The sequence below is a fragment of the Petromyzon marinus genome, chromosome 62 (assembly GCF_048934315.1).
Source record: "Petromyzon marinus isolate PM22_M1 ecotype Great Lakes invasive population chromosome 62, UKy_Petmar_22M1.pri1.0, whole genome shotgun sequence".
NCBI classification, from domain to species: Eukaryota; Metazoa; Chordata; class Hyperoartia; order Petromyzontiformes; family Petromyzontidae; genus Petromyzon; species Petromyzon marinus.
Window position 1 is genome coordinate 4,453,257 of NC_133728.1, and position 144,179 is coordinate 4,597,435.

The following is a 144,179-nucleotide window of genomic DNA, read 5'->3' on the forward strand; positions in this document are numbered from 1 at the left end:
GATTGATCACCCCCTCACCCGTAGCCAACAGTGAGGTGGTGGTGATCACTTTGTTGGTAACAGAGGAAGTGATCATCATGCAGCCAACAGTGAGGTTGTGGTGGTCACCCTGTTGGTTAACAGGGATTGATCATCCCCCGTAGCCAACGGAGTGAGGTTGTGGTGATCACCCTGTTGGTTAACAGGGATTGATCGTCCCCCGTAGCCAACAGAGTGAGGTTGTGGTGATCACCCTGTTGGTTAACAGGGATTGATCGTCCCCCGTAGCCAACGGAGTGAGGTTGTGGTGATCACCCTGTTGGTTAACAGGGATTGATCGTCCCCCGTAGCCAACAGAGTGAGGTTGTGGTGATCACCCTGTTGGTTAACAGGGATTGATCGTCCCCCGTAGCCAACAGAGTGAGGTTGTGGTGATCACCCTGTTGGTTAACAGGGATTGATCGTCCCCCGTAGCCAACAGAGTGAGGTTGTGGTGATCACCCTGTTGGTTAACAGGGATTGATCGTCCCCCGTAGCCAACGGAGTGAGGTTGTGGTGATCACCCTGTTGGGTAACAGGGATTGATCGTCCCCCATAGCCAACGGAGTGAGGTTGTGGTGATCACCCTGTTGGTGAACAGGGATTGATCGTCCCCCGTAGCCAACGGAGTGAGGTTGTGGTGATCACCCTGTTGGTTAACAGGGATTGATCGTCCCCCGTAGCCAACAGAGTGAGGTTGTGGTGATCACCCTGTTGGTTAACAGAGGAAGTGATCATCATGCAGCCAACAGTAGGAGCTGGTGATCACTCCTCTTGTGCAGGCACCTGTGCACACCCCAAGGCCGCGTGTATGCCTACGCACGCGTTTCACGCGCACTGGTCACGCTGGGTGGCGCAAAGAGTGTGCAACTTCTTCCGATAACACTTGGCCAACGTGAAAGAGTGGGCCCAAAAAAAAAAACACACCTCTCACTAGAGCTCCCAATGATGATGATGATGATGAAGGCCCCTTTTGCAAGCGGTGGGCGCATGCCGACGCGCGAGTCACACGGGCACACACTGGCACACACTGGCACACACTGGCACACACGGGCACACACGGGCACACACGGGCACACACGGGCACACACGGGCACACACGGGCACACACTGGCACACACTGGCACACACGGGCACACACTGGCACACACGGGCACACGCAGTGACACGGAGACACAGACAGGCACACGTGCGTCAGATCTGCTTACGGACGGACAGGACTCGCCAAATGGCCAGCGAGTTTAGAGGCGTTTTGTTTTTTTATTTTTGAGAAATGGCGAACTTGTTCACGCCGTTTCTGTTCAGTTTATAAGTTATTTCTGCTTGTTGTCAGCGTTAACGTTTCACCGGTGGTTGGATTTGTTGTACAGTTGTTTTTGTTTGTTGTTGCTGCGATAGTCGCTGGCTTAAGTAGCCGCGCGTGTCGAGGGCATGCGCTGGACCGGCGTCGATTTCCGTCGCCAAACCCCTAGCGCAGTTGGCGCGCACCTCCTTAGCACTGAAACCCGGCGGCTCTCTCCCCCGCATCTCCCCCGTATCATCCAACGCAAGGCCAACACACCGCCCACTTTTACACCACCGACCCACGCCACTCACCCCACTCGACCTCACCCACGCCACCCATCCACCCACCGGCCCACCCGCGCCCACCCACACCACGCCACCAGTCATCGCCGTTCATGGCACCCATTTACTTAACGCCTTCCACCCATCAAACCCGTTGCCACCCACCGACCCACTCGGGCCACCCACCCACACCACCAATCTGTGCCATTCATGCTTCCCACGCCATCCACGCCACCCACCCATCAACCCATCAACCCATGCCACCCACCCATCAACCCATGCCATCCACGCCACCCACCCATCAACCCACGCCATCCACGCCACCCACCCATCAACCCATGCCATCCATGCCACGCCATCCACGCCACCCGTTAGCATCGCGCACGCATGCGCCACCACGCTAATTCAACCACCGCGACCGCCTGAACTTTTGCGAGGGACGGTGCACACAAAGTCTGTGGCCTGACAACGGGAGAGAGAGGGAGAGGGAGATTGACTCGGAAGGTTTTTATTTTTCGAATTTTTAATTTCCCTTTTTACCCAGAAAAAAACTTCACCGAGTGTCGGCTTTTTAAAATTAATTATATTTCTTACAGGAGGGGAGGGATGGGAGGGAGGCGAGGGAGGGGAGGGCCCTCCCGGCCCTCCCCTCCCCTCCAAAGTTTCTCAGTCGGGGCAGTTTGGGGGGGGGGGGTCCATTTTTGCCATCTGTAAATTCCAGTTGAGTCATTTGCAGATAATATTTCAGGATTGAGATGTTTTGGCCAACACAAAGTTGGTTTGTTGTTTTTTGTTCAATAATTATGTTATACGTTCCATGAGAAGTGCATTCTTAATTTTGTTGTAAGGGAAATTAACTATAATAAAGGAAGAGCGTTGGGGGGGGGGGGGGGGGTTTGGGTCAGATCGTGTAAATATAAACGTGTTGTTAAACCCACCACCACTACGGCACAGCCAACTAGTTCAGCGCACGGGTGCATTGGAGAGTAAAACCACAGCATTTAGAATTTACTCTCCAACACCGGGTGTGCTGAAGTATCAACTAATTGGCTTGCTTTGTTTACGTGACAAACCTTACTAATTGGCAACGTCGGGTGGTGGCGGGTTTAACAACACACGCTTGCGCGATCCAACCCAATAAATTTATTTTGGATAATATTGGTCACGAAAGGCCTGCTACTATGCGTTTAAACTGAAATTTTAACTACGTTGGGTTTCAGTTGCGATGGCGAGATCGCACGTCCTCCTGTTCAGCGTCGGCGCGCTTTGCGTTAAACTGCTGAAGACGCGGAGAAGTCCGTGATGTGCAGGGTGGGGGGCAATGTTGCAGCGAGACGCGATGTGTGGAGAGGTTTCCGCGAAAACGTTTTTGAGATGGAAGAGAAAATCTGGGTTCGCGAAAAAAGTGTCGGAGCGTTTTTCATAAATGTGGAGGAGTTTTTTTGTTTGTTTGGTTAACAAGAAATTTGGGATGAAAGTAAAAAAAATCAGAAAATATTCGGAGACATCGAGAAAATCCAGAGAAATTTGGAGCAATCTCAGATAAATCTGGAGAGATTTTTTTTTTTAGAAATCTGCAGGAAAACAATAAAAAAAAATTGTCCCCATCCAAGCAAAATATAATTTGGAGAAAAATCTGAGAACGTTGATAAAAACTCGAGAGAGCGCCTGACCGCGACACGCCGCTCATACGGGGGGTCACCCTTGTACGCGCCGTGAAGAAGGTCCATTGCCCGAAACGTCGCCCGTCACGCATTTCTTTCATCTCTAGGACCACAAACAACCGCACGCACAGGCACGCCGTTGACTGACCCCCCCCCCCCCGACGATGGTGCCGAGTCGAATTGTTTTTGTTAATGCCCCTCCACCGCTAAAGGTGGTGGCAAGAACGTCGTCGTTTCCGTGTTCAGGCCGCAGACTTTCCCCGCCAGCTCCTTCCCCCCACCCCCTCCTTCGCTCGGTCGTTTCTTCGCTCCGTTTGCTCCGCTCGGATGGCTTCCCGCCGCCGGGCTTGTGGCCTCCACTCCGACCACCCCCCCCCCTCTCCATCCACCCTCCCCGCCGTCGCCAAAGCTCGCCTGACGGGGGCCCCCGCCGCTACCACTTTCTGTTCCTTTTGCGCGGTTAACTTGGAAAGCAAAACAAAAAAAGCGAAACGCAGAAAAAACATTTCGTTGATTCACAATCGATTTTTCGTTCGGGGCGAGGCCCACCGCGTAGTGAAGTGATCTGGCCACACCTCCCGCCCCCCCCCCCTCCCCGTGTGTGTAGATGAGATCCCTCCACCACCCGACCTGAGCCGACGCGGCCAAACACATTGAAGTGTGGAGGCGGCGTGGGAGTGGTCTGAACGACGCGCACCGACTGTGTTTGTTTCCGCTCGCTCGCTCGCACACCCACTCACACATCCACTCGCTCGCACTTTCACACCCACTCGCTCGCACACTCACTCACACATCCACTCGCTCACTCGCACATCCACTCGCTCGCACTTTCACACCCACTCGCTCGCACACTCACTCACACATCCACTCGCTCACTCGCACATCCACTCGCTCGCACTCTCACACACCCACTCGCTCGCACACTCACATATCCACTCGCACATCCACTCGCTCGCACTCTCACCCACTTGCTCGCTCACTCGCACATCCACTCGCTCACCCACTCGCTCACCCACTCGCTCACCCACTCGCACATCCACGCACCCACTCACACACCCACTCACACATCCACTCTCACCCACACCCACCCAATCACACATCCACTCTCACCCACACCCACCCACTTACACATCCACCCTCGCCCACTCTCGCATCCACTCACCCACTCGCACTTGCTCATCCACTCTCTTATCCACTTGCTCACACTCACCCACTCTCACATCCACTCTCACCCACTCTCACCCACACTCATCCACTGTCACATCCACTCTCACCCACACTCACCCACTCTCACATCCACTCTCACATCCACTCTCACCCACTCACTCTCACATCCACTCTCACATTCACTCTCACCCACACTCACCTACTCTCACATCCACTCTCATCCACTCGCACTCACTCATCCACTCTCACATCCACACTCACCCACTCTCACCCACTCTCACATCCACACTCACCCACTCACACATCCACTCTCATTCACTCTCATTCACTCTCACATCTACTCGCACTCACCCACTCACACATCCACTTGCTCATACACCCACTCACACATCCACTTGCTCGTTCACCCACTCAAACATCCACTCGCACTCGCTCACCCACTCGCACTCGCTCACCCACTCGCACATCCATTCACCCACTCATATCCACTTGCTCACACATCATCTTGCTCGCACACTCAAAAACTCGCACACCCACTCGCTCATTCACACTCTCGCATACTCAAAAACTCACGTCCACTTACTCGCTCACCCACTCACATTCACTCGCTCCCACACTCATCCACTCGCACATCCACTCACTCACCCACCCACAACTCCACTCGCACACTCACCCACTCTCACATCCACTCACACTCACCCACCCACAACTCCACTCGCACACTCGCCCACTCTTACATCCACTCGCACTCACCCACCCACAACTCCACTCACACACACCCACTATCATATCCACGCACTCGCACACTCAAAAACTCACATCCACTCAGCCACTTTCACATCATCGCACTGGCTCACCCACTCGCGTCCACTCGCACACTCATCCACTCAAAACACTCACCCACTCTCACATACACTCACTCGCACACTCATCCACTCTCACATCCACTCAAAACACTCACCCACTCTCACATCCACTCACTCGCACACTCATACCACTCGCATTCACCCACTCACCCACCCACTCGCTCGCTCACAAGACAAAGGTCCTCAGTTTTATAGCCTCACAAGACTGTTGAGGCAAGTGCTGTTAGCGGGCACCTGTGAAAGCCGGCAAGGCACACCAGGCAGGGGGTGGGTGGGTGGCCAGCACCACGCCCAGCCACCTTGATCTTCCAGGTACTCACTTGAGGTTGAGTCAACCTAGGGGAAGGTCCAGGACTGGTTTAGGTAATCATTGCTGGTGTTGGCCGTGAGTGGGATTCGAAATCGCGCATCCACTCTCGCCGCTGAGATGGAGAGTGAATACCGCAGATCTCAAACTTGATCTCGTTTGCAATGCACTCACCCGCCCAATCAACTCGCCCACTCACTCACTCGCCCACTCCCCCCCTCACTCGCCCACTTCCCCCTCACTCGCCCACTTCCCCCTCACTCGCCCACTCTCTCACTCTCTCGTCCACTCTCGCCACTCTCACTCGCCCACTCTCTCACTCGCCCACTATCCACCTACCCTCTCACCCGCTCACTCTCGCTCACTCTCTCGTCCATTTTCTCTCTCGCCCACTATCACCTACCCTCTCACCCGCTCTCGCTCACTCACTCGCCCACATTCTCACCCACTCTCTCACTCCCCACTCACACCCTCTCTCACTCACCCACTCCCTCACCATACTCTCTCACTCACCCACGCTCACCTACTCTCTCACTCACCCGCTCTCTCACCTATTCTGTCACTCCTCGCTCACCCACTTTCTCACTCGCCCGCTTGCCCACAGGTGAGCGAGGGTCACGATCCTCACCGCCGGACGGTATGAGCGACGACTTTTCGCTCGAAACTGCGGCGAGCTTCATCAGGGACGGCGAGGTCCGGGAAATCGAGACTCGACGATCCATGAAAACAAACTCGTGACCTTGTTCATTTGAGAATTCAAATTTAACGTTTTTTTTTTAAACTACATTATACATATATTTAATTTTAACCTTCTTTCAAACGCCCGGGGCGGTCTCATCGCAGCGTGGACGTCCCCGTTAACCCCGCCACCCCCTCCGGCTTGACTTGTCGTTGTGGGTTGCTGTCGTTTGTGTTGGGTTGCCCCTCCACCACCCCGACTTTTCGGTGCATGTTGTTTATAATCTCACGAATGTGTCTATTGTGTGTTTTTTAAGACGTTTATTTTTTTTTGTTCTCTCCACGCCGCCCTGCCTCCCCCCTAGCTCACCCTCCCCTCTGGCGCGCGCAACGCGATCGCAGGTGCAACCGGTTGCGTTAAACCGGCTTCGCATGCGGGTTGTGTCAACTGGTTTCCGAGCAGTTCCGCGCTAGCGTTAAGCCGGTTTGCTCACGGGGAAGAGACGGGACAGCTTGCTTTTATTATGCGTGGACCTCTCAGCAACCAGTTGCATACATTCGATACAGGCTGTATTGTCAATTAGCCACACCTGAGCGATCTGTTGCACGCAACCAAGTTGCTTGTGTGCGGCCGGCCCCGCAACCGGTTGCGCCGCTTCGCTGCAGAAGGCCAAAACTTCTCACGCGTGGCGATTTCCATCGCCGCGTGCCGCGTGATTGGTCGTCGTCACTCGCCGTGGGCAGAGGGCCGCGTGCAACTGCCCCGAGCCCAGACGTTGGATGTGGACACGGCAGTCGGTGGCCGGGCCGGGCCGGACCAGGCCGGGCCTACCGGGCCCAGGTCGGGCCTACCGAGCCGGGCCAACGGTGGCCGGGCCAGGCCTGCCGTTCCGGTGGTGGCCCAGTTAACTCCGTGGCCTATGCTACGATTCGCGAATTGATCACCGGGTTCCTTCTGGAGTTGCGGGCGAAGAGGTCAAGGCTGCGGGATGTCAAGAATGGGGCCGTCGCATTAATACGCGGGCCGCCCCAAACTCCCAGCATAGATTATGTGCGGATTCTCTTTTGTGTTGTTCGTTTGTGAAGTCACGCGCGGGGTTACCAGCCACGGCGCCGACCCGTTGGCGCCGCGACCAACTCGCCCCCCCCCAGGCTCTGCGGAACGAGAAAGCGGCCGCGCCAGAGAGACGTGTTTTGGTTCACCTTTTGGGCCGCGTTTTTTTTTTCCCGTTACTTTTTAGCGCAATCGGGTCGTGAACCAAACCAAACAAACACGCAGATAGAATCGGTTAACAAGGAGAGCTATTATTTTTGTTTGCGAACTACGTTAATATGATGGAGGGCGGGGGGGGGGGTGGGGAAAAATAACAACAACAAGCCCCATAAATAATTTTCAAGAGCCTCAATGCGAGTAACGTGGGGAAAGCAAAGGGCCCTCGTGACTGGGGAGGTGGAGGCGGGCGCATTACATCGCCCGAACCGCGTGTTGCTGAGTTGACGTTAGCGCAACCCCCGATAGCTCAGGAGTGCGGCTGACCCGGCGTGAGAACATCGTACGAGGTCGAATCGAGGTTTGGGCTGGTTTTGGTGGGGCAGCAGCAGCAGCAGGTGCGTGTGGTGTGCGTGCGTGCGTGTGGTGTGTGTGTGTGGTGCCGTCGAGGGAAGAGGGGGTGGGAGAGAGTTGTGTGGTGGGAGGGAAGGATTTGTCTCGGCGTTCTCTCCTCCGTTTGTCCGTCCGTTCCGTCTCTTGTCCGACACCCACCCACCCATCCCTCTGTACCATGTCCAGTTATTTTGTCTGTTTTTGTTTTGGGACAACAACAAAAAAAATCTGTAGTTAAGAGAGAACCTTTTCGTACACATACCACGTGAGAGAGAGAGAGAAAGCGCGTCACCTTTTTACACTTCTAAGTTAATTTATAAACAAAGCTAATACGAAAGCATAATTATATAAAGTTTGAGTATATCAAAACAAAGTGATGATGATAGTAATGATGACGGTAGTGGTGGTGGTCGGTGGTGATGATGATGGTGGTGGTCATGATGGTCATGATGGTTATTGAAGACATTCTTGTGTACATAGTTTTATTCTCAAACGATTCCCCTCTCCCCGACTCGCATAAACTTGTTGGGTGGACACGTTTCAAGAACACGGAAACAACAGTCACCGGAAGGAGGAGGCATATTTGTAAGTTGAATTATTATTAGTTTTTGCAGTAGATTAACATAAACTCCCCTCTACTAAGTCTATATCTGTGTACAAAAAAACCTACAAAATTGAAAAACATAAAAAAATGACACTTACTACAAATACAATATATTGCATTGTATATTAAGTGGCTGCAGATTAAAATGAAAACGGAAACAATAAATAAATTTGCCACTTTTTTCTATAATTTTATTTCACCCGCTCGCTCCGTAGTCCTTAATTTCACTCCCCCCACCGGGGTGACGTGGGGAAGAGAGAGAGTCTGTGGGAATGAGTGACTGCCGGTGGGAATGAGTTAAGGTCGGGGGGGGGGGAATGAGTGACCGTCGGCCGGACGGAGTGAGTGATAGGCCGGTGGGAATGAGTGATAGGTTCGTGGGAGTGAATTACAACCGGTGGGAATGAGTTACGGTCGGGGGTATGGGGGAATGAGTGGTGGTGGGAACGAGTGACAGACTCGTAGGAGTGAGTGATGGTCGGTGGGAATGAGTGACAGACTAGTGGGAGTGAGTGATAGGCCGATGACAGGTCGATGGGAATGAGTGACAGGTCGATGGGAATTAATGATGGTAGGTGGGAATGAGTGATGGCTGATGGGAATGAGTGATAGGCCGATGATAGGTCGATGGGAATGAGTGACAGGTCGATGGGAATGAATGATGGTAGGTGGGAATGAGTGACAGGTCGATGGGAATGAGTGACAGGTCGATGGGAATGAATGTTAGGTGGGAATGAATGATAGGCCGATGACAGGTCGATGGGAATGAATGACAGGTCGATGGGTATGAGTGATAGGCCGATGACAGGTCGATGGGAATGAGTGACAGGTCGAATGGAATGGATGATGGTAGGTGGGAATGAGTGATGGCTGATGGGAATGAGTGATAGGCCGATGACAGGCCGATGGGAATGAGTGACAGGTCGATGGGAATGAATGATGGTAGGTGGGAATGAGTGATGGCTGATGGGAATGAGTGATAGGCCGATGACAGGTCGATGGGAATGAGTGACAGGTCGATGGGAATGAGTGACAGGTCGATGGGAATGAATGATGGTAGGTGGGAATGAGTGATAGGCCGATGACAGGTCGATGGGAATGAGTGATGGTAGGTGGGAATGAATGACACGGCCGGTGTGCTTAAGATTTCGTTCTGCGTGGTGTTGGGCGCGATGTCCGACGTTCCCTGGGTTCCTCACCCAGCCGCCCCCCCCCCCCAAAGCCATACCCACACGCCCATTTAAGGCTGAGTCGACCTAGTGGGCGCCCAGGATCGGTTCGGATACTCGCCGTTGCTGTTGGCCCTGGATACGGGAATCGAACTCGGGGGTCGCAAGGTTCGCAGCGCGGAGCGAGCCACGACGCCAGCGTTACCCACGCAACAAAAATATCTCCCCGGAAGCCTCAACGCAAGGGGCTGTTAGGGCACGGCACACGTGGGGGTGGGGGGTGGGGGTGTGGGGGGGAGGTGGGGGCGGAGGGGTAGGGGCAAGAGGTGGGGGCTAGGGGAGGAGGTGGGGGTGTGGGCGGAGGTGGGGGCTAGGGGAGGAGGTGGGGGCTAGGGGAGGAGGTGGGGGCTAGGGGAGGAGGTGGGGGCTAGGGGAGGAGGTGGGGCTGTGGGCGGAGGTGGGGGCTAGGGGGGGGAGGTGGGGGCGGGATAAGCCAGCTCCAACGTAATGACGTCACCCCGCTTTTCAACGCTCCCAGCCTCGTGACGTAATCTTACAGCGACGCGATGACGTCACCGAACCGGGTTGACTCATCCGCAGCTTGGAGCGCGAACGTCATCGGTGTAAACATCGCGTGACGTCACGTCAGTGAGCTCACGCGCTCCCGATAGGTTTTGGGTTTTGTTTTTATTTGGCGCGAAAAGTTGCGAGGAGCGCGCCGCCGCCGCCGGACTCCAGCGCTGCATACTGCTGCTGTATTGCTATGGGCGGGTGAGAAGAAGTCGCGAGACCTGGCGCCTACAGTTATTGGCGGTTGTTTAAAACGATCATTTAGAGCCGTCGTCGCGTGAGGGAACAGTGCGCGTTATTAGGGGTTAGCGTGTAGTGTTGTGGGGGTTTTTTTGTTGAATGGGGGAGCCGTGGCGCAATGGTTAGCGCGACCCCGAGTTCCATTCCCGCTCACGAACAATAACAGTGGCGGATATTTGAACATGGTCCTGGGCCTCCCCCTAGGTCGACTCGGCCTCAAATGAGTACCTGGTGCGGTGTGTGGTAAACATCGTCACTGGGGGAGACAAAGGCGGTCGGGCGTGGTGCTGGCCACCCACCCCCCTTCGTGTGCCCGGCCTTGCTTTATATGTGGTGCTCGCTAACAGCGCTTGCCCAAACGGTATGTTTAGTAGTAGCGTGTTTATAGGAGGGAAAGTGTGTTAGGGGTGGTAGTGTGAGGGGAAAGTGTGTTAGGGGTGGTAGTGTGAGTGGAAAGTGTGTTAGGGGTGGTGGTGTGAGGGGAAAGTGTGTTAGGGGTGGTAGTGTGAGGGGAAAGTGTGTTAGGGGTAGTGTAAGGGGAAAGTGTGTTAGGGATGGTAGTGTGAAGGGAAAGTGTGTTAGGGGTGGTAGTGTGAGGGGAAAGTGTGTTAGGGGTGGTAGTGTGAGGGGAAAGTGTGTTAGGGGTGGTGGTGTGAGGGGAAAGTGTGTTAGGGGTGGTAGTGTGAGGGGAAAGTGTGTTAGGGGTAGTGTAAGGGGAAAGTGTGTTAGGGATGGTAGTGTGAAGGGAAAGTGTGTTAGGGGTGGTAGTGTGAGGGGAAAGTGTGTTAGGGGTGGTAGTGTGAGGGTAAAGTGTGTTACGGGTGGCAGTGTGAGGTAAAAGTGTGTTAGGGGTAGTAGTGTGAGGGGAAAGTGTGTTAGGCGTGGTAGTGTGAGGGGAAAGTGTGTTAGGGGTGGTAGTGTGAGGGGAAAGTGTGTTAGGGGTGGTAGTGTGAGGGGAAAGTGTGTTAGGGGTGGTGTGAGGGGAAAGTGTGTTAGGGGTGGTAGTGTGAGGGGAAAGTGTGTTAAGGGTGGTAGTGTGAGGGGAAGTGTGTTAGGGGTGGTAGTGTGAGGGGAAAGTGTGTTAGGGGTGGTAGTGTGAGGGGAAAGTGTGTTAGGGGTGGTAGTGTGAGGGGAAAGTGTGTTAGGGGTGGTGGTGTGAGTGGAAAGTGTGTTAGGGGTGGTAGTGTGAAGGGAAAGTGTGTTAGGGGTGGTAGTGTGAAGGGAAAGTGTGTTAGGGGTGGTAGTGTGAGGGGAAAGTGTGTTAGGGGTGGTAGTGTGAGGGGAAAGTGTGTTAGGGGAAAGTGTGTTAGGGGTGGTAGTGTGAGGGGAAAGCGTGTTAGGGGTGGTAGTGTGAGGGGAAAGTGTGTTAGGGGTGGTAGTGTGAGGGGAAAGTGTGTTAGGGGTGGTGTGAGGGGAAAGTGTGTTAGGGGTGGTAGTGTGAGGGGAAAGTGTGTTAAGGGTGGTAGTGTGAGGGGAAGTGTGTTAGGGGTGGTAGTGTGAGGGGAAAGTGTGTTAGGGGTGGTAGTGTGAGGGGAAAGTGTGTTAGGGGTGGTAGTGTGAGGGGAAAGTGTGTTAGGGGTGGTGGTGTGAGTGGAAAGTGTGTTAGGGGTGGTAGTGTGAAGGGAAAGTGTGTTAGGGGTGGTAGTGTGAAGGGAAAGTGTGTTAGGGGTGGTAGTGTGAGGGGAAAGTGTGTTAGGGGTGGTAGTGTGAGGGGAAAGTGTGTTAGGGGAAAGTGTGTTAGGGGTGGTAGTGTGAGGGGAAAGCGTGTTAGGGGTGGTAGTGTGAGGGGAAAGTGTGTTAGGGGTGGTAGTGTGAGGGGAAAGTGTGTTAGGGGTGGTAGTGTGAGGGGAAAGTGTGTTAGGGGTGGTAGTGTGAGGGGAAAGTGTGTTAGGCGTGGTAGTGTGAGGGGAAAGTGTGTTAGGGGTGGTAGTGTGAGGGGAAAGTGTGTTAGGGGTGGTAGTGTGAGGGGAAAGTGTGTTAGGGGTGGTGTGAGGGGAAAGTGTGTTAGGGGTGGTAGTGTGAGGGGAAAGTGTGTTAAGGGTGGTAGTGTGAGGGGAAGTGTGTTAGGGGTGGTAGTGTGAGGGGAAAGTGTGTTAGGGGTGGTAGTGTGAGGGGAAAGTGTGTTAGGGGTGGTAGTGTGAGGGGAAAGTGTGTTAGGGGTGGTGGTGTGAGTGGAAAGTGTGTTAGGGGTGGTAGTGTGAAGGGAAAGTGTGTTAGGGGTGGTAGTGTGAAGGGAAAGTGTGTTAGGGGTGGTAGTGTGAGGGGAAAGTGTGTTAGGGGTGGTAGTGTGAGGGGAAAGTGTGTTAGGGGAAAGTGTGTTAGGGGTGGTAGTGTGAGGGGAAAGCGTGTTAGGGGTGGTAGTGTGAGGGGAAAGTGTGTTAGGGGTGGTAGTGTGAGGGGAAAGTGTGTTAGGGGTGGTAGTGTGAGGGGAAAGTGTGTTAGGGGTGGTAGTGTGAGGGGAAAGTGTGTTAAGGGTGGTAGTGTGAGGGGAAGTGTGTTAGGGGTGGTAGTGTGAGGGGAAAGTGTGTTAGGGGTGGTAGTGTGAGGGGAAAGTGTGTTAGGGGTGGTAGTGTGAGGGGAAAGTGTGTTAGGGGTGGTGGTGTGAGTGGAAAGTGTGTTAGGGGTGGTAGTGTGAAGGGAAAGTGTGTTAGGGGTGGTAGTGTGAAGGGAAAGTGTGTTAGGGGTGGTAGTGTGAGGGGAAAGTGTGTTAGGGGTGGTAGTGTGAGGGGAAAGTGTGTTAGGGGTGGTAGTGTGAGGGGAAAGCGTGTTAGGGGTGGTAGTGTGAGGGGAAAGTGTGTTAGGGGTGGTAGTGTGAGGGGAAAGTGTGTTAGGGGTGGTAGTGTGAGGGGAAAGTGTGTTAGGGGTGGTAGTGTGAGGGGAAAGTGTGTTAGGGGTGGTAGTGTGAGGGGAAAGTGTGTTAGGGGTAGTGTACGGGGAAAGTGTGTTAGGTGTAGTGTGAGGGGAAAGTGTGTTAGGGATGGTAGTGTGAGGGGAAAGTGTGTTAGGTGTGGTAGTGTGAGGGGAAAGTGTGTTAGGGGTGGTAGTGTGAGGGGAAAGTGTGTTAGGGGTGGTAGTGTGAAGGGAAAGTGTGTTAGGGGTGGTAGTGTGAGGGAAAAGTGTGTTGGGGGGGGTGAGGAGAAAGTGTGTTAGGGGTGGTAGTGTGAGGGGAAAGTGTGTTAGGGGTGGTAGTGTGAAGGGAAAGTGTGTTAGGGGTGGTAGTGTGAGGGGAAAGTGTGTTAGGGGTGGTGGTGTGAGGGGAAAGTGTGTTAGGGGTGGTAGTGTAAGGGAAAAGTGTGTTAGGGGTGGTAGTGTGAGGGGAAAGTGTGTTAGGGGTGGTGGTGTGAAGGGAAAGTGTGTTAGGGGTGGTAGTGTGAGGGGAAAGTGTGTTAGGGGTGGTAGTGCGAGGGGAAAGTGTGTTAGGGGTGGTAGTGTGAGGGGAAAGTGTGTTAGGGGTGGTAGTGTGAGGGGAAAGTGTGTTAGGGGTAGTGTAAGGGGAAAGTGTGTTAGGTGTAGTGTGAGGGGAAAGTGTGTTAGGGATGGTAGTGTGAGGGGAAAGTGTGTTAGGTGTAGTGTGAGGGGAAAGTGTGTTAGGGGTGGTAGTGTGAGAGGAAAGTGTGTTAGGTGTAGTGTGAGGGGAAAGTGTGTTAGGGGTGGTAGTGTGAAGGGAAAGTGTGTTAGGTGTAGTGTGAGGGGAAAGTGTGTTAGGGATGGTAGTGTGAGGGGAAAGTGTGTTAGGTGTAGTGTGAGGGGAAAGTGTGTTAGGTGTAGTGTGATATTGTTAATGCTAGTGGTTGAACATTTGTGACAACCAATGTTAAGACGAGTCTTAGGGCCACTTAAGATTATACTGGTAGGAACCTCCTGGTTACACCAGAGCCTACAGGGGATGATTGTGTCCGTCCGTCCATCGTGCATCCAAAGATGGGATGGGTGGGGCTGGGTGGGGAGGGGCTGGTCACCCCGTGGTGCCCTTATAAAACTCAACGTTTAACCTACTCACGCCGGCTTGTGCCCGCCCTCACAGTCGGGCATATTTGCGGAATACACCACGTGGTGCCGCCGTTGACCCTGGCCATTGACCGAGCAACCCAACATTCCTACCAGCTCCCTCCGCAGGAATGCGTTTGGTTGGGTTAGTTGCAGCAATATTGCTCGGCTGAGTTTTTGGACTCGTGATTGAGCTATTGGTTGGGTATAGTAATAGAGACATTGGCCGGGCTAGTGTGGGGGATAGTGATAGTAGCTGGTGGCTGGGCTAGTGGCCTGGCTAGTGGTAGAGCCGTGTTGACGGTGGCAAGATGTTAACTACCTCGCCTTGTATGGAGGAGGTCGTGGGTTCGATCCCGACCCTGACACCTGTATATTTGGAGTTTGCATGTTCTCCCTGTGATCGTTTGAATTTTTCTCCCAGGCCTCCGGCTTATCTCCACATTTAGAATCAATATGCGCTTAAGAGTATCTGGCTGCTATAAAATTTCCACGCGATAAGCCACTTTGTTGAATTATCATTTGTGATTGCCAGGTCGCTTCTGAACAAAGCTATATAGCTCAGTGGGCGTTACCTGGTAAAATAAAAATATATATATACTTCCTTTTTAGTTAAGACTGGCGTCTCGCTGTAGGTCGCCCGTGGATCTTCAGGAGGTGACGGCACTGAACGTTCAGGCGCTGCGCAGGCTGCACCAGGCGGTGTTCCCCGTGCCCTATGGGGAGGCGTTCTACCGGCATGCGCGCAGAGCTGGCCCACTTGCCCGCGCCGGTGCCGGCCACAACACTCACCAAGCAGTTTTACACACTGACGTCGCCGGCACTTAAGACACACTGACTCCATCACCACTATTTAGCCACTCTGATTAGATCACCAGCACTTGCCAACACTGACCACATCACCAACACTTAACAATACTGACCACATCAGCAGCACTAGTATTCACCAGCACTTAAGACACACTGACTATATCACCAGAACTTAGCAACACTGACCATATCACCGACACTTAGACACACTGACCATATCACCAGCACTCAGCAACACTGACCACACCACCAGCACATAAGCACACTGATCACATCGCTAACAGCCTCAGCACTTACTCACCAGCACCAACTGATCAGGAGTGACCTAACTTAGGTCACAGTTGTAAACGAGGCTTATCCGGGTCTCTTTGAGTTCTCACCTGGTGAAATGAAACAAACTTGAGACTTAACCTGATGGTGTTAATGGTTGTCACGGTGATGAGGTGACGTGCAGGGTTGTGATGGTCATGGCGGTGTTGTTGATGTGTGCAGCGTACGTGCAGGGTGCGATGGTGGGTTCCGTCTGCTGCCGATGGGACACGAGTGAGGATCGCCGCCGCCTGTACATCATGACGCTAGGCACGCTGCCCACCTACAGGCGTCTTGGCATTGGTACTTTACACCACTACAACTTCACTATACCCTTTGTTACAACAAATCCCTTGTGCATGCCTGTGAATAGTCAGTTATAAGTCTCTAGATATAAAGTTAAATGTACAGCCCTGCAGTTGCTTGCCCACATCTCTGCTGGTGAAGGGACTTCGAATCGAGGGAGGCAGTGGACAACTGCTGAGGTGGGATTTAAGAAAATTGCCCATTTCAACTGCCACGCAGAGAGATCAGTTAACTATTACATGGCTTGATCTATGTGCAGTGGATTGCTTCGCTACCTCCGTTGGAATTTTTACCCAAATTGACTGTGGTCTCGGAGAGAGATCCACAGAATGGCATAGAGTTCACATGGTTCATTACTGTGTGGTTGATGGTGTCTTGTCTCTCCCCCGTGTCCCTGTGTTTTCCACACAGGCAGTGCCCTACTGCGCTACGTGCTGGGATTGTGCGAGGCGGAGTGTGGGGAGCGGGTGGTGAGCTCCGTCTACCTGTGAGCAACTGCATTCAAAATAATGATTAACCCCCCCACCTCCCAAGTGGCAGCTATCCCTATGACTCAGCACCTGGACTGCAAGAGGCCATTGGTCTGCGAATAGGCGTCAGTGATTGCTGCTGCTGTGTGTGTAATCCCAGTAGAGTCATTTGGGATGTCATTTTTCGAAGGTGGCACATTTGGACCGTGAAGCAGGCGTACAGTGGCCTAATCGTTTCGAACGACCTCACGGGATCATGAAATGTTTCCTGTGAAGTAGGCGACACGTATCCTATGGTTAATACACCAGCAGTAATAACCGAGACGGCCTGCCAGATGCGAGTCTGCTCCGTGAGCCTGATTGTGTGTATGGATGTTTTTTGTGGAGTGGACGCACGGTGGTTAATGCATTACGCTAAGAAACCTAGGAGGGGGCCTGACTTCAATACCAAACTGTGGCCAATGGTGGATATCTTAACTGGTTCTGGGCCTCCCCTAAGTCAACTCAGCCTAAAATGATTACCTAGTACAGCGTGTAAAATATGAACACTGGGGAGACAACAGCCTATTGAACATCTGTGAAAAAAGAGTTTGATATCTCATCGGATTCCTCCAGCATAAGTAAATATTCTGATTCTGAACGGCAGCTGGGCATGGTGTTGTCCACCACCTCGTGTACCATACCAGCCTTTGTAGGTGTTTGCTTAACAGTACTAGCCCCAACAATCTGTTCAGGTTACACGGGGGGTTCTACATCTACGTTGTGCGCATGTGCCCTGTGCAGACACGTGCAGGTTGGAAACGAGGATGCTCTGTGCTTCTATGGCCGCTTTGGGTTCCTTGTCACGGGAAAAGCTTGCGGATACTACCCTCGCCAGCAGCACGCCGACGCCTGGGTGCTGGAGAGGACGCTCACCGACTCATGATGTACTGTTTACTCAACCACCCACTCACCCGGTCGCTCACCCACTCACCCAAGCAGTTCTCATCAAAAATACCCGTTCGCCCGCAATCACTCCCCGACACTCATCGACGCACTGACTTGATTACTAGCCCACTCGCTTACTCGGTGTGTTCACCCACAGGGGGCACGAGTTTCATCGTCAATGTTTATTCTCGAGTTGCGTATCACGTGGTATGCGGCGAGTGCTTCGCGCTGCGGCGCGGGAGAGGCGTTTGCATACGGGGTCACACCGAGTGGCCGTCTGGACGGGGCGGTAGGGGAACCCGACGCGTGCACATGCACACATGTTCACTCGCAACACATACGTACACGTGTACACGCGCGCGTGCGTGCGTGCGCGCACGCGTGTACGCAGGATAAAGTGCATTGTACCGTAGGATGCATCGCTGCCTGTCGCCATCACAGCAGCACGTCTTTTTTTCCGAACGGACCTTGTTCCAAACAAACCGTGGGGGACTAAATTATGCACGTGCCCAGACTTGAACGAACGGGCTGCGGAACAATTGTATGTAAATATAGCGCACGTGCGCGCATCATCACGTTATTCCAAATGTATGTATAGGCAGAACTCTGAACTCTATGTCTCTGCTCGGGATGTGTTCCGATCTTTTCGATAAATCAGAATAATCAAGACGTTCACCAAATATACAAATTTCAGACAGTCCAAAAATTGGATTAATGATAATAATCAACAAATTATTTACCCAGGAAACCTAGAATGAGTCCAAAGGCGCTTTTTAAGGAGGGTCCTGCATTGGGATGTTTGGCTTACACCAATAATATTGTATGTTTTTAGCTATAGGAGGAAAAACCAGAGAACTCGGAGGAAGCCCATGCAGAACAGGAGGGGGAGTATACAAATCCCACACACAAGGTGCCCGAGTCAGGAATCAAACCCAGCTGCTTCTGGATGTGAGGGGCAAGTGTCTCCTTTGCTACCGTGATCTGAAAACTAGAAGTGACATCACTAATATGACATCCCTTCCAATTGTTTTTCTGCCATTAGGCTCCATGCCGTGGCATCGGGTGACGTCACACGTTAGCGTGTGTGCACATGTTAATATATTACAATGTAAATACGGCACTCTGAAAAATATCTGAAATCATCCTTAAAAATCCAAGTTCTTTAAATCTGAAACTCATCCCTTGTCTCCACATATAAATAAAAACATTTTGAGTCTTATTTACTCTCCAGGCCCAACATCCAGCAGCATTTGTTTAAGCGAGAACACCTCCGGACCAGTTTCGACCCTCCGGGAGTCATCAGCAGAGTTCGACTTGTTGAAAAAATGCTGCTGGGTGTCCAGGCATTGTTGACAAGAGCTCTGCTATCTAAACGATAGGGCCCAGTTCAACACAAAAAAAAACAATATTGCATATAAACCCATTATACATTGTTGTGGGGCATTGAGTAACAGCAATAGACTGAAAAAATAAGAATAGGCTTTGCTTTTTCTAGCAATAAAACAGGTGTTAAGATGTCCAAACACCAAATATAAATCTTTTGCAAGGAACCAATAGGCCGGTAGACTAAAAACATGTTTTATTTTTAACCAGATGCTGCTGCATAATATTGGTCTGGAAAGTCCATTGGCCATTGGGCCAATACACATTTGTATTTATATGTGGAGATAGGTTAACAGTTTTAGTTGTTTGCTTTTACCCATAATTCTCCCTTGCAACTGACGAGTTTATTATTCCAATCAGATTTGTTCCGAGCGACGATCAAACGGCGCGGAAACAAGTTGCAAGGCCTGTTCCGCGTAAGCCGGTCGCCGCTTGCGGCGACCGGTTTATATCCACTGCTAGACAATATAAATCCCTTACCTAACCCCAACAGTCCTGTGCAGCCATAGGGGGGCCTCTGTCACACACTCGCACTTGACGCATAACGTCGCAACGCCCTTGCGGATCCGCCCCACCGCGACGCATCCTCGGCTACATTTCATCATCTCGTGACACGATGCCGATTGGGCGAAATCGGAACTGATTAAGTTGAACTCCGACATTCTCTCTTATGGGCTTGAGCACCAGTAACCAATTTTGCCAATACCAGTGCCTAAGTAATGAGAGTAGTGGTGGCCAGCTCCACACAATACCACAGGAAAAAAAATGTCGAGCAGTGTAAATGAGTGAAGCTGGGGTTTGGTGCCGTTTTCCTCATTTCCACCGGCACACCCGAGCCGTACTGGTGGCCTCGCCGAACTGATGTCTTGCATTGTCAGGAAGCGCGGGTTACATTGTACGAGGCGAGCCGTGCCACCGACGTGACGTCGCACGCGATCCGTGACATCGATAATCGTGTCGATGAAGCGATGACAACTTGTGTTTGAGCTGTGTACTGACTGCCATCACGCGTGTTGCAGACGTCATTAGCCCCGCCCCCAGTCCTGCTTGGCTCCCCGAGCCAGATTTCCGATGTCGCGAGACTGGCTTGGCATGTCTCGGTTCTGGCTCGGCTTGGTAAAGTGCCAGTGGAAATTTGCCCATACCATGCCGGCCTCGTGCTGGCAAGGCTTGGATGTGCAAGTGGAAACGGGGAAATTAGGTGGAGGTGGGGTCTTAAGATGAGAATGGAAGCAGTGTTATATAAGCGTTTTTTATATATATAATAGTCTTAAACAACGAAAATATTCTTAAATCCCCCCCCTCTGCCCACCCAACAGCATACATAGGTACGCCACAGGTCGCGTGTGTGGTGGGGTAAAGTGACCAGTGTAGAAGAGTAGGCCAAGTACCCTCTAGAGTTTCCTCTAATGGAGACCCTTCTGCCAACAGTCGTGGAAGCAGGTAATGGGCTGCAGCTTAGTCTGGATTTTATGTAGTCATTCTCTTACCCTAGTGGATTAAATCAGTCAAGCATTTAGTCAGACACTCCTAGTTGTTAAATGTTGGTGTAAGGGGCATGTAGTTATTCTACCCCGATGTTATTTTATAAGGTCAGCCAATCAATTGACTCTGTAAATCTTTACAGTGAGGGAAAAAAATATTTGATCCCCTGCTGATTTAGTACGTTTGCCCACTGACAAAGAAATTATCAGTCTATAATTTTAATGGTAGATTTATTTGAACAGTGAGAGACAGAATAACAACAAAAAAATCCCAAAAAACGCATGTCAAAATATTATAAATTGATTTGCATTTTAATGAGAGAAATACGTATTTGACCCCCTCTCAGAAAGATTTCTGGCTCCCAGGTGTCTTTTATACAGGTAACAAGCTGAGATTAGGAGCACTCTCTTTAAGAGTGTGCTCCTAATCTCAGCTCGTTACCTGTATAAAAGACACCTGTCCACAGAAGCAATCAATCAGATTCCAAACTCTCCACCATGGCCAAGACCAAAGAGCTCTCCAAGGATTTCAGGGACAAGATTGTAGACCTACACAAGGCTGGAATGGGCTACAAGACCATTGCCAAGCAGCTTGGTGAGAAGGTGACAACAGTTGTTGCGATTATTCGCAAATGGAAGAAACACAAAATAACTGTCAATCTCCCTCGGCCTGTAGCTCCATGCAAGATCTCACCTCGTGGAGTTGCAATGATCATGAGAACGGTGAGGAATCAGCCCAGAACTACACGGGAGGATCTTGTCAATGATCTCAAGGCAGCTGGGACCATAGTCACCAAGAAAACAATTGGTAACACACTACGCCGTGAAGGACTGAAATCCTGCAGCGCCCGCAAGGTTCCCCCTGCTCAAGAAAGCACATATACATGCCCGTCTGAAGTTTGCCAATGAACATCTGAATGATTCAGAGGACAACTGGGTGAAAGTGTTGTGGTCAGATGAGACCAATAAGGAGCTCTTGGACATCAACTCAACTCGCCGTGTTTGGAGGAGGAATGCTGCCTATGACCCCAAGAACACCATCCCCACCGTCAAACATGGAGGTGGAAACATTATGCTTTGGGGGTGTTTTTCTGCTAAGGGGACAGGACAACTTCACCGCATCAAAGGGACGATGGACGGGGCCATGTAACGTCAAATCTTGGGTGAGAACCTCCTTCCCTCAGCCAGGGCATTGAAAATGGGTCGTGGATGGGTATTCCAGCATGACAATGACCCAAGGCAACAAAGGAGTGGCTCAAGAAGAAGCACATTAAGGTCCTGGAGTGGCCTAGCCAGTCTCCAGACCTTAATCCCATAGAAAATCTGTGGAGGGAGCTGAAGGTTCGAGTTGCCAAACGTCAGCCTCGAAACCTTAATGACTTGGAGAAGATCTGCAAAGAGGAGTGGGACAAAATCCCTCCTGAGATGTGTGCAACCTGGTGGCCAACTACAAGAAACGTCTGACCTCAGTGATTGCCAACAGGGGTTTTGCCACCAAGTACTAAGTCATGTTTTGCAGAGGGGTCAAATACTTATTTCCCTCGTTACAATGCAAATCAATTTATAACATTTTTGACATGCGTTTTCTGGATTTTGTTGTTATTCTGTCTCTCACTGTTAAAATAAACCTACCATTAAAATTATAGACTGATCATTTCTTTGTCAGTGGGCAAACGTACAAAATCAGCAGGGGATCAAATACTTTTTCCCTCACTGTACATATTCATACATCGCCAATCACCACTGTTAGTATTCCTCTGTGCACTGCAACCTCTGGTTAACGTTACTAAATTATCTCTGTCTGCCTCTGCAATTTCACTTGTTCATTTTGTCACAGTCGCGCTTTGATCTTCAGTGGCTAGATGATGGTGATGATGGTGATATTGGGTGGGTAGCTTTAGTCATCGTTACACTTGATGATTATGGTCTGCTCGTCATCGTCGAATGAAACAACAAAACGCTTTGTCGACGAATACTTTCATCGCTGATTTCGTGAAGGAAAATGACACTGGCGGGAAGTGTCGTAACAACAGCGATACCCTATCAATGGCGTTACCAAAATTACAATGTTTTGGTTCAATCATCACCTGCTGGTGTGGCAGGAGTTACCGGAGAGCATGGTGGAGGGGTGGGCAGATTCATGGTGGGGGGGGAACTAAACGATAACATTTCACAGCAAGGTTTAACAATATTATTAATAAAGTTGTAATAATTATAACAACCACAAGAGCTCGTGCTCTTAAGCCGGGTCCACAACTGAGTGATCAGTTGCACGCAACTTGGTTAGACAGTACTTGGTTGGACAAAACTTGGTTGCATGCAACTGAATCGCTGGTATGTGGGTGTCTCTGAAACCAGTTTGGAGCAGTTGCACAACCGGTTGCTGTTCACAATAGAGGTCGACTGGATTTTCAAGCATCGATCTGCTGAGCAATTTGGAACAATGTGTTTCATCACCATGTGATACTTTAGCGAGCTATGATTGGTTGGTTTGTTATGATCCTGAATGCGCCATCTAATTGCCTCAATGTGAACACAGCAGTTATTAAATCTGTATATGATGAGAAAAAAACCCATCATAAAAACAACAGTTGTGCAGACTGAAAAACCATAAGTTTCAAACAAGACACACATCTGTAAAAAGCACACAGCCAAAGTGAATATCCAATACACCATCAGGATTTCCTGAATAACTGTGTTGTGGTCTTCTTTCCTGAGATCACCATCAAAATATATATCTGAGAAAATGTGACCGATTGCCAGCAGCAGTGATGCGGTGATGAACAGTGATTGCTCAAATTTATGTTGATGTTGACCAAAGGCAAGATGACCACAGTGAACTTCTGTAGGTAATGCTGATGGTGTTTTGCATGCGCACAAAGGCCGCGTGATGTACACGCAATTTTGACTCGCGTTTGAGACCAAGCAGTTGCAGCCGATGATTTGGTTGCGCGAGAACTGTTTTGAAAGTGCAACTGATCGCTCACTTGTTGCAGCCAGCTTTTTATCAGTAGTGCGCGCGTCACACGTGACTCCACCTTGTGCAGGAGGTAGTCGCCACCGTCGCTGCACAAACGGGCCACACCCCTGGCCTCACGATCCAGAGAGCACGGTTCAATGCCTGATGAGGGCTGTATTGAACGGCACGGTTTGAAAGCGTCTCGGCTCACTTTATCCCCGCGCTCCCAGCACCGGAACGTTTGCTGGGGGGGCGAGGGTGACGCAGACGCCAGGTCATGTCGATTAGTTGACGTTCGCGGTTGTTGTGCTGGCGGTGGTGGGGTAAAGTGTGAGTAAAACCAGGGTGCTTGGAGTTACTGCGACGTCGTGGGTCCGGGGATCCACCTGGCATGCACACAACTTACAAAGCAACACTACAACGCAACAAAACTATAATACCCATTCATAAGTAAACAATAGTAATAGTAATAACTTTAAAGAGACCACTGCCAGGCAATGTGTACCGGCTTACAGCTGTTATGGGTTTCTGAAAGGTCTTCAGTTTTGACCGATCATTGTCGTAGCTTACAACGGTGAAAACCGAATTAATTTCTACAGGCTCGCGTGTGGTTATATAAAGAACGGCCGGAGCGAACCAGGGTGGCTCCAATAAAACGGGGACGAATTCGCCGCAGCCGAAAAGATGGATTTAACGAAACTGATCTTTTGAGTTGAGAAATCGACGGCAGTTGCAAAGGAACTAATCAAATCTTGACCAGATTTTCCACGGTCAAAGCAAAGAATTTAATTCAAGCAAAATTCATTGTAAGGGTTGAATTAGTTTTCAAGCGATTGGCCGCTCCCAAAGCAATGAATTTAGTTGAAATGCATTGGGGCGCAGTTAGGAGGGTGGGCGGGGGGTCAATTGAGTGGAGGTAAATGGCCCCGTGAGCCAGTAGTCACTTCCTATAGACAAGAGCACTCCACATGGGGAAACCTGGGCGGACGGGCATCGAGCGACTTCCATGTCCCCCTGTGTGTGTCTGTCCATGTCCCGCTATCTGCGTCTGTCCGTGGACCCCTGTGTGTCCCGCTGTCTGCGTCTGTCCATCTCGCCCCATCTGGTCGTGTCCTCCCCCTGCCATCTGAGTTTGCCCGTGTCCCCACATCTGTTCGTGTCCCGTTGCCTGCCCTCGTACCCCCATTTGTCCGTGTCTGCCCGTCTGCATCTGTCCGTGTCCCCCTGTTTGCCCCTGTTCTCCCGTCTGCGTCTGTCCGTGCGCCACCGTCTGTCCGTGCTGCTCGCCCGTTTGTCCGTGTCCTTTCTGACCGAGGCCCCATGTCTGTCTGTGTCCCTCTGTCAGCGCTTGTCCGAGTCCCCCTGTCTGCGTGCCGGCGGACACACGGGATCTGCGCGCCGTATGTTGTGTTCCCTGTGCAATGGCCACAGCTTCTGAATGTGTGTTCTGACCCACGTACTGCTGTTGCCTTTGTTTCTGCTGTTGCTGCTGCAGTACCTGCTGTGATTTCTGCCCATGCTGCTGCTGTTGCCCTTGTTGACGTTGCTGTTGTATCTGCTGCTGATGTTGCTGTTGCATCTGCTGCTGCCTTTGCTGCTGCTGCTGCGGCTGTTGGTCATGTTGCTGCTGCCCATGCTGCCCCTGTTGCTGTCGTTGTTGCTGCTGCTGCTGCTGGTGCTGCTGTTGCTGATGCTGCTCATACTGATTTTGCTGATGCTGTTGTTGCACTTGCTGTAGCTTATGCCCCTGATGTTGCTGCTGATGTTGAAGATCGTGCTGTGAATTCTGGAAATGCTGTTGCTGATGTTGCTGTTGTTGATCTTGCTGCTGCTGATGTTGCTGCCCTTGCTGTTGTTGCTGCCCCTGCTGTTGTTGTTGCTGCTGCTGGGTGTTCAGGCCAGGCGGGGTGACGGGGGCGCGCACAGTGAGGAGGCCGTCACGCGTCAGGGAGGAGGTGACACTCTCTGGGTCGGTGCAGTCGGGGAGGCGGTAGCGACGGTGCAGCTCCCGAGACACCAGCGCCTGCCCGTCCTACCGCGACGCGGGGGAATGAGAGGGGTCGCGCGGGGAACGCACGGAGACGTGAGGAGAGACGGGCACTTTTTTTTTGCGAGGGAGACATAGACGGAGTCGCCTGAGTTGAGGGGTGATGCTGCTCGCGAGATAGTGAAGGTGTGAGGTGAGGCACAGTCAGTACTGTATTGGCAGGGAGATGCAGGCCCTGTCACTTGGGAGACACGGAGACACGGGCAGTATCACTTTGGAGACGCAGGAAGACAGGGAGTATCACTCGGGAGACAGGAAGATACGGGCAGTATCACCAGGGAGACACGGGAAGTATCAATCGGGAGACTTGACCAGGGTGTTTGTGGTCAGTTCATTTGAATGGGAGAGGGTGTCAGTGGGTGTGCGTGGGTGTGTGACTGAATGTGTGTGCACATATGTTCATTTCTTACATCACGAGGGTTTGAGCTTAGCCCATGTGATAGTTAATTATATATATTTTTTATGAAAATAAAATAATTGCCTATAAATGTACTTGAGTACTTTCATATGTATTGGGACAGTGCCGATATGTGTCCCTCTCATGTACGTTTCTGTGTTGTGTAACTGTGGGCTGTGGTTTGTGAGAATGCGTGTGTATATAGTGATGTGTATGTGTATCATGTTGTGTGTAGGGGTGTGTATGTTGTGTATGTGTGTAGTGCTGTATGTGATGTGAGCTCTGTGTAGTGTTGTGTGTAGTATATGTGCGGAGAGTGGTTATAGGGTGACGGTGTATGTGTGGTGAGGGTGTGTATCTGGTGAGGGTTGTGTGTGTGTCTAGTTAAAAGTATGTGGTGAAGGTGTGTGTGTGTACATGTGGTGAGGGTGTGTATCTGGTTAGGGTTGTGTGTGTGTCTAGTTAAGAGTATATGGTGAAGGTGTGTGTGTGTACATGTGGTGAGGGTGGTGTGCATGGTTGGGGGGGGGGTCACGTTTATGTGTGGTGATGGTGGTGTGTACCTGCTTTTCGTCGTGTTGAGCGTGCACGTGTATGAATCCCCCGACCACACGCACTGAGATCTCCTCTGGGGAGAAATTCTTCACGTCGAGACGCACCACGAACACACCCTCACTGCACACCGCCTGCACGCACACCACACACCCCACACACCCACCATCATCATACCATGAACATATCACTATCACCACAAACACACCCTCACTGCACACCGCCTACATGCACCACACACACCCACCATCATACCATGAACATACTACTATCACCACAAACACACCCTCACTGCACTACCGCCTGCACACACACCTTCACCATGATTGCACCAACATAGCATCAATACACCCTCAGGGCACACTGCCTCTTAGCAAGACCCCCATAAATGCATCCCAAACATAACAAACGATTATATCAACCGTGAATACCATCAACAAACCACCGCTAATGCACCGTCAATACACAAGTCATTGTCTTTGACCAATGCTGCCAATCTCGTCAGATTTGGAAGCTAAGTAGGATTTAATCTTAATAGTGCGAACATCAGTGCCGAATATCTAAGCAGGTTCTGTTCCACCCTGAGGTCGATTTGGTCTTAAATAAGTTGCTGGTGCAGTGTGTAAACATCAGCATTGGGAGGGTAAAGACGGCCAGGTGTAGTGTAGATCTTGGTGAGTGGTCACTAACAGCGCTTGCACCAAGTCTGTAGACTATAAAGACCGTAGGGCAAGTGTGTGTGTGTATATCACACCTCTGCGTGGGCTGTGTGTCTCCACCGGGGAGCTCGTCCACCAGGCTGTCCCCAGCAGAGAGCTCGCCCGGCTCCCAGCAAAGATGCGAGCCAGCGGGCCTCCTGCAGAGCGTCCCCACCGCGGAGCTCGGCAAGAAGCCCGCCAGCCAAGCCCCGCGCGTCCACACTCCGCAGCTCTGCCAGGAGTCCGCCCGCGAGTCCTCGTGCGTCCCCACCGCGGAGCTCCGCCAGGAGCCCACTGCCACCGCTGCTGCTGGCCGAGACCCGCACGTCCCCACCGTGGAGCTCTGCCAAGAGGCTGCCGCTGCTGGCTGAAACCCGCGCGTCCCCGCCGCGGAGCTCCGCCAGAACATCGCCCGCCAGGGTGCGCGTGTCGCCACCGACGGTCAGACCCCTGGTGTCCCCAGCGCGGAGCTCCGTGAGGAGGCCAGTGGGTGCCTGCACGATGGCGTTGGATGGTTGAGGCGAACGGCGGAGCCAGCTCTGCCGTGAGGCCACGTCCATTTTACACAAACAGCGCCGAGTGTGAGTTTGTGTGTGTGCGACTATGCTATGTGGGTATGAGTGTGTGTGTGGGCAGATAATGCAGAGGAATGTTATAGATGAGATGTTGCAGATTATATATTTTCGCAAGAAAAAAAGAGAGATGCTTTTGAGAGATTGAATGGGAGAGATGGAGAGGAAAGGAGAGCAATTGGGGAGAGATTAGAACCGCGGAATTGGGGAATGATGAAGGATGACGGAGATGGTGGCCAAGAGAGTTAAGGAGTGAGGATAAAATCGAAGTAGATGATGGGATGAGAGATGGTCAGAGAGGTTGGAGATGGCGGAAGAGAAGGCGAGTGATAGTTGTAGAGATGGGGGGAGATGGAGAGAGCTAAGAGAGCTGGTGAGAGAGGGAGATAGTTACATGATGTGTGCTGTGAATTTGGGGCAGGGGTGAGAGACGCGGTGAGAGCAAGAGATGCCGGGAGAGAGGGGGGAGAGAGAGTTGGAGATTATTCCAGAGAGGGGGAGAGCGATGGCATTATAGAAACGCAGAGTCCATGTTAGGGAGAGCGGTGAGAAGCAGGGAGAGAGAGAGAGAGCGGCAGGCATTAGAGAGGGCATATAGTCGGGGTACGTGTGGAAATGTCAATATTAGACGGAGTATTAGAGTCAATATTAGACATAGTGATGGGAGCTCTTGAGAAGACGAACGTTGGAGATATTTAAATATAGACTTTGAGAGATAAAATAAAACACATTTTAATGGGAGAGCATTTTAACGAGTCCATAATTAATAAATTACTTTTGTAGAGATTAGACGATACCGGTGAATTTGAGACATTAAACATTCAGATATTCACTGTTATGTTTGATAGAAATTATTGAAAACACTCGGTATATTTAAATGCGTTATAGCTATTAGATATTTTTAGTAATCGGATGTTTTAAAAACAATACTTATTACATGTATATATATAGATATTCGTTAGTGATGTTGATAGGCTAGTAACAAATTATATATCTACTGTTGTGTATTTATCTTTAATATTTGTGATACACGGACATAAGACACATGCCCTGTTGTCGATATTGTAGTGAGACGGATATGTAGAGACATGAGTGAGATAGATGTCTGTTAATGTGTGAGATGGACGAACAGACGAGATGTTTAGATAACATTAAATATTTACAGATCTTAGAGATATTTTAAGAGCCAGCCTTCCCCTCCGCTCCTGCAAAATTCGTACCCAACTACCCAAGACCCATATCAACCAACAGCTTGCGTTATCCAGAGCAAAAAAAGAAATATTAGCAACAATTATTACACTTATTCTAATACATAACAAATGGCAAAAATATCAATTGGCTAATTATATTAATGCTCGCGCTAATTAATTGCTAATTCTATCAACACCATCAGCAGCAGCAGCAGCAGCGCATGCCTCGCGATGCACGCGACCCAGGGCCCGGAGCAAACCATCAGATGCCTAAGCGTGGGGATGGGGGCATGGAGATCCAGGGAGCCTGGGTCTAGACTGAACCACTCCTTACATAGGGGTAACATTGACTTTTAACAGTATCCAAAGAATGCTGCCTAATAATATTGGTCTGGAAATCTAATCGGCTGATTGTTTTAAATTCCTGGATATTTATTTTGATTTCCGAGATTTTGTTCCGATGTTTTGATGCAGTTTCCAACGAAACGCATGGCAATTGCAAGATATTTGTTGTGTGAATTGACTTTCATCCTACCCGTGAGCTGAAACAATAATAGCTGGTGCGTCAAATGCATGTTCACGTGACAATTTCATTTGTTTGGCTGTGTCACGTGGTGCAGGGTCGTAACATAACATGTTTTGGTCAGATCCTTGTAGCTCAATCCAACATTTTATTATGAATCAAGCTAATGGCCTCAAACATTTTTAGCAACAAAGTTTGTTTGCAATCGTCGGCACTGAAGCTGGACATTGGGGTTTTAAGTTTAGCTATAAGGTCATACACGTAATTACACACAAAGTGGTTGCCACAAATTAACTAAAATACGTTTTCTGATCTCGTCAAGGAGCAGAAACCATCAGGCAAACTACGGTCATCCTATCGGCTTTTGGCTGGCCATCAAACAAAGATGGTTACCGTATTGCGCGCGTTCAGACGCGCTTCTGCGGCCGTCTGGAACGCTCTTGCTTCAGATATTAGAAAGCCACTGGAGCTATGCACGTTTAAATCATCCAGGTTAAAAACTCATTTATTTAGAACTGCTTTTTGTGTTTCGTTTGTTGTCCTTCCCCGCACCTCCGATTAGCACGGTTGGCTACATACAGTGCGAAAGAAGTTCAACATAGTTTAACACGTAGAAGGCTTTCGCGACCAATATTATTCATAATAACGGTTTTTGGGTTAGATCGCGTTTATTTATAAATGTGTCGTAACCCTCCACCACCCGACACGGCCAATCAGCAAAAAAAAGTGTCACGTTGACAAAAGACAAATAATTCACTACTTTAGCGCACCGGTGTGTTGAAGAGTGAATCCACATTTACAGTTTGAGTACGACGTTTCGCTGGTAAATACTTTTTTGCTGATTGGCCGTGTCGGGTGGTGGAGGGTTACGACACATTTATAAATAAACGCGATCTAACCCAAAAACCGTTATTATGAAGTTCAACATACATTCAAGCTTCCCTAAAACAACATTAGTGGCGTTAGTTAGTATCTTGGCTCCTGTAGCTGGATTGCAAGCCACGATAGGGGGGAGAGAAAGCTGAGGCGTTGGAAGACTTTGTGTGTTTAGGCAATAATGTCTATAGTGCAGATCGCAGTGAGAATGAGGTGAAGAGAGTCAAGTTTGTGATGGGCGATGGAAAATGTTTTGGAAGAAGAAAAATCTTGACTTATTATTCTGTAATGTATTTGTAATTTATATAGTTTTTTTTGTGCAATTAGCACCCATTCATAACAGAAATGGGTTCTAGCCTTTTAAACATCGGGCAGTTCATCTGCACTTGTCTAAGCAAAGCTGACTGCTGATGAGAAACTGAATGTGGAAACCGGTCGAAAGTTTTGCTTTGTTGGACCAATGCTGCTGAAAGAATGCACTCCCAGAAGGCCGTGCAGCCGGTGGGATATATATATACAAAAATAAATCCCGTTGCTTTTTTGTTATACATGGAGAGACAAATATGGGAAGGAGGTGAATTGTCTGCTTTGGTATTTTATTACTTTGGTTATATTATCAGCCCAGCTGTACAATGTGGTGTGCATAGATTGCACTATGCCCACATGTGTCAGACTAATGCTGTAAGAGTCACAAGGACCTGTGGCGATGTCAGAGCGGTATTAGGAGGTGTAATCTGAGAGATTTGGTCCCACTGGGCCTGTGCATATTTAGCTCAGACTGCGTGCAGCCAATGTGCCATTTTAAACGATTCACACACACAAACAGTCATATGGGTATGTATATATATGCAAAATCATATATATCTTCATCAGCCATCATCAGTCTACTGCTGGATGAAGGCCTCCCCAAACCACTGCCACCTCTTACCATTAGAAGGGAAAAAAGACGGGTGATTTTCCCTGCTGAAATGAGCATCGATGCATCGGTCCTCATCTGCTTACAGCGCTTGCAGAGCCAATTGTTGAAAATTCCACATTCCCCACTTAGTGGTGCTCGCTTTATCGACCATGGAGAAACAATGGGCTGAGTCGAGCCACAAACCAGGAGTTGAAGTCGCAAGCTCCCAATTGCGAGCCACTTGCTCTACCACTGAGCCTACTGGCGATTGTAATAATAATCCACAGAGCACCTTCACACGAACTGATTTCATCGTTCCGTCTCCTCGGTGGTTTTACTGTTAGGTGCCTTTAAAGTACTGTTGGGGCAAGTGCTGTTAGCGAGCACCTGTGATGGCCGGAACGGTATGAAGGTGTGGTGTGGTCAGCACCACGCTTGGTCGTCTTTGTCTCCCCAGTGCTGATGTTTACACACTGCAACAGAAACAAATTTATGGCCGAGTCAACCTTGGGGGAGGCCAGGAGCAGGTCAGATATCACACTGCACAGAGGTTAGACTTAAACAGGAATCAAACTAAGGCTGCTCTATTAATCGTGTAGTGCGCTCATCTATGCCGCAACTCCCCGCATACAGTACAGTACTGATACACACACCCGTAAAAATACACAGGCTCCTATTTACACGCATATATTAACATACAATTATATTTTATTCCATTTCGCATTCATATAGCAGCGCCCTTTTCCAGGGGCGCTTTCAGTGAGGAAGGTGATGGAATGGATGGAGGGACGGGCTGGTAATGGAGCTGATGTTGCAGAGGTAGGTACGGTAGAATAAGGTGGAATGTGATGGTGAGTGAATGCGAAGGAATATCCAGTGTATTAATAAAACATGTGACAAAGTGTACACATGCACACACACACACATTTATTATTATACTCATTCAGCCATGCAGTCAGCCACTCGCCCATAGACTCATCCACCTGCAGCTTCGGAGCCACATACATGTGTTTAAAGGGCTGCACTGTGGCTCTTTAAATATTACGTTTTTCTTATCCAAGTCGAAAATACGGTAATGGCTCTTGTACTGGTAGGAACGAAGTTGTAAACTGAGTGTACCAGCCTGCAATAGATTAATGTGTCCGTCCGTCCGCTTTCAATACTTTAACGAAGTGAAATCTCGTGCTGTTGGGTGTAAAATCAGCAATAGAAAGCGCAGAAACTTGATATGTCTTATAAAATTGCGCAAAATTCCAATGTTCCTACCAGCCCACCCTGCAGGGACCTGTTTATTTTTGCTGCCGAACCCTGTCCAGTTTACCATGGGGAGGGGTCGGCAACCTGCGGCTGGCTCTTTCAGGACTGTTTCTTGACGTTATTAAGGACCGTCTCGTATTCACGTGCATTTGCAGCTCTTGAAATGCTGAGTTGTTTACCAAATTCGAAATTGATTGATGTTGATTTTTGACACGTGCACACACGTTCGACGCCTCACCCAGACACAAACACGCGCTCGTCCGGCCGTACACACAACCATAAACCCACCACTGAACCATATCGCTTACTAACCAGTACGATGACTCAAACACCCACTCTCAGCCATTCATCCACACACACACACGAACTCACCACAAACTGACCACACACACCAATGCACTCACTAACCCACTCAAGCACCCACCCACTCTCACCTATGGAGTGCTCGCCAACATAAACGCACTCACCCACGGTCCTCACAATTCACTCAGCCATGAACTCGCAAAGAGAATTGTCTACCCATAGCCACTCACCCATGGTTAAACTCACTCGTTTAACCATGCACTCACCAAACTCGCCCTGGCACTCATACCGACTGTGGCGAGGTGTTAACTACCTCGCCTGGTATACGAGATATCGTGGGTTCGACCCTGACGTCCTGTATATTTGGAGTTTGCATGTTCTCTTCCCGTGGTCCTGTGCATTTCTCTCCGGCTCCCCTGGATTTTCCCTCCACGTTTAGAACATGCGTTGAGAGAATTTGTCTGCTATACATTTCCACGTGATAATTCACTTCGTTTAGCTATCGTTTGTAGCCAGGTCGCTTCTGAAAAAGGACTACATAGCTCAGTGGGCCTTACGTGGTAAAATAAAAAAAATAGTTTAGTTTTATAGTTTGTACCCATGAAGTCAACACGCACACACTCACCAACATGATCATTTAGCATGCCCTCACCCACTCATCCATACAGACGATCAACCCTATAATTCACTCGTCCATGATTACAGCCTCACCACGAACGCCCCCCTCTGAACAGTCCCCATCTGCCCTTATACATCCGCGAGGTGCAGAAATCCGTGGTAGTTCCCGGCTTGTCCTATAACTCCACGACTGCCGCAGATTTCATCTGAGGTAGAGTATACGCAATGCGTAACTACAGGGGGGAAAGTTTGCTGGAGAACAAAAAGTGGTGAGAATACAGTACAGTACTTTTATTGGTGAGAGTTGCGGCTGGGTGACTCGGCTACCGCGGATTTCTAACTCTGGGCGGTCTCAGGACTCTAAATTTACCCTCATTCATTTACTCATTGGTGTATTTTTATCCATAGACTCGGCGCTCCGTTCGGTTTAAGGGGCTCCCAGCAGCTGGGACGTCAAGAGGAACTGCTCTAACTGCAGTGAGAAGTTCTTGAGCGAAGAGGTTCTAAAGCAAGAGGTCTTCCTGAACCAGGTTATCTCGAGGTTTTATAGAAAGAGATTAGGAAGAATTCCTACCAGGGTGAGGGACCTTAAGAGAGAGAGATCCTATAGGAGGGTGTTGTGGAGGGAAGTCCTTCGGAGAGGATTCTATCGGGAGAAGTTCGCCTTGGGTGAGGTCGCATGGGAAGCAGCCCTATCTGAGTGAGGTCCTATATAGGGATCCTAAAAGAAGAGGTCCCTCTAAGGTAGTGGTCGAATTGTTATTGAGGTCCTCTAGAGAGAGAGGTCCTCCCGGGTGAGGTACTCTTGGGAGAGGTCCTCTTGATTGAGGGCTTCTTGAGTGATGGCCTAAACATCGACGTCCTCTTCAGAGAAGTATGTTAAAATTCTTTCTCACCATACGTAGCCAACCGTGCTAATCGGAGGTCGGGGAAGCCTTCAAGAGTGCTCCTTACAGCTGAGGTATTTACAAGGTAGGCCCTATTCAGAGTGGTCCTCAAGGGAGACCAAGACCAGTGAGAGGTCTTCACGGGAGAGATCGACCTCGGAGAAGGTTCCCTGTGGGAGAGGTTCCCTTTGGGAGCACCGCGCCAGGAGACATGCAGGAGGAGGATCGGGCCATCCCTCATGCTTACCCCATGATTCCCAACATCGACTTTGGGCCCCAGGGCCGCCTGTATGACCAGCACTTCGGAGAGGGTGAGAGGCGTGCTGATGAGGATGGTGATGATGATGATGATAAAGTTTATAGGTGCTGATATTGAATGTGGTGTTCAAAATATCCACGCTAAGTGATAACATTGTCAATAATGGTGGGGGTGCTGTAAATGATGTGTGCTGTTGGTGATATGATAATGGTGATGGATGATGTTGCCATAGATGACGATTTGCTAATTGGTGACATTGATAATGCGTATACAGTATATAATGCTGTAGATGTATAAGTAATAGACAGTGATACAGATGAAGTTATATATGTGGAGAATGCTATCGATGAAAATGTCATGTTGATGCTGTAGACGTTGATGATGCTGTAGATGATGACGGGTCAATAATACCATGGACAATGCTAGAGAGGGGTAAGGGCGGGAAGTGGCGGGGTGGGCGCTGATCGCTGAATGTCGCAGAGGAAAGTTCGTCTGTCGCAGCTTGTGAACAGCTTTTTTTTCCTTTCCTATAATTACGAAAAACACCGCGGTGCAACTGGAACTTTATCCATGGCACAATGATTGTGAAGCACCGCTCGAGATGCCTTGTAGATAGGGAAATCCCTCTAGATGAGCCTGCAGCTGATGATGGATCCTCTAGATCAGGGATGGGCAACCTGCGGCCCCGAAGCCGCATGCGGCTCTTCACGGACTGCTTCGTGACGTAATGTACGTACGGATGTATTCACATGCATTGCGGCTCTTGAAATATTGAGTTTTTGTACCGAATTCGAAAAAAATGCCCCCTTCTTGTTATTTTGGTTGCCGACTCCTGCTCCAGATGAAGCTACAGATGTTTGAAGCTATAGTTGTCAGCACTACAGATGAGGCCACAGATGATGATGCTGATGATGATGATGCATACGACCCTGCAGCTATATCGTTGAACCACGAGACGATCGTGACCCCTGCTTCGATGCAGCGCTGTCCCCGCAGGACCTGCTGTGCCCCACGCTCTACCACGGCTACTACGTGCGGCCGCGCGTCTCGTCGGTCGGCTCGGCCCGCTCGACCCGGGGCCTCTCGGAGGTGCGCGCGGACGCGGACGTGTACCGGGCCCTGCTCGACGTGAGCCAGTTCACGCCGGGCGAGCTGGCGGTGGACTGCGTGGACAACCTGGTGCGCGTGCGTGGCGAGCACGCCCAGCGCCCCGACGCCCACGGCTTCGTGAGCCGCACCTTCACGCGCCTCTACCTCCTGCCGCCGGGAGCCGTGGCCCACGCGCTGAGGGCCCGCGTGACGCACGACGGCCTCCTGGAGATCACCGTACCCCTGGACCAGACGGCGGCGGCCGGCGTCGTCGTCAGGGCCGTCACGGTGGAGAGGGACGAGGAGGAGGAGGAGCGAGTGGTGAAGGAGGAGGAGGAGGTGGTGGAGGAGGAGTTGGAGAGGAAGGAGGAGAGTAAGGAGAAGGAGGGAGGTGCCACCAGTGAACAGAGAGGAAGAGTGAGGTGGAGAGATGGAGGTAAGGCTGGAGTAAAAGTGGCAGGCGAAGAGAGGGGGGCAGGTGAAAGGAAAGGAGGAGAAAAAGGGAAAACCGAAGTGAGAGTTGGAGGTGGAGGAGACAGTGAAGAGAAAGATGGAAAGAAAGGGATCAGTGGAGGTAAGGCTAGAGGCAGAGTGGGAAATGCAGGAGGTGAGGAGAAAGAGGTACAGAAAGGGGGAGACGAAGGGAGAGAGCAGAGGGGCGGAGAGAGAGAAATAGAGAGGAGAGATTGTGATGGAGAGGCGCAAAGAGATGGTAAAAAGGGGGGAGGCGGAGGAAACCAGGGCAATGGAGTGAAAACGGGAGCTAAAGGGGAAGGAGGAAAAGGCGGCGTGAGTGAAGTGATAGGTGGAGAGAGGGGAGGAGAAAAGATTAGAGAGAGACCAGCGGATGGAGAACAACATAGTAGAGAGAGAGCTGCGGAGAGAGCGGAGGAAAGTGGCGGCGGTGGGGAGAAAGGAAGAGGAGAGAAGAGAGGAGGAAAGAGGAGTGGAAAGAGAGGTGGACGGAAGGGTGGAGATTAGAATTAACATGCAGAAGACAGAGGTGGACATTTAGAACAAGGATATGCAGAGCGTTTGGAGAGAAGTCTTTAACAGATGGTGGAGATATGAAGGGAGTGGACAGTTGGTGGGGAGATGGTGAGGACATTATGGAGAAAGAGTTGCTTAAAACATGGTGGAAAAATTGTAGATGGTGGAGATTTGGTGGAGAGATTATGGGGGGAGATGATGGAGAGATACTTGAGAAATGGTGGATCCATGACATGGTGGAGAGTTAGTGAAGAGATGGTGGAGGCGAGATGACTGAGATACGGTGGAGATGTTATTAATGGTGGAGAGAAGTGAGGGAGACAGATTGTGTGGAGAAAATGGATGATGGAGGGATGAATATAAAGTGGGCATTTGGTGTAGAGATGGTCAAGGGATGATGAATTTAGGTAGTTAAGAGATGGTTAAAAGAAGATGATGATGATGATGAGAGATGGACACAGGGCTTCAGAATTATGATGAGGAGATGGTGGTGAAGGGAGAGTGAGTGAGTGTGGGTGGAGCGGTGAGAGGCAGTCTGCAGAGACTGGATGAGAGATGGAGATAGTGGGAGATGAGAGAGGCAGGTTGAGATGCAGTGGCAGAGATAATATCGAAAGGAGACAAAGCATCAGAATTTCCACGTTACTGAAATGAGGGTAGCCTTTCCTTCATCATAAAAGTGTGGAATGTGACACCATTTGGTGCCCTGATATCAACACGTTGTTATGCTAAGACTGTACTCAGAATTGTTTTAAGAACGTGGAATGTATCAACAGGGGTCATCGTGTTTCATATAAAGTCACACTTGACCCCGTCATAATAACGCAGAGTTGAAAAACCACTCGTTGCAAGGACGTCACCAGTGGTTGTTGATGTGCTTCATCAACTAAGAGTATTCAGGGCCTCGCCATAGTCATGTGGAATTTTACACAACAGGATGAAGACTTTATGTGTGTGTGCTCGTGCATGGTTGCACTGATTATGCAATGTATAAACACGTGTGTAGTACACACACACACGTGCACACACACACTGGAAGTGTGTGCACAGGTTTGTGCTATCTTATATACACAACAGGGTTGGCGGAACTGTTTTCTCAACAACAACAACAACACATTTATTTTTCCCAATTTTTATCCCGATTGCGCTGCGATCGGAGTTGCGTCCGTCACGAGACGCAGAATCCATTCAGAAATCTCGCTGAGCGGTGCAACCCTTTGTGTGCTCGAGAAAGGCCTGCGGAAACGGATAACGCAGAGCTACCTCCGAATTCCGGCAGGGTGGGTGACGCAGTGGCACTGTAACACTTGTGGAACACAGCAAAAATAAGCCAGGTTTGACTCCTACCTCGGGCATCGTTGCGTGTGAAGTTTGCATCTTCTCCCCCTGCACACATGGGTTTCCCTCCGGGTGCTCCGCTTCCCTCCCGTAGCTAACAGCACAGCCGTCATTGGTGCTGGACAAAGATTCCAATGTAGGAAGACCATCATGGAAAAGTATTCAAACCCAGTGTGGCTTTCTTGGATAATATAATCACGTATTTTCCATTCAATTGACCATGGTCCATACAAAGTGAGAGACAACATTTTCCACTCGCTCTGCGAACGAGAGTAATGTTCGTCACGTGACAGACCGATATTTTATTTCTCGGGGCTGGAATTTTATCACATTTAGGTGTGGCACCAAATTTCACCTGATGGTTATTGTGTGCTATTATTTGTGACTGGGCTGACGACTATCAACTCGATACACTTTGAAAGCCCGGTTTAATCACAACTCGGTCTACGCGAGTCGATGGGTCTCTACTGCATGTGAGCCTACAGAACTCCGTGTGAATCTATGGATCTGTAAGTCATTGGTGACCCAGCTGAGACCATCAACACTTTCAGAACACGCTTCAATCACAACTCAGTCTAGGTGGTTCATCTATGCGAGCATTTTAATCTCCGTGTGAGTCTATGGCTCTCTATGCGAGTCACTGGTGGACCGGGCCGTGAGACTCATTAACTCAACTGCACTTGAAACCTTGATTCGAACCAATGACCTCGAGTGGAAGCTCAGGAAAGTCGTGGGTCGCATCTGGCCATAATCATGATCGTAGCTATATAAGGAACAATTGTTCAGCAGACAATTCGCCTCCACATATCTCTCTCTGCACATATAAAGTAGTAAAAAAAAACCTCCAGCCCCACGGCTTTAGCAGCGTTGATTTAGCTCAAGCAAAATTCTACAACGGGTTCGACCTGCAGCGTCTCATCACATCACCAGTCAAGAAGGCTCGATTGAATCAATTCTGGTGAACTGCCAGATGTTATTGGCAAGGAGCCTTTCTTTAAGATATGGGTTCAAACCATAGGGTTACCCACACACACCAAACTAAAAAAAAAATCAGTTCTCAAGAAATGAGTTAATTAAATTTAAAGGTACTGTGCATAGCTCCAGCGCCTTCCCGCACCTTCGAAGAGCACGGTTGGCTACGTAGGTAAGGTATGAAAGAAGTTCAGCATACATACACACATTACACAAAGTGTAGGTTTATAGATCTGTGGTTTCTTAGCAACTTTGTAGATTTTCCCTTTGATGTTTAATAATAATAAAAAAATGTTTTAATCCGCTTCCAGCTGCCTGCTAAGACCTGGCAATTTTTAGGCAAAATTGTGAAATGTGTTCTCCCTCACGTGAAATACGAATATCTCTAAATAATGAAAACCTCGCTCAGCTTTGAAGTTTCCTGCTTCGAGAATAAATGTCTTGAAGGCTGTCTCGGTATGCGCGCCTCTCTCTGTGTGTGGTAATGTTAGGAGTGTCGTGGGACCAGTACTGACTGCCTTGTCTAATCTCTGTGATGTACGTACTGCCTTGTCTGGAACGTCTGTGCTGCCTTGTCTGTGCTGGCGCTCTCACCTGTACTGCAAATGCTGTGACGTCTGTACTGTGACCTCTACCGCACTGCCTCGTCTGTTTAAATGTCTATCCAGCTGTCTTGCGTGGACGGTCTCTCATCTGTACTGTGTGCTGTGTCATCTGTACCGTCTGTCTCTTCTCTGTACTGTCTAATTCTCTGTACTGTCTCGTCATTACGCATTGTCTTGTCTGAATAGAACTCGGGTCGCAACGCAGCGTCGTCAAGCACTGCGACAACCACCGCTCCACGCCCACACACATGGGGCTGAAGGTCCCCTGAAGTCAATGGGGGTGGTGGTGGTTGGGGGGGGTGGTGGTGGTTGGGGGTGGTGGTGGTTGCGGGTGGTGGTGGTTGGGGGTGTAGCTTTGAGCGCGCTGTTCTACAAACCCGGCGACTCGAATTAGAATCCCGCTCATGGCGAACACCAGTGACGATTATTTGAACCGGTCATGGGCCCTCCGTTAGGCCGACTCAGTACCTGGTGTGGTGTATACACATCGCCACTGGGGAGACAAAGGCGGCTGGGGGTGGTGCTGGCCACCCACCCCCTCGTGTGCCGTGCTGGCCTTCATTGGTGCAACTGGTTATCAGCACTTGCCCCAACAGTCTGTTCAGGCTATGGGGGGGGAAGATCTTTGTCTTTTTGCATTATGTAACGGAGTAGGCGACAGCAGGGGGCGCTGTGTATACGTGTGCGCGTCACTAAATCTAACGTCATACTCTGGGTCTTTCGGTAAAGTCACGTACATAGAAAACTAATATTATTATTTCTCTATCGACGTGATAATATTATTATATTATTTTTCTATCTACGTGACTTTGCCGAAAGACCCAAAGAGTATGAATTCCTGCAGTCACGAAAGCTTTAAGCCAAGATCTAGCGTAATAACTCTCAGATTATCTAACGCTCGTTAAACCGGCAGAGACCATGGAGTGATGGAGGTGCATTGAAATAAAACCCACACAATTCAAGTTAATTTTGTTAAACCAAATGCGACGCCAGGATGACTATTCTCGTTTGCAAGAGTGACCCGGATCACCAAAAAATGGCAAAACAAATGCAACATCAAAACAGCAATGAAGCAAATCGGAATCGAGAGCACAAGCGACCGAATGGATATCGGAGCAAAAACAACTACGGTTCGGAAAAATCGGAGCAAAACATCGTCAGAGCCCATCGCGTAACAATAACATGTCCTTTGCATTTCACTCTCATGCCCTTTGGATTGCACTATCATGCTCTCATGTACTTTGGATCGCACTCTCATGCTCACATGTCCTTTGGATTGCACTCTCATGCTCACATGTCCTTTGGGTTCCACTCTCATGCTCACATGTCCTTTGGATTGCACTCTCATGTTCACGTCCTTTGGATTGCACTCTCATGCTCACATGTCCTTTGGATTGCACTCTCATGTTCACGTCCTTTGGATTGCACTCTCATGCTCACATGTCCTTTGGATTGCACTCTCATGCTCACATGTCCTTTGGATTGCACTCTCATGCTCACATGCCCTTTGGATTGCACTATCATGCTCACATGTCCTTTGGATTGCACCCGTTGGGTTGCACTCCCTCGTCGAGGAGGCCGCTCTCCTATCTTAGTTACATGCTAATCCCTCACATTAACATAGCCACTTCCGTGGCCTCTAATTTCTCACATTAACATCACGCTAATCCCTCACATTAACATAGCCACTTCCGTGCCCTCTAAGTTCTCACATTAACATCATGCTAATCTCTCACATTAACATAGCCACTTCCGTGCCCTCTAAGTTCTCACATTAACATCATGCTAATCTCTCACATTAACATAGCCACTTCCGTGCCCTCGTCGAGGAGGCTGCTCTCCTTCTATCTTACAGCTACAGTGCTAATCTCTCACATTAACATCACGCTCATTTCTCACATTAACATCACTAGCCCCGGCCACTTCTCTATGACCCTTGGGCTACACCCATTTAAAACCGTCCTCAGCAGCAGGCCACGATTTCCCACCCGATGACGAGCGCTTTGTGTTGCGCCCGAAACGTCGTGATTTATTTTATTTCATACCTACGTGGACTTTGCCGGAAAGAACCAACGAGTAATAACATGGGGGTTTGTTTAATTGCAATTTTAATTGGAGTAAATTACATTTATCAGAGTTTTGGGAATTGTGTTTAGAATCATTTAATTTGATATAGGGCCACTCATGCAATTGCATCCTACAGCGATGCTCGTCAATAATTACCCAGTTCCGTACACAAATATAAAAACAAAACCCCACTACTTAGCAAAGAATCAAATAAAAAGAATACGTAAATAACTGTAAAAAAATATGCACGTACAGAAGAAAATAATAATAATAGCAGAGAAAATACATTAAAAATAAATCAATCCGTTCGGTCTCCATACCCCAGACCACAATCCCAACATTTCGCCGGATTTTGGATAACCTTCACTGGAGGGATGGTGGCGTGGCCAAAAAAAGTTACGAGCCAATCTTGATTTGAAGCTTTCGTGACTGCAGGAATCCACTCTCTTTGGTTCTTTCGGGGTAAGGTCACGCCGGTAGAAATATAATAAGTTAATTTTAGTTTAACACGCCACGTTACTTATTACCTTTACACTATAATACCCCCATTAACACTACTTCGGCGGCCTTTGTTCTCAAAAACTTATATAAATATTCTTGGTTCTTTCGGTAAAGTCACGTTGAAGGGAAACAATAAAATAAGAAAATATATATATAAAACAATAAAATTCTCACGACGTTTCGACTGCAACACAAGCAGTCATCATCAGGTGTGAAAACCAACGGCAAGAACGTCGTGAGAAATTTTATTGTTTTATATATATGTTTTATTGTTTCCCTTCAACGTGACTTTACCGAATGAACCAAGAATATGGAATCACTGCAGTCACGAAAGCTCTAAATCAAAACTTTATATAAACTCTTACCGGTAACAGCTTCGCTTGCACAAGGGAGCGGAGATCGCAGCTGTCGTGATTTTCACCTGAAGAAGGGCGCCTGCGATGCGTTCGAAACGTCGTGATTTATTTCATTTTATTTCTACCTAAAGTTACGAGCCAGTTGGACAATAATGTAAATGCCTCTTTTTTTTTCTCCACAGCGTACGCTACGTTTCGTTTCTTCGTTCGAATAAGCGACGTTTATGTGCCAAAAAGTTTTTTTTTTGGACGGGGGGAGGTGGCGGGGAGACGGAGGAGGAGTAAATCGATAACCATTAAAAAAAAATCGAACCCGTCCTTCAAAAAAAAAACTCTTACGGCTACATCGGGAATGAAGAGCAGAGTCAAATTTATTATTTTGTTGTTTCCCTTCAACGTGACTTTACCGAAAAAAAACTAAGAATATCCAGAACCCCGTCGAGTTAAATACGATGTCGGGACGTGGCGAATGCGCTTCAGGTGACAACACACGGCACGCGCGCTCTCCGTTGCTGTTCTGACGACGCTCGTCGCAGTTTCGAACGCGAATCTCTGACGGTGGCGATTGCTGCCCACGTGGCATCGAATCCGACACCGTGGAGACAGCGGCGAGGGTTGGTGTGGATCTTGGTGTGGATCTCCACACCCCTGGCTCTGCCCGGGAGAAGAAGGGACCGTCCATAAATGACGTCACGCACCTGGCGGAGGGGGGGGGGCGCAGACATTTATTGTGACGAGGGGGTGCGGGGGGGTAGAAATGTGACGTCACGTAAAAATGGACAACTTTAAATAAATATAGACAACACGTTCTACTTAATTAAATAGACTTTTTTTAAAATAAATGTTTTCTCCTACAACATCAGAGTTGCATCGGCACATTCAATACGCACTACAATGACAATAGTTTAAAGCGATTTGAAGCAGGTTTTTTTTTTGGGGGGGGGGGCGAGTTTTGTGACGTCATATTTGAAGAGGGGATCTGACTTTGTGTGACGAGGAGGTCAAAAATAGCGTGACGTCATTTATGGACGGCCCCTTATTTATCTTTGCCATATTCTCCACAACTCGAATTTGGAGTTTTGTGTAGGATTGTTCAAAAAACATAAAACCGACGGTGACGGGTTTTCGGACCGTGGGTTACCCCGGTTCCAAACGGGTGACCCAAACCGGCCATTTGGGAGTTTCGAGTAGCGAGCTGCGCCGAGACACGCGCCCTCGTGCGTACAAACCGCACGGCAGCAGTGCCCGAAAGCCACCATTTGATGGCCAAAGGAAGCGGCCCGGGCCAATTGCTCTAGCAACCACTGCCGGTACGAGGGCCTCCTCCTCCTCATCCTCCTCCACGAGAGGGAGCTCTAGAGAGGATATTTGATTTGCGGTATTCGTCAATGTTGAGCGCGGACGTCTTGGAAATGCGGTGCGAGTGCCCGCATTTTACCCCACCGCAAGTGAGTAACCCGCTGATTGGCTGGACGGAGGCCTTAGTATGGGAACAAGGCCGTAATTATAATACATATGCTCAAAATGTCCCCTCCCCCCACCCAATATTTTGCTATAAAATAGATTTCTGTTTATATGATTGTGGTTACGGTTGTACTTTATTAATCCATAATCTCTGCAATTACATACAATGAAACAAGAAATGATAAAAAAATTTTTTTAAAACAGAGCAATGTAATACAATAACACTATTAGACATTATTGTAAAATAATAATAAAAAGTTCATCCTATGTGTTAGTGAATTTTTTATATTTTAGGCAGGAAATGGCATGAAATTCGTTTATCAAATTTCGATTTATTTTTGTTTTCCTGGGGGAGGACCCCCTGGAAGATTTGCCCCCCCCTCCCCCCCAATGTTGACTCCATGGCTACGGCCTTGGCAGGGGGAATTAATAAACCTGGCAACTAATTGTTTCAACTGGCGCGACGAGAGATGGTATTGAACTAGCGACCTTTATATTGCAAGTCCAGTGACGTTAAACCATGACTCCACCAGGTCAGTTCCATCCGTTTCTCAGTGGGAAAAGCTCAACATGTGATGCTGAGTGATCCGGACATTTCTATATGTGCAACAAACCGGTAATAACCGGTTGTACTGGCTTTTTCCATGTTATCCTTGGTGATGCAAAAAAAACAACAACCCTATTTTAAGTGTACAGCCCTCGTCTTAAATCAAAATGAGTTGCGCGTGACGGATTCAATCAATCAAAGTGCGGCTGCGGTTTTCATTGAGTGTCCCGCGCGTGCGTCTATGGGTCTCTCGGTGTGAGCCTGTGGGGTCTCTTGTCAGTCCCTGGGTCCCTTTGTGAGTGTAAGTCGCTGCGGAGAGCGTCACGCGTCTCAAGATGACGCGAAAGGCGAGACGCAGCCACGACACTTTTGCCGCGACTGCACTGTTCACGGCTAGATGAGGCATTCCCTCAATGTTGATTTGAAGCTTTCGTGACTGCAGGAATCCATCATGCTCTGTGACTTTAACCGAAATAACCTAGGAGTACGAGGTATTCCTTCTCAAGCAATATGTATTACCCAATCCTAGTGACTGTTTTAGTTGCCTTATCCACTATGGTCGTGCTTTTTTCATACACAATGGCTATGCGCGCGCACACACAAGCACTTAACGCAATCCACTTTTTGAGAAGTGTCCTCCCCTCCACCCCCCCCCACGTTGACCCGGCTCTGACCTCTGAGCCTGTGTCTCACCCTCTGTGTGACCCCAGCCAGGGGGGGGGGTAAGGGAGTCTTGTGGTGGTGGTGGAGGGGGGGGGGTCACCGCGTTCCTATCCCCTCAGCCCCAACCCCCACCCATCAACCCTACCCCCCTTGCACACCCCTTTAGAGACAACAATAGCCGTGATAATAATAACATTAATAACGGTAGCGCGTTTGCTGCTGCAGGAGATGGCGGTAAGAACCCCAGGGGCTGCCCGAGTTAATACCGCGGGTGTCGTCACCATCATCATCATCACACTCAGAATCGTCACGTTCGACCACAGGCCTGGTTAATACTGTGGGTGTCGAGGTTGGCGTACGTGGGGAGCGTAGAAGTACAGTGAGGTAGAGTACAACAGCGGATGTTGCTTCGTTCTCCTCTGCCGTTGACCACGTGTCGCGCCTGCAGCGCCACAACAACAATCACCGCCGTCCACCACTGAGTGGGCGGTGACATCACCACGGCGCTTGTGCCAGGCTAGGTGCAGTGATCGGTATGCGGTGCTACCAGTGGCGTAACGGCATCGTTAACTCACTCGGGGTTGGAGGGGTGCGTCAATCGATCGGGTGGTTGCGGCAATATTTGATTTTTTAAAATATTTTTTTTATTATTCAACGCTTTTTATTAACTCAACTCGTCTGTTGTATCCTCAAATCTTGTAACTCAATGGTAACCCACTTCCAAATGTGATATCGACTGCAAACTTAGTATACTTATGTCACACTGATGACAATACTATATTCTATCAATAAAAATATATATTTTAAACATTCTTTTTTTAAATTGTCCACGCTCAACTGACGTTGGCTGTAATTGTCCACGATTCCTTACGTTGTGGCAAAGCTTCGCGGCCCACTTCCTGGAGTCGTGGAGTTCTTACATTACTAGTAAGGCACATTTCATTAAAGCGTGTTTTTAACAAAAAAAACGTTTAAAAAAACATTACTTATTTTTCGATTTAAAGCTTTCGTGACTGCAAGGATTCATCTTCTTTGGTTCTTTCGGTAAAGTCACCACGTAGAATGAGAATAAAATAATAAATTGATAAAAAAAATAACACAATAAAATTCTCACGACGTTTCGGCCACAACACAAGCGGCCTTCATCAGGTGAAAGGACGAGACTGGCTGGAGGATCAGCGCTGGAGCTACTACATATGTAGTAGCTACATACTACATATGTAGTAGTATATATGTACTACATGTGTATCAGCTACTTTTGCTACTAGAAAAAATCCGGCACTGCCCCCTGCCCCCCACGATAGTTAGGCGAGTTACGCAAATCACGCTGCTGGGTACAACATCAGTCACGTGGGTCCCTGCGGAGGGTATAAAGGTGATGCTGGTGGTGCAACTGGCAGTGGTGCACAAACACAGGTAAAAAAATAAGTAATATTTTTTTTAAAAAACTTTTTTTTAACACGTTTTAATGATGAAATGTACCGTACTCATATTCTTGGTTCTTTCGGTAAAGTCACCACGTAGAAGGGAAACAATAAAATAAGAAAAACATATATAAATAAGAATATATATAAAACAATACAATTCTCACGACGTTTCGAGTGCAACAAAAGCAATCGTCATCAGGTGTGAAAACCACAGCAAGAAAATTTGTACCGCACTCGTAATGTCAGAACTCCACGACTCCAGGAAGTGGCCCCGAAGCTTGCCATTTACAGCCAACGTCAGATTACCGTGGACAATTAGAGCCAAGCCGAAACATAACATTTAAAGAATAATGTTTAAAAAATATATATAATATTTTATGATAGAATATAGTAATTGTCATCAGTATGACATAAGTATACCAAATTTGCAGTCGATACCACATTGGGAAGTGGGTTACAATTGAGTTACAAGATTTGAGGATACAACAATAGACAGAATTAATAAAAAAACGTGTAAAAAACGACTATACTCAACATTTTCGTCAATAACAACAACAATGTTGGGGCCTTACGATATCAAACAAATCTAATATAATGTACGACGTTTCGGGAAATGGCCCTTCTTCGTGACATGTAAATAGAGATAGGCCAGAAAAGAGGGTGTGGATGCATTGCATAGTTACACTTAGCGGCTGTTGAGTAACAACAGAAAGCCCCACTTTGAATGCGCACACAAAGTATCACTCCGAAATAATGTTGATATTTAAAGTATATATATATTTTAAAAAATGTCCGGTGAAGGCTGTTGCAGGATTGCGCCTTTACCTCTTGAGAGCAGGGGCGGTTCTGATTGGCCAGAGCCACGTGTCACGGTACAGAGATGGAGGCGGGTGGCCGTAATGGTTTTTTTTGTCGTGAAATGTTCATCACCACCGCATTGTAAGTGATGAGATATTTTTTTATGTTTTAAAAAAATGTGTCGAACACGTGCGTGTGTGTATGTGTGTGAAAATAACTTAAAGATTATTAATCGGCATTAACAATGTGCAATTGTATTCACGCGCATTGCAATCCTGTGTTTAAGGTACAGTACATGTTTTGAGTTCTCACTCGAGTAGTTACCCTGTTGTCGACCCTGAATGGATGGTTGCTCCTATGATGGTAGTGATTATGGTGGTCGTTGATAATGGTGGTGGTGGTGATGATGGTGTTGATGATTATGGTGGTGATGGTGTTGGCGATTATGATGGTAGTGGTGATGATGATGGTAGTGGTGATGATTATGGTGGTGATGGTGTTGGCGATTATTATGGTAGTGGTAATGATGATGGTGGTGTTGATGATTTATGGTGGTGATTATGACGGTGGTGGTGATTATGATGGTGTTGGTGATTATGATGATGGTCGTGATTATGATGGTTGGTGGATAATGGTTGTTTCGATTTCAAGTAGTTTTTTTTGTGTAACCAGGGAAAGAACTCTTAGAGACGAGGTTTGACGATTCATTTACAAGCGTGACCTTGCTCACGGAAAATTACAATAAAAGCAAATAAAATAAATAGTTCAGTCTAACGCGTAGTTTGCTTTCACGACCAATATCATCCACACTCGAGTTTGTTTTGTGTCAGATCGTGTAAATCGATAAATGTGTCGTTAAAACCCGCCACCACCCGACACAGCCAACTAGTAATGGTTGTCACGTAAACAGAACGTGGCCAATTACTCACGAGTACAGCACTAGTGTGTAGTGTATAGTAGTATAGTGTATAGTATAGTATACTAGTACAGCACTCGTGTATAGTGTAGTGTATAGTGTAGTATACTAGCACAGCACTAGTGTGTAGTGTAGTGTCTAGTGTAGTATACTAGTACAGCACTAGTGTGTAGTGTAGTGTATCGTGTAGTATACTAGTACAGCACTAGTGTATAGTGTAGTGTATAGTGTAGTATACTAGTACAGCACTAGTGTGTAGTGTATAGTGTAGTATACTAGTACAGCACTAGTGTATAGTGTAGTGTATAGTGTACTGTATTGTGTAGTATACTAGCACAGCACTAGTGTGTAGTGTATAGTGTAGTATACTAGTACAGCACTAGTGTATAGTGTAGTGTATAGTGTAGTATACTAGTACAGTACTAGTGTATAGTGTAGTATACTAGTACAGCACTAGTGTATAGTGTAGTATATTAGTACAACACTAGTGTATAGTGTAGTGTATAGTGTAGTGTATAGCGTAGTATACTAGTACAGCACTAGGATATAGTGCAGTGTATAGTGTAGTGTATAGTGTAGTGCATAGTGTAGTGTATAGTGTAGTGCATAGTGCAGTGTATAGTGTAGTGTATAGTGTAGTGCATAGTGTAGTGTATAGTGTAGTATACTAGTACAGTACACCGGGGTGTTGGAGAGCCAAGCCACAACATTTACAATCTGAGTACGACGTTTCGTGCTCCGATTGTAAATTGGTGTTGAGGGCAAATGCGATGATGGCTGCTGATTGTGGTGATGGCTGCTGATCGTGGTGGTGGCTGCTGATCGTGGTGGTGGCTGCTGATCGTGGTGATGGCTGCTGATCGTGGTGGTGGCTGCTGATCGTGGTGATGGCTGCTGATCGTGGTGATGGCTGCTGATCGTGGTGGTGGCTGCTGATCGTGGTGGTGGCTGCTGATCGTGGTGATGGCTGCTGATCGTGGTGATGGCTGCTGATCGTGGTGGTGGCTGCTGATCGTGGTGGTGGCTGCTGATCGTGGTGGTGGCTGCTGATCGTGGTGATGGCTGCTGATCGTGGTGGTGGCTGCTGATCGTGGTGGTCATGGTGTCGATGCGGCCTCCCCTAGGTCCACTCGGCCTTATGGCGCGGTGTGTGGTAAACTTCGCCAACTGGGGGAGACAAAGACGGCCGGGCGTGGTGCTGGCCACCCACCCCCTCATGTGCTGTGCCGGCCTTCATAGGTGCTCGCAAACAGCACTCGCCCCAAAAAGTCTGTGCAGGCTACACGGGGGATGTTTGGTTATGATATTGATGCTGCTGATAACGATGCTTCTCTTGTTGTTGTGGGGCTGTGTGGATCTCACTGTTACTATAGTGATGTTTAAAGATGATGGTAGTGATGCGTTAGCGGTGATGGTAGGGGTAGTGAATATGATGATAGTTGTGGTGATGATGATGGTCATGATGATGTTAATGGTTGTGGTGATGATGATGAAGCTACTGCTGATGGGCTGTGTTGATCCCAATGTTACGATGGTGATGTTTAAAGGTGATTGATGGTGGTGGTGGTGGTGGCGGTACCGATGAAAATAGTCACGGTGATGTTGTTCATGATGGTTGTAGTAATGATGGTGGTGGTGATGATGATGCTGATGTGTTGCTCATGGGCTACGTGGCCTCTGATGAGAATGACGTGAAAAGATGATGATGATGATGGTGATTGCTGAGGTATGCATCTCTGTCTCTCACACCCACCCTCACGCCCACTCTCCCATGCCCACTCTCCCATGTGTCGCATCTCTCACGCCCTCACTCTCCTGTCAAGTCGCTCTCTGCCCTCTCTCCTTCTATAGCAACCCTTCATTATTCTCTCCCTCTCTCTCTCCCGTATCTCTCACACTGTCTCCCCCCTCCATAACTCTTCCCGCTTTCTCTGTGTGCGTTTCTCCCTCTCTCCATCCGATTGCTCTCTCCACGCTCTCCTACGTATCTCCGCCATCTCTTCATTCACTCTCCCCTCTTATCTCGCCCCGGTCACACATCGCATTCTCTCGCATAATCGTCATCATTCTCTCTTTCTTTTTTACGATCAGAGAGGAAACGAGAAGATGCTCGGTGTAGTCGGCACTTTGCTCCGTTCGTCATTTCGTTTTTTTATGTTTTGCTTTATGTAAACCCCCCTTTTAAATGAAAGACCCAACAAAATATTTTTTTCTGCTCTCCTTACCCCTTCCCTCTCTCTCTCTACCCCCCTCTCTGCCCCTCCTCTCTCTCTCTCTGCCCCCTCTCTTCCTACTCCATTTCGCTCTCTCTCGCTCACTCTCTCGCTCTCTTTTTTTATATAACTACGACAAGTGCTGCATCTGCACGCAGCCCTTCCCACAGTCAAACGGCCCTCTCCTCTCCCTTCCCTCACTGTCACGTGACCCTCACCTGAATCTCATCCATCTCCCCATCACTCTCTCCCCGTGCACTCACAAATCAATATCTCACCACGATCGACCCTTTCTCCTCAATCCCCTCTCCATCGCTCCTGTTTCCTCACTCTTCCGTCTTGCACTCTCCCATCACTCTCCCTCTCTCCCCACTATCTCTCTCTCCTCACTCTCTCGCCCCCTCATGCCCTCCCATCTCCCCTCGCTCCATCTCTCTCATTCCTGCCTCACTCTCCCCTCTCTCTCTCTCTCTCCTCACTCTCTCGTCCCCTCATACCCTCCCATCTCCCCTCTCTCCATCTCTCTCATTCCTACCTCTCCCCTCTCTCTCTCCTCACTCTCTCGCCCCCTCATGCTCTCCCATCTCTCCCCTCTCCATCTCTCTCTTTCCTACCTCTCCCCTCTCTCTCTCCTCACTCTCTCGCCCCCTCATGCCCTCCCATCACCCCTCGCTCCATCTCTCTCATTCCTACCTCTCCCCTCTCTCTCTCCTCACTCTCTCCTCACTCTCTCGCCCCCTCATGCCCTGCATCTCCCCTCGCTCCATCTCTCTCATTCCTACCTCTCCCCTCTCTCTCTCCTCACTCTCTCCTCACTCTCTCGCCCCCTCATGCCCTGCATCTCCCCTCGCTCCATCTCTCTCATTCCTACCTCTCCCCTCCCTCTCTCCTCACTCTCTCGCCCGCTCATGCCCTCCCATCTCCCCTCGCTCCATCTCTCTCATTCTTGCCTCACTCTCCCCTCTCTCTCTCTCTAGGCTCTGCCCCGGGTGTTGGTGGGAAAGGTCAAAGGCCTTGGGTTCATTGGGCTGGCAACCATCATCGCTGTCAACCACACGGAACCGTGGAGACGCACGGAGAGACGGAGACGCAGAGAGGCACAGGTAGAGAGACACGAGAGACGGGGACAATGACACAGAGCGAGAGGGACAGGGACAGTGACGGAGGGACACGGGTCCAGAGAATCACTTGCACGGGGACAAATACAAAAGGATGGGAACACAGGGAAAAAAGAGACGGGGAGACTCTGCACACGCACACAGATATCAGGGGTCGTCCATAAATGACGTCACGCGATTTTGGACGATTTTTGACCCCTCCCCCCCCCCATCGTTACACGGCGTCACAAAAAGTCAGCCCCCCCCCCCTCAAATATGACGTCACAAAGCTCTGCCCCCCGCCCCCCCCAAAAAAAAACATGCTTCAAATCACTTTAAACTATTGTCACATCGTAGTCGCGTATTTAATGTGGCGCTGCACTCTGACGTTGTAGGAGAAAACATTTATTTTAAAAAAAAGTTTATTTAATTAACGTGTTGTGTCTATATTTATTTAGAGTTGCGCATTTTGACGTGACGTCACATTTCTCAAACGCCCCCCCCTCCCTCCCTCGTCACACATCGTCACAAATGTCTGACCCCACCCCCCACCCCCCACCCCCCCGCCCCCCCAAGTGCGTGACGTCATTTAGGAACGGCCCCTTAGTCTTGGGAGACACGCACAGACGGACGAGGAGAGAGAAATGCAGACACAAGCACGCAGCGGGCGAGAGAGACGCATCAAAACGCAACCTTGGGTCACAGGGGATGCGGTTCCACAAAACGGCGATAGGCACGCCGAGACACACGGAGAACACGCGAGACGGAGACACGGGGACACAGGGACACAGAGACAACCACGGACACCGGGCGGCGAGAAGGGGAAATTCCGGGCGCAAACTCGCAGAGAGACGCTCACGCACAGAGACCTAGGAAACCTACACACAAAGACGCAGAATCAGCGGCAGAGGTGCACAAAGAGACAGATGGAGAGAGAGATGACACGCACACACACACAGACATACAGAGGCAGAGAACGACAGAGACACACACACAGACAGACATACAGAGGCAGAGAACGACAGAGACACACACACAGACAGACATACAGAGGCAGAGAACGACAGAGACACACACACACACAGACATACAGAGGCAGAGAACGACAGAGACACACACACACACAGACACACAGAGGCAGAGAACGACAGAGACACACACACACACAGACACACAGAGGCAGAGAACGACAGAGACACACACACACACAGACATACAGAGGCAGAGAACGACAGAGACACACACACAGACACACAGAGGCAGAGAACGACAGAGACACACACACACAGACATACAGAGGCAGAGAACGACAGAGACACACACACACAGACACACAGAGGCAGAGAACGACAGAGACACACACACAGACATACAGAGGCAGAGAACGACAGAGACACACACACACAGACACACAGAGGCAGAGAACGACAGTGACAAACACACAAAGACACAAAGATTCCCCCTTGTAGCCTGTAACAGACTGTAGGGGCAAGTGCTGTTAGCGAGCACCCATGAAGGCCGGAACGGTATGAAGGGGTGGGTGGCCAGCACCACGCCCGACCGCCTTTGTCTCCCCAGTGGCGATGTTTACTACACACCGCACCAGGTACTCATTTGAGGCTGAGTCGACCCGGGGGAGGACCGGTTCAGATAATCGTCACCGGTGTTGGCCGTGAGCGGGAATCGAACCCGTGTCGCCGGGTTCATAGCGCTAACCGCTGCACAACCGCTCCCCACTACACAGACAGAGAGACACGCACGAGAGAGTGATGCAGATTTGGAGAGTCAGAATGTACAAGGGAGACCACTGGTTGCGTTAGATAGACAGAAGGAGATGGACACGAGTGTAGGAGACGAGGTGAGTGTCTGAGAATGGGAGAGAGTGTGCAGGAGAGAGTGAGAGCGAGAGAGAGAGCGAGCATATGAAAGTGTGTGGGAGGGAGTGGTGTGAGAGTGTATAGGAATGAGAGGGAGAGATTAGGGCATTTGAGGGCACGAGGGAGAGGGGCGGAGAGAGGGGAGAGCGAGTGGGACGGGGGAGAGAGAGAGGAGGAGGGGCGGGGAGAGCAAATTTGTGGGTAGGAGAGCGAGAGAGTGGGAACGAGGAGGAGTGAGGGCAGAGAAACAAGAGAGACCTTAACATGGACCCCCACTGGGAGTAGAAACCGAAGCATTGGGTACTCTGCATGTTGTATAGAGCGATATATACACAACGCGTACTGATACTATATACAATGCCGCGTATCTGTTATCGATCTTTAAAGTTGATTTGAAGCTTTCGCAACTGCAGGAAACAGGTCCCTGCAGGGTGGGCTGGTAGGAACATTGGAATTTTGCGCAATTTAATTTTTACACCCCAACAGCACGAGATTTCACTTCGTTAAAGTATTGAAAGGGGACGGACGGACGGACACATTAATCTATTGCAGGCTGGTACACTCAGTTTACAACTTGGTTCCTACCAGTATAACCACTAACCCTTCCATAGCCACCACCACCACCTCTATGACCACTAATCCCTCCATAACCATCACCACCACCTCTATAACCACTAACCCCTCTATAACCACCACCACCACCTCTTTAACTACTAACCCCTCCATAGCCACCACCGCCATCATCACCTCTATAACCACTAACCCATCCATAACCACCACCTCTATAACCACTAACCCATCCATAACCACCACCTCTATAACCACTAACCCCTCCATAACCACCACCTCTATAACCACTAACCCCTCCATAGCCACCACCACCTCTATAACCACTAACCCCTCCATAACCATCACCACCACCTCTATGACCACTAATCCCTCCATAACCACCACCACCTCTATAACCACTAACCCCTCCATAACCACCACCACCTCTATAACCACTAACCCCTCCAAAACCACCACCACCTCTATGACCACTAATCCCTCCATAACCACCACCACCTCTATAACCACTAACCCCTCCATAACCACCACCACCTCTATAACCACTAACCCCTCCATAACCACCACCACCTCTATAACCACTAACCCCTCCATAACCACCACCACCACCTCTATAACCACTAACCCCTCCATAACCACCACCACCACCTCTATAACCACTAACCCCTCTATAACCACCACCACCACCTCTATAACCACTAACCCCTCCACAACCACCATCTCTATAACCACTAACCCCTCCATAGCCACCACCGCCATCATCACCTCTAACAGGTCCCTGCAGGGTGGGCTGGTAGGAACATTGGAATTTTTCACTTCGTTATAGTATTGAAAGGGGACGGACGGACGGACACATTCATCTATTGCAGGCTGGCACACTCAGTTTACAACTGCGTTCCTACCAGTATAACTCTTTGGTTCTTTTGGTAAAGTCACGTGGGAAGTAAATTAATTGATAGAGTATGACGTTTGGATTGCAACGCAAGGCAATCGTCATCAGGTAGAAGTAGATTTGAGAGAGAGAGAGAGACAAAACACAGACACGGAGACACACAGACAGACACACAAGCAGAGAGAGACAACACAGACACACACAGAGAGAGACAACACACACACAGAGAGAGACACACACAACATAGACACACAGACAGACACACAAGCAGAGAGAGACACACAGGGACACACAGAGAGAGACACACAACATAGACACACAGAGAGAGACACAAGCAGAGAGAGACAACACAGACACAGAGAGAGACACACACAACATAGACACACAGACAGACACACAAGCAGAGAGAGACACACAGAGACACAGGGAGAGAGAGACATAACATAGACACATAGAGAGACACAAGCAGAGAGAGACAACACAGAGACACAGAGAGACACACACATAGACACAGACATACACACAAGCAGATAGAGACGCACACAGAGAGACACAACAGAGACACACAGACAGACACACAAGCAGAGAGAGACAACACAGAGACACACAGAGACACACAGAGAGAGACATAACAGAGACACAAAGAGAGAGACACAACAGAGACACACAGACAGACACACAGAGACACAGAGAGAGACAACACAGACACACAGAGAGAGACAACACAGAGACACAGAGAGACACACACAGACAGACACACAAGCAGATAGAGACACACACAGAGAGACACACAACAGAGACACACAGACAGACACACAGACAGACACACAAGCAGAGAGAGACAACACAGACACACACAGAGAGAGACACACACAACATAGACACACAGACAGACACACAAGCAGAGAGAGACAACACAGAGACACAGAGAGAGAGACACAACAGAGACACACAGAGAGAGACATAACAGAGACACACAAACAGACACACAAGCAGAGATAGACAACACAGAGACACACAGAGAGAGAGACACAACAGAGACACACAGACAGACACACAGACACACAGAGACACAGAGAGAGACACAACAGAGACACACAGACAGACACACAAGCAGAGAGAGACAACACAGACACACAGAGAGAGACACAACAGAGACACACAGACAGACACACAGAGACATAGAGAGAGAGACACAACAGAGACACACAGACAGACAAACAGACAGACACACAGAGACACACAGAGAGAGACACAACAGAGACACACAGAGAGACACAAGCAGAGAGAGACACCACAGAGACACAGAGAGAGAGACACAACAGAGACACACAGACAGACACACAGACACACAGAGACACACAGAGAGAGACACAACAGAGACACACACACACAGACACACAGACAGACACACAGAGACAGAGAGAGAGAGACACAACAGAGACACACAGACAGACACACAGACAACACAGAGACCCAGAGAGAGAGACACAACAGAGAGACAACAGAGACACACACACAGACACACAGACAGACACAGAGAGAGAGACACAACAAAGACACACAGACAGACACACAGAGACACACAGAGAGAGAGACAACATAGACACACAGACAGACACACAGACAGAGAGAGACAACACAGAGACACACAGAGAGAGACAACACAGAGACACAGAGAGAGAGAGAGACAACAGAGACACACAGACAGACAACACAGAGACCCAGAGAGAGAGACACAACAGAGACACACACACAGACACACAGACAGACACACAGAGGGAGACAACACAGAGACACACAGACAGACACACAGAGACAGAGAGAGAGACACACACACAGACACACAGACAGACACACAGAGACAGAGAGAGAGACACAACAGAGACACACAGACAGACACACAGACAACACAGAGACCCAGAGAGAGACACACAACAGAGAGACAACAGAGACACACACACAGACACACAGACAGACACAGAGAGGGAGACACAACAGAGACACACAGACAGACACACAGAGACACACAGAGAGAGACACAACAGAGACACACAGACAGACACACAGACAACACAGAGACACACAGACAGACAGACACACAGAGACAGAGAGAGAGACACAACAGAGACACACAGACAGACACACAGACAACACAGAGACCCAGAGAGACACAACAGAGACACACAGACAGACACACAGACAGACACACAGAGAGAGACACAACAGAGACACACACACAGACACACAGACAGACACAGAGAGACAGAGAGAGAGACACAACAGAGACACACAGACAGACACACAGACAACACAGAGACCCAGAGAGAGAGACAATAGAGAGACACACACAGACACACAGAGACACACAGAGAGAGAGAGACAACATAGACACACAGACAGACACACAGAGACACACACAGAGAGAGAGACACAACAGAGACACACACACAGACACACAGACAGACACACAGAGAGAGACAACACAGAGACACACAGACACACACATAGACACACAGAGACACACAGAGAGAGAGAGAGACAACATAGACACACAGACAGACACACAGAGACACACACAGAGAGAGACACACAACAGAGACACACACACAGACACACAGACAGACACACAGAGAGAGACAACACAGAGACACACAGACAGACACACAGACACAGAGACAGAGAGAGAGTCACAACAGAGACACACAGACAGACACACAGAGACAGAGAGAGAGACACAACAGAGACACACAGACAGACACACAGAGACAGAGAGAGAGATACAACAGAGACACACAGACAGACACACAGAGACAGAGAGAGAGACACAACAGAGACACACAGACAGACACACAGACAACACAGAGACCCAGAGAGAGAGACACAACAGAGAGACAACAGAGACACACAGACACACAGAGACAGAGAGAGAGTCACACTCTCTCGTGTAGCAATCGAAACGCCGTACTCTATTACTTAGTTTATTTTCTTTCTACGTTACTTTACCGAAATAACCAAAGAGTATCGATCTTTATTTTTACTCTGTAAGGCTCACTGAGCTATTGGGGCTTCTTGTTTTTTCCTTTTAAGAAGCGACCTGGCCGCATAATGAATGCCCATCCGAGGGGCTTATCGTCACGTGCCAATTTATGGCAGCAAAAAAACAAAACTCTGAAACGCGTGTTTCCAGATGTGGTTGGGATAATACCGGAGGACCCAGAGAAAAATCCACGCGACCACGGACAAAGAGAGAGAGACAGAGAGAGAGACAGAGAAAGAGAGACAGAGAGAGAGACGGAGAGAGAGACGGAGAGAGAGAGAGAGACAGAGAGCGACAGAGAGAGAGACAGAGAAAGAGAGACAGAGAGAGACAGAGAGAGAGGCGAGAGATCTGGAAACTCCAAATATGCAGCAGTAGGCATTAGGCTCGGGATCGGACCCACGACCTCCTGGCGTGCCAGGCGAGACGGTTAACCACAACGCTGACGCGGCTGGTGTGTCCTCAGCACTTTGTGCCGTCATCTCACTGTGCGGTAGCGGTACGTCAAGTGATCCTCCTGGCGGTACCTCGGGGTTACCAAATAATACGAGATGGCCGAGGCAATTAAACGTTTTTATTTCTGGGACGCTTTTTTGTTGTTGTTGTTGTTTTTTTCCAGGGGTGCTGCTTAACGTACCAATCAATCGGAAAGCCGGTGCCACTCCACGATGTCGAAACGCCAAATGCCAGCAGAACAAAATCCGCCGTCGACAATGTCAACTTCCGAACGGTGCATCGTGGGTACAGCTCGTCGAGATGAGTCGGTTGCCGCATCGCCGGCCATCACCAGAACTAAGAATCGCCGCGTCACGGACATCGTGTGAGAGCCGGGGTAGCTATGGGACCCCGCGGGGTTGCCGCCGTGTGGGTCCATAATCTCGCCGGACTTTATCGTTGTCACATTACGTACCGGGGAAACCGCTTTAGTTGTGGCGCGTTTGTCGTTGAACGCCGGCACTTCGAAGGAACACATCTAGCTACGTTAATCGAGGATTTGCTGTATACTTCATACCCACTACCTCGCCTGCTATACAGGAGGTCGTGGGTTAGATCCCGACCCTGACACCTGCTGTATATTTGGAGTTTGCGTGTCTCTCTCTCTCTCTCATCGTCATCACGGTGGCTATGAGATGTTAACTACCTCGCCTGCTATTCAGGAGGTTGTGGGTTCGATCCCGACCCTGACGCCTGCTGTATATTTGGAGTTTGCATCTCTGTCATCATCATCACGGTGGCTAGGAGATGTTGACTACCTCGCCTGCTGTACAGGAGGTCGTGGCTTCGATCCCGACCCTGACGCCTGCTGCTGTATATTTGTAGTTTGCGTGTCTCTCTCATCATCATCACGGTGGCTAGGAGATGTTAACTACCTTGCCTGGTACGCAGGAGGTCGCGGGTTCGATCCCGACCACTGCTGTATATTTGGAGTCTGCGTGTCTCTCTCTCTCTCCGTGGTCGCGTGGATTTTTCTCCGGGTCCTCCGCTTTTTCCCCTCCGCATTTAGATTCAACGTCACCACGCGTTTAAGAGTTTTTGGCTGCTCTAAATGTCCACGTGATGATGATGATGAGCCACTTCGTTGTGCTTCTCATTCGAGGTAAGGTCGCTTCTGAAAAAGAGCAATTTTTGACTCAGTGGGGCCTCGCCTGGTAAAATAAAAAAAAATGGTTTAGTTTTAGTTTTGTTAGCGGCAGCCGAGGGATGGAACACGTCGCCTGAGAGCACGTCCACCACGGAGGAGATGGAGCGACGGTTAAAATCCGCTCCTGGTGCATAGAGCAGTAGTGCCGGGTGGCTTGTGACAATGCAAAACCGTGAGAGGTGGCAGCGGCGGTTTGGGAAGGGAGGCCTCCATCCAGCAGTGGATTGGCAGTGGCCGATGATGATGATGTATACAGTGGTGTGTCCACGTTTTATAACAGGGTTATACTGTACGCGTTATCCAACATCTAAAAAAAATACTGGGGAGTGAGCGCTACAGGTCCGTTTAAGAGACGACAATTGGAGATTCAAATTTCACGGTTGCAGCGTAGATATATGCTGCGTATAAACTTTTAAAGAAATAGAGAGGAGAGAGTAAGATCCTGGGGATATGGGTGACGGGAGAGAGAGAGAGAAAGGCGAGAGTGAGGGGGGAGTGAGAGAGGATGGAGAGAGGATGGGGAGAGAGGATGGAGAGAGAATGGGGAGAGAGGATGGAGAGAGTTTAGGAGGGACCATGGTTTAGAAAGTGAGAGGAGAGGAGAGTGAAAGGAGAGAGAGAGAGGCGAGAGTGAGGGGGGAGTGAGAGTGGATGGAGAGAGGATGGGGAGAGAGGATGGGGAGAGAGGATGGAGAGAGGATGGGGAGAGAGGATGGAGAGAGTTTAGGAGGGACCATGGTTTAGAAAGTGAGAGGAGGGGAGAGTGAAAGGAGAGAGAGAGAGAGGCGAGAATGAGGGGGGAGTGAGAGTGGATGGAGAGATGATGGGGAGAGAGGATGGAGAGAGTTTAGGAGGAACCATGGTTTAGAAAGTGAGAGGAGGGGAGAGTGAAAGGAGAGAGAGGCGAGAGTGAGGGGGGAGTGAGAGTGGATGGAGAGAGGATGGGGAGAGAGGATGGAGAGTGTTTAGGAGGAACCATGGTTTAGAAAGTGAGAGGAGGGGAGAGTGAAAGGAGAGAGAGAGAGAGGCGAGAGTGAGGGGGGAGTGAGAGAGGATGGGGAGAGGATGGGGAGAGAGGATGGAGACAGGATGGGGAGAGAGGATGGAGAGAGTTTAGGAGGGACCATGGTTTAGAAAGTGAGAGGAGAGGAGAGTGAAAGGAGAGAGAGAGAGGCGAGAGTGAGGGGGGAGTGAGAGAGGATGGGGAGAGAGGATGGAGAGAGGATGGGGAGAGAGGATGGAGAGAGTTTAGGAGGGACCATGGTTTAGAAAGTGAGTGCGAGGAGGGGAGAGTGAAAGGAGAGAGAGAGAGAGAGAGCAGGAGGGGAGGGCCGGTGTCGGGAGAGGGTAGTGGGGAGAGAGTAGAGTCAGCAAGGGGGCAATGAGGCCCCACGCGTCACGTGACCAAGAGGCACCGGCTAAGGGGGTTCACACACGTGACCCGAGAGAGAGAGTGTGTGTGAGTGTGGGTCATGGAGTGTGTTGTGTGTGAGTGGTGGGTGTTGTCGGACGAAGTGCGTGTGAGTTTATGTCATCGGGGAGTGTGAGTGAGTGTGTCTGAGCAAGCGAGTGTTTCTCGTTGTGCGAGAGTGTGTGTATGTATGAGCGTGTCAGGAACGAGTCTGAGCCATGTGAGTGAGTGTGTGTGTGCATGTATGTACGAGTGTGCGAGTCGGGGAGCGGTAGTGGAGTGGTTAGCATGCCGTGCTACGAACCCGGCGAACACACTCACTCATACATACACACACATACCGATACTCACACACATACACACACATACTCATACATACACACATACCGATACTCACACACATACACATACATACACACACATACCTAGACTCATACATACACACACACCTAAACTAACACTCATACATACACACACATACCTAAACTATCATACATACACACACATACCTAGACTCATACATACACACACATACCAATACTCATACATACACACACATACTCATACATACACACATGCCTAGACTCACTCATACATACACACACATACCGATACTCACACTCATACATACACACACATACCGATACTCACTCATACATACACACACATACCTAGACTCATACATACACACACATACCTACATTCACTCATACATACACACATACCTATACTCACTCACACATACACACACATACCCACACTCACTCATACATACACACACATACCTAGACTCACTCAGACATATACACACACATACCGATACTCACACTCACACATACAAACACATACCTAAACTAACACTCATACATACACACATACCTAGACTCACTCATACATACATACACATACCTATACACATTCATACATGTACACACACTCACTCATACCTGTACACACATACTCACTCATACATACACACACATACTCACTCAAACATACATACACACACATACCTATACTAACACTCATACATACATGAGTGAGTATCGGTATGTGTGTGTATGTATGAGTGTGAGTCTAGGTATGTGTGTATGTATGAGTGAGTATCGGTATGTGTGTGTATGTATGAGTGTGAGTATGGGCATGTTTGTATGTATGAGTGTGAGTATCGGTATGTGTGTGTATGTGTGAGTGAGTCTAGGTATGTGTGTGTACAGTGAGGGAAAAAAGTACTTGATCCCCTGCTGATTTTGTACGTTTGCCCACTGATAAAGAAATGATCAGTCTATAATTTTAATGGTAGGTTTATATGAACAGTGAGAGACAGAATAACAACAACAAAATGTAGAAAAACGCATGTCAAAATGTTATAGATTGATTTGCATTTTCATGAGGGAAATAAATATTTGACCCCCTCTCAATCAGAAAGAGTTCTGGCTCCCAGGTGTCTTTTATACAGGTAACGAGCTGAGATTAGGAGCACCCTTAAAGGGAGTGCTCCTAATCTCAGCTTGTTACTTGTGTAAAAGACACCTGTCCACAGAAGCAATCAATCAGATTCCAAACTCTCCACCATGGCCAAGACCAAAGAGCTCTCCAAGGATGTCAGGGACAAGATTGTAGACCTACACAAGGCTGGAATGGGCTACAAGACCATTGCCAAGCAGCTTGGTGAGAAGGTGACAACAGTTGGTGCGATTATTCGCAAATGGAAGAAACACAAAATAACTGTCAATCTCCCTCGGCCTGGGGCTCCATGCAAGATCTCACCTCGTGGAGTTGCAATGATCATGAGAACGGTGAGGAATCAGCCCAGGACTACACGGGAGGATCTTGCCAATGATCTCAAGGCAGCTGGGACCATAGTCACCAAGAAAACAATTGGTAACACACTACGCCGTGAAGGACTGAAATCCTGCAGCGCCCACAAGGTCCCCCTGCTCAAGAAAGCACATATACATGCCCGTCTGAAGTTTGCCAATGAACATCTGAATGATTCAGAGGACAACTAGGTGAAAGTGTTGTGGTCAGAACTCAACTCGCCGTGTTTGGAGGAGGAATGCTGCCTATGACCCCAAGAACACCATCCCCACCGTCAAACATGGAGGTGGAAACATTATGCTTTGGGGGTGTTTTTCTGCTAAGGGGACAGGACAACTTCACCGAATCAAAGGGACGATGGACGGGGCCATGTACCGTCAAATCTTGGGTGAGAACCTCCTTCCCTCAGCCAGGGCATTGAAAATGGGTCGTGGATGGGTATTCCAGCATAACAATGACCCAAAACACACGGCCAAGGCAACAAAGGAGTGGCTCAAGAAGAAGCACATTAAGGTCCTGGAGTGGCCTAGCCAGTCTCCAGACCTTAATCCCATAGAAAATCTGTGGAGGGAGCTGAAGGTTCGAGTTGCCAAACGTCAGCCTCGAAACCTTAATGACTTGGAGAAGATCTGCAAAGAGGAGTGGGACAAAATCCCTCCTGAGATGTGTGCAAACCTGGTGGCCAACTACAAGAAACGTCTGACCTCTGTGATTGCCAACAAGGGTTTTGCCACCAAGTACTAAGTCATGTTTTGCAGAGGGGTCAAATACTTATTTCCCTCATTAAAATGCAAATCAATTTATAACATTTTTGACATGCGTTTTTCTGGATTTTGTTGTTATTCTGTCTCTTACTGTTCAAATAAACCTACCATTAAAATTATAGACTTATCATTTCTTTGTCAGTGGGCAAACGTACAAAATCAGCAGGGGATCAAATACTTTTTTCCCTCACTTATGAGTGAGTCTAGGTATGTGTGTGTATGTATGTGTGAGTGAGTCTAGGTATGTGTGTGTGTATGTATGAGTGAATCGAGGTATGTGTGTGTGTATGTATGAGTGTGAGTATCGGTGTGTGTATGTGTATGTATGTATCGGTATGTGTGTGCATGTATGAGTGTAAGTAAAGGTATGTGTGTGTATGTCTGAGTGAGTCTAGGTATGTGTGTGTATGTATGAGTGTGAGTACCGGTATGTGTGTGCATGTATGAGTGTAAGTATAGGTATGTGTGTGCATGTATGAGTGTGAGTATCGGTGGGGAGCGATAGTGTAGCGGTTAACGCGCTGCGCTATGAACCTGGCGACCCGGGTTCGATTCCCGCTCACGGCCAACACCGGTGACGATTATCTGAACCGGTCCCGGGCCTCCCCTAGGTCGACTCAGCCTCAAATGAGTACCTGGTGCGGTGTGTAAACATCGCCACTAGGGAGACAAAGGCGGTCGGGCGTGGTGCTGGCCACCCACCCCCTCGTGTACCGTTCCGGCCTCCATAGGTGCTCGCTAACAGCACTTGCCCCTACAGTCTGTTACAGGCTATATGGGGGATCTTTGTATGTATATATGTGTGTATGTATGTGTGTATGTATGAGTGAGTCTAGGTATGTGTGTGTATGTACGAGTGTATGTACGAGTGTATGTACGAGTGTGTGTACGAGTGTGTGTGCATGTATGAGTGAGTATGTGTATGTATGAGTGAGTATCGGTATCTGTGTTCATGTATGAGTGTGTGCTTGTATGAGTGAGTGAGTCTAGGTATGTGTGTGTGTGCATGAGTGAGTAAGTATGTGTGTGTGTATGAGTGTGTATCGGTATGTGTGAGTGAGTCTATATATATGTGTGTGTATGTATGAGTGAGTATCGGTATGCGTGTGTATGTATATATGTATGAGTGAGTATGTGTGTGTGTATGAGTGAGTGTATGTGTATGTAATAAGTGAGTATGTGTGTGTATGTAATAAGTGAGTATGTGTGTGTGTATGTATGAGTGAGTATGTGTGTGTATGTATGAGTGAGTATGTGTGTGCGCATGAGTATGTATCGTTTATGTAATTATCCTCTATTGAGTATGAGTGGACAGTGAGGCTGCCAAAGTTCAGTTATGAGTAATGAATTCACAATGAGCAACAGCTCTCTCCTCTCTCTCCCCTTCACTTTCTCTCCTCTCTCTCCCCTCTCCCCGCCCATCTCCCTCGCCTCTCATCATCTCTCTCGCTCACTCTCCCCTATCACCCCCTCTGCTCTCCCCTCTATTCCTAACTCTACCCAGCCCATATCCATTCTGCCCCCCCCACTCCCCCCCCGTCTCTGCTATTCTCTCTTAAACTCTCTAAACTCCCCCCTCTCTCTGTTTCCTCCCACTCTCTTTCCTCTTCTTTATCTCTCCCCTCTTCCTCTTACCCATCGCTGTCCCTTCTCTCTCTTAAGCTCTCTCAACTCCCCCCACCCCCCGCTCCGTGTCTACCCTCTGTATATTTCCCCCTCTATCTTAACCAGTCTACCACTCGCTATAATTTATTTTAAGCTCTCTCAACGCATCTCTTTCCTCCCCCCCCCTTCACTCTCCTTTTCCCTCTTTCCTCTCCTTTCACTCTCTCCCTCCTGCTCTCTCTCTCTCTCTGGCTGCCTCCACCCACCCCACCCCACCAGCTCCCTCTCGCTCCCCCTCCCTTCTCTCTCACCCCCCCACCGCTCTCTCTCTCTCTCAAATTTTCACCAAAAAATGTTCCTGTGTAAGCCCCTTGTGGGCCCCGCACTCTCCCTTGTGTCCCGTGACTTGCGCCTGTGATACAGAACGTCTCTCTCTCTCTTGCTCCTCCTGTCTGCGATAGAAAGTGTCGGTGTCTCCCACCCCCACCCTCCCTTTCTCTCACTCCCCTACCTGGACTCGAGCGCGTCTCTGTCTGTGTCTGTCCTTCCTAGGATAGAAAGTGTCGCTGGCTTTCTCTCTCCCCCCCTCCGCTGAACGCTGGCGTCCTCTCTCATCCTGCTCCGCACAACACCTCCCCGCAAACACCGCCCCGGCACGCGGTGAGTTTCGCCAGCATCGCTCGCTCCGTCGTCTCTCCGTCCCACCGCGGCGGGTGACGACGTTTTTTCGTCTCGTCTCCCCGGATTTCTTAACGCGAGCCTCGCGCTCGCTCGCTCATCCCAACATTCAATAGCTCACACGCTCGCTCGCTCGCTCATCCCAACATTCAATAGCTCACACGCTCGCTCACTCGCTCATCCCAACATTCAATGGCTCACACGCTCGCTCGCTCGCTCATCCCAACATTCAATAGCTCACACGCTCGCTCGCTCATGCCAACATTCAATAGCTCACACGCTCGCTCGCTCATCCCAACATTCAATAGCTCACACGCTCGCTCGCTCGCTCATCCCAACATTGAATAGCTCACACGCTCGCTCGCTCATCCCAACATTCAATAGCTCACACGCTCGCTCGCTCATCCCAACATTCAATGGCTCACACGCTCGCTCGCTCGCTCATCCCAACATTCAATAGCTCACACGCTCGCTCACTCATCCCAACATTGAATAGCTCACACGCTCGCTCGCTCATCCCAACATTGAATAGCTCACACGCTCGCTCACTCATCCCAACATTCAATAGCTCACACGCTCGCTCGCTCATCCCAACATTGAATAGCTCACACGCTCGCTCACTCACGCAATTGCACACCGAACCACTCGCTCACTCGCCCACGTACGTAAGAACGTGGAGCGAGTTTGCCCGTACACCAAAAATCTCGTTCGCTCACCGACACACACGACGCCACCACCCGTTCATTCACTCGCCAGCGCAGAAAATCACTCGCACATGAAATGGCTCGCTCGCTCACTCGCTCGCTCGCTCACTCGCTCGCCCACACACTAAGCCACTCAGTTGCTCACTCACTCACTCGCCCACACATTAAGCCACTCAGTTGCTCACTCACTCACGCGTCACCCAGTACCTCACTTACTCATCCCCATCACACAATAGCTAGCTCGCTCGCTCACTTACTCGCTCACTCACTCGCTCGCCCACACACTAAGCCACTCAGTTGCTCACTCACGAGTCACCCAGTACCTCACTCACTCATCCCCATCACACAATAGCTCACTAGCTCGCTCGCTCACTCACTCGCTCACTCACTCGCTCACTCGCCTACACACTAAGCCACTCAGTTGCTCACTCACTCATCCCCATCACACAATAGCTCACTAGGTCGCTCGCTCGCTCACTCACTCGCCCACACACTAAGCCACTCAGTTGCTCACTCACTCACGCGTCACCCAGTACCTCACTCACTCACCCCCATCACACAATAGCTCGCTAGCTCGCTCGCTCGCTCCATCTACCAGTAACTTTGTGCATTCACTCCTTCACACTTGCAACTACTCGATCATAAATGCACTCACTCACTCACCCACTCACCGTGCGGTGGTAGAGTTAAAATTTGCGTCGAGATTTGCAAGCCAAGAGCAGTGGTAGAGCTATAGTCGGACTTTTAAGAGTTCGGATAAAGGGCAGAGTTGTGTTCCCCATTCAGGCTGGGTTAAAGTTGGGGTTAGGTTTATTATTAACTTACATGGTCAGGGTTAGAGATGGGGGTAGAGCTATAAGTTTGGTACTTTATGACAGGCTGGTAAGAGGTAGAACTTACAGAGGTAAGGGTTAGCATTAGGGTTAAAGTTACGCTAAATACCTGTAGAGTTATGGTTAGAGTTATGGTTAATTGCTGTAGAGTTAGGGTTAGAGTTATGTTTAATTACTGTAGAGTTAGGGTTAGAGTTATGGTTAATTGCTGTAGAGTTAGGGTTAGAGTTATGTTTAAATGCTGTAGAGTTAGGGTTAGAGTTATGGTTAATTGCTGTAAAGTTAGGGTTACAGTTATGGTTAATTACTGTAGAGTTAGGGTTAGAGTTATGGTTAATGACTGTAGAGTTAGGGTTAGAGTTATGGTTAATTGCTGTAGAGTTAGGGTTCGAGTTATGTTTAATTGCTGTAGAGTTAGGGTTAGAGTTTATGGTTAATTACTGTAAAGTTAGGCTTAGAGTTATGGTTAATTGCTGTAGAGTTAGGGTTAGAGTTATGGTTAATTGCTGTAGAGTTATGGTTAGAGTTATGGTTAATTGCTGTAGAGTTAGAGTTATGTTTAAATGCTGTAGAGTTAGGGTTAGAGTTATGTTTAATTTCTGTAGAGTTAGGGTTATAGTTATGTTTAATACTGGTAGGAACGAAGTTGTAAACTGAGTGTACCAGCCTGCAATAGATTAATGTGTCCGTCCGTCCGTCCCCTTTCAATACTTTAACGAAGTGAAATCTCGTGCTGTTGGGGTGTAAAAATAAAATTGCACAAAATTCCAATGTTCCTACCAGCCCACCCTGCAGGGGCCTGTTTGCTGTAGAGTTAGGGTTAGAGTTATGGTTAATGACTGTAGAGTTAGGGTTAGAGTTATGGTTAATTGCTGTAGAGTTAGGGTTAGAGTTATGCTTAATTGCTGTAGAGTTAGGGTTAGAGTTATGGTTAATTGCTGTAGAGTTAGGGTTAGAGTTATGGTTAATTACTGTAGAGTTAGGGTTAGAGTTATGGTTAATTACTGTAGAGTTAGGGTTAGAGTTATGTTTAATTGCTGTAGAGTTAGGGTTAGAGTTATGGTTAATTACTGTAGAGTTAGGCTTAGAGTTATGTTTAATTGCTGTAGAGTTAGGGTTAGAGTTATGTTTAATTACTGTAGAGTTAGGGTTAGAGTTATGTTTAATTGCTGTAGAGTTAGGGTTAGAGTTATGGTTAATTACTGTAGAGTTAGGCTTAGAGTTATGTTTAATTGCTGTAGAGTTAGGGTTAGAGTTATGGTTAATAGCTGTAGAGTTAGGGTTAGAGTTATGGTTAATTACTGTAAAGTTAGGCTTAGAGTTATGTTTAATTGCTGTAGAGTTAGGGTTAGAGTTATGTTTAATTACTGTAGAGTTAGGGTTAGAGTTATGGTTAATTGCTGTACAGTTAGGGTTAGAGTTATGGTTAATTACTGTAAAGTTAGGGTTAGAGTTTATGGTTAATTACTGTAGAGTTAGGGTTAGAGTTATGGTTAATTGCTGTAGAGTTAGGGTTAGAGTTATGGTTAATTGCTGTACAGTTAGGGTTAGAGTTATGGTTAATTGAAGCAATTGCCGGGACACCGGGGTCCCATCACTGCCCCGGGGTGGGAATAACCGCGTGGCTACACGAGTCTTGCTGCCTTACCGACAACAACAAAACTAGCGGTCAATCGATGTGCCTCGTCGAGAGCTACTCGGGGACACTAAGTTTCGTAAAAAGTTGAAAATTTACACAAACACGTTAAATTCACTGCCCGGGGGGGGGGGGCGGCGGCGGGGCTCGCCTTGGCAAAGAAGCCGAGGGTCGACGGCTGACCGGAGGGCGTCGTCGCCGCACGCGACCGCGGTGACGACGCCCCCCGGGGCTCGCGTTTGGCCGGTATGGGTGGCGCCCGTCGTGTCGATCGCCGCCTGCTGCTGGGGCTTGTTGGCACGGCGAGTCTGGGCGGGCGGGCGGGCGGCGCGTTGCTGTCGGGATCACGTAGTGGGGCGGACTGAACAATAATTATTATTATTGACCTGAGCTTTGCGGGACCCCGGGGTGCCGCCAAATGATTCAATTGCTGTAGAGTTAGGGTTAGAGTTATGGTTAATTACTGTAGAGTTGGGGTTAGAGTTATGGTTAATTACTGTAAAGTTGGGGTTAGAGTTATGGTTAATTGCTGTAGAGTTAGTGTTAGAGTTATGTTTAATTACTGTAGAGTTAGGGTTAGAGTTATGGTTAATTACTGTAAAGTTAGGCTTAGAGTTATGTTTAATTGCTGTAGAGTTAGGGTTAGAGTTATGTTTAATTACTGTAGAGTTAGGGTTAGAGTTATGGTTAATGACTGTAGAGTTAGGGTTAGAGTTATGGTTAATTACTGTAAAGTTGGGGTTAGAGTTATTGTTAATTGCTGTAGAGTTAGGGTTAGAGTTATGGTTAATTACTGTAAAGTTAGGGTTAGAGTTATGGTTAATTGCTGTAGAGTTAGGGTTAGAGTTATGGTTAATTGCTGTAGAGTTAGGGTTAGAGTTATGGTTAATTACTGTAGAGTTAGGGTTAGAGTTATGGTTAATTGCTGTAAAGTTGGGGTTAGAGTTATGGTTAATTGCTGTAGAGTTAGGGTTAGAGTTATGGTTAATTGCTGTAGAGTTAGGGTTAGAGTTATGGTTAATTGCTGTAGAGTTAGGGTTAGAGTTATGGTTAATTACTGTAAAGTTAGGGTTAGAGTTTATGGTTAATTACTGTAGAGTTAGTGTTAGAGTTTTGGTTAATTGCTGTAGAGTTAGTGTTAGAGTTATGGTTAATTGCTGTAGAGTTAGGGTTAGAGTTATGGTTAATTGCTGTAGAGTTAGGGTTAGAGTTATGGTTAATTACTGTATAGTTAGTGTTAGAGTTATGGTTAATTGCTGTAGAGTTAGGGTTAGACTTATGGTTAATTACTGTAGAGTTGGGGTTAGAGTTATGGTTAATTACTGTATAGTTAGTGTTAGAGTTATGGTTAATTGCTGTAGAGTTAGGGTTAGAGTTATGGTTAATTGCTGTAGAGTTAGGGTTAGAGTTATGGTTAATTACTGTAGAGTTAGGGTTAGAGTTATGGTTAATTGCTGTAAAGTTGGGGTCAGAGTTATGGTTAATGACTGTTTGTATTGTTGTTGAAATTCGTTCGCACCGTACGTAGCCAACCGCGCTAATCAGAAGACAACAAACTGAACGCCAAAAAACTGTTCTACAGAAATTAGTTTCGAGTCTAGATTTGTTTTGTTAGTTTTTACCGAAAGACCCAAACAATATGAATTCCTGCTGTCGCGAAAGCTTTAAGTAAAGATTTCGATTTAAAGCTTTCGTGACTGCAAGGATTCATCTTCTTTGGTTCTTTCGGTAAAGTCACCACGTAGAATGAGAACAAAATAATAAAATAAAACAATGTAGCTCTGTCGTCCCGACAGGTTTGTTCCTTTCACCTGAAGAAGGCCACTTGTGTTGTGGCCGAAACGTCGCGAGAATTTTATTGTTTTATTTTATTATTTTATTCTCATTCTACGTGACTTTACCTTTAAGTCAAGATTTAGATTTTAAAAAGTTTGTGTTAATTACCGTAGAGTTAGGGTTAAAGCTACGGTTAATACCTGTAGAGTTAGGGTAAGAGTTAGGGTTAATTACTGCAGAGTTAAGGTTAGTGTTCATTAATTACTGTAGAGTTATGGTTAATTGCTGTAGAGTTAGTGTTAGAGTTATGGTTAATTGCTGTAGAGTTAGGGTTAGAGTTATGGTTAATTGCTGTAGAGTTAGAGTTAGCATGCCAGTTAAAAGCTTTGGTTAATACTTCCAGGGTTATGGATAGAGTTTGTGTATATTGGGTGATAGTTTGGTTAAAATTTGAACATTCGAGAGAGAGTGGAGTTTATATGTTTAGTGTGCGTACAAACCGTGGAGGGTTTGGGTTGAGATCAGTGGAGTTCGGAATTCTAGTTTAGGGGAAGAGGGAAACTTCGTTAGGCACAGGAACATTGTTCTGGGCTTTAAGTGTTAGGGTTAGTGCACTCGGGTGTTAGGGCGAGGGTCAGTGTTAGGGAGAGTGTTAGGGCAAGTGTTAGGGTTAGGACGAGTGTTAGGGCAAGTGTTAGGGCGAGTGTTAGGGTTAGTGTTAGTGCACTCGGGTGTTAGGGCGAGTGTCAGTGTTAGGGAGAGTGTTAGGGCAAGTGTTAGGGTTAGGGAGAGTGTTAGGGCAAGTGTTAGTGTTAGGGCGAGTGTACTTGGGTATTAGGGAGAGTGTTAGGGAGAGTGTTAGTTTTAGGGCTAGTGTACTTGGGTGTTAGGGAGAGTGTTAGGGAGAGTGTTAGGGCGAGGGTTAGTGTTAGGGCTAGTGTACTTGGTTGTTAGGGAGAGTGTTAGGGCGAGGGTTAGGGCGAGGGTTAGTGTTAGCGCTAGTGTACTTGGGTGTTAGGGAGAGTGTTAGGGCGAGGGTTAGTGTTAGGGCGAGTGTACTTGGGTGTTAGGGAGAGTGTTAGGGAGAGTGTTAGGGCGAGTGTTAGTGTTAGGGCTAGTGTACTTGGGTGTTAGGGAGAGTGTTAGGGCGAGTGTTAGTGTTAGGGCGAGTGTACTTGGGTATTAGGAAGAGTGTTAGGGAGAGTGTTAGTGTTAGGGCGAGTGTACTTGGTTGTTAGGCAGAGTGTTAGGGAGAGTGTTAGGGCGAGTGTTAGGGCGAGTGTACTTGGGTATTAGGGAGAGTGTTAGGGAGAGTGTCAGTGTTAGGGCTAGTGTACTTGGGTGTTAGGGAGAGTTTTAGGGCAAGTGTTAGCTTTCAAACGAAGATGATGATGAAGTAATCATTCGCATTGTCACCATTTGTGACCACAACAATGTTGCTTGATTAACGTCAATCGTTATCGTCATCAGCGATCATCGTCTTCATCGTCATCACTATGAAAGTGACGATGATGACGGTGGTCGAAAGACCGCTCGGCCTGTGTGCGAACGTGAGATTATGATTGATTATTTTCGTTATAAATGAGCGGAGAGTGGGAGACGGAGTGCAAAGTTTACAGAAATCTCACGCGCGTGTGTGCGCGCGCGAGTGTGTGCGCGCGTGTGCGCGCGTGCGTATTGAGATGCTAATGAGGGTCAGAGGTCGGCAGCGTTCCCACGTTTTGGGGAGACCGAGGCGGCCCAGGGTCCCCATCTGTTACAGCCAGGCCACTCACTCACCGACTCGCCCAGCCGCTCACCCGCCCACCCTCACCCGCTGCCTCGCCCACTCACCTGCTTAACACCATACCCACTCACGAATTAATTCACGAAGATCGCTCGCCAACTCACCGAGTGATCCGCTGGCCCACTCGCTCGCCGACTAATTCACCTGCTCGCTCGCCAACTCAGGCACCCGCTCCTTCGCTCGCCAACTCGCGCATCCACTTGCCGGTTCATTCACCGACTCACTCACCAACGCGGTTGCCCCCTTCACTCAGTCATTCACTCGCTCGCTAACTCGCTTACTCATCGACACGTTGACACACTCGTAAAGCAGTCGCTCACCCACTGACCGACATGCTCGCCAACTCGGTCGCCAAAATACACGCTCATCCACCAACACACCGCGCCCCATGCACCCGCTCACTCATCCGCTCACCATGACCCCAAACTCTAACCTAACTCTCACTTCCCTTCCAACACTTCGTGACCCTGACCTTTGACCCTTCCGTGACCTTTTACGGACGCCCCCCCCCCCGTGCCTGCCACTGTGTTAGCGCGAGGACGAAAGTACGTTCGTGTGAGCGCATGGGGCGTTAGTGAGAACCCGTGGGGTGTTAGTGAGAACCCGTGGGGCGTTGTTAGTGAGAACCCGTGGGGTGTTAGTGGTAACCCGTGAGGTGTTGGTGAGAACCCGTGAGGTGTTGGTGATAACCCGTGGGGTGTTAGTGATAACCCGTGAGGTGTTAGTGATAACCCGTGAGGTGTTAGTGATAACCCATGGGGCGTTAGTGATAACCCGTGGGGTGTTGGTGATAACCCGTGGGGTGTTGGTGATAACCCGTGGGGTGTTAGTGATAACCCGTGAGGGTGTTGGTGATAACCCGTGGGGTGTTGGTGAGAACCGGTGGGGTGTTGGTGATAACCCGTGGGGCGTTAGTGATAACCCGTGGGGTGTTAGTGATAACCCGTGGGGTGTTAGTGAGAACCCGTGGGGTGTTGGTGATAACCCGTGGGGTGTTAGTGATAACCCGTGGGGTGTTGGTGATAACCCGTGGGGTGTTAGTGATAACCCGTGGGGTGTTGGTGATAACCCGTGGGGTGTTGGTGATAACCCGTGAGGTGTTGGTGATAACCCGTGGGGTGTTAGTGATAACCCGTGGGGTGTTGGTGATAACCCGTGGGGTGTTAGTGATAACCCGTGGGGCGTTGTTAGTGATAACCCGTGGGGTGTTGGTGAGAACCCGTGGGGTGTTAGTGAGAACCCGTGGGGTGTTAGTGAGAACCCGTGGGGTGTTAGTGAGAACCCGTGGGGTGTTAGTGAGAACCCGTGGGGTGTTGGTGATAACCCATGGGGTGTTGGTGATAACCCGTGGGGTGTTGGTGATAACCCGTGGGGTGTTGGTGATAACCCGTGGGGTGTTGGTGATAACCCGTGAGGTGTTGGTGAGAACCGGTGGGGTGTTGGTGATAACCCGTGGGGTGTTAGTGATAACCCGTGGGGCGTTAGTGATAACCCGTGGGGTGTTAGTGAGAACCGGTGGGGTGTTGGTGATAACCCGTGGGGTGTTAGTGATAACCCGTGGGGTGTTAGTGATAACCCGTGGGGTGTTGGTGATAACCCGTGGGGTGTTGGTGAGAACCGGTGGGGCGTTAGTGATAACCCGTGAGGTGTTGGTGATAACCCGTGGGGTGTTAGTGATAACCCGTGAGGTGTTGGTGATAACCCGTGGGGTGTTAGTGATAACCCGTGAGGTGTTGGTGATAACCCGTGGGGTGTTGGTGATAACCCGTGGGGTGTTAGTGATAACCCGTGAGGTGTTAGTGAGAACCCGTGGGGCGTTGTTAGTGATAACCCGTGAGGTGTTGGTGATAACCCGTGGGGTGTTGGTGAGAACCCATGGGGCGTTAGTGATAACCCGTGAGGCGTTGGTGCTAGCGCGCAGTCCGTTTGTGTGAGTTCGTGGGGTGTTAGTGCGAGATTGTGGGGCGTTAGAATGCGGTGTTTCCTGTTGTTATTCCAAAATGTGTTTGTCTCCGTGAGTGGGTGGGTGAGTGAGTAAATGGGCGAGCGAGTGGGCGAGTGGTGAGTGGGTGAGTGGTGGGTGGGTGAATAAGTGGATGCGTGAGTCAGTGACTGTGAGTGAATGGGTGAGTGGTGAGTGGGTGAATTAGTGGATGCGTGAGTGAGTGACTGTGAGTGAATGGGTGAGGTGGGTGAGTGGTGAGTATGTGAGTGGGTGAGTGGTGGGTGAATAAGTGGATGCGTGAGTGAGTGACTGAGTGAATGGGTGAGGTGGGTGAATGGTGAGTGGGTGAGTGGTGGGTGAATAAGTGGATGCGTGAGTGAGTGACTGTGAGTAAGTGGGTGAGTGGGTGAGTGGTGAGTAGGTGAGTGGGTGAGTGGTGGGTGCGTGAATAAGTGGGTGAGTGGGTGAGTGGGTGAGTAGGCGAGTGGGTGATTGGTGGGTGAATAAGTGGATGCGTGCGTGAGTGGGTGAGTGGTGAGTGGGTGAGTCAGTGAATGGGTGAGTGGGTGAGTGGTGAGTGAGTGAGTGGGTGAGTGGTGAGTGAGTGAGTGGGTGAGTGGTGAGTGAGTGAGTGGGTGAGTGGTGAGTGAGTGAATGGGTGAGTGGTGAGTGGGTGAGTGGGGACTTCCTACTTTTTGGCTCCTTCCTGTGCTCACACCCCCGCTCTCTCACCCTCTCACCCTCTCGTTCACCATCGGGCCCCTCTCTCTCTGTGCCATTGGCAGGGGTTTTTTTTGTGTTGCCAGAGAGAAATGAGCCAAACATGGACACCATCCCCCTCCTCTCTCTCTCTCTCTCACCCACTCGCCCTCACTCACACTCGCTCACTCGCATGCTCACTCATTTGCTCGCTCGCGGTCTCACTCACCCACCCTCACCCTATTCACTCACCCTCTGCCCTGCTCGCTCACCCGCGCTCTTACTCACTGTCACCATCTTGTTTTCACCCTTCCACCAATTCAAACCCATCCTCGCACACGTTCGCACACCCTCCTCCTCCTCACTCACTCACTTAGTCATCCTGTATGCCCCTCACCCAAAGACAAAGATCCCCCGCATATCCTTCACAGACTGTTGGGGCAAGTGCTTGTTAGCGAGCACCTATGAAGGCCCGTGCACGGCACACGAGGCGGTGGGTGGCCAGCACCACGCCCGGCCGCCTTTGTCTCCCCAGTGACGATGTTTACCACACACCACTACACCAGGTACCTCATTTGAGGCTGAGTCGACCTAGGGGAGGCCCAGGACCGGTTCAGATAATCGTCACTGGTGTCAGTGGTGGCCATGAGCATGAATCGAACTCGGGTTGCCGGGTTTGTAGCGCAGTGGAGTGCTAACCACTGCACCACCGCTCCCCACACACGTACAAAGACAAAGATCCCCCATATAGTCTTAACAGACTGTTGGGGCAAGTGCTGTTAGCGAGCACCTATGAAGGCCCGCGCACGGCACACGAGGGGGGTGGGTGGCCAGCACCACGCCCGACCGCCTTTGTCTCCCCCAGTGGCGATGTTTACTACCCACAGCTACACCAGGTACTCATTTGAGGCTGAGTCGACCTAGTGGAGGCCCAGGACCGGTTGCGGATGATCGCCGCTGGGTGTTGGCCGTGAGCGGGAATCGAACCCGGGTCGCCGGGTTCGTAGCGCAGCGTGGCGCTAACCACAGCGCCACCGCTCCCCACCACCACACGCGTACACACAAAGACAAACAACAAAGATCCCCCGTGTAGCCTTAACAGACTGTAGGGGCAAGTGCTGTTAGCGAGCACCTATGAAGGCCGGAACGGTACACGAGGGGGTGGGTGGCCAGCACCACGCCCGACCGCCTTTGTCTCCCTAGTGGCAATGTTTACACACCGCACCGGGTACTCATTTGAGGCTGAGTCGACCTAGGGGAGGCCCGGGACCGGTTCAGATAATCGTCACTGGTGTTGGCCGTGAGCAGGAATCGAACCCGGGTCGCCAGGTTCATAGCGCAGCGCGCTAACCGCTACACTATCGCTCCCCACACACACACGCACACACACACGCACACACACACGCACGTCTTTTATTTCTTGCAGAATGTCACAGTCACTGCCAGTGCTGGGACCATACTTCAACCTGGAGCCGTGGAGAGGGAGGAAGAGAGAGAGAGGGTGGGGGGGGGAGCAGAGAGAGCGTGCACGAGAGAGAGAGAGAGAGGGATGATGAGAGAGAGTGCGAGAAACAGAAATGGGGAAAGAGAGAGCAGGGAACGAGAGAGAGAGAGGGGAGAGGGGAGAGGGAAAGAGGCGGGGAATGAAATGGAGTGAAAGACGGTGGGGTGGGGGCGAGACACAGAAGCGAAGAGAAATGGGAGAGAGCAAAAGCGAGAGTGGGAGGAGGGAGAGAGAGGGGGAGAGAGCGGACTTAAGTTCCAACTCTCACTGCGAGTCACGCACGGACGGTGCTGCACTGAAGAATCTCAGCGGAGAAATATTCTGCATCCTTCCTCCCTTAATCCCTAATTGCTCACGTTTCGGCAAAAAAAGTCTTCTCGCCATAGATTTAATTATTACATGTAAAATGAGAAATTTATGGATTTCATCATGTCAAATACCCTCCCGAGCGTCAGCTCTGCTGAGGTTATGGGTTCAAGCCCTGGGTCCGGATGTCTCTCTGTTTGGGGGTTCATGATGGCCGTGTCAGAGTTGCTGAGCCAGTAACAATGAGATCCTATTTTCAAGACCCTGGGTCTGGATGTCTCTCTGTGTCTCAGGGGGGTTCACAATGGCCGTGTCAGAGACACACTGACTTAGCCAGCACCGCTGGGATCGAGCCCCTGGGTCTGGATGTCTCTCTCTGTGTCTCAGGGGGGTTCACAATGGCCGTGTCAGAGACACACTGACTTAGCCAGCACCGCTGGGATCAAGCCCCTGGGTCTGGATGTCTCTCTGTGTCTCAGGGGGGTTCACAATGGCCATGTCAGAGACACACTGACTTAGCCAGCATCACTGAGATAGAGCCCTGGGTCTGGATGTCTCTCTGTGTCTCAGGGGGGTTCACAATGGCTGTGTCAGAGACACACTGACTTAGCCAGCATCACTGAGATAGAGCCCTGGGTCTGGATGTCTCTCTGTCTCTCAGGGGGGTTCACAATGGCCGTGTCAGAGACACACTGACTTAGCCAGCATCACTGAGATAGAGCCCTGGGTCTGGATGTCTCTCTCTGTGTCTCAGGGGGGTTCACAATGGCCGTGTCAGAGACACACTGACTTAGCCAGCATCACTGAGATAGAGCCCTGGGTCTGGATGTCTCTCTGTGTCTCAGGGGGGTTCACAATGGCCGTGTCAGAGACACACTGACTTAGCCAGCACCGCTGGGATCAAGCCCCTGGGTCTGGAGGTCTCTCTCTGTGTCTCAGGGGGGTTCACAATGGCCGTGTTAGAGAGACACTGACTTAGCCAGCACCACTGAGATAGAGCCCTGGGTCTGGATGTCTCTCTCTGTCTCAGGGGGGTTCACAATGGCCGTGTCAGAGACACACTAACTTAGCCAGCACTGCTGAGATCAAGCCCCTGGGTCTGGATGTCTCTCTCTGTGTCTCAGGGGGGTTCACAATGGCCGTGTCAGAGACACACTGACTTAGCCAGCATCACTGAGATCGAGCCCCTGGGTCTGGAGGTCTCTCTGTGTCTCAGGGGGGTTCACAATGGCCGTGTCAGAGACACACTGACTTAGCCAGCACCACTGAGATAGAGCCCTGGGTCTGGAGATCTCTCTGTGTCTCAGGGGGGTTCACAATGGCCGTGTCAGAGACACACTAACTTAGCCAGCATCACTGAGCTAGAGCCCTGGGTCTGGATGTCTCTCTCTGTGTCTCAGGGGGGTTCACAATGGCCGTGTCAGAGAGACACTGACTTAGCCAGCACCGCTGGGATCGAGCCCCTGGGTCTGGATGTCTCTCTCTGTGTCTCAGGGGGGTTCACAATGGCTGTGTCAGAGACACACTGACTTAGCCAGCATCACTGAGATCAAGCCCCTGGGTCTGCATGTCTCTCTCTGTCTCAGGGGGGTTCACAATGGCCATGTCAGAGACACACTGACTTAGCCAGCATCACTGAGATAGAGCCCTGGGTCTGGATGTCTCTCTCTGTGTCTCAGGGGGGGTTCACAATGGCCGTGTCAGAGACACACTAACTTAGCCAGCACCGCTGGGATCGAGCCCCTGGGTCTGGAGGTCTCTCTGTGTCTCAGGAGGGTTCACAATGGCCGTGTCAGAGACACACTGACTTAGCCAGCACCGCTGAATGGGGTGTGTAGGTTTGAATTCTGATCTCCCACCCACCCGCGATTAATACCGGCGGTTGTCGCGGGCCAGGAGTTTGATGTCTCAGCCCGGTCACCAATCACTGCACAAGCCCGAGAGCCGTCGTGTTTCGTTTGCTTTCTCATTTTAGTAACAGGGACCCCTGTCCGCGGTGGCGCTGTGACGGGCAGCAGCAGCAGCAGCACCGCCACCGTCAATGGACTCGTAACCCAGAGGGCACTGGTTCGACTCCATCTCTCGGTAGTTGAAACGATGTGGGGGGGGGGGTGGGGGCAGGTTTCTTAAATCCACTATCACTGCCGCCACCACCGCCGCCGATACAACCGTCGCAACCGCCATGACAGTCACCACTACCGCAATCACCGCCGCCACCAATACCGCCGCTACCACCGCCACCGCTGCCACCACCGCCGCCACCACCACCACCGCCACTACAACCACCACCACCGCCACCAATACCGCCACTACCACCGCCGCCACCACTGCCGCCGCCGCTACCACCACCACCGCGACCACCACCACCGCCGCTACCGCCACTACCGCCGCTGCCGCCGCTGCCGCCGCCGCCGCCGCTACCGCCACTGCCTCTTTCCAAGCTGGGACGGGTCAATATAAAGTTACAAAGGCACAGGTGCAGCCCTGCAGTCGTCTCCTTCGGTGGAAGGGCTTCCCCTGCAGGGAGCTCTACAGATCCCCATACGGAGTGGTTAATCGCAGCCACTCTCTCACGCTAACCCAGTAACGCCTTGCAAGAGGTGGCCTTTAGCCCACCATGCGTGGTGGCGGCGGTGGTGGTGGTGGTGGTGGCGGTAGTGAAGGATTTAAGAAACTTGCCCCCCCTCCATCGCGCCGGAAGATTGGAGTCCATCGGTGCTGCTCCTTCTGGCCGTCGCCGCCACAAGAGCGGCAGCCCCTTCCCCAACTGGACGTTAAGGAGCTCGAGTCGGACATGTGTGTGGTGCACGCCAGCCGACTGGGAAGGGCGTGGGGGTTGAGACCAGACGGTGGTAGCACAGCAAATAGGTCGATACCAGACCGGTGTGCGCGCGCGGGGGGGGGGAGGGAGAGCGAGATTCAGCTTTGGGGAGGGGGGAGGAAATAAATAATAAGTCACCGATTTCCTGCGGCTCAAATGAGCGTTGAGGCGATCGGTTGCCCATCTCCTCCCGTTGCAACAGTGCCGCGGAGCGCAGCGGTGGAAATTCCACATTCCTGTGGCGGGGGGGGGGGGGCGGGAGCAAGTCTATCCCCAAGACAAAACTGCTGGTGCCTATTTTATCCGCGCCCCGCTGGGCGGGAAGGAGGGAGGGATGACGTTGGCCGAGTCAACATGGCGACCGGGGTTTGACCTCGCGACCTCCGTAATTTGGCAGTCGATCAGACGGTGGCGGTACAGCAAGTATGTCGACGCCAGACTGGTGTGTGTGTGTGGGAGGGGGATGGGGATGGGGGGGGGGCAGAGCGAGTGAACGAGAGCAAGATTCGAGTGAAAAAAAAATGACCACAAAAAAATATATTTTTTTCAATATTTTTTTTGTGGATTTCCTGCAGATCGAATGAGCTCTGAGTCATTTGGTGCTCATCTCCTTGTCCGCAGCTCTGCAGAGCCAGTGGTGGAAATTCCACATTCCTACGAGGAGGGAGTGGGGGGGGGGTGGGGGGCAAGTCTCTCCATCGAATAAACCACTGTTGACTTGGTGCCCTAACCGTTCAACGGCACCATGGCAACATCTCTAACCGGATCTTAAGGAACTCAAATTGCCTTCTTCGGTAATCCAGCGATTTGGAATCCGAGGGGCAGGGGGTGGGTGAAGAGGGGGGGGGGGTTGATCAGGCGATGGGAGTAGAGCAAGTAGGTTGAACGTCGTCCCCCCCTCCCCCCTCCGTGCTCCAGTACCGGACGAGTGAAGCACGTCGCCCAGAAGATGAACCCGATGACCTCTCCACGCCCGCCAGTGCCGTCGAACAGGAACTCACTTAGTCACCGCTTCCTGCAGCCAATAATGGGATTGAGAGAGCCGGTGAGTGGGAGGGAGGGAGGGAGAGTCGATGAGTGGGTGAGTGAGTGGGAGGGGGAGTAGGTGAGTTTGGTGGGAGGTAGAGTAGGTGAGTGAGTGGGTGAGTAGGTGAGTGAGTGGGTGAGTGAGTGGGTGAGTAGGAGGGAGAGTAGGTGAGTGAGTGGGTGAGTAGTAGGAGGGTGAGTCGGTGAGTGGGTGAGTAGGAAGAGGGAGAGTAGGTGAGTGAATGGGTGAGTAGGTGAGTGAGTGGGTGAGTGAGTGGGTGAGTAGGAGGGAGAGTAGGTGAGTGAGTGGGTGAGTAGTAGGAGGGAGAGTGGGTGAGTGAGTGGGTGAGTAGTAGGAGGGAGAGTAGGTGAGTGAATGGGTGAGTAGGAGGGAGAGTAGGTGAGTGAGTGGGAGAGTAGGTGAGTAAGTGGGTGAGTAGGATGGAGAGTAGGTGAGTGAGTGGGGAGAGTATGGTGAGTGAGTGGGTGAGTAGGTGAGTGAGTGGGTGAGTAGGTGAGTGAGTGGGAGAGTAGTAGCAGGGAGGGTAGGTGAGTGGGGAGAGTAGGTGAGTGAGTGGGAGAGTAGGATGGTGAGTAGGTGAGTGAGTGGGTGAGTAGGCGAGTGAGTAGGTGAGTAGGAGGGAGAGTAGGTGAGTGAGTGGGTGAGTAAGAGGGCAAGTAGGTGAGTGAGTGGGTGAGTAGGCGAGTGAGTAGGTGAGTGAGTGGGTGAGTAGGAGGGAGAGTAGGTGAGTGAGTGGGTGAGTAAGAGGGCAAGTAGGTGAGTGAGTGGGTGAGTAGGTGAGAGAGTGGGTGAGTAGGAGGGAGAGTAGGTGAGTGAGTGGGTGAGTAGGAGGGTGAGTAAGTGAGAGAGTGGGTGAGTAGGAGGGAGAGTAGGTGAGTAGGTGAGTGAGTGGGTGAGTGGGTGAGTAGGAGGTAGAGTAGGTGAGTGAGTGAGTGGGTGAGTAGGACGGAGAGTAGGTGAGTGGGTGAGTAGGTGAGTAGTAGGAGGGAGAGTAGGTGAGTGAGTGGGTGAGTAGGTGAGTGAGTGGGTGAGTAGGAGGGAGAGTGGGTGAGTAGTAGGAGGGTGAGTGAGTAGGTGAGTGAGTGGGATAATAAGTTGAGTGCCAGAGACAGTGGGTGGGATGGAGGGCAGGTGAGTGGGTAGGTGTGTGTGGGTGAGCGTGGTTTAGTGGGTGGTTGAGTGCATGAACGAGTGAGTAGATGGAGTATGTTAGAGGCGTGGGGTAGATTAGTGGGTGGGTGAGTAGTGAGTGAGTTATTGTGTGGGTGGGTGAGTGACAGTGGCAGATTTAGTGAGTGGATGAGTGAGTGAATGGGTGAGTGAGCCGGTGACTTAATAGATCAGTGATTGGATGTGTGTGGATGAGTCGGTCAGTGTGTGCGTGGGTGAGTCTTCTGTTGAGTGACTCACGCAGCGTGTGTATACTGGCTCTATCCCACCACAGGCTTAATATTGACCACACAAAAACATAATTCACTCACATTGAGACTCAGTCTCACAACAGAAGACACACAGACTCACATAGACCCATAGATTCCCACAGTGACCCAGACTCGCAAAGAGAGAACCCATAGACTTACGTAGTGAACTATAACATTTTTGTCAAGAACCACAGATCTATATGAACCCATCATTAACCATGACCAATCCACTGCTGGATGAAGGCCTCCACTCTTTACTCCTGGATACATTCCTAAACCTCTCCGCTCTCCCCCCCCACACACGCACCACTCACGGGGCCATTTGTAAATCTCTATATATAATTATTATTTTTCTTAAAAGGACCGCGCCAACTCTCCTCCCCCCACCACCACCACCACCTAAAGTATGTGAGCGTTGCGTTATTAGTGCTGCTCGCTCTGGGTTCCCATGGCAACGAGAGGCTCCAGTCTGGAATTCCTAGCCCGGGGTCCGAGAGAGCGAGCGGGCGAGCGGATGGGCGAGTGGGGTGGCCTCAAAGCTCCGTCGAGTGCCTGTATATTTATTTAAAAAAAAAAGATAGAGAAACCCCCCCCACCCACGTCCAGTTTGTACGTTACATATACGGTATCTATATTTCGCAACAATTTTTTTTTTTCAAATTTCAACTTATTCTTCGTCGTCAATTCCCGCCGTGTAGCGTTGAGCGGCCGGCTCGCAAAACTTCGGAGGTCGCGGGGTCAAATCCCGGTGACGATGGTTGACTCGGCCCCCACCCCCCCCCCTTCTTTTCCACCCTGCGGGGCGAATAGAGTAATGCACCGGCAGTTTGGCTTGCGGATAGACTCGCCCCCGCCATAGGAACGTGTAATTTCCACGGCCGGCTCCGCAGGGCTGTTGAACAGGAGATGTGCATCGACGTCCTCGGTGCCCACGCTGTTGAGCAGCAGCGGGAAGTGGCCGTGACCGACGATGTGAACCCGCGGCCACGATTGTGAGCTGTTGTTTAATCACGCGGCACGGTATTTGGCCTGAATGTGTGGGGCTACTGTTTCAGAAGAGCAACTGGGTGGCCCGCGTGACATTGGCCATCTTGGATTGCAGTGGCATGCTTGGATAAAGCCGGGCTGCGGCGGCGGTGGTGGTGAACATGGCTGTGGTGGTGATGAACGTGGTGGTGGTGGTGATGAACATGGTGGTGGTGGTGATGAACATGGTGGTGGTGATGAACATGGTGGTGGCGGTGGACATGGCTGTGGTGGTGATGAACGTGGTGGTGGTGGTGGTGATGAACATGGTGGTGGTGGTGGTGGTGATGAACATGGTGGTGGTGAACATGGCTGTGGTGGTGGTGATCATGGTGGTGGTGGTGGTGGTGAACATGGTGGTGGTGATGAACATGGTGGTGGTGGTGGTGGTGATGAACATGGTGGTGGTGGTGGTGAACATGGCTGTGGTGGTGATGAACATGGTGGTGGCGGTGGTGAACATGGCTGTGGTGGTGATGATCATGGTGGTGGTGGTGGTGATGAACATGGTGGTGGTGATGAACATGGTGGTGGTGGTGGTGATGAACATGGTGGTGGTGATGAACATGGTGGTGGTGGTGGTGAACATGGCTGTGGTGGTGATGAACATGGTGGTGGCGGTGGTGAACATGGCTGTGGTGGTGATGAACACGGTGGTGGTGGTGATGAACACGGTGGTGGTGGTGATGAACGTGGTGGTGGTGGTGATGAACATGGTGGTGGTGGTGATGATAAACATGGTGGTGGTGATGAACATGGTGGTGGTGATGAACATGGTGGTGGTGGTGCTGGTGGTAGTGGTGCTGGTGATGCTGGTGGTGGTGGTGCTGGTGATGCTGGTGGTGGTGGTGCTGGTGGTAGTGGTGCTGGTGATGCTGGTGGTGGTGGTGGTGCTGGTGGCTAGTGGCTGGTGGTGGTGGCGGTAGTGGTGGTGGTGGTGGTCGTGGCTATGCTGCTGCACGTGGCCGCCTGTGATCCAGCGCTGTAGAGGCAGCAGTTAAAACAAAACAAAACTAAACTTTTATTTTATTTCACCAGGTAAGGCCCACTCAGCTGTGTAGCCCTTTTTCAAGAAGCCACTTGGCCACAAATGATAGCCCGACGAAGTGGCTTATCATTGTGTGGACATTTATAGCAGCCAGAATACTCTGAACGCGTGGTGATGTTCAATTTAAATGTGGAGGGAAAAACCGGAGGGCCCGGAGAAAAATTCCACGCGACCACGGGGAGAGAGACACAGACTCCAAATATGCAGCAGCAACAGGCGTCAAGGTCGGGATCAAACCCACAACCTCCTGTATACCAGGCGAGGTAGTTAACATCTCCTAGCCACCGTGATGATGATGAGAGAGAGAGAGAGACACGCAAACTCCAAATATACAGCAACAGGCATCAGGGTCGGGATTGAACCCACAACCTCCTGTATACCAGGCGAGGTAGTTAACATCTCCTAGCCACCGTGATGATGATGAGAGAGAGACACGCAGACTCCAAATATACAGCAACAGGCATCAGGGTCGGGATCGAACCCACAACCTCCTTCATACCGGGCGAGGTAGTTAACATCTCCTAGCCACCGTGATGATGATGAGAGAGAGAGAGAGAGACACGCAGACTCCAAATATACAGAAACAGCAGGCGTCGGGGCGGGGATCGAACCCACGACCTCCTGTACACCAGGCGAGGTAGTTAACATCTCTTAGCCACCGTGATGATGATGAGAGAGAGACACGCAAACTCCAAACATACAGCAGCAACAGGCATCAGGGTCGGGATCAAACCCACAGCCTCCTGTATACCGGGCGAGGTAGTCAACATCTCCTAGACACCGTGATGATGATGAGAGTGAGACACGCAGACTCCAAATACACAGGAGCAGGCGTCGGGGCGGGGATCGCACTCGCCGAATAAACACCTCGATGTATAGAGGAGTGCAGAGCTTGGGCAATCGTTGGGGCCACAGGCTGAAGAGGAACATGGAGACGCGGGGTGGATCGAGACGAGGAGAGAGACACCGGAGTGGCGAGAGAGAGACTCACATAGGGGTGGAGAGGTGGAGAGAGACACGGAGTGGCGAGAGAGAGACTCACATAGGGGTGGAGAGGTGGAGAGAGTCACGGAGTGGCGAGAGAGAGAGACTCACATAGGGGTGGAGAGGTGGAGAGAGTCACGGAGTGGCGAGAGAGACTCACATAGGGGTGGAGAGGTGGAGAGAGACACGGAGTGGCGAGAGAGACTCACATGGAGGGTGGAGAGGTGGAGAGAGACACGGAGTGGCGAGAGAGAGAGAGACTCACATAGGGGTGGAGAGGTGGAGAGGTGGAGAGAGTCACGGAGTGGCGAGAGAGACTCACATGGAGGGTGGAGAGGTGGAGAGAGACACGGAGTGGCGAGAGAGAGACTCACATAGGGGTGGAGAGGTGGAGAGAGTCACGGAGTGGCGAGAGAGAGACTCATATGGGGGTGGAGAGGTGGAGAGTGTCACGGAGTGGCGAGAGAGAGAGAGAGCCTCACATAGGGGTGGAGAGGTGGAGAGAGACACGGAGAGAGACACGGAGTGGCGAGAGAGAGACTCACATAGGGGTGGAGAGGTGGAGAGAGACAATCGTTGGTAGCGCCGGCTCAACCGCCGCGTGACTGCTGCTGCCTTCCCCGCTCGCCTGCGATATCCCATCAACGGCATGATAACGACGAACATCTTCACCATTCTAATAATCTGGGGCGGTCGTGAGGAAGACCGGAACGCCTGAATGAACCACGAGCAACAATGTGTCTTTCGTGGAGCAGTCGAGGGCGACTCCACGCCGTGAATGGCAGTGGAGCGGCGCGCGAGTCGAGCTGATCGCCACAAACCCGTAGATTCGAACTTGGGGGGGGCTGAAATCCGAACACAAGGTCGCTTCTGTGGGTGTGTGGAGGTCACGCAAAAGACACGCGGTCGTGGAGAGAGACACGCACGGTGGAGAGAGAGAGATACACGGTGGTGGAGAGAGAGATACGGTGGAGAGAGAGACACGGTGGAGAGAGAGACACGGTGGAGAGAGAGAGAGAGACACGGTGGAGAGAGAGAGAGACACGGTGGAGAGAGAGACACGGTGGAGATAGAGAGATACACGGTGGAGAGAGAGACACGGTGGAAATATACACGGTGGAGAGAGAGACACGGTGGAGAGAGAGAGAGAGACACGGTGGAGAGAGAGACACGGTGGAGAGAGAGACACGGTGGAGAGAGAGACACGGTGGAGAGAGACACGGTGGAGAGAGACACGGTGGAGAGAGAGACACGGTGGAGAGAGAGAGACACGGTGGAGAGAGAGAGACACGGTGGAGAGAGAGAGAGAGACACGGTGGAGAGAGAGAGACACGGTGGAGAGAGAAGCGGAGAGGGCCACAGGCTGGAGAGGAACATGGGTACGCGGGGTGGATCGAGACACGGAGAGAGACACGGAGTGGCGAGAGAGAGACTCACATAGGGGTGGTGAGGTGGAGAGAGACACGGAGAGAGTCACGGAGTGGCGAGAGAGAGACTCATATGGGGGTGGAGAGGTGGAGAGAGACACGGAGAGATGCAGAGAGACGAGGGGCGTCTTGAGAGCCGAGTTTCTTGATCCGAATTCCCTGGAGCTGAATTTTGAGACACCAGAGCTGATCTTAACCCCGACCCTAACACTGACCCTGCCAGTCTGAGGTCCGGAGCATCTAGGAAAATGATGACATTTGATCACGAGTGATATTATATATTTGTTAAAGTATCTCATTCAGCCGCTGAAATGAAAGCGTTTAGTTGTATTTTCTCTCTGGCGCACTTATCTTCGCGAACGTGTGTGTGTGTGCGTACGTGTGTGTGCGTGTGTGTGCGCGTACGTGTGTGTGTGTGCGTGTGCGCGTACGTGTGTGTGTGTGCGTGTGTGTGTGCATGTGTGTGTGTGCGTACGTGTGCGTGCGTGTGTGTGTGCGTGTGCGCGTGTGTGTGTGCGCGTGTACGTGTGTGTGCGTACGTGTGTGTGCGTGTGTGCGTACGTGTGCGTGCGTGTGTGTGTGTGCGTGTGTGTGTGTGTGCGCGTACGTGTGTGTGCACGCGTACGTGTGTGTGTGTGTGCACGTACGTGTGTGTGTGCACGTACGTGTGTGTGTGCACGCGTATGTGTGTGTGTGTGCACGTACGTGTGTGTGTGCGCCTGTGTGGGGAGCGGTGGCGGAGCGGTTAGCGCTGCGCTGCGCTACGGCAGCCCAGCGGCCCGAGTTCGATTTCCCCGCTCGCGGCCACCCAGCACGAGCGGCGGCGAGTATCTGAAGTCCAGCGTTTGGCGTTCCCCATAGCTCGGCTCGCCCTTCGAAGGGGAGTCTCAACACCCGGCACGGGAGAGACAAAGGCGGCCGGGGACGGCGGTGTGGGGCTGTCCACGCCCGCCACCACCTCGCGCGTCGGCGCCGGCCTTCCTGGGGCGCCGCTTCTGCTCGCTCGCACCACTTGCCCGCCCCGGCAGCCCTGTTAAAGGGCTACGCGGGGTAGCTTTGCCTCTGTCTCTGTGCGCGCGCACGTGCAGCGGTGCAGCGGTGCAGCCGTTAGCGGCGCAGCGGTGCAGTGGTTAGCGGTGCAGCGGTTAGCGGTGCAGCGGTGCAGTGGTTAGCGGTGCAGCGGTTAGCGGTGCAGCGGTGCAGTGGTTAGCGGTGCAGCGGTGCAGCGGTTAGCGGTGCAGCGGTGCAGTGGTTAGCGGTGCAGCGGTTAGCGGTTAGCGGTGCAGCGGTGCAGCGGTTAGCGGTGCAGCGGTGCAGTGGTTAGCGGTGCAGCGGTTAGCGGTTAGCGGTGCAGCGGTTAGCGGTGCAGCGGTTAGCGCCGCGCTAACGAAACCCCCCGGGCTACCCCGGGGTTCGATTCCCGCTCACGGCCGCCGGCAACGGGTGGCGATTATCCGAACCGGTTCCCTGGGGCGTCCTCTCCCCTAGGTCGACTCGGCCTCAAACGAGGGCACGTGGTTGCGGTGCGGAAAACGTCGCCACCGGGGGAGACGAAGGCGGCCGGGCGCGGTGGTGGCGCTGTGCCCGGCACGACCGCCTCGTGCGCGTCGCAGTGCCGGTGGCCTCCGTAAGGTGACCGCTGGCCAACAGCGCTTGCCCCGACGGTGTGCGAAGGCTATACGGGGCGAAGGGGGCTGGGTGGGGTCTTTGTCTTTGTGCGTTCCGTGCGTGGCAGTGAAAGATTGTGATTTTGTGTCCGTGTGTCCTCTGCGTGTGTCGCAGGAACCCTGGTGCGCCCCCTCCTCCTCCTCCTCCACCCGCGTATACAGTGGTCGCTGGTCGTGACTGCACTACAAACACAGAATTGATTTTTTTTGTTGCGCGAATGTCTAGACGTGGTAGAGCACCCGGGAGAGGGAGGGAGAGGCGGAGAGAGAGAGAGGGGGAGAGAGGCGGAGAGAGAGAGAGAGGGAGAGAGGGAGCGCACAGGAGAGGCAGAGAGAGAAAGGGAGGTGGAGAGAGAGGCAGAGAGAGAGAGACAGAAGAAGGGGAGAGAGATAGACACACACACACGCGCGCAGAGAGAGAGAGAGAGACAGAGACACGGACGCAGAGAGTTGCGGAGAGACGCATGGAGACGCGGATGAAGAGAGACGTACAGACAGAGAGGTGAGACGGGGCCGGGCAGAGAGACAGAACGAGACGGAGAGTTATAGAGACACAGAGCATCTTGCTCGTTTCCTCTGATCGTCAAAAAGAATAAGAGAGGGGAGATAGATATCGAGAGAGATAGATATCGAGAGAGAGAGAGATACGTAACGCGAACAGCGAGACACCGAGAGACGGACGCACGGACGTGAGCCACACCAGGAGACGTGGAGCGGGGGCGACGAGGGACGGAGAGAAGACGGGGAGAGAGACGCAGAGAGACGCACGCACGAGACCTGAGAGACGCAGAGAGCGGGCAGCGAGAGACGTGAAGCGGGGACACGGACACCGAGAGATGTACGCGTCTACGCACGCGCACAGAGATACGCGCAGACGGACGGAGAGAGCGAGGGACAGGTTGGAGACATGGGACATGAGCTTTAAGGCAGAAGCAGGGAGACAAGAGTGAGATGCACGCGTGGAGAGTCCAGACCGAGAGAGACGGGGAGAGACGGAGCGAACGGGCGAGAGAGAGAGAGAGGAAGATGCAGCAGAGGGACTCGGGAGAGAGACGCACGGACGCACAGAAAAGACGGGGAGAGAGAGAGAGACACGGCAAGAGACTGAGAATGGGGGAGAGGAAGGGGATGGAGAGAGGTGGGGAGAGAGAGACGGAGACATGGATGCACACAAAGAGCAGACAGACAGAGAGGTTGCACGTGCAGACCAGGCAGACGGGAGAGAGACGAGGATTCGGAGCGTGGAGGGAGACTCGAAGCAGAAAGACAAAGACAGGGACGGATGCAGATGAGATAGAAAGGCGGGGAGACGGACAGAGTAGGTGTGGAAAGAGAGACGATGATAGGAGAGACACGGAGGAGGAGGAAGAGAGAGAGAGACACACAATATGCACGATGCGGAGACTCGGAGAGACATTGGCAGACAAGATGAATGGAATGGCGATGCAGAGACGGAGGCGGTGAGAGAGAAACGGAAGGAACAAGGGGTGGACGGACAGACAGCCTAAATAGACAACCACACAGACACAGACAAGACAGACCAAGGAAGAGAGGGGGGTAGAGAGAGAGGGAAGGGGTAAGAAAAGCAGTGCGAGAAATATTTTGTTAAATCTTTCATTTATAAAGGGGGAGGAGGGGGGGGTTACGTAAAGCAAAGCATTAAATAAAAACCGAAATGATGAACGGAGCAAAGTGCCGACTACACCGAGCATCTTCTGGTTTCCTCTGAGCGTAAAAAAAGACGGATATAATTTTCAATGTGGCTGAGAAGTGAAAGAGAGGAAAGGAGAGAGAGAGAGAGACGGAGCGATGCGGAGAATCGCGTAGAGACGGAGGGAGACGTGGAGAGATGGAGAGAGATGCGGAGAGACGGAGAGAGATGCGGAGAGACGGAGAGAGAGAGACGGAGAGAGATGCGGAGAGACGGAGAGAGATGCGGAGAGACGGAGAGAGAGACGGAGAGAGATGCGGAGAGACGGAGAGAGAGACGGAGAGAGATGCAGAGAGACGGAGAGAGAGACGGAGAGAGATGCGGAGAGACGGAGAGAGACGGAGAGAGATGCGTAGAGACGGAGAGAGATGCGGAGAGACGGAGAGAGATTCGGAGAGAGATGCGGAGAGATGGAGAGAGATGCGGAGAGACGGAGAGAGATGCGGGCAGAGGGAAAAACGCAGCCAGGCAAGCTTAGACAATGGAGACGCGGACGAGAGAGATGCAGAGATTCGCAGACAGACATCGGAGAGACAGGCGGGTAGGGACAGAGAGAAAATGGATGGAGAGGAGGAACAGACGCAGAGAAGGTTGAGACGGGGAGATGGGGGACAGAGGGATATGGAGAAACACACGCAGACACGCAGAGAGACAGAGAGACGGGAAGAGCCGTGGAGACAGGGACATGCATGGAGAGACAGACAGGGAGAGATGAGAGATGCAGAGGTACAGGGAGAGAGACGGAGACACCTTCGGGAGACAGTCAGGGAGACAGAGAGAGAGAGAGACAGGATGAGTCGTGGAGACAGGGAGATAGGGAAAGACATTGAGAGACAGACAGGGGGAGACGCAGAGGTACAGGGAGAGAGACGGAGACACCTTAGGGAGACAGTCAGGGAGACACAGAGCGTGAGAGAGACAGAGACACCTTAGGGAGACAGGGTGACACACAGAGAGAGTGAGAGAGACGGAGACACCTTAGGGAGACAGTCAGGGAGACACAGAGTGAGAGAGACAGAGACACCTTAGGGAGACAGGGTGACACAGAGAGAGTGAGAGAGACGGAGACACCTTAGGGAGACAGTCAGGGAGACACAGAGAGAGTGAGAGAGACACCTTAGGGAGACAGTCAGGGTGACACACAGAGAGAGTGAGAGAGACGGAGACACCTTAGGGAGACAGTCAGGAAGACACAGAGAGTGAGAGAGACAGAGACACCTTAGGGAGACAGGGTGACACACAGAGAGAGTGAGAAAGACGGAGACACCTTAGGGAGACAGTCAGGGAGACACGGAGAGAGTGAGAGAGACAGAGACGCCTTAGGGAAACAGTCAGGGAGACACAGAGAGAGTGAGAGAGACGGAGACACCTTAAGGAGACAGTCAGGGAGACACGGAGAGAGTGTGAGAGACAGAGACACCTTAGGGAGACAGGGAGACACAGAGAGAGTGAGAGAGACGGAGACACCTTAGGGAGACAGTCAGGGAGACACAGAGAGTGAGAGAGACAGATACACCTTAGGGAGACAGTCAGGGTGACACACAGAGAGAGTGAGAGAGACGGAGACACCTTAGGGAGACAGTCAGGGAGACACAGAGAGAGAAAGACAGGAAGAGACAGTCATGGGGAGAAACCGAAAGAGAGAGAGACGAAGAGAGACGGAGATACGAGGAGACACGGAGCGATAGGGTGAGACGAGAGAGACAGGGCGAGACGAGAGAGACACAGAGAGACACAGAGAGACAGGGAGAGACGCAGAGAGACAGGGTGAGACACAGAGAGACACAGAGAGACAGGGTGAGACACAGAGACACGGAGAGACAGGGCGAGACGAGAGCGACACAGAGAAACAGGGAGAGACGAGAGAGACACAGAGAGACGGGGAGAGACGAGAGAGACACAGAGAGACAGGGTGAGACGAGAGAGACAGGGAGAGACACGGAGAGACGAGAGAGACACAGAGAGACAGGGTGAGACGAGAGAGACACGAAGAGGCAGGGTGAGACGAGAGAGACAGGGTGAGACGAGAGAGACACAGACACAGAGAAACACAGAGAGACAGAGTGAGACACGGAGAGACAGGACGAGACGAGAGAGACACAGAGAGACACAGAGAGACAGAGACACAGAGAGACAGAGAGACAGGGTGAGACGAGAGAGACACAGAGAGACAGGGTGAGACGAGAGAGACACGAAGAGGCAGGGTGAGACGAGAGAGACAGGGTGAGACGAGAGAGACACAGACACAGAGAAACACAGAGAGACAGGGTGAGACACGGAGAGACAGGACGAGACGAGAGAGACACAGAGAGACAGGGTGAGACGAGAGAGACACGGAGAGACGAGAGAGACACGGAGAGACACAGAGAGACAGGGTGAGACGAGAGAGACACAGAGAGACAGGGCGAGACGAGAGAGACACAGAGAGACGCAGAGATACAGGGTGAGACGAGAGAGAGACAGGGTGAGACGAGAGAGACAGGGAGAGACACGGAGAGACAGGGTGAGACGAGAGAGACAGAGAGACACAGAGAGACAGGGAGAGACAAGAGAGACACAGAGAGACACAGAGAGACAGAGAGACGAGAGAGACACGGAGAGACAGGGTGAGACAGAGAGACACGGAGAGACACAGAGAGACACAAGGAGACACAGACAGGAAGAGACACAGAGAGACAGGGTGAGACGAGAGAGACACAGAGATACAGGGTGAGACGAGAGAGACACAGAGAGACAGGGAGAGACAAGAGAAACACAGAGAGACAGGGAGAGACGAGAGAGACACAGAAAGACAGGGAGAGACGAGAGAGACAGGGTGAGACGAGAGAGACACGGAGAGACAGGGTGAGACGAGAGAGACACAGAGAGACAGGGTGAGACGAGAGAGACGAGAGAGACACAGAGACAGGGTGAGACGAGAGAGACATAGAGAGACAGGGAGAGACACAGAGAGACAGGGAGAGACACAGAGAGACAGGGTGAGACGAGAGAGACATAGAGAGACAGGGAGAGACGAGAGAGACACAGAGAGACAGGGTGAGACACAGAGAGACACAGAGAGACAGGGAGAGACGAGAGAGACACAGAGAGACAGGGTGAGACACAGAGAGACACAGAGACAGGGAGAGACAGGGTGAGACGAGAGAGACACAGAGAGACAGGGAGAGACGAGAGAGACAGGGTGAGACACAGAGAGACAGGGAGAGACGAGAGAGACAGGGGGAGACAGGGTGAGACGAGAGAGACACAGAGAGACAGGGAGAGACAGGGTGAGACAGGGAGGGACGAGAGAGACACAGAGAGACAGGGTGAGACGAGAGAGACACGGAGAGACGAGAGAGACACGGAGAGACACAGAGAGACAGGGTGAGACGAGAGAGACACGGAGAGACAGGGAGAGACACAGAGAGACAGGGTGAGACGAGAGAGACATAGAGAGACAGGGTGAGATGAGAGAGACATAGAGAGACAGGGAGAGATGAGAGAGAAACAGAGAGACAGGGTGAGACACAGAGAGACACAGAGAGACAGGGAGAGACGAGAGAGACAGGGAGAGACAGGGTGAGACAAAAGAGACACGGAGAGACGAGAGAGACAGGGTGAGACGAGAGAGACACAGAGAGACAGGGTGAGACAGAGAAACAGGGAGAGACGAGAGAGACACAGAGAGACAGGGAGAGACGAGAGAGACACAGAGAGACAGGGAGAGACGAGAGAGACACAGAGACAGGGAGAGACGAGAGAGACAGGGAGAGACGAGAGAGACACGGAGAGACAGGGAGAGACGAGAGAGACACAGAGAGACAGGGAGAGACACAGAGAGACACAGAGAGACAGGGCGAGACGAGGGAGACACAGAGAGACAGGGAGAGACGAGAGAGACAGAGAGACGAGAGAGACACGGAGAGACAGGGAGAGACGAGAGAGACTGGGAGAGACAGGGTGAGACGAGAGAGACACAGAGAGACGAGAGAGACACAGAGAGACGAGAGAGACAGGGTGAGATGAAAGAGACATAGAGAGACAGGGAGAGACGAGAGAGACACAGAGAGACACGGAGAGACACAGAGAGACACGGAGAGACACAGAGAGACAGGGTGAGACGAGAGAGACACGGAGAGACAGGGCGAGACGAGGGAGACACAGAGAGACAGGGAGAGACGAGAGAGACAGGGAGAGACGAGAGAGACACAGAGAGACGAGAGAGACAGGGAGAGACACGGAGAGACAGGGAGAGGCAGGAAGACGCACAGAGAGACACAGAGAGACACAGAGAGACGAGAGAGACAGGGAGAGACAGGGCGAGACGAGAGAGACAGGAAGACGCACAGAGAGACACGGAGAGACACGCACGAGGAGTGTCGGAGGAGAAGGAGGAGGTGGAGGAGGAGACCCCCGGAGAAAATCCCCCGGTGAACATTGCCCGGCGACCTACACTAGGTCCACTGAGCCTTCAGGCGGTGCATGTCTGTGCATGAGGGTTTAGGTTTGTATGTCCGTGCGCGTGCAGGGTTGTGCCTGCGTGTATGCGGGGGAGCGGTGGCGCAGCGGTTAGCGCTACCCTGCGCCACGAACCCGCCGACCCGAGTTCGAATCTCGCTCACGGCACAACGTCGTTGACGAGGATCTGAACCGGTCCTGGGCCCTCGCCTAGGTCGACTCGGCCTTAAACGAGTACCTGAAGTGGCGTCGGGGAGACAGAGGCGGCCGGGCTTGGTGCAAGCCACGCCATCCTCTCTCGTGCGATGTCCTGGCCTGAATGGGTGCTCGCGAACAACGCGTGCGTGCGTGTCTGTCTGTCTGTCTGTGCGTGCGTGCGTGTCTGTCTGTGCGTGCGTGTCTGTCTGTCTGTGCGTGCGTGTCTGTCTGTCTGTGCGTGCGTGTCTGTCTGTCTGTGCGTGCGTGCGTGCGCGTCTGTCTGCCTGTGCGTGCGTCTGTCTGTCTGTCTGTGCGTGCGTGCGTGTCTATCTGTCTGTGCGTGCGTGTCTGTCTGCCTGTCTGCCTGTGCGCGCGTTCGCGAACGTGTGGCGCGGTGCCGATCGCGTTCAACGGAGTTCAATTCCCCTGACGTCGGCGGCAGGCGACGTGTGCCTGCCCCGGTGCGGCGCCTGCCAAGGCTGGCTTGGTCCCCCGCCCCCCGCGTGTCGGCTCCCTCCCCTGCCGTCGGGCGACCACGCTCCGCCGGGGTGGGAACCCGGCGGCGATGGCGGCGACGTGTTTGGTGATGCCGGCGGCGTCTGACGACGGCAGACGGTCGGGTCGTCGCGGTGACGGCGGTGACGGCGGTGACGGCGGTGAAGGCGGTGACGGCGTCCATCGCGACGCTGCTCACAACGTCGACCTTTCTGATGATGACGCGGCTGTTTAACGGCGACGGTAATACCGAGCCTGGACTTGGAACGGGGTGCAAGGGATCCGGCAGCAGGGGGGCGTCGAACCCCCCGGGGGGGCAGCGGAGGAGAGGGGGCGACCTGCCGCAGCGAATGGCTTTTGCGTGGGGCGCTTCCACAGGAGGGAGAACCCCTCGGGTTCGTGGAATCGAGAGGAGTTGGAGTGAGATGAGACGGGGAAGAGAGGTGGGAGGCGGGAGTTTTAAGGTGTTGTGGTGATGTGCTCCTATTTTACGTGTGGGTAAGGATGAATGATGTTGGCAGTGGTGGCTGATGGTGATGGTGACGGCGACGAGAATATTCACGTTGACGCATTCTTGGTTCTTTCGGCAAAGTCACGTAGATAGAAACATTTTAAAGGAAAAATTTAAGTAAGTAAAAATAACGACGTTTCGATCACAACACAGGCGATCGTCATCAGGAGCTCCGTGATTTTACCGAAGGAACCAAGAATATGAATTCCTGCAGCCACGAAAGTTTTAAGTCAAAATTCACGTTGACGGTGATGCGAATGATGATGATGATGCGGGTGATGAGGTGTTTGTCTCTTGTGTGCTGGTGGCAGTGTCACGCGCAGGTGCGGGCGCCAACTGTGACGGGCCTCTGCTGTGGGGCCCCCCTGGGCCCCCCTGGGCCCCCCTGGGCCCCCCTGGGCCCCCTCTCCCTCCCTGAGACCCTAACTCGTGACTCAGCTCCAGCATCACGAGTCGGGGGCTCGGGGGTGGAGCGGAGGCCCCAGCCAGCGGACCGCCCTCCCTCCCTCCCTCATCCCTCTACCACCACAGCCAACACAGCCAACACAGCTACAGCCACCACAATCATAGCTACCACCACCACAGCCACCACGATCATAGCTACCACCACCACAGCCAACACGATCACAGCTACGACCACCACCACCACAGCCAACACGACCACAGCTACCACCACTACAGCCAACACGACCACAGCCACCACGATCATAGCTACCACCACCACCACAGCTACCACCACAGCTACCACCACCACCACAGCCAACACGACCACAGCTACCACCACTACAGCCAACACAACCACAGCCACCACGACCACAGCCACCACGATCATAGCTACCACCACCACAGCCACAACACGACCACAGCTACCACCGCTACAGCCACCACAATCATAGCTACCACCACCACAGCCAACACGACCACAGCTACCACGACTACAGCTACCACCACCACAGCCACCACCACCACCACAGCCACCACCACCCCAGCTACCACGACCACAGCCACCACCACCACCACAGCCACCACCACCACAGCCACCACGACCACAGCTACCACCGCTACAGCCACCACAATCATAGCTACCACCACCACAGCCAACACGACCACAGCTACCACCACTACAGCCACTACAACCATAGACAACACGACCACAGCTACTACCGCTACAGCCACCACGACCATAGCTACCACCACCACAGCCACCACGACAGCCACCACGACCACAGCTACCACGACTACAGCTACCACCACCACAGCCACCACCACCACAGCCACCACCACCACAGCTACCACGACCACAGCCACCACCACCACAGCCACCACCACCACAGCCACCACCACAGCTACCACCACCACAGCCACCACCACCACAGCCACCACCACAGCCACCACCACAGCCAACACCACCACAGCTACCACCACAGCTACCACCACCACAGCTACCACCACCACAGCTACCACCACCACAGCTACCACCACCACAGCTACCACCACTACAGCCACCACCACAGCCAACACGACCACAGCTACCACCACCACAGCTACCACCACCACAGCTACCACCACCATAGCTATCACCACAGCTACCACCAACAAACAAAGACAAAGATTCCCCATACAGCTTTATCACCACCACCACCACCATCATTGTTGCCATCAATGCCACTACCACCATCATCGCCACCACCACCATCATCGCCACCACCACCACTACTACCACTGCTGCCACCGCCAACACTGCCACCACCACCACGCCCAGAGGCAGCAGTGATTTTGACTCGTGCAGAGGTGGGTGGTCGTCGTCACGAGTGAGGCTACGTGTGTACGCGCGTGTCTCTATAAACTCGTGCTCGGGTTAAACACAACGTGTTCATTACCGCTAATAGGGCACGGTGGCGATATGTTATTTACTTCGCCTGGTATGCAGGAGGTCATGGGTTCGATCTCGACCCTAGCGGCCACTTGGATTTTTCTCCGGGTCCTCCGGTTTTTAAACTCCACGTTTAGATTCGACGTCACGCGTTTTAGAGTTAAGTTGGCTGCGGTGAATTTCCATGCGATGATGATGATCCACTTTGCTGAGCTATCATTTGTGATAGGCGGAGCACTTCTGAAAAACGATCTGTGGTTTGTATCTCAGTGGGCCTTACCTAGTAAAATAAAAAATAGTATTAATAGTAAAAAAAAATATGTTCTAGGAGTAAACTAAAAATGTGTTTTGATAGTATAAGAAATAGTTTTAATAGTGAAAACAAATATTTTAATAGTATTAAAAAATAGTTTAATAGTAAAAAAAAGATTAATTGGGTTAGAAGCATCTATAGAGCGATACACCGCCACGTTAATTTCCACCGAGGCAGCTGCTATCAGAGTGGCGGTGTGGCAGAATTCAGCACCCCCAGCAGTAAGGGCCTGACAAACCAGAGGTCGCCACCGGTTCAATTCTATCTCCCGTGCGGCATGGAAGTTGCTGACACCACCCTCAACCCTGCAGACTGAGAAACGGGGAGTGGCGGTAGCACATGAGTCTGTCCCGTGACCTACTGCACCTAGCCTGGCACAGGTGGTGCATCTGACCATGCGTCTCAGTCCACCCATAGCACGTGAGTCTGTCCCGTGACCTACTGCACCTAGTCTGGCACAGGTGGTTTGTGGCCAGTCATCTGAAGTCAGTCGACTCATAAGCACATGAGCCTGCCCCGTGACCTGCCAGCAGCAAAGGAGCCTTTCGACACATCACGTGACGGCCTCGAGGTGCACCTAGCCTGGCACCATGCCCTGCGGTGATGTACAGTCGCATTGGTGCTGTGTTGTTGTTAGTCACCCTTGAAGGAGCCCGTAGCTACTTTTAGTATCCACTGCTGGACGAACGACCTCTTTCCCCACCCCCGATCCGCCACCGCTTTTCGCGACCCTGCGATGTCGCAATCCACTCAGCTGCAGCGTGCACGGTGGGTCGATGTCGAAGCCCGTCCACCTCCATCGTGCTGGGTGGACGCGCACTGTGGGGACGAACGCGTTCCACGCCGGTAACGCTGCACGTACCAGTGTTCCGGTGTTTTGAGTTTCGAGCTTGCGAGGCCACCGCTGAACCCAGCCGTGGACGACAGTGCCGGATGAAGCTAAGTTGCGGGGACCTTTTGGCGTATGATGTTATAAAGGGGCCCTAAAATAAAATAAAAAATATTCTTTGGGGTCATATTCTTAGCTCTTTCGGTAAAGTCACGTTGAAGAGAAACAAAATATATAAAACAATATATATATGACTTTACCGAAAGAGCTAAGAATATGAATTACTGCAGTCACGAATGCTTTAAATCAAAATTCATTGGGGTCATTCGGTAAAGCCACGTGGGACAAATAATATAAATAATTTAATTATTGCGACAAATATTTTATTATTTGTTCTCCGTGGGTTTACCGAAAGACCCAAATAATATGAATTCCTGCGGTCACGAAAGCTTTTAAGTCAAGATTTAGACATTTTTAACTCTCATCGCAAAGTAATTTTCTTTTTTTTCAATTTGCTATACAGCCAGATAATACGACAAATCGCTCACCTTAAACACCCGGTCGTTCATACAAGTTGAAGGGCGGTATAGTACTATAGTAATAGAGCAAGTGCAGGATCACTGGACCGGAATTGACGGCTTGAAAGCGTTTAGCGCGGGGCCCTTGAAAGTGCGGGGCCCGTAGCTAGCTAGAATAACCCGGTGCTGGTGCACAACTTCCCTCTGTGACGTTACGGGTCGGAAACACGCACAGGACACCGACGAATAAAATGTGAAAAGATACGAAGAATAAATCTTGAAAAATGCGAAGCGAAAGCGTGGACTATGTGGTGATGTGCATGACGTGTCTGATGATTGTCGATGGTTCCACGCGAACATCGACTCGGAAAGACCGTCGGTTCTGAGTGATCGAGTGGTTAATTTGGTTGGAGACTTTGTAAATTGAAGATACAATCGCCCAGCCACGCACCCACTGACAAACCCGCATTCGGCCACCCGCTTACCCACCCACTCGCACTCATTCACCCACTCATTCACTCACTCATACACCCATCCACTCATTCACCCACTCGTTCACTCACACGCTCATTAATTCACCCAACGAGAATACAATACTTCCCACTCGCTCACTCATTCACTTATCCCACTCATTCACCCACTCATTCACCCACTCATTCACTCACTCATACACCCATCCACTCATTCACCCACTCGTTCACTCACACGCTCATTAATTCACCCAACGAGAATACAACACTTCCCACTCGCTCACTCATTCACTTATTCCACTCATTCACCCGCTCGTTCACTCATACACCCATCCACTCATTCACCCACTCGTTCACTCACACGTTCATTCATTCACCCAACGAGAATACAACACTTCCCACTCACTCATTCACTTATCCCACTCATTCACCCACTCATTCACTTACTCATTCACTTATCCCACTCATTCACCCACTCATTCACTCACTCATACACCCATCCACTCATTCACCCACTCATTCACTCACATGCTCATTCATTCACTTATCCCACTCATTCACCCACCCGCCTCGCCTGCTGCTCCCGGCGAGCACCCGGACAGTATATAAATGTTTTTGTTTAAATCGGCGACGCAACAACGAGGCCCTTCCCCCGGTGCTGTTCCCGTCCAGAACAAGACGCTCACTCACAGCAACAGTCCAGACGTGCCCATTGCGGACGTGCGTATTAAACTGCCCCCCACCCCCCCGCCCCCCAAACATCTTTTGACTTTAAACTTTCGTGACTCCAGGAATTCATATTCTTTGGTTCATTCGGTAAAGTCACCACGCAGGTAGAAAATTAAAGTAAAAATAAGTGTTTTATTTAAAGCTTTCGTGACTGCAGGGATTCATATTCTTTGGTTCTTTCGGTAAAGTCACCACGTAGAAGAGAAACAATAAAATAATAATATATATAAAACAATAAAATAATAATAAAAAATAAAACAATGAAAATTGTTTCCATACATAAAAGAGGCAAAGTTGTGATTATGTGTGTCTGTTCAAATTGTTTAGCGTACTTCCCGACATGCAACAAACTTGACATTTGCCATGTGGGTACTTTCCAGACTGTACACCATGCAACAATAAAAAAATAATAAAAATTTGGAGGGGGGGAGCTCAATAATGCATATATATTTTTTGCACGGCAAGTGAGCTGTGACGTCACATCTGTCACGTGACCCGCGCACGTGGAAGCGTAACGCATTGTAGTGTAGTGGTTAGCGCGCTGTCTGTGTGTGTGTCTGTCTGTGTGTATCTGTGTGTGTGTCTGTGTGTGTGTATGTCTGTGTGTGTATGTCTGTCCGTCTGCTACAGCAGAGGTGTAGGGAATTCCAACAAGACCTACATCTCTGCTTTATTGACCTGGTCAAGGCCTATGATACCATCAGTAGGCCTGGGCTCTGGGTCGTTCTTCGTGCTTTTGGAGTACCTGACCCTCTGCTCACGATCATTAAGGACCTTCATGATGGTGAGCGGGCCCGGGTAAAACTACGTGGCCGGGAGTCAGAGCCATTCCCTGTACACCTTGGGGTGCGACAGGGATGTCCTCTGGCTCCCACATTATTTAACATCTATTTTGACCACGTAGTTCGTGAAGCCTTCATTAGCTGTACCGGGGGAATCTCCATATGGTACAGATATAATGGGAGGCTAATCGATGCCCGGGTGCGGTCAAGGGATGGCTCCCTATTGCTCAACCACGTTATGTATGCTGATGACTTGGTAATAGCTGCTCAGTCAGAGGAGGAGTTGGAGACGCTGCTGCTGAGACTGGAGCGTGCCACTAAGAGGTGGGGCCTTACCATCAGCCCCACCAAAACTAAGCACCTGCCTGGGTATTTTGTACCATCGGACACTCCACCCCCACAACTCCCAATCGGTGATGGGGCAGTTGTGGAGAGAGTGGAGAGTTTCCCATACCTGGGCAGTGTGCTTATGACTGGCTCCAGTTTAACAGCAGAGGTCTCACTCCGAATCAGTCGAGCGGCAATATCTTTTCATCGGTTGCGTAACGCTGTGTGGAAGCTACCTGGTCTGTCGCTCCGCACTAAGCTTCAGGTCTTCTCGGCCACGGTCATTCCCTCCCTTCTCTACGCTTGCGAAACGTGGACCCCCCTAATGGAACATCTTCGCCGGTTAGAAACATTTAGGCTGGCCTGCCTACGATCCATCCTGGGTTTAACCAGACTGGATTGTGTGAGGAACTCACAAATCCTTGAAAGATCTGGGCAGGGTCCCATCGGTGAGCTCCTCCGGGAGGCAAGGCTGCGATGGCTGGGTCATGTAGCCCGCATGCCCAGCCACCGCATGCCGAAACAGCTTTTGTTTGGCCGGATTGAGGGGGCTAAGCGGGCGCGGCACGGGCTAGAGAAGAGATGGAGTGATGTGGTACAGGAGGACGTGGAGCTGAGTGGACTTGCCGATGACTGGTACCAGCGGTGTCAAGATCGGCCTCTGTGGAGGAGGCTCGTGAAGGATGCTACTGGGCAGTTGGAGGCAGTCGCCCTCCAACAACAACGGAGGGCGGAGGAGCGACGCTCACAACAGCGAGCGGAGCGCCGGGTGGCTAAAGCACAGCAGGTTGGCACAGTAGGGGGCACAGGTGGTGCATCAGCCAGTCATCTCAGTCAGTCGACCCGTGGCACCTGGGTCTGCCCCGTGACCACCTGCCAGCGGGCGTTCGACACTTCACGTGGCCTCAGGGTGCACATAGCCTGGCACAAGCGTCGTGGTGACGTCACCGCCACTTAGTGGCGAATGGCGGTTGTTGTTGTTGTTGTGTATGTCTGTGTGTCTGTGTGTTTATCTGTGTGTGTGTCTGTGTGTGTGTCTGTGTGTTTATCTGTGTGTGTGCATGTGTGTGTCTGTGTGTTTATCTGTGTTTGTGTCTGTGTGTCTGTGTGTGTGTGGGGGGGAGCGGTAGTGTAGTGGTTAGCGCGCTGTCTGTGTGTTATCTGTGTGTTTGTGTGTCTGTGTGTGTGTGGGGGAGCGGTAGTGTAGTGGTTAGCGCGCTGTCTGTGTGTGTGTCTGTGTGTTTGTGTGTGTATGTCTGTGTGTCTATGTGTATGTGTGTGGGGGAGCGGTAGTGTAGTGGTTAGCGCGCTGTCTGTGTGTCTGTGTGTGTATGTCTGTGTGTCTTTGTGTGTGTGTGGGGGGGGAGCGGTAGTGTAGCGGTTAGCGCTACGCTGCGCTATGAACCTGGCGACTCGGGTTCGATTCCCGCTCACGGCCAACACCAGTGACGATTTTCTGAACCGGTCCCGGGCCTCCCCTAGGTCGACTCAGCCTCAAATGAGTACCTGGTGCGGTGTGTAAACATTGCCACTGGGGAGACAAAGGCGGCCGGGCGTGGTGCTGGCCACCCACCCCCTCGTGTACCGTTACCGGCCTTCATAGGTGCTCGCTAACAGCACTTGCCCCTACAGTCTGTTAAGGCTATACGGGGGATTTTTGTCTGTGTGGAAGCGTAACGCATTGCCACTGGGGAGACAAAGGCGGCCGGGCGTGGTGAATCCAAGTCCCGGGCTCCGTTGTAATAAATGAGGCGGAGGCTGGGAGGGTTTGGGCCGCACCGCCCTCTGCTGGCGACCAACGTGGCGTGCAGCTTTAATGACTCCTTTGAGGTGCCCCGTTGCCCGAAACGTCTATTCCGACGCGTGACGTCACGCGCAATCGGCACACACAGACACGGGCCTGACGTCATCGCGGCGGATAATCGCCACGCTTTGTGACGTCATCGTCAACAGGTCGTTGTTTGGGTTAACGCTCCAACACACGAGCGGTGTGTGCTGTACTAGTGACGACGTTTTGTTTACGTGACAAGCCATCATTATTCTTGGTTCTTTAGGTAAAGTCACAATAAAATAATAACAAATATAAAATTTATATTTTTATTATTTTAATAATAACAAATATAAAACAATTTATATATTTTTTATTTTATTGTTTCCCTTCTACGTGACTTTACCGAAAGAACCAAGAATATGAATCCCTGCAGTCACGAAAGCTTTAAATTAAAAACCCATTATTAATTGGCTGTGGCGGGATAAACGACGTATTTATATTCTTGGTTCTTTCGGTAAAGTCACGTAGAAGGGAAACAATAAAATAATAAAAAATATTGTATTAATTATAATTTTATTAAATCAAAATGACATGTTTATATTTACGCGATCAAACCCCCACAAAAAACCCCCTAAATTATGGATAATGAGATTCTTCTAAATCTTTATTGGGATTGGTGGTGGGGGTTGCGCATGACGTAATTACGTCGGCTTACGTAATGCGTCATCGAACCTACGTGACGTACGGATGACGTCATCACGCAAGCAACTTAATCTGGCGCCATTTTCGCGCGCGCCCCTCCTCCACGGTGGTGACCTCTGGTCACGTGATCTGCCCCCCCCCCCCGCGTGCCCCATTGGCGGGAATCACGCGGAAACGGTCGACGTCACCGCGTGTAAATTAGCGGTTTGACGTCACGCGCACATTCTGACGTGGCTCGCGGGTTATGATGTCAGGCGCATCTCGACTAATGAGGCGTCGGAACGTCACGGCGGCGTCCCAACGGAATAAAACCGAACGCGTGCGTGACGTCATCGACTCACCCCCCCAACATACGGCGTGACGTCGGCAGGCTCCCCCTTGTCACAACACTAAAACGAGGTTCCAGCAGTGTCGGATGAAGCTCGTGCGGGGTCTGTAGTATATGACGTCATAAAGAGGCCTTAAATAAAAACACACAAATATTAAAACACAAGTTTTTAACTTAATAAAGTAATTGTATCTTTTTTTTATTTGCTATACAGGACCAGAGAATACGACAAATCGCTAACCTTAAACACCCGCTCGTTAGTAAAAGTTGAAGGCGGTATAGTACTATAGTCGTAGAGCAAGTGCAGAATCATTAAACCGGAATTGACAGCTTGAAAGCGTTTAGCGCGGGGCCCTTGAAAGTGCGGGGCCCGTAGCACGTGTAGTTAGTACCTACACGTGTAGCTAGTAGCTACACGTGTAGGTAGCAGCAGCTACACGTGTAGGTAGCAGCAGCTACACGTGTAGGTAGCAGCAGCTACACGTGTAGTTAGTAGCTACACGTGTAGGTAGCAGCTACACGTGTAGTTAGTAGCTACACATGTAGGTAGCAGCAGCTACACGTGTAGTTAGTAGCTACACTTGTAGGTAGCGGCTACACGTGTAGGTAGCAGCAGCTACACGTGTAGATAGTAGCTACACGTGTATAATATCTTGAGGCTAGTAGCTACACGTGTAGGTAGCAGCTACACGTGTAGTTAGTAGCTACACGTGTAGGTAGCAGCTACACGTGTAGTTAGTAGCTACACGTGTAGGTAGCACCAGCTACACGTGTAGGTAGCAGCAGCTACACGTGTAGGTAGCAGCAGCTACACGTGTAGTTAGCAGCTACACTTGTAGGTAGCGGCTACACGTAAAGGTAGCGGCTACACGTGTAGGTAGTAGCTACACGTGTAGGTAGCAGCTACACGTGTAGGTAGTAGCTACACGTGTAGGTAGCAGCTACACGTGTAGGTAGTAGCTACACGTGTAGTTAGCAGCTACACGTGTAGGTAGCAGCTACACGTATAGTTAGTAGCTACACGTGTAGGTAGCGGCAGCTACACGTTAGTAGCTACTTTTGCTTCTCGGATAATCCGACACTGGATTCCAGGCGTGTCACCTTGTGCGACTGTTGTTGATTTAACGAAGTTGCTTAGCAAACGGCCACAAAACTTCAGGCGGCCAAAACATCAACGTAAGATTTTGGCACGGTCAACAAAATGAAAAAAAAAACAAGTACCTTGTACTAAAGATGAGTTGCCTGAGTTATCAACAGATGGTGTGGATGTGGTAGATGCTATAGTGGACAGACGGGGACCCCGTAACATCAGCTTAAGTCTAAAAGAACACCAAAGAAATATGAAATTATCTCAAACACAACTTTCGGCAGAACATGCTTGCCAACAAGGACACTCAATTGATGTTGATAACGTTGAAGAGTTGTGTAAAACGAATTTTTACAATTAATTTGTTTAATTAGTTTTACACAACACTTACAAAAACATTTTTTTTACTGGCCAAGACTAATTCGAGAATCCATTGAAATTTAGATAAATTAAAAAAGTTTTAACCGCTCTGACAGCTACAGGCTTAGTAAGGCCTGGAAGCGTATTATTGAGTAATACATATTATAATTCCTTATAGAGGAAATATACTAATTAGCTAATTACTAATCTATTATATAATTACAATAGCCCCCCCTTCATACTCTGATGTCTGCAACTGATTGGGTTCAGGTGATGACGTCGTCCTGCTGCTGATCTATTTAAGACCTGAAGCAGGTGGATTGCGTCACTATTCTGTCAAATCGCCCGATGAAGCTGGTTGATGTGATCATACCAGCGAAACGTCGTACTACTCAAGTTGTAAATGTTGTGGGTTTACTCTCCAACACACCGGTGGGGCTGAAGTAGTTCATTACACTATACACTACACTATACACAACACTATACACAACACTACTATACACTACACTACTATACACTACTATACACTATACTACTATACATTACACTACTATACACTACACTATACACTACACTACTATACACTACACTACTATACACTACACTATACACTTCACTATACACTACTATACACTACACTACTATAAACTACACTACTATACACTACACTACTATACATTACACTACTATACACTACACTACTATACACTACACTATACACTACACTACTATACACTACACTACTATACACTACACTATACACTTCACTATACACTACACTACTATACACTACTATAAACTACACTACTATACACTACACTACTATACACTACACTACTATACACTACACTATACACTTCACTATACACTACACTACTATACACTACACTACTATAAACTACACATATGCTACTATACATTACACTACTCTACACTATACACTAGTGCTGCACTAGTATACTACACTATACACTAGTGCTGTACTAGTATACTACACTATACATTACACTATACACTACACTATACATTACACTATACACTACACTATACACGACATTACAATACACTATACACTACACACTAGTGCTGTACTAGTATACTACACTATACACTACACTATACACTAGTGCTGTACTAGTATACTACACTATACACTACACTATACACTAGTGCTGTACTAGTATACTAAACTATACACTACACTATACACTACAATATACACTAGTGCTGTACTAGTATACTACACTATACACTACACTATACACTACACTATGCACTACACTATACACTACAATATACACTAGTGCTGTACTAGTATACTACACTATACACTACACTATACACTAGTGCTGTACTAGTATACTACACTATACACTACATTCGGCTCTTGATCAATTAACGAACAACGCTTTGAAAAGCTGCCGTGAATTGTGACGATTGGCCAACGATTCTCTCTATCCACTGCTAGATGACGGTCCTTACGCAACGCTGCTCGATCCTAACGGTGCGGGCAGATTTACCAGAATGTAAATACACGGAATGACGTCATTTGCGACTCTCAACATTTACGATGACGTCATGTCATGTGAATCGATGCCGTACGACGTCACACATTCGGGAAAGAGGGGGGTGTGGCTACGATGACGGCGCTCGTTCTCGAGAGTGTGGTGAGGTGACGTCACGCGCCCAGAACGTGAAAATGATGGCGTCACGCGCGAGCTGGTGGCGGCTGCGATGACGTCACGCGAATCCAATGCTGTGTTGAGAAACATTTCCGTGTCAACTAACGACGCAGCGTGTTTGTGTGGCCGTCAAAAGGAAACATACAATAGGCAACGTTTCGAGCAATGGGCCTTCTGCATGGCACATTTTAACCGAAACGATGACCCGCTACGACTGGACATCTTGTGAAAGAGCTTTATAGCTCATCGGATTCCTCCGGTATGAATAAAGATTCTGATTTACCTTTTTAAGGCCACGCACGCGCGATATTGTTCCTCCGAATCGGTTTTTATTCCTGCAGGATGAATCCCATGAGCTATAAAAGGGGCCGTCCATAAATGACGTCACGCAATTTTGGACGATTTTTTGACCCCCCCATCTCGTCACATGGCGTCACAAAAAGTGAGACCCCTCTTCAAATATGACGTCACAAAGCTCTGCCCCCCCCCCAAAAGAAACCATTTAGATTTTGAAAATAAAACATGCTTCAAATCGCTTTAAACTATTGTCATTGTAGTGCGTATTTAATGTGGCGCTGCACTCTGATGTTGTAGGAGAAAACATTTATTAACAAGTATATTTAATTAAGTATAACGTGTTGTCTTTATTTAAAGTTGCGCATTTTGATGTGACGTCACATTTCTCAACCACCCCCCCTCGTCACACATCGTCACAAATGTCTGATCCCCCCCCAGGTGCGTGACGTCATTTATGGACGGCCCCTAAAAACGTTGACTTACATCGTTATGGGATTGCTATTCGCATGAATGACGCTCTATAAAATGAAATAATACTAATTATTATTTGATAATTGTTATTTTGTGCTCACGCACCAATGCCAACGCAGAAAGCAGCAACATCACCCCAGAGCAATGTGACGACATGACGTCACACATACGCCGCCACATGACGTCAGAGCAATCGGCACGCTCGAGATCGTGACGTCATCGCAGCAGACCGTCTGTTTGCGCGACGTCCATCGCAAGCGGACCGCCTCTCTTGGCGCGACGTCACCGCGACCAAGAACATCGTCACGGCGACGTCACCGCGCGAGATCAAAACGCAACGGCCGTTTGCACGCGACGTGACGTCATTTGTGTGTGTCCCCCCCTTTTTCTCGTGCGAGTGACGTCACCGCATCGCCTCCTCTTCCCCCACCACCACCACACTCCTGCCACCACTAAGGCCGGTCACGGGCGCCTCCATCGGAAGGAGGAGAAGGAGGAGGAGAGAGAAGGAGGAGGAGGAGAGAGGAGGAACGACCCGAGGAGGAGGAGGAGAGGGAGAAGAGGGAGGAGAGGAACGACCCGAGGAGGAGGAGGAGGAGAGGGGAACGACTCGAAGACAGGAAGGACACGAGGAGGAGGAGAAGGAGGAGAGAGGAGGAGGAGGAGGAGAGAGACGGAGCCATGAGTTTCTTCGGCCTCGGGCAGAGCGCCACGCTCGAGCTGCGCCTCTCCGAGCCGGGCTCGTCTGGAGGCGGCGGCGGCGGCGGCTCGAGGGGCCGCGCGGGCTCCGCGGGGCTGCCAGCAGCAGGAGGGGGAGGAGGAGGAGGGGGAGGAGGCCCCGGGTCGCCCGCGGTGTTCGTGGACGGGGAGACGGTGGCCGGCCGCCTCCTCGTGTCGCTCAAGAACCCCGGCAAGCGCCTGGAGCACGGCGGCATCAAGGTGGAGTTCGTGGGGCAGATCGGTGAGAGGGGGGGGAGGGAGACACTGGGGGAGACACGGGGGGGGAGACACGGGGGGGGGAGGGAGACACGGGGGGGGAGACACTGGGGGGGGAGACACGGGGAGGGGAGGGAGACACGGGGGGGGAGACACGGGGGGGGAGACACTGGGGGGGGAGACACTGGGGGGGGGGAGACACTGGGGGGGGAGACACGGGGGGGGAGACACGGGGGGGGGGAGACACGGGGGGGGGGAGACACTGGGGGGGGAGACACGGGGGGGGGGAGGGAGACACGGGGGGGAGACACGGGGAGGGGAGGGAGACACGGGGGGGGGAGACACGGGGGGGGGGGAGACACTGGGGGGGAGACACGGGGGGGGGGGGGAGGGAGACACGGGGGGGAGACACGGAAGGGGAGGGAGACACTGGGGGGGACACGGGTGGGGGGAGACACGGGGGGGAGACACGGGGGGGGGGAGACACTGGGGGGGGGAGGGAGACACGGGGGGGGGACACGGGTGGGGGGGGGGAGGGAGACACGGGGGGGGGGGGGACACGGGTGGGGGGAGACACTGGGGGGGGAGACACGGGGGGGGGGAGACACTGGGGGGTGGGAGACACGGGGGGGAGACACGGGGGGGAGACACTGGGGGGAGGGAGACACGGGGTTGGGAGACACTGGGGGAGGGAGACACGGGGGGGGGGACACGGGGGGTGGTGGGAGACACTGGGGGGGGGGGGACACGGGGGGTGGTGGGAGACACGGGGGGGGGAGGGAGACACGGGGGGGGGGGGACACGGGGGGGGGGAGACACTGGGGGGTGGGAGACACGGGGGGGAGACACGGGGGGGAGACACTGGGGGGAGGGAGACACGGGGTTGGGAGACACTGGGGGAGGGAGACACGGGGGGGGGGACACGGGGGGTGGTGGGAGACACTGGGGGGGGGGGACACGGGGGGTGGTGGGAGACACGGGGGGGGGAGGGAGACACGGGGGGGGGAGGGAGACACGGGGGGGGGAGGGAGACACGGGGGGTGGTGGGAGACACTGGGGGGAGAGACACGGGGTTGGGAGACGGTTCGACGTGAGAGAGACTCAGGGAGACTTTTCAGCGTCACCGAGGGGCTGAGGAGACGAGAGAGAGAGGGGGGGGGGTGACGCGGGGTGGCGACCGGCAGAGAGGGGGACACCACGTGGTGCTGAGTGGAGACACCACGTGGTGCGCGAGGTGCCGGCTGTGCGCGTGGGTGGGAGACAAAGGCGGTCGGGCGTGGGGGATTGTTGCCTCCTCCAACCTTGACCGGGGCGGAGCGTGCAAGAGGAGCTCGCTAACAGCCGTCGGCTTCAGGCCCTGGAGGGGCATCGCTGAGCCCACGCGAGATAGAGAGAGAGAGAGAGTAGGTCAACTCCATCCCCCTCCACTTACCCCCTCTCACCCCCCCACCACCCCCCCATCACCCCCACCACCCCCCCCACCACCCCCACCACCCTGACTAGGGGTGGGGGGCAGCTTCTGAGGCGAGCGAGTGGCGACTCTCCACCACCTCCTCCTCCCTCCGTGCAAGTTGTCGCTCACGTGGCCTCCAGAGGTCACAGTTCACGAGCGGCGCCTTCACCTCTCTCTGTGTCTGTGTGTGTGTGAATGTGACAGTGTGTGTGTGAGTGTGTGTGCGTGTGTGAATGTGAGAGTGTGTGTGAGAGTGAGTGTGAGAGTGTGTGTGTGAGTGTGAATGTGTGTGTGAGAGTGTGTGAGTGTGTGTGAGTGTGCGTGTGTGAATGTGAGAGTGTGTGTGAGTGTGTGTGAGTGTGAGAGTGTGTGTGAGTGTGTGTGAGAGTGAGTGTGTGAGAGTGTGTGTGAATGTGAGAGTGTGTGTGAGTGTGAATGTGTGTGTGAGAGTGTGTGAGTGTGTGTGAGTGTGTGAGTGTGAATGTGTGTGTGAGTGTGTGAGAGTGTGTGTGAGAGTGTGTGAGAGTGTGAGAGTGTGTGAGTGTGAGAGTGTGCGTGTGAACGCACGTGCGTGTGTGTGAACGCACGTGCGTGTGAATGTGTGTGAGTGTGCGTGTGTGTGAACGCACGTGCGTGTGAATGTGTGTGAGTGTGCGTGTGAACGCACGTGCGTGTGTCTGTGTGTAAGAGTGTGTGAGTGTGTGAATGTGTGCGTGTGAACACACGTGCGTGTGTGAGTGTGTGTGTGTGAACGCACGTGAGTGTGTGTGAGTGTGTGTGAGTGTGTGTGAGTGTGTGTGAGTGTGTGTGTGTGAATGTGTGTGAGTGTGTGTGTGTGTGAATGTGTGCGTGTGAACACACGTGCGTGTGAACACACGTGCGTGTGTGAGAATGTGTGTGTGTGTGAACGCACGTGAGTGTGTGTGAGTGTGTGAGTGTGCGTGTGTGTGTGTGTGAGTGTGTGTGAGTGTGTGTGAGTGTGTGTGTGCGTGTGTGTGTGTGAGTGTGTGTGAGTGTGTGTGTGCGTGTGAACGCACGTGAGTGTGTGTGAGTGTGTGTGAGTGTGTGTGAGTGTGTGTGTGTGAGTGTGTGTGTGAGTGTGTGTGTGTGAATGTGTGCGTGTGAACACACGTGCGTGTGAACACACGTGCGTGTGTGAGAATGTGTGTGTGTGTGAACGCACGTGAGTGTGTGTGAGTGTGTGTGAGTGTGTGTGAGTGTGCGTGTGTGTGTGTGAGTGTGTGTGTGAGCGTGTGTGTGTGAGTGTGTGTGTGAGTGTGTGTGAGTGTGTGAGCGTGTGTGTGAGCGTGTGAGTGTGTGTGAGCGTGTGTGTGTGTGTGTGAGTGTGTGTGTGAGCGTGAGTGTGTGTGTGTGAGTGTGTGTGTGTGAGTGTGTGTGTGAGTGTGTGTGAGTGTGTGTGTGAGCGTGTGTGCGCACACGCGAGTGGAGTCTTCGCCAATCGGCGCGTCAGAAAGAATGATGATGATGCTGATGATTATCACGATCCTGCTGCTTTCACCCAGGATAGCCTCGCCGAGTCTCAAGACTCTTTGTTCAGGAGGGTCCTGCCCAGGTTCTTGTATTAGCGGGGGCGATGTCATCGCTGCTTGCTGCTCCCGTCGAGTGATTTGCAGGTTATTTTCAGCAGTGGGGTTGTGGTTTTGCCCAATTCCCGTTCCGCTGGGTGTGGGATTGGCTTTGAATGTGGGAGGAAACCCATGGAGAACAGGGGGGGGGGGGGCGGAGATCATAGAAACTCCACTCTCACTCTCTGTAGAACACGGGGAGATCACACAAACTCCACTCTCACTCTCTGTAGAACTGGGAAGATCATAGAAACTCCACTTTCACTCTCTGTAGAACACGGGGAGATCATAGAAACTCCACTCTGACTCTCTGTAGAACACGGGGAGATCACACAAACTCCACTCTCACTCTCTGTAGAACAGGGGGAGATCAGACAAACTCCACTCTCACTCTCTGTAGAACACGGGGAGATCACACAAACTCCACTCTGACTCTCTGTAGAACACGGGGAGATCACAAACTCCACTCTCACTTTCTGTAGAACACGGGGAGATCACACAAACTCCACTCTCACTCTCTGTAGAACACGGGGAGATCACAAACTCCACTCTCACTTTCTGTAGAACACGGGGAGATCATACAAACTCCACTCTCACTCTCTGTAGAACACGGGGAGATCACACAAACTCCACTCTGAATCTGTAGAACACGGGGAGATCATAGAAACTCCACTCTGACTCTCTGTAGAACACGGGGAGATCACACAAACTCCACTCTCACTCTCTGTAGAACACGGGGAGATCATACAAACTTTACTCTCACTCTCTCTAGAACACGGGGAGATCATACAAACTCCACTCTGACTCTGTAGAACACGGGGAGATCATAGAAACTCCACTCTCACTCTCTGTAGAACACGGGGAGATCATACAAACTCTACTCTCACTCTCTCTAGAACACGGGGAGATCATACAAACTCCACTCTGACTCTGTAGAACACGGGGAGATCATTTAAACTCCACTCTCACTCTCTGTAGAACACGGGGAGATCATAGAAACTCCACTCTCACTCTCTGTAGAACACGGAGAGATCATACAAACTACACTCTCACTCTCTGTAGAACACGGGGAGATCATACAAACTCCACTCTCACTCTCTGTAGAACACGGCGAGATCACACAAACTCCACTCTGACTCTCTGTAGAACACGGGGAGATCATACAAACTCCACTCTCACTCTCTGTAGAACACGGGGAGATCACACAAACTCCACTCTCACTCTCTGTAGAACACGGGGAGATCACGCAAACTCCACTCTCACTCTCTGTAGAACACGGGGAGATCATAGAAACTCCACTCTGACTCTCTGTAGAACACGGGGAGATCATACAAACTCCACTCTCACTCTCTGTAGAACACGGGGAGATCATACAAACTCCACTCTCACTCCCTGTAGAACATGGAGAGATCACACAAACTCCACTCTCACTCTCTGTAGAACACGGGGAGATCACACAATCTCCACTCTCACTCTCTGTAGAACACGGGGAGATCACGCAAACTCCACTCTCACTCTCTGTAGAACACGGGGAGATCATAGAAACTCCACTCTGACTCTCTGTAGAACACGGGGAGATCATACAAACTCTACTCTCACTCTCTGTAGAACACGGGGAGATCATACAAACTCCACTCTCACTCTCTGTAGAACACGGGGAGATCACACAAACTCCACTCTCACTCTCTGTAGAACACGCGGAGATCATACAAACTCCACTCTCACTCTCTGTAGAACACGGGGAGATCATACAAACTCCACTCTCTGTAGAACACGGGGAGATCACACAAACTCCACTCTCACTCTCTGTAGAACACGGGGAGATCATAGAAACTCCACCTGACTCTCTGTAGAACACGGGGAGATCATACAAACTCCACTCTCTGTAGAACAGGGGGAGATCATACAAACTCCACTCACTCACTCTGTAGAACACGGGGAGATCATACAAACTCCACTCTCACTGTCTGTAGAACACGGGGAGATTATAGAAACTCCACTCTGACTCTCTGTAGAACACGGGGAGATCATACAAACTCCACTCTCACTCTCTGTAGAACACGGGGAGATCACACAAACTCCACTCTCACTCTCTGTAGAACACGGGGAGATCACACAAACTCCACTCTGACTCTCTGTAGAACACGGGGAGATCAAACAAACTCCACTCTCACTCTCTGTAGAACACGGGGAGATCACACAAACTGCACTCTGACTCTCTGTAGAACACGGGGAGATCATACAAACTCCACTCTCACTCTCTGTAGAACACGGGGAGATCATACAAACTCCACTCTCACTCTCTGTAGAACACGGGGAGATCATACAAACGCCACTCTCACTCTCTGTAGAACACGGGGAGATCACACAACCTCCACTCTCACTCTGTAGAACAGGGGGAGATCACACAAACTCCACTCTCTGTAGAACACGGGGAGATCATACAAACTCCACTCTCACTCTCTGTAGAACAGGGGGAGATCACACAAACTCCACTCTCACTCTCTGTAGAACAGGGGGAGATCACACAAACTCCAAAGACAAAGATCCTCCCTCCTTGCACCCCTCCACTGGAATCAACTTCCCATGTATAGCCGATAGACTCAACACTGCCCATAGACTCAACACTGCCCCATAGACTCAACACTGCCCATAGACTCAACACTGCACCATAGACTCAACACTGCCCACCCATAGACTCAACACTGCCCCTAGACTCAACACTGCACCGTAGACTCAACACTGCACCGTAGACTCAACACTGCACCATAGACTCAACACTGCACCATAGACTCAACACTGCACCGTAGACTCAACACTGCACCGTAGACCCAACACTGCACCACAGACTCAACACTGCACCACAGACTCAACACTGCATCACAGACTCAACACTGCACCATAGACTCAACACTGCACCATAGACTCAACACTGCACCATAGACTCAACACTGCCCATAGACTCAACACTGCACAATAGACTCAACACTGCACCATATACTCAACACTGCACCATGGACTCAACACTGCACCATGGACTCAACACTGCACAATAGACTCAGCACTGGACCATAGACTCAACACTGCACCATAGACTCAACACTGCACCATAGACTCAACACTGCACCATAGACTCAACACTGCACCATAGACTCAACACTGCACCATAGACTCAACACTGCCCATAGACTAAACACGGCACCATATACTCAACACTGCACCATAGACTCAACGCTGCACCATAGACTCAACACCGCACCATAGACTCAACACCGCACCATAGACTCAACACTGCACCATAGACTCAACACTGCACCATAGACTCAACACTGCACCGTAGACTCAACACCGCACCGTAGACTCAACACCGCACCATAGACTCAACACTGCACCATAGACTCAACACTGCACCATAGACTCAACACTGCACCATAGACTCAACGCTGCACCATAGACTCAACACTGCACCATAGACTCAACACTGCACCATAGACTCAACACTGCACCATAGACTCAACACTGCACCATAGACTCAACACTGCACAATAGACTCAACACTGCACCATATACTCAACACTGCACCATGGACTCAACACTGCACCATGGACTCAACACTGCACCATAGACTCAGCACTGGACCATAGACTCAACTGCACCATAGACTCAACACTGCACCATAGACTCAACACTGCACCATAGTCTCAACACTGCACCATAGACTCAACACTGCCCATAGACTAAACACGGCACCATATACTCAACACTGCACCATATACTCAACACTGCACCGTAGACTCAACACTGCACCATAGACTCAACACTGCACCATAGACTCAACACCACACCGTAGACTCAACACTGCACCATAGACTCAATACTGCACATAGACTCAACACTGCCCATAGACTCAACACTGCCCATAGACTCAACACTGCACCATAGACTCAACACCGCACCATAGACTCAACACTGCACCATAGACTCAACACCGCACCGTAGACTCAACACTGCACCATAGACTCAACACTGCACATAGACTCAACACTGCCCATAGACTCAACACCGCACCATAGACTCAACACCGCACCATAGACTCAACACTGCACCGTAGACTCAACACTGCACCGTAGACTCAACACTGCACCATCGACTCAACACTGCACCAAAGACTCAACACTTGCCTCCCAACGTTCCGTCAACGGCGGGGTGCGCGACCCCTTTCCCTTTGTGTGTCTCTCAGAGCTGTACTACGACCGAGGCAACCACCACGAGTTCGTGTCGCTGGTGAAGGACGTGGCACGCCCCGGCGAGCTCACTCAGTCGCAGTCCTTCGACTTTGAGTTCACGCACGTCGAGAAACCCTACGAGAGCTACTCGGGACAGAACGTCAAGCTCAGGTGGGCTCAGGTGGACTCAGGTGGACTCAGGTGGACTCAGGTTGACTCATAGACGCACTCATAGGCTCACAGACTCAGACTCGCTCACAGACTCGCTCACATACTCGCTCACAGACTCGCTCACAGACTCACTCACAGACTCACTCACAGACTCACTCACAGACTCACTCAGCCTCGCTCACAGACTTGCTCATAGACTCGCTCACAGACTCGCTCATAGACTCACAGACTCACTCATAGACTCACTCATAGACTCATAGACTCACTCATAGACTCACTCATAGACTCGCTCATGGACTCACTCATAGACTCACCCAGCCTCGCTCATAGACTCGCTCACAGACTCGCTCACAGACTCGCTCACAGACTCGCTCACACAGACTCACTCACAGACTCGCTCACAGACTCGCTCACAGACTCGCTCATAGACTCACTCACACAGACTCGCTCACAGACTCGCTCACAGACTCACTCACAGACTCACTCACAGACTCACTCACAGACTCGCTCACACTCACTCACAGACTCACTCACAGACTCACTCACAAACTCACTCACAGACTCGCTCACAGACTCGCACACAGACTCACGCACACAGACTCACTCACAGACTCACTCACAGACTCACCCACAGACTCACCCACAGACTCGCTCACAGACTCGCTCACAGACTCACTCACAGACTCACTCACAGACTCGCCCACAGACTCGCTCACAGACTCGCTCACAGACTCACTCACAGACTCGCTCATAGACTCACTCATAGACTCGCTCACAGACTCACTCACACAGACTCACTCACAGACTCACTCACAGACTCACTCACAGACTCGCTCACAAACTCACTCACAGACTCACTCACAGACTCACTCATAGACTCACTCACAGACTCACTCACAGACTCGCTCACAGACTCGCTCACAGACTCACTCACAGACTCACTCACAGACTCACTCACAGTCTCACTCACAGATTCACTCACAGACTCACTCACAGACTCACTCACAGACTCACTCACAGCCTCACTCACAGACTCGCTCACAGACTCACTCACAGACTCATGCTCACAGACTCATACTCACAGACTCACTCACAGACTCGCTCACAGACTCACTCACAGACTCGCTCACAGACTCACTCACAGACTCACTCACAGACTCACTCACAGCCTCGCTCACAGACTCGCTCACAGACTCACTCACAGACTCACTCACAGACTCACTCACACAGACTCACTCACACAGACTCACTCACAGACTCGCTCACAGACTCGCACACAGCCTCGCTCACAGACTCACTCACACAGACTCATGCTCACAGACTCACTCACAGACTCACTCACAGACTCGCTCACAGACTCGCTCACAGACTCACCCACAGACTCGCACACAGACTCGCACACAGACTCACTCACAGACTCGCTCACAGACTCGCTCACAAACTCGCTCACAGACTCACTCACACAGACTCATGCTCACAGACTCGCTCACAGACTCGCTCACAGACTCACTCACAGACTCGCTCACAGACTCGCACACAGCCTCGCTCACAGACTCACTCACACAGACTCATGCTCACAGACTCACTCACAGACTCACTCACAGACTCGCTCACAGACTCGCTCACAGACTCACCCACAGACTCGCACACAGACTCACTCACAGACTCGCTCACAGACTCGCTCACAAACTCGCTCACAGACTCACTCACACAGACTCATGCTCACAGACTCGCTCACAGACTCGCTCACAGACTCACTCACAGACTCGCTCACAGACTCGCTCACACTCACACTCACAGACTCGCTCACAGACGCTCTCACAGACTCGCTCACAGACTCACTCACACAGACTCACTCACACAGACTCATGCTCACAGACTCGCTCACACAGACTCATGCTCACAGACTCGCTCACAGACTCGCTCACAGACTCGCTCACAGACTCATGCTCACAGACTCGCTCACAGACTCACTCACAGACTCACTCACAGACTCACTCACAGACTCACTCATAGACTCGCTCACAGACTCACTCACACAGACTCACTCACAGACTCACTCACAGACTCGCTCACAGACTCGCTCACAGACTCGCTCACAGACTCGCTCACAGACTCACTCACAGACTCACTCACAGACTCACTCATAGACTCGCTCACAGACTCGCTCACACAGACTCACTCACAGACTCACTCACAGACTCACTCATAGACTCGCTCACAGACTCGCTCACAAACTCACTCACAGACTCGCTCACAGACTCACTCACAGACTCACTCACACAGACTCATGCTCACAGACTCGCTCACAGACTCGCTCATAGACTCGGAGACGTTGACTGTAGAACTCGGACTCGTAAACCGATAGACTCGTGAACGCGAGAATTTCGTGGACTCTGACGGCCTGGAGGGTCAAGTGCTGTTGGTGAGCGGCAGCAGCAGCAGCAGCAGGGCATTGTGAAAGCTGGCACGGCGCACGAGAGGGTGGACAGCACCGGCACGCCCCCACGGACACCTGCGTACTCGCTCCATCGGACTCGCGTGGACTCACGCTCGCTCGCTCACCCGCCTACCGTTGCACCCGCCGACCCACCTTCCCTACTCATCCACTCACCTACCCACCCACCTATCTACCCAACCACCTACCAACCCCGACCCACCTAGCCACCCACCTACCCAACTACCCACACACCTATCCACTTACCAACCCACCTACCGGCCCACCTACCCACCCACCACCCGCCCGCCCACCCACCTACCCATCCAGCTACTGTCTCCCCTGCCAACCCACTCACTCGGTTACTAACTCACCCGCCCACTCACGCACTCACCCATCCATCTACCTACCAACCTACCTACCTACGGGGAGACCACGTGGGTACACAGGGAGACCACGTGGGTACACACGGGGAGACCACGTGGGCACACACGGGGAGACCACGTGGGCACACACGGGGAGACCACGTGGGTACACACGGGGAGACCACGTGGGTACACACGGGGAGACCACGTGGGTACACACGGGGAGACCACGTGGGTACACACGGGGAGACCACGTGGGCACACACGGGGAGACCACGTGGGCACACACGGGGAGACCACGTGGGTACACACGGGGAGACCACGTGGGTACACACGGGGAGACCACGTGGGTACACACGGGGAGACCACGTGGGCACACACGGGGAGACCACGTGGGTACACACGGGGAGACCACGTGGGTGCACGGGGAGACACGCGTGGAGACAGCCAACAGTAATGACAACGTCGACGATTATGACGACGTAGAGACGATGATGATCATAATGACGACGTTGACGATGATGATGGTGACAGTGATGACGTTGACGATGGTGACAGTGACGTTGACGATGGTGACATTGACGATGGTGACGTTGACGATGATGACGGTGATGTTGACGATGATGTTGACGATGGTGACGGTGACGGTGACATTGACGTTGATGACGGTAACGTTGACGATGATGATGGTGATGGTGACGTTGACGGTGATGACGGTGATGTTGACGATGGTGACGTTGACGTTGACGATGGTGACGTTGACATTGACGACGGTGACGTTGACGGTGACGTTGACGATGGTGATGGTGACGTTGACGACGGTGACGATGACGATGATGACGGTGACGATGACGATGGTGACGGTGACGTTGACGATGATGACATTGACGACGATGGTGATGACGGCGGTGATGTTGACGATGATGACGGTGACGTTGACGTTGACGACGGTGACGTTGACGATGGTTACGTTGACGATGGTGACGTTGACGTTGACGATGATGACATTGACGACGATGGTGATGACGACGTCGACGACGATGACGTTGACGATGACGTTGACGGTGATGACATTGACGACGATGGTGATGACGACGTCGATGACGGTGATGACGTTGACGGTGATGACGTTGACGATGACGACGTTGACGACGATGGTGATGACGACGTCGACGACGATGACGACGTTGACGACGATGACGTTGATGACGTTGACGATGCCGTTGCACCAGGTACTTCCTGCGAGCGACGATGTCGCGCCGATTGAGCGACGTGGTGAAGGAGATGGAGCTGCTGGTCCACACGCTGAGCACCTACCCAGAGCTCAACAACCCCATCAAGATGGAGGTCGGCATTGAGGACTGCCTCCACATCGAGTTCGAGTACAACAAGTCAAAGTGAGGGGCTGCTCACCGCTCGCCGCTCACCGCTCACCGCTCGCTTGCTCACCGCTCGCCCACACCATCACCCTCTCACACACTCACCCACACACTCAACCACACACTCACCCACACACTCAACCACACACTCAACCCACACACTCAACCCACACACTCAACCCACACACTCAACCCACACACTCACCTACACACTCACCCACACACTCACCCACACACTCAACCCACACACTCACCCACACACTCACCCACACACTCACCCACACACTCACTCACACACACTCACCCACACACTCACCCACACACTCAACCCACACACTCAACCCACACACTCACCCACACACTCACTCACACACTCAACCCACACACTCACCCACACACTCACCCACACACTCACCCACACACTCACCCACACACTCAACCCACACACTCAACCACACACTCGCTCACACACTCGCTCACACACTCACCCACACACTCACCCACACACTCACCCACACACTCACCCACACACTCACCCACACACTCACCCACACACTCAACCCACACACTCAACCCACACACTCACCCACACACTCACCCACACACTCAACCACACACTCAACCCACACACTCAACCACACACTCAACCACACACTCAACCACACACTCAACCACACACTCACCCACACACTCAACCACACACTCACACACTCGCCCACACACTCGCCCACACACTCGCCCACACACTCATCCACACACTCACCCACACACTCAACCACACACTCACACACTCGCCCACACACTCATCCACACACTCACCCACACACTCACCCACACACTCAACCACACACTCAACCACACACTCAACCACACACTCAACCACACACTCACCCACACACTCAACCCACACACTCAACCCACACACTCAACCCACACACTCAACCACACACTCACACACTCGCCCACACACTCATCCACACACTCACTCACACACACTCAACTACACACTCACCCACACACTCACCCGCACACTCAACCACACACTCACCCACACACTCAGTCACACACACACACTCAACCACACACTCAAGCACACACTCAACCACACACTCGCCCACACACTCGCCCACACACTCATCCACACACTCACCCACACACTCACCCACACACTCAACCACACACTCAACCACACACTCAACCACACACTCACACACTCGCCCACACACTCAACCACACACTCACCCACACACTCACCCACACACTCAACCCACACACTCAACCCACACACTCAACCACACACTCACACACTCGCCCACACACTCATCCACACACTCACTCACACACACTCAACTACACACTCACCCACACACTCACCCGCACACTCAACCGCACACTCAACCCACACACCCACACACTCAGTCACACACACACACACTCAACCACACACTCAAGCACACACTCAACCACACACTCACACACTCGCCCACACACTCATCCACACACTCACCCACACACTCACCCACACACTCGCCCACACACTCAACCACACACTCAACCCACACACTCACCCACACACTCACCCACACACTCACTCACACACACTCAACTACACACTCACCCTCACACTCAACCACACACTCACCCACACACTCACTCACACACACTCAACCACACACCCACACACTCACCCACACACTCACCCACACACTCACCCACACACTCAACCCACACACTCACCCACACAACAACAACAACCGCCATTTGCCACTAAGTGGTGGTGACATCACCATGACGCTTGTGCCAGGCCATGTGCACAATGAGGCCACGGGGCAGACCCAGGTGCCACGGGTCGACTGACTGAGATGACTGGCTGATGCACCACCTGTGCCCCCTACTGTGCCAACCTGCTGTGCTTTAGCCACCCAGCGCTCCGCTCGTTGTTGTGAGCGTCGCTCGTTGTTGTGAGCGTCGCTCCTCCGCCCTCCGTTGTTGTTGGAGGGTGACTGCCTCTAACTGCCCAGTAGCGTCCTTCATGAGCCTCCTCCACAGAGGCCGATCTTGACACCGCTGGTACCAGTCATCGGCAAGTCCACTCAGCTCCACGTCCTCCTGTACCACGTCACTCCATCTCTTCTCTAGCCCGTCACTCACTCACACACACACCCACACACTCACTCACTCACCCGCTCACACACTCACTCACTCACCCGCTCACTCACTCACCGGTCGCTGACTCACCATCACTCACTCACCCGCTCGATCATTCGCCCACTCGCTCATTCGCCCGCTCGCTCACTCACCCGCTCGCTCACTCACCCGCTCTCTCACTCACCCGCTCGCTCACCGCTCGCTCACCACTCGCTCACTCACTGACCGCATGTTCACTCACCTACTCGCTCACTCACTCACCGCTCGCTCGCTCGCTCACTCACTCACCCGCTTGCTTACCGCTCGCTCACCGCTCGCTCACTCACCGCTCGCTCACTGACCGCATGTTCACTCACCTACTCGCTCACTCACTCACCGCTCGCTCGCTCGCTCACTCACTCGCTCGCTCACTCACTCACTCACTCACCGGTCGCTGACTCACCCTCTCACTCACCCGCTCACTTGCCCGCTTGCTCGCTCACTCACCCGCTCGCTCACTCACCGCTCGCTCACTCACCGCTCGCTCACTCACCGCTCGCTCACTCACCGCTCGCTCACTCACCGCTCGCTCACTCACCGCTCGCTCACTCACCGGCTCGCTCACTCACCGCTCACTCACTCACCGCTCGCTCACTCACCCGCTCGCTCACTCACCCACTCGCTCATTCGCTCGCTCGCTCACTCACTCACACTCACTCACCGCTCGCTCACTCACCGCTCGCTCACTCACCTGCTTGCTCACTCACCCGCTCGCTCGCTCACTCACCACTTGCTCACTCACTCACTCACTGCTCACTTACCCTCTCGCCCACGCCATCACCCACTCACTCACCGCTCGCTCACTGACCGCACGTTCACTCACCGCTTGCTCGCTCGCTCTCTCGCCCGTTCACTCGCTCGCTCACTCGCTCACACTCACTCACTCACCGGTCGCTGACTCACCCTCTCACTCACTCGCCCACGCCATCACCCGCTCACTCACCCGCTCGTTCACTCACCGCTCGCTCACTCACCCGCTCACTCACCCGCTCGTTCACTCACCGCTCGCTCACTCACCCGCTCACTCACCCGCTCGTTCACTCACCGCTCGCTCACTCACCCGCTCACTCACCCGCTCGTTCACTCACCGCTCGCTTACTCACCCGCTCACTTGCCCGCTTGCTCGCTCACTCACCACTTGCTCACTCACCCGCTCACTTGCCCACTTGCTCGCTCACTCACCGCTCGCTCACTCACCGCTCGCTCACTCACGGCTCGCTCACTCACCCGCTCGCTCACTCACCCGCTCGCTCACTCACCCGCTCGCTCACTCACCACTCGCTCACTCACCCGCTTGCTCACTCGCCGCTCGCTCACTCGCCGCTCGCTCACTCGCCGCTCGCTCACTCGCCGCTCGCTCACTCGCCGCTCGCTCACTCGCCGCTCGCTCACTCACCCGCTCACTCACTCGCCGCTCGCTCACTCGCTCGCTTACCCGCTCGCTCACTCACCACCGCTCGCTCACTCACCCGTTCGCTCACTCACCGCTCGCTCACTCACCCGCGCGCTCACTCACCCTCTCACTCACTCACCGCTCGCTCACTCGCCCGCTCGCTCACTCGCCCGCTCGCTCACTCGCCCCCTCGCTCACTCCCCCCTCGCTCGCTCACCTACTCGCTCGCTCACCTACTCGCTCGCTCACCTACTCGCTCGCTCACTCACCCCCTCACTCACTCGCCTACTCGCTCGCTCACTCACCCGCTCGCTCACTCACCCGCTCACTTGCCCGCTTGCTCGCTCACTCACTCACCCGCACGCTCACTCATCCGCTCGCTCACTCACCCGCTCACTCACTCACCCGCTCACTCACCCGCTCGCTGACTCACCGCTCGCTCACCAGCTCGCTCACTCGCCCGCTCACTCACCGCTCGCTCACTCACCGCTCGCTCACTCACCGCTCGCTCACTCACCCACTCGCTCACTCACCCGCTCGCTCACTCACCGCTCGCTCACTCACCACTCGCTCACTCACCCGCTCGCTCACTCACCCGCTCGCTCATTCGCCCGCTCGCTCTCTCACCGCTCGCTCGCTCACTCACCACTCTTCCGCTTGCTCACTCACTCACCCGCTCGCTCACTCACCACTCGCTCACTTACCCACTTGCTCACTCACCCGCTCGTTCACTCACTCGCTCACTCACTCACCCGCTCGCTCACTCACCCCTCGCTCACTCACCCGCTCGCTCACTCACCCCTCGCTCACTCACCCGCTCGCTCACTCACCTGCTCGCTCATTCGCCCGCTCGCTCTCACCGCTCGCTCGCTCACTCACCGCACGCTCACTCACCCGCTCACTTGCCCGCTTGCTCGCTCACTCACCCGCTCGCTCACTCACCGCTCGCTCACTCACCATTCGCTCACTCACCCGCTCGCTCACTCACCGCTCGCTCATTCACTGCTCGCTCACTCACTCACCCGCTCAATTAATCACTTGCTCACGCACTCACCCGCTCACTCACCGCTCGCTCACTCACCCACTCGCTCACTCACCCGCTCGCTCCCTCACCGCTCGCTCACTCACCCCCTCGCTCACTCACCCGCTCGCTCACTCACCAGCTTGCTCATTCACCGCTCGCTCACTCGCCCGCTCGCTCACTCGCTGCGCTCGCTCACTCGTCCGCTCGCTCACTCGTCCACTCGCTCATTCGCCCGCCCGCTCGCTCACTCGCCCGCTCGCTGACTCGCCCCCTCGCTCACTCACCCCCTCACTCACTCACCTAATCGCTCGCTCACTCACCCCCTCACTCACTCGCCTACTCGCTCGCTTACCCCCTCACTCACTCACCTAATCGCTCGCTCACTCACCCCCTCACTCACTCGCCTACTCGCTCGCTCACTCACCCCCTCACTCACTCGCCTACTCGCTCGCTCACTCACCCCCTCACTCACTCGCCTACTCGCTCGCTCACCTCCTCACTCACTCACCTAATCGCTCGCTCACTCACCCCCTCACTCACTCGCCTACTCGCTCGCTCGCTCACCCCCTCACTCACTCGCCTACTCGCTCGCTCACCCGCACATACGCATGCTCACCCGCCGCTACTCACCCGGTCACTCTCTCGTCCAAACAAAGACAAAGATCCCCCGTGTAGCCTGCAACAGACTGTAGGGGCAAGTGCTGTTAGCGAGCAGCAGCAGCACCTGTGAAGGCCGGCACGGCACACGAGGGGGTGGGTGGCCAGCACCACGCCCGGCCGCCTTTGTCTCCCCAGGGCCGATGTTGACTACACACCACTACACCAGGTACCTCATTTTTTGAGGCCGAGTCGGCCTAGGGGAGTCCCAGGACCGGTGCAGGTGACTGTCACCGGTGTTGAGCGTGAGTGAGGAATCGAACCCAGATTTGCCGGGTTCGTGGTGCAGCAGGCGAACCGCGTGCAGCACTTGCCCCTACATTCTCTTAAGGCTATATGGGGGATCTGTGTCTTTGGTGGTGGTTGTTGCTATGCAGGTACCACCTGAAGGACGTGTTCATGGTGGTGGTGGTTGTTGTTGCTATGCAGGTACCATCTGAAGGACGTGATCGTGGTGATGGTGGTTGTTGTTGCTATGCAGGTACCACCTGAAGGACGTGATCGTGGTGATGGTTGTTGTTGTTGCTATGCAGGTACCACCTGAAGGACGTGTTCATGGTGGTGGTGGTTGTTGTTGCTATGCAGGTACCATCTGAAGGACGTGTTGATGGTGGTGGTTGTTGTTGTTGCTATGCAGGTACCATCTGATGGACATGATCGTGGTGGTGGTGGTTGTTGCTATGCAGGTACCACCTGAAGGACGTGTTCATGGTGTCTGTGTGGTGGTTGTTGCTATGCAGGTACCATCTGAAGGACGTGATCGTGGTGGTGGTTGTTGTTGTTGCTATGCAGGTACCATCTGAAGGACGTGATCGTGGTGTCTGTGGTGGTTGTTGTTGTTGCTATGCAGGTACCACCTGAAGGACGTGTTCATGGTGTCTGTGGTTGTGGTTGTTGTTGCTATGCAGGTACCATCTGAAGGACGTGTTCATGGTGTCTGTGGTGGTGGTTGTTGTTGCTATGCAGGTACCACCTGAAGGACGTGTTCATGGTGTCTGTGGTGGTGGTTGTTGTTGCTATGCAGGTACCACCTGAAGGACGTGATCGTGGTGGTGGTGGTTGTTGTTGCTATGCAGGTACCACCTGAAGGACGTGATCGTGGGGAAGATCTACTTCCTGCTGGTGCGTATCAAGATCAAGCACATGGAGATTGACATCTGTCGGCGCGAGACCACGGGGAGCGGTCCCAACGTGTTTCACGAGAACGACACCATCGCTAAGTACGAGATCATGGACGGGGCGCCCGTCAGAGGTGAGGCTACCGCCACCACCGCCACCTCTACCGTGCCTCCTCACACACACCGCTACCACGTGTCACCTCACACACACACACACCACGTGCCTCCTCACACACACACACCGCTACCACGTGTCACCTCACACACACACCACTACCACGTGCCTCCTCACACACACACACACCACGTGCCTCCTCACACACACACCACCACGTGCCTCCTCACACACACACACACCACGTGCCTCCTCACACACACACACTACCACGTGCCTCCACACACACACACACACCACGTGCCTCCTCACACACACCGCTACCACGTGTCACCTCACACACACACACCACGTGCCTCCTCACACACACACACACCACTACCACGTGCCTCTTCACACACACACACACCACGTGCCTCCTCACACACACACACCACTACCACGTGTCACCTCACACACACACACACACCGCTACCACGTGTCACCTCACACACACACACCACTACCACGTGCCTCCTCACACACACACACCACTACCACGTGTCACCTCACACACACACACACACCGCTACCACGTGTCACCTCACACACACACACCACTACCACGTGCCTCCTCACACACACACACCACGTGCCTCCTCACACACACACACCACGTGCCTCCTCACACACACACACACCACGTGCCTCCTCACACACACCGCTACCACGTGTCACCTCACACACACACACCACGTGCCTCCTCACACACACACACACACACCACTACCACGTGCCTCTTCACACACACACACACCACGTGCCTCCTCACACACACACACCACTACCACGTGCCACCTCACACACACACACACCACGTGCCACCTCACACACACCACTACCACGTTTCCACCTCACACACACACACACCACTACCACGTGCCTCCTCACACACACACCACCACGTGCCTCCTCACACACGCACACCACCACTACCAAGTGCCTCCACACACACACACCACGTGCCTCCTCACACACACACACACCACCACGTGTCACCTCACGCACACACACACACACACCACCACGTGCCACCTCACACACACACACACCACCAAGTGCCTCCTCACACACACACACACCACCACACACAGCCTCCCACCCACTCACGCCCTCGCTCACCCATCCTCTCACTCAACCTCCCACCCACCCACTCACTCATCCACTGACTCATCCCCCTGTTGCTCACCAGGTGAGTGGCTCCGCCTCTTCCTCACCGGCTACGACCTAACTCAGCCTCACCCCCTCGCTCACCCCTCACCCCCTCACTCACCCCCTCACTCACCCTCTCACTCACCCTCTCACCCACCCCCTCACCCCCTCACTCACCCACCCACTCACTCAATCTCCCACTAACCCCACCCTCACTCACCCCCTCACTCACCCCCTCACTCACCCCCTCACCCACCCCCTCACTCACCCACCCACTCACTCAATCTCCCACTAACCCCACCCTCACTCACTCACCCACTCACTCACCTCACCCACCCACTCACTCAATCTCTCACTCACCCCACCCTCACTCACCTCACCCACCCACTCACTCACTCAATCTCTCACTCACCTCACTCACCCACTCACTCAATCTCCCACTAACCCCACCCTCACTCACTCACCCACTCACTCACTCACCTCACTCACCCACTCACTCACCCACTCACTCAATCTCCCACTAACCCCACCCTCACTCACTCACCCACTCACTCACTCACCCACTCACTCAATCTCCCACTAACCCTACCCTCACTCACTCACCCACTCACTCACTCACCTCACTCACCCCACCCTCCCACCCTCCCTCCCTCACTCACCCACCCACTCACTCACTCAATCTCTCACTCACCCCACCCTCCCTCCCTCACTCACCCACTCACTCACCCACCCACCCACCCACTCACTCACCTCACTCACCCACTCACTCAATCTCCCACTAACCCCACCCTCACTCACCTCACCCACCCACTCACTCAATCTCTCACTCACCCACTCACTCCAGCTCCCACTAACCCTACCCTCACTCACTCACCCACTCACTCACTCAATCTCACACTCACCCCACCCTCACTCACTCAATCTCCCACTAACCCCACCCTCACTCACCTCACCCACCCACTCAATCTCTCACTCACCCACTCACTCAATCTCCCACTAACCCCACCCTCACTCACTCACCCACTCACTCACTCACCTCACTCACCCCACCCTCCTACCCTCACTCACCCACTCACTCAATCTCTCACTCACCCCACCCTCCCACCCTCCCTCCGTCACTCACCCCCTCGTCCGCTCCCACACCCCCCTCCCCTCCCCTCCCCCTGTCGCTCACCAGGTGAGTCGATCCCGATCCGCCTCTTCCTCGCCGGCTACGACCTCACGCCAACGATGCGCGACGTGAATAAGAAGTTCAGCGTGCGCTATTTCCTCAACCTCGTCCTCATTGACGAGGAGGAGAGGAGGTATTTCAAGCAGCAGGTGAGTCGCGGCTGAGCCTACCCAGGGGCGGCACGCGCGCGGGCCCCGTGTCGCGGCGCTGCGAACCCCCCACCCCGTGACCCTGTGACCCCGTGACCCCGTGACCCCGTGACCCCGGCTCGATTCTCCGCTCGCAGGCGCTGCCTTCGTAGGCGCTGCCACTCGCTAACGGCGCTTTGCCCCGACCGTCCGTTGAGGCCGTACTACGGGGAGATCTTTGTGCGCGCTGTGTACGTGTGAACCTATCTGTGTGAGTGTGTGTGTACGTGTGAGCCTATCTGTGTGAGTGTGTGTGTACGTGTGAATGTATCTGTGTGTGTGTGTACGTGTGAGCCTATCTGTGTGTGTGTGTGTGTACGTATCTGTGTGAGTGTGTGTACGTGTGGGCGTATCTGTGTGTGTACGTGTGAACGTATCTGTGTGAGTGTGTGTACGTGTGAGCGTATCTGTGTCCGTACGTATCCGTGTGTGTAAGTATACGTGTGTGTGTGTGTGTATATGTGTGTGTGTATGTATACGTGTGTGTATATGTGTGAGTGTATGTATACGTGTGTGTGCGTGTATATATGCGTGTGTGTATGTATGTGTGTGGGGCTGGTAACCCCTCCACCTTCAACATTTTTACCACGAAACATTTAGGCTAGCCTACCTACGATCCATCCTGGGTTTAACCAGGCTGGATTGTGTGAGGAGCTCACAAATCCTTGAAAGATCTGGGCAAGGTCCCATCGGTGAGCTCCTCCGGACAGGCAAGGCTGCGTTGGCTGGGTCATGTAGCCCGCATGCCCAGCCACCGCATGCCGAAACAGCTTTTGTTCGGCCGGATCGAGGGGACTAAACGGGCGTGGCACAGGCTAGAGAAGAGATGGAGTGACGTGGTACAGGAGGACGTGGAGCTGAGTGGACTTGCCGATGACTGGTACCAGCGGTGTCAAAATCCGGCCTCTGTGGAGGAGGCTCGTGAAGGACGCTACTGGGCAGTTGGAGGCATTCGCCCTCCAACAACAACGGAGGGCGGAGAAGCGACGCTTACAACAACGAGCGGAGCGCCGGGTGGCTAAAGCACAGCAGGTTGGCACAGTAGGGGGCACAGGTGGTGCATCAGCCAGTCATCTCAGTCATCTCAGTCAGTCGACCCGTGGCACTTGGGTCTGCCCCGTGACCTCCTGCCAGCGGGCGTTCGACACTTCACGTGGCCTCAAGGTGCACATGGCCTGGAACCAGCGTCGTGGTGACGTCACCGCCACTTAGTGGCGAATGGCAGTTGTTGTTGTGTATGTATACGTGTGTGTATACGTGTGTGTGTGTGTATGTATACGTGTGTGTGTGTATGTATACGTGTGTGTGTGTATACGTGTGTGTTTGTATACGTGTGTTTGTATACGTGTGTGTTTGTATACGTGTGTGTTTGTATACGTGTGTGTGTATGTATACGTGTGTGTATACGTGTGTGTGTGTGTATACGTGTGTGTGTATGTATACGCGTGTGTGTATGTATACGTGTGTGTGTATACGTGTGTGTGTATGTAAACGTGTGTGTATACGTGTGTATATACGTGTGTGTATGTATGTGTGTGTGTATGTATGTGTGTATGTTTACGTGTGTGTATGTTCACGTGTGTGTATATATGTGTGTGTGTGTATGTATACGTGTGTGTGTGTGTGGGGTTGGCATCATCCCCCACTCCTGTTGTCGAGGGGAAATGGGCGAGGTTTAGGACTGTGGCTCATGCAGCTGCAATGGCTGCATTGGTACACGGCCCACTCTCATCATCCACAGCATCCCACGTCAGAGAATGAGGAGGCTTACCACAGCCTTCGCTCGGAGGATCGGAGAGCCGTGAGGCGCTGCAAGGATGGGTGGTGGTCGCGGGTTGCGGAGGAGATGGAGTCTGTCTCAGTGGCCCGCGATCACAAATCTCTATTTAACTCCATCAAAAAAGTAACCTGCAGCGCCACACCTATTACCATCATTAGGGGAAAGAACGGTGATCCAATCTCTGACCCCCACAGGTTTGCAGATTTGCTGAGCATTTCTGTGAGGTCCTGGGGGAGGGGAAATCCCTCAGCCAGGAAAACATCGTGGCACAAAGTGGGGATGACCCTGCTGAGGCTGCGGTGCCTCAAATATTGGAAGAAGTCACCCCCTGTGAGTGGCTGACTGAGGTGCCATCTGTTGAGGAAGTACTGAAGGCGATCCAGAGTCTGAGACCAGGAAAGGCACCGGGCAGAGATGATTTCCCAAGCGAAATGTTGAGGGAGGGTGGCGTTTGTGCACAGACTGCCATACATGACATCATAACAACGGTCTGGACCACTGGACGGGTTTCGCAGGATTGGAAGGATGCCCTGGTGGTCCCCCTCTTTAAGAAGGGGGACCGCACAGACTGTAACAACTACAGGGCCATCTCACTCCTCAGTCTGCCAGGAAAGGTCCTGGCAAGGATTATTCAACATCGCCTTGCCAGGCACGCTGAGGAGAGGCTTGCGGAGCTCCAATGCGGTTTCAGGAAAGGGCGGTCCTGCACAGATGCCATGTTTTCTGTCCGTCTGCTACAGCAGCGGTGTAGGGAATTCCAGCAAGACCTATATCTCTGCTTTATTGACCTGGTCAAGGCCTATTATACCATCAATAGGCCTGGGCTCTGGGCTTGTTCTTCGTGCTTTCAGAGTCCCTGACCCTCTGCTCACGATCATTAAGGACCTTCATGATGTTAAGCGGGCCCAGGTAAAACTACATGGCCGGGAGCCATTCCCTGTTCACCTTGGGGTGCGACAGGGATGTCCTCTGGCTCCCACATTATTTAACATCTATTTTGACCACGTAGTTTGTGAGGCCGTCAATAGCTGTACCTGAGGAATTTACATCCGGTACAGATACAATTGGAGGCTGATCGATGCCCGGGTGCGGTCAAGGGATGGCTCCCTATTGCCCAACCACGTTATATATGCCGATGATTTGGTAATAGCTGCTCATTCAAAGGAGGAGTTGGAGACGCTGCTGCTTAGACTGAAGCGTGCCACTAAGAGATGGGGCCTTACCATCAGCCCCACCAAAACTAAGCACCTGTCTGGGTATTTTGTACTATCGGACACTCCACCGCCACAACTCCCAATTGGTGATGGGGCAGTTGTGGAGAGAGTGGAGAGTTTCCCATACCTGGGCAGTGTGCTTATGAATGGCTCCGGTTTAACAGCAGAGGTCTCACTCCGAATCAGTCGAGCGGCAATATCTTTTCATCGGTTGTGTAACGCTGTGTGGAAGCTACCTGGTCTGTCGCTCCGCACTAAGCTTCAGGTCTTCTCGGCCACGGTCATTCCCTCCCTTCTCTACGCTTGCGAAACGTGGACCTAATGGAACATCTTCGCCGGTTGGAAACATTTAGGCTGGCCTGCCTACGATCCATCCTGGGTTTAACCAGGCTGTATTGTGTGAGGAGTTCACAAATCCTGGAAAGATCTGGACAAAGTTCCATTGGTGAGCTCCTCTGGAGCCTTAGGCAAGGCTGCGTTGGCTAGGTCATGTAGCCCGCATGCCCAGCCACCGCATGCCTAAACAGAAGAGATGGAGTGATGTGGTACAGGAGGACGTGGAGCTGAGTGGACTTGCCGATGACCGGTACCAGCGGTGTCAAGATCGGCCTCTGTGGAGGAGGCTCGTGAAGGACGCTACTGGGCAGTTGGAGGCAGTCGCCCTCCAACAACAACGAAGGGCGGAGGAGCGACGCTCACAACAACGAGCGGAGCGCCGGGTGGCTAAAGCGCAGCAGGTTGGCACAGTAGGGGACACAGGTGGTGCATCAGCCAGTCATCTCAGTCAGTCGACCCGTAGCACCTGGGTCTGCCCCGTGACCTCCTGCCAGCGGGCGTTCGACACTTCACGTGGCCTCAGGGTGCACATGGCCTGGCACAAGCGTCGTGGTGACGTCACCGACACTTAGTGGCGAATGGCGGTTGTTGTGTGTGTAAACGCGTGTGTGTGTGTACGTGTGTGTGTGTGTCAATCTGTGCCACGCGTGTACACGTCTGTGGGTGCGTCGCAGCGTTTGTGTCTGCGTTGGCAGAATCTGGCGCTGCCCCCCGCTCCACACGCTCCCCCGCGGCGCTGCCCCCCACCCCCACCCCCCCCCCCCCCCCGCTCTCCGCTCGCTCCGCGTCCATTTGCACTCCTCTCTCCACATCAATGATTCAGTCGCGGTCAGAGCTCACAGCGCTCTCACACGCCCCTCCCCCCCATCCCCCCTCTCCCCCATCCCCACCCCCCCTCTCTCCTCCTGCTCCCCCCATCCCCACCCCCTCTCTCCTCCTGCTCCCCCCCCTCTCCTCCTGCTCCCCCCCCCCCCCCCATTTCAACGGCCCTCTCCACACCCCCCCCCTCTCTCTCTCTGAGCCAGAGCCACTCAGGCCTCTCACTAATTCATGAGCCATAAACACGCTGGCTCACCACCACCATGCTCACCACCACCACGCTCACCACCACCACGCTCACCACCACGCTCACCACCACGCTCACCACCACGCTCGCCACCACCACGCTCACCACCACCACACTCGCCACCACCACCACCACGCTCACCACCACCACGCTCACCACCACGCTCACCACCACCACGCTCACCACCACCACGCTCACCACCACGCTCACCACCACCACGCTCACCATCACCACGCTCACCATCACCACGCTCACCACCACCACGCTCACCACCACGCTCACCACCACCACCACGCTCACCACCACCACCATGCTCACCACCACCGTGCGCTCACCACCACCACGCTCACCACCACCATGCTCACCACCACCGTGCGCTCACCGCTACCCGCTCACCACTCGCTCACTGCCACGCGCTACACCTCCGCGATGGCGCCCTCACCATTGCGCGCGCTCACCAGCACGTGCTCACCACTGCACGCTCACCAGCACGTGCTCACCACTGCACGCTCACCAGCACGTGCTCACCACTGCACGTGCTCACCAGCACGTGCTCACCACTGTACGCTCCCCAGCACGTGCTCACCACTGCATCCTCACCACCACCACCGCCACGCTCACCAGCACGTGCTCACCACTGCACGCTCACCAGCACGTGCTCACCACTGCATCCTCACCACCACCACCGCCACGCTCACCAGCACGTGCTCACCACTGTACGCTCACCAGCACGTGCTCACCACTGCACGCTCACCAGCACGTGCTCACCACTGCACGTGCTCACCACTGCACGTGCTCACCACTGCACGTGCTCACCACTGCACGTGCTCACCACTGCACGCTCACCAGCACGTGCTCACCACTGCACGCTCACCAGCACGTGCTCACCACTGCAGCGGATGGGGGTGTTTGTATCAGCGCTGTAGCGTTGGTGTGTGTGGTGTGTGTGGGGTGTGTGGGGTGCGTGTGGGGTGTGTGGGGTGCGTGTGGGGTGTGTGGTGGGTGTGTGTGTGGTGTGTGTGGTGTGTGTGTGTGGTGTGTGTGGTGTGGTGTGTGTGGTTTGTGTGATGTGTGTGTGGTGTGTGTGGGATGTGTGGTGTGTGTGTGATGTGTGGGGTGTGGTGTGTGTGGTGTGTGTGGTGTGTGTGTGTGGTGTGATGTGTGTGTTGTGTGTGTGGTGTGTGTGTGATGTGATGTGTGTGTGTGTGGTGTGTGTGGTGTGGTGTGTGTGGTGTGGTATGTGAGTGGCTCGCGGTGCAACCCTTTGCCGGTAGAGGGCGTGCGTGCGTGCGTGCTGCACGTATGCCCGTTGAACCTCTTTCGCGCCCTCCGCAGCCAGCCGTCGTTAGTGGGGGGTGTTCATGCACGCCCACGTGGTGACGTGCACACGTGGTGACGTGCACACGTGGTGACGTGCACACGTGGTGACGTGCACACGTGGTGACGTGCACACGTGGTGACGTGCACACGTGGTGACGTGCACACGTGGTGACGTGCACACGTGGTGACGTGCACACGTGGTGACGTGCACACGTGGTGACGTGCACACGTGGTGACGTGCACACGTGGTGACGTGCACACGTGGTGACGTGCACACGTGGTGACGTGCACACGTGGTGACGTGCACACGTGGTGACGTGCACACGTGGTGACGTGCACACGTGGTGACGTGCACACGTGGTGACGTGCACACGTGGTGACGTGCACACGTGGTGACGTGCACACGTGGTGACGTGCACACGTGGTGACGTGCACACGTGGTGACGTGCACACGTGGTGACGTGCACACGTGGTGACGTGCACACGTGGTGACGTGCACACGTGGTGACGTGCACACGTGGTGACGTGCACACGTGGTGACGTGCACACGTGGTGACGTGCACACGTGGTGACGTGCACACGTGGTGACGTGCACACGTGGTGACGTGCACACGTGGTGACGTGCACACGTGGTGACGTGCGTCGGCCGGGTCGCTGGACAGGCGGGGGCCCGGTGGGGCCCGGTGGGGCCCGGTGGGGCCCGGTGGGGCCCGGTGGGGCGCGGTGCGGGCGGGAGAGAGGAGACGTCCTTGCCGATGCGGTGACGGAACCGCCATTTTGTTTGCCGACGACGAGACGCCGGCACCGGCGTGACGCCGGCGTGACGTGGGCACCGGTGTGACGCGGGCGCCGGTGTGACGCCGGCACCGGTGTGATGCCGGCACCGGCGTGACACCCGCGGTGCGGCAATCTGCGCGTTGTCGCTGCGATCGACCCCCCCCGAGCGATGCCGCGCGTCTGCGCGTGTCACAGACGTCATCGCGATGACGATGGCGAAGGCTGCCGATACTGACCAGCCAGCGCTTCGTGCAATTCCGAGGTTTTTTTGTTTTGTTATTCAAACGCCAGGCTTGTAGTCGGTGTCAGAAATATGTTAAAAGTTTTTCTCGGCGCGCACTTTGCCGGGGTAGTGAGGTTTGCGAGTCCTGGGCGTCCCCCCCCCTCCCCAAGATATCGGTGACGCGCCGACGTGTCACCGATATCTTCTCAGTGGCAGTGTATCGTTGATGTTTGTGTGTGTGTGTGTGCGTGCGTGTCGCTGATGTAACGTGATATATGTGTGTGTGTGTGCGTTCTTCGATCATTAGCAGTTTGGCGCGCTCCGCCGCGAACCCCCGATGACCACGGTTCGATCCCTGCTCGTGGCCACCAATATCACCTCAACCGGTCATGGACCTCCCCTAGGTCGACCCGGCCTCAAACGAGTAATCCGGTGCGGTGTTTAAACATCGCCACTGGGGTAGACAAAGGCGGCCGGGCGTCGTGATGGCCTCTCACCCCCTCACTATGAAGACTATGAAGACCAGCGCACTATGAAGACCGGCACCGTGCCGGTCTTCATAGTGCGCTGCTCGCGAACAGCACTTGCCCTAACAGTCTGTCCAGGCTGTACGGGGGACCTTTGCCTTTCCCCCCCCCCCCCCCCCGTGTGCCACGAGCACTTGCGCCAACAGCCTGCCTTGTCGGCTACACGGGGCTCCTTTTGTTTCGTCACTGACATCGTCACAACCCGCGCGCTGCCGCCCCCCCCACTGCCGCCCCCCCACTACCCCCCACTGACCCCCCCCCCCTCCGACCTTCCCCCCCCCCCCCCCCCCCCCGCAGGAGATCACCCTGTGGCGCAAGGGTGACATCGTGCGGCGTAGCATGTCCCACCACGCGGCCATCGCCTCCCAGCGCTACGAGAGCCCCCCGCCCGCCCCTCCCCCCGCGGCCTCCACGGGGGAGCCGGGCCCCGGCGGCGACTCGGAGCCACCGCCCCACGCCCCAGCGGCGTTCGCTCGCGGCCGCGCCGACGGGGACGCCCCCCGTGACCTCCTCCGCGACGAGGAGGACTAGCGGGGGTAGCGGGGGCTACCAGGGCGAGTGGGACTACCGGGGACTAGCGGGGACTAGCGGTGGGTGACGCCCAACTCGGGGGGGGGTTTCACTTCAGCTTGCGGGTGGCCCGGCTAGGCGAGCCCAGGCTCTGAGGAGGCGGTAACCGGGCACTTGTTAGAATTGTTGAGGAGCTTTTTAGGCCCCTTGCTAGGCCTCGCCCGACTGGGTGAGGCTTTTGCTGGGACTCGTTCGACGGAACTTAGACCCCCGCTGGACGTCGTTAGAGTTAGGCTTCGCTAGACCTTTGCTGGACGAAAACGGGCTTGTTGGTACTCGCTAGATTGAACTGAGCTTTGGTTGACTGCACTGGCCTTGCCAGGCCTTGCAAGGCCTTGTCAGACAAAACCAGCCTTGCTAGACCTTATATAAGACAGAAGTAGGCCTTGCTAGACTTTGCTAGACATCTAGGCCTTGCTAGACCTTAGTACACAGACGTTAGGCCTTGCTCGATTTTGATAGACAAACCAGACTTCGCTAGACCTTGCTAAACAGAAACAGGCTTTATTTACGACTTGCTGAATGCGCCTTGCGAAAACAGAACTAGGCCTTGCCTCGTCTTGTTTGGTTGGGATCGGGCTTTGCTAGGACGTGCTGGGTAGAAGTAGACATTTCTATGCCCTTCTAGGCCCCGCCATGGCCTGCCAGGCCGCAGCCCGGAGCCGCGTCACGACTAGGCCTCGACTAGGCCTCGCGGCGTACTAGGCGAGCGCCAGGCTGTGTTTGTGCTTCTTAAACTAAGGGCCCCGGTCGACCGTCGGTGGGAAAATAAATTGGGGGGGGCTGGGGTGGGGTGGGAACGGATTTGGGGGGGGGGGTAGTGGGGGGAGGGGGGTGGTGGGAGGGGGGGGGCGCGGGGGATGGATTTAGCTAGTTATTGTCAGATTTGTCGGGGGATCGGCGACGGGCGTTGTAGCTGCGTCCGCGGCCTGGCAGGAGTGGCGGTGGGGGCGGCGGGGGGGGGGGGGGGGGTTAAGGGGGCATGAGTGGGTGTGGGGTGACGTGGCTGTGAAGTCAGGTGTTTGTTAATAATCTGTAATATTAATATTGAAGGATAGATTATATTTACTTTATAAGAGAATGAAAAAAATTGAAGAAGAGAAGAAGAAAAACAACAAACAGCTTTTGCTTACAAGAAGAAGCCTCGGCGGTGTTCACGGCCGACCCTCGCGGCCGGCAAGATGTTTTGTAAACGCCGGGGGGGGGGGGGGGGGTGGGGATGGGGGATGGGGGGGGGGCGACGTTTCGCGCGGTTTTCCCTCCACCCCCCCCCCTGCCCACCGCACGCTCCGGTCTGTGCGGAGCACGGCGTCATAGATATAAATATATTTTTTAGCATTCTGGCGGCCGAGGTGTTATAGATAAGAGGTGTCGGCGCCATCGTTGGACGGAGGGACGTTGACACTAAACTCTTTTTTAGCGGGCAGACGCCTCCTCCGGCCAATGCCTGTCTTTATTTTTATTTTGTTTTTACCCCCGCGCAACCGAGCCCTGCCCGGTGCGGTTAGGGGGGGCGGGGGGGCGGCGGGGGGGGGGGGCCGGAGTTTTTTTTCCCACCGCGCGTGCCAATCCGAGCTTCTGACGTCGCGCGCGACGGACGAGCGAATCCACCACGGGTTGGTTTCGGCTCGGCCCGGGCAAATAGCCACAGTGGATAAACCACGCGTGCCGTGCCGTGCCGTGCCAGACCCCACCCTGTGCCGTGGTGCCGGCGCCGTGCTGGCTTGGCTCGGGGGGGGGGGGGGTAGGTGTTGCAATCTCCTGCCTGGGAATCCTTAGACCAATCGATTTTCTTTTTGCTCAAATAGTTTAGTAAATTTTTACACTCGTTTTCGAGTTGGAGGAACCAACCCCCCAACCTCCCCCCCCCCACCCCCCAACTACCCCCCACCCCCCACCCCCCCATAATGGCAGCGCACTGAATGTCGTATATGGACAACATTCTTGCTGTACTGGCTCCGGCCACAGGGACCGCTGCGTTGTTTGGCCAAAGCCCAAAGCCAGAGCGTCTTCAAATTCCACTCGCTGCGACCAAACCGCTTTGCCCGCCCGCCCAACCCGTACCGACAGCCCTCGATTAGAATACAGAGCCAGCCGTTACGCACCGCACTCGCCCGATGATTGGTAAAGACGCGAGCGACACGTGCTTGCGTGCGTTGAAACTCCTTCCGTGTACCGTACGCAGCCAACCCGCGCCAGCCGGAGGTGTGCGGGTAAGGTTAGGAGCAACAAACTAAACACCGCGAAAACCAGCAAAACGCAATGCAGAGCGCGCACCGCACGCGCCGGATGATGGCGAGCGGGCGACGCGACTCCGCACGGGAGTTCCACCCGTGTCGGGCGAACCCTAGGGGGACCACCGTGACCCCCACGGGACACACAGACAGGACAAGGCGGAGCCCGTTAATTGAACCCCCTTTTTTAAGCCTTCGCGAAGTGGCCGCTGCTTTGTGAAATCCACCGTGGAACGAGGGACTCCCGGGTGCCACCGTGTCGGTCACCGGGGCGGTGGTGGGGGGGGCGGTGAGGGTCGTTTGACCATACTTCACCGCGCCGGTCAGCGCGGGGTTTGGCGTGGTGGGCGGGCGGGCCGACGGGGGGGGGACCGGTGCGGGTGTCGTCCGCCGCTCGTGTTTGACCGCGGCCTGGGAATCGGTAACTCGGGCCTCCGGGTTTCCTATTGCGGTGCGCTAACCACTCTGCCACCACTCCACTCCGCACGAGCCAGCCCAAGCCACGCTTGGGCTGATTGATGGCGCTCCTCAATCGACGCTGGATGGTTTGCGAGTTCAAAACCTGGTTGTGGCGGTTCACCCATCCCATCATCACTCCCATCATCATCATCATCCCTGCGGGGTCGATAAAATGAGCACCGCTTAGTGTCGGTGGTGGGTGTGCGGTGTGGGGGGGGGGAAGCCAACCGCGTTTTTTGTTCACTGGAATAAACTTCCTCTCTGAAAGCCTCAACCTCGATCGCCCATTCTCTCCCTCCACCCCTCCACCCATACCCCCTCGTGATCCCCGAACCGAGGCCGCCCCGGGGCTCGAGTGGTCCCCCCGGTTGAGACTTGAGACTGAAACCCACCGTGCCCATCGCCGATGAAGAATTGAAGAAACGTGGGATGCCGAAGGGAACGCGTCACGTAGGACCCAACGCAAAGAGCCGCCCCTCCCCTCCCCCCCCCCGCACCGTGTCGCCTGGAGCATAATGCGCTGAATAATGTACGTCAACTTATAAATCTTCCCCCCCCCCCACACACACTTTGCGCAGAAGCGTGGCCACCACATCTACGCCTCTCTGTGAGGAGCGAAACGGATCTGGCTGTCGCCTGATGAAGCCGGTTGTAATTAGCGGCGAAACGTCGTGCTCAGATTGTAAATGTCGTGGCTTGGCTCTCCGACACACAACCGGTGTGCTACACTATACACTACACTATACACTACACTATACACTACACTATACACTACACTATACACTACACACTACACATACACTACACTATACACTACACTATACACTAGTGCTGTACACTATACACTATACTATACACTACACTTCACACTACACTATACACTACACCATACACTACACTATACACTACATTATACACTAGTGCTGTACACTACACTATACACTACACTATACACTAAACTACTATACACTACACTACACACTACACTATACACTAACTATACACTACACTATATACTACACTAATATACACTACACTATACACTACTGCTATACTAGTATACTACCTTATACACTACACTATACACTACACTATACACTAGTGCTGTACTAGTATACTACACTATACACTACACTCTACACTATACACTACACTATACACTAGTGCTGTACTAGTATACTACACTATACACTACACTCTACACTATACACTACTGCTATACTAGTATACTACCCTATACACTACACTATACACTACACTATACACTACACTATACACTAGTGTTGTACTAGTATACTACACTACACTATACACTACACTATACACTACACTATACACTACACTATACTATACACTAGTGCTGTACTAGTATACTACACTATACACTACACTATACACTACACTATACACTAATGCTGTACTAGTATACTACACTATACACTGCACTATACACTACACTATACACTATACTATACACTAGTGCTGTACTAGTATACTACACTATACACTACACTACACACAAGTGCTGTACTAGTATACTACACTATACACTACACTATACACTAGTGCTGTACTAGTATACTACACTATACACTACACTACACACTACACTGTACACTACACTGTACACTACACTATACACTAGTGCTGTACTAGTATACTACACTATACACTGCACACTAGTGCTGTACTAGTATACTACACTATACACTACACTAGTGCTGTACTAGTATACTACACTATACACTAGTGCTGTACTAGTATACTACACTATACACTAGTGCTGTACTAGTATACTACACTATACACTACACTCTACACTATACACTACTGCTATACTAGTATACTACCCTATACACTACACTATACACTACACTATACACTACACTATACACTAGTGTTGTACTAGTATACTACACTACACTATACACTACACTATACACTACACTATACACTACACTATACTATACACTAGTGCTGTACTAGTATACTACACTATACACTACACTATACACTACACTATACACTAATGCTGTACTAGTATACTACACTATACACTGCACTATACACTACACTATACACTATACTATACACTAGTGCTGTACTAGTATACTACACTATACACTACACTACACACAAGTGCTGTACTAGTATACTACACTATACACTACACTATACACTAGTGCTGTACTAGTATTCTACACTATACACTACACTATACACTAGTGCTGTACTAGTATACTACACTATACACTACACTACACACTACACTGTACACTACACTGTACACTACACTATACACTAGTGCTGTACTAGTATACTACACTATACACTGCACACTAGTGCTGTACTAGTATACTACACTATACACTACACTAGTGCTGTACTAGTATACTACACTATACACTAGTGCTGTACTAGTATACTACACTATACACTACACACTAGTGCTGTACTAGTATACTACACTATACGCTACACTATACACTAGTGCTGTACTAGTATACTACACTATACACTACACTAGTGCTGTACTAGTATACTACACTATACACTAGTGCTGTACTAGTATACTACACTATACACTACACACTAGTGCTGTACTAGTATACTACACTATACACTACACTACACACGAGTGCTGTAATAGTATACTACACTATACACTACACACTAGTGCTGTTCTAGTATATTACACTATACACTACACTATACACTACACACTAGTGCTGTACTAGTATACTACACTATACACTACACTATACACTAGTGCTGTACTAGTATACTACACTATACACTAGTGCTGTACTAGTATACTACACTATACACTAGTGCTGTACTAGTATACTACACTATACACTACACTATACACTAGTGCTGTACTAGTACACTGCACTATACACTACACTATACACTAGTGCTGTAGTAGTGTCCTACACTATACACTACACCAGTGGTTCTTAACCTTGTTGGAGGTACCGAACCCCACCAGTTTCATATGCGCATTCACCGAACCCCTCTTTAGTGAAAAATAAAATGTGATTTTTTTCAAATTCAAGACATAGATATGTTTTTTACTGGTACACAAAATGAGCCGTGCATGAACATTACCTTGTTCAAAGAATAAAACCAACACAATGCATAAACTCACAACAAATTACATACCTGGAAATCAATGTGATTTCTGCTGTTGCCTTTGAGAGATCAGTTCAGATATGCGTGGCTTCACCTTGGCAAGTGCCACTCTCATGTCATTTTCACAGCAAAGTCTGTTCCTTTTCTTCGTTTTTATGTCCAGCATCCTCGAAAAGGATTGCTCACAAAGATATGTTGTAACAAATGGTATAAAAAAATCCAGGGCTTTCTTAGCAATAACTGGATACTTGTTCATTTGTCGACACCAAAACGTTGAGAGCGTTGTTCTGAAGAGTTGCTGTTGAACCTGGCTCTGCTGAATTTCAATGATTTCGTCGAGGAATTCATCATTGACATCTGCTGTTTCAACAGCAAACGTGAACGGCTGTCTCACCCATGCTGGATATGACTCTCTTGTAGGGAAATATCCGTCGAGAGACTTTGCAAGCTCATCTAAGTGCGTGGCAATTGTTTGCTTCAGTTCCGTGGATACAGAAATATCTCCGATTCCAGACACATCTTCGATCTTACTTGCACAGTCGTCCAGAAGCGGGAAGTTTGCGAAGTTATTGTTCTCTGTTCGTCGTTTCCATAACGGTAGCTTTTTTTGAAAAGCCTTCAGGTGTTCTTCCGCTTCCATGATATTGACTCCACCACCCTGCATCTGCTGATTGAGATGATTGAGAGCTGCGAATATATCAGCCATGTACGCTAAAATGAGAATGAACTCAGGATTTTTGAAGCAATCTGCATGGCAGTGTTGGTGCTCTTGCAAAAACAGGGCTAATTCCACACGCATGGCAAAAACACGATTCAGCACCTGTCCCCGGGATAACCACCGAATATTAGAATGGAGCAGAAGTACCTAAAATTCAGAGCCCATTTCTTTACACAGCTCACTGATGATGCGGT

The 144,179-nt window shown here is 51.9% G+C and overlaps 5 protein-coding genes across 6 annotated transcripts; 3 read left to right on the forward strand and 2 right to left on the reverse strand.

Annotated features, from left to right (window-relative positions):
- The first annotated feature begins 10,188 nt into the window (after positions 1 to 10,188).
- Positions 10,189 to 25,626, forward strand: LOC116955907 (N-alpha-acetyltransferase 50-like). The gene is made up of 6 exons (XM_032977251.2): positions 10,189 to 10,413; positions 15,075 to 15,211; positions 15,742 to 15,861; positions 16,276 to 16,351; positions 17,118 to 17,260; positions 24,985 to 25,626. Exons 1-5 carry the CDS (start codon positions 10,406 to 10,408, stop codon positions 17,257 to 17,259), a joined length of 483 nt encoding a protein of 160 aa, XP_032833142.2. The 5' UTR covers positions 10,189 to 10,405; the 3' UTR covers position 17,260; positions 24,985 to 25,626.
- On the reverse strand, positions 17,408 to 28,727 carry LOC116955852 (uncharacterized). The gene is made up of 3 exons (XM_076053692.1): positions 26,838 to 28,727; positions 26,095 to 26,217; positions 17,408 to 25,119 (listed from the first exon to the last, which is right to left on the reverse strand). The coding sequence occupies exons 1-3, from the start codon at positions 27,339 to 27,341 to the stop codon at positions 24,028 to 24,030; spliced, it is 1,719 nt and encodes a 572-aa protein (XP_075909807.1). The 5' UTR covers positions 27,342 to 28,727; the 3' UTR covers positions 17,408 to 24,027.
- Positions 28,728 to 28,789: 62 nt separating this feature from the next.
- Positions 28,790 to 39,004, forward strand: LOC116955853 (uncharacterized). Its single transcript, XM_032977176.2, has 2 exons — positions 28,790 to 34,216; positions 35,147 to 39,004. Exons 1-2 carry the CDS (start codon positions 34,117 to 34,119, stop codon positions 36,232 to 36,234), a joined length of 1,188 nt encoding a protein of 395 aa, XP_032833067.2. The 5' UTR covers positions 28,790 to 34,116; the 3' UTR covers positions 36,235 to 39,004.
- A 2,245-nt stretch (positions 39,005 to 41,249) lies between these two features.
- Positions 41,250 to 86,836, reverse strand: LOC142906260 (uncharacterized). 2 transcript variants are annotated; one of them, XM_076053695.1, is made up of 4 exons: positions 85,587 to 86,836; positions 80,436 to 80,529; positions 45,116 to 45,198; positions 41,250 to 42,780 (listed from the first exon to the last, which is right to left on the reverse strand). In XM_076053695.1, exon 1 carries the CDS (start codon positions 86,765 to 86,767, stop codon positions 85,718 to 85,720), a length of 1,050 nt encoding a protein of 349 aa, XP_075909810.1. In that variant the 5' UTR covers positions 86,768 to 86,836; the 3' UTR covers positions 41,250 to 42,780; positions 45,116 to 45,198; positions 80,436 to 80,529; positions 85,587 to 85,717. The 2 variants fall into 2 exon arrangements, with proteins under 2 accessions (XP_075909810.1, XP_075909809.1); XM_076053694.1 differs by lacking the exon at positions 45,116 to 45,198.
- Positions 86,837 to 108,380: 21,544 nt separating this feature from the next.
- LOC116955911 (vacuolar protein sorting-associated protein 26B-like) lies at positions 108,381 to 140,399 on the forward strand. Its single transcript, XM_076053693.1, has 6 exons — positions 108,381 to 108,990; positions 116,245 to 116,401; positions 120,436 to 120,600; positions 126,920 to 127,095; positions 129,445 to 129,587; positions 137,167 to 140,399. The coding sequence occupies exons 1-6, from the start codon at positions 108,711 to 108,713 to the stop codon at positions 137,398 to 137,400; spliced, it is 1,155 nt and encodes a 384-aa protein (XP_075909808.1). The 5' UTR covers positions 108,381 to 108,710; the 3' UTR covers positions 137,401 to 140,399.
- The last annotated feature ends 3,780 nt before the right edge of the window (positions 140,400 to 144,179 follow it).

Excerpts from the sequence above, each read along its gene's own strand:
- LOC116955907 (XM_032977251.2), top strand. Across the intron at positions 15,212-15,741 it reads TGGCCCACTTGCCCGCGCCG|CGTACGTGCAGGGTGCGATG; the intron begins GTGCCGGCCACA and ends TGATGTGTGCAG. Across the intron at positions 15,862-16,275 it reads CTACAGGCGTCTTGGCATTG|GCAGTGCCCTACTGCGCTAC; the intron begins GTACTTTACACC and ends TTTTCCACACAG.
- LOC116955852 (XM_076053692.1), bottom strand. The coding sequence starts at position 27,341 with ATGGACGTGGCCTCACGGCAGAGCTGGCTCCGCCGTTCGCCTCAACCA. Across the intron at positions 26,218-26,837 it reads GACACACAGCCCACGCAGAG|GCGGTGTGCAGTGAGGGTGT; the intron begins GTGTGATATACA and ends GTGTGCGTGCAG. Across the intron at positions 25,120-26,094 it reads CTCAACACGACGAAAAGCAG|GACGGGCAGGCGCTGGTGTC; the intron begins GTACACACCACC and ends GCGTCGCGGTAG.
- LOC116955853 (XM_032977176.2), top strand. The coding sequence starts at position 34,117 with ATGCAGGAGGAGGATCGGGCCATCCCTCATGCTTACCCCATGATTCCC. Across the intron at positions 34,217-35,146 it reads TGACCAGCACTTCGGAGAGG|CGCTGTCCCCGCAGGACCTG; the intron begins GTGAGAGGCGTG and ends GCTTCGATGCAG.
- LOC142906260 (XM_076053694.1), bottom strand. The coding sequence starts at position 86,767 with ATGAGATACTTTAACAAATATATAATATCACTCGTGATCAAATGTCAT.
- LOC116955911 (XM_076053693.1), top strand. The coding sequence starts at position 108,711 with ATGAGTTTCTTCGGCCTCGGGCAGAGCGCCACGCTCGAGCTGCGCCTC. Across the intron at positions 108,991-116,244 it reads GGAGTTCGTGGGGCAGATCG|AGCTGTACTACGACCGAGGC; the intron begins GTGAGAGGGGGG and ends TGTGTCTCTCAG. Across the intron at positions 120,601-126,919 it reads TTCGAGTACAACAAGTCAAA|GTACCACCTGAAGGACGTGA; the intron begins GTGAGGGGCTGC and ends GTTGCTATGCAG.